The 144,179-nt window shown below is 38.4% G+C and overlaps 3 protein-coding genes, 1 non-coding gene and 2 pseudogenes across 6 annotated transcripts; 4 read left to right on the forward strand and 2 right to left on the reverse strand.

Moving 5' to 3' along the window:
- Positions 1 to 62,445: 62,445 nt before the first annotated feature.
- Positions 62,446 to 62,518, reverse strand: TRNAE-CUC (transfer RNA glutamic acid (anticodon CUC)). Its single transcript has one exon. It is a non-coding gene; the product is annotated as a tRNA-Glu (tRNA).
- Positions 62,519 to 62,623: 105 nt separating this feature from the next.
- LOC104238384 (protein CHAPERONE-LIKE PROTEIN OF POR1, chloroplastic) lies at positions 62,624 to 67,124 on the forward strand. Of its 2 annotated transcripts, none has more exons than XM_009792723.2 (5): positions 62,624 to 62,764; positions 64,699 to 64,848; positions 64,962 to 65,062; positions 65,918 to 66,362; positions 66,763 to 67,124. In XM_009792723.2, exons 2-5 carry the CDS (start codon positions 64,736 to 64,738, stop codon positions 66,911 to 66,913), a joined length of 810 nt encoding a protein of 269 aa, XP_009791025.1. In that variant the 5' UTR covers positions 62,624 to 62,764; positions 64,699 to 64,735; the 3' UTR covers positions 66,914 to 67,124. The 2 variants fall into 2 exon arrangements, with proteins under 2 accessions (XP_009791025.1, XP_009791024.1); XM_009792722.2 differs by having other exon boundaries at positions 62,629 to 62,764; positions 64,959 to 65,062.
- A 3,859-nt stretch (positions 67,125 to 70,983) lies between these two features.
- LOC104238386 (fructose-bisphosphate aldolase 1, chloroplastic) lies at positions 70,984 to 73,960 on the forward strand. Its single transcript, XM_009792724.2, has 6 exons — positions 70,984 to 71,405; positions 72,220 to 72,489; positions 72,613 to 72,722; positions 72,962 to 73,052; positions 73,151 to 73,420; positions 73,523 to 73,960. The coding sequence occupies exons 1-6, from the start codon at positions 71,238 to 71,240 to the stop codon at positions 73,799 to 73,801; spliced, it is 1,188 nt and encodes a 395-aa protein (XP_009791026.1). The 5' UTR covers positions 70,984 to 71,237; the 3' UTR covers positions 73,802 to 73,960.
- Positions 73,961 to 82,117: 8,157 nt separating this feature from the next.
- Positions 82,118 to 82,228, forward strand: LOC138886672 (U5 spliceosomal RNA; annotated as a pseudogene).
- Positions 82,229 to 88,182: 5,954 nt separating this feature from the next.
- LOC104238387 (kinesin-like protein KIN-7F) lies at positions 88,183 to 94,271 on the forward strand. 2 transcript variants are annotated; one of them, XM_070167529.1, is made up of 13 exons: positions 88,183 to 88,776; positions 89,277 to 89,366; positions 89,464 to 89,564; positions 89,645 to 89,758; positions 89,847 to 89,928; positions 89,998 to 90,065; positions 90,146 to 90,211; positions 90,309 to 90,433; positions 90,717 to 91,053; positions 91,605 to 91,700; positions 91,790 to 92,890; positions 92,994 to 93,313; positions 93,784 to 94,271. In XM_070167529.1, the coding sequence occupies exons 1-13, from the start codon at positions 88,572 to 88,574 to the stop codon at positions 94,094 to 94,096; spliced, it is 3,018 nt and encodes a 1,005-aa protein (XP_070023630.1). In that variant the 5' UTR covers positions 88,183 to 88,571; the 3' UTR covers positions 94,097 to 94,271. The 2 variants fall into 2 exon arrangements, with proteins under 2 accessions (XP_070023630.1, XP_070023631.1); XM_070167530.1 differs by having other exon boundaries at positions 88,695 to 88,776; positions 89,281 to 89,366; positions 89,445 to 89,564.
- Positions 94,272 to 102,684: 8,413 nt separating this feature from the next.
- Positions 102,685 to 108,625, reverse strand: LOC104238029 (V-type proton ATPase 16 kDa proteolipid subunit-like; annotated as a pseudogene).
- Positions 108,626 to 144,179: the final 35,554 nt, after the last annotated feature.

Genomic DNA, 144,179 nt, shown 5'->3' on the forward strand with positions numbered 1-144,179 from the left:
TCCTTTTTTCTTGTTCATATACTTTTTCCAAAATCATATTTTTCTTTATTTTCTTTATTCCATAATATAGTTTTATACTAAATTTGGCTCGTTTCTTCTTCTTCTTTTTTCTTTCTTTTTTGTTTATTTCTTTAATTTCGCGTTCCTTTTCTAATTTCATTGAAATTTTTATAATTTTTTTTTCATATTGCTATTTATGTCTTCTAACAACTACTTCTTATACAATGAATATTATTTTCATAGAACTCCATACAAAATTCATTTGAGAAAACATTTGCAAGGTCCTAGTTGGAAAATTTTAAAAATGACTTATTTATTATGGTATATTATTATATTATATTGTATATTATAACAGTATAATGTTACTATAACCATACCTTTATCTTTGCACAATAGCACCTGGATGATTCAACAATCAAAGTATACTATTATGGTATATTGTATACGATTATAGTATATTATTATAATACATTGTATACTATAATAGTATGTTGCAGTATAGTTATATACTCCTACTGTATATTGTATATTATAGTGGTATACTATTAGGTAACTATGTTCTTCTTCGATTATTACTGTATATCGTTGCAGTATATTATATACTATAACAATATAGATATATACTCCTACAACATATTGTATATCATAGCGGTATACTGTTGGTAACTGTGTTCTTCTTCAATTTTCAGCAGAAAAATTCGATTTCAATCACCTCAAATCAGCTCCAAATGCGATCAAATTTCAATATGAACTTCTAAAAGGTACTATAAGCAATATTTAATAACATCCACTTTGAATCAAACAAGAAATCTTTAAAATAAAAATTTTAAATTCAAGAGCTTCAAGCCCAACAATGGTGGATATTCAAATAAACATAAAAATTCATATCCGGGAAGCTTATTTGAAGGTACTATAAGCAATATTTTATAGCACCCACATCGAATCAAACAATAAATCTTCAAAATAAATTTCAAATTCAGGAATTTCAAATGCAACAATGGTGGGTCTTTATAGACACAAAAAAATTAGATCCGAGAAACTTAATATATAACCACAACAACACATGGGTTCAGAAATACAAATAAATACACAATCAAGAATATACTAATATGGTAAGAGGATTTTGGAGTAAAACTCATGTACAATAATATGAAAGCTTGTCTCTTAAAATTTATATAAATGATAACTAGGGATTATGGTTTATTTTACAATCCTTCTTACTTAAGTTTTGATTAAAAATGTGTACAAAATAGTCCCAAAGGCTTACATGTTATACTTGTTTGCAGGGTTTGGTCAAAAAGGTGACAATTAGTCATAACCAGCTCAAAAAGGAGCGAAACATGCACAAGTACCAAGAACAAGTCCAAGCACAGTGCAGCAGATCCACTGTGACCGCATTCCATTTAGTGCAGTCCGCAGTGAGGAGATTCAGAGGGGTGCTTATTTTGGAAACTCAAGCAATGCGGTCGTAAAGCAGTTTGTGCGGACCGCAATGGCCTCACCACGGTCGCAATCGAGACTATGCGGTCCACAAAGAAGGAGTTCAGAGAGTAGGAGTTTTGGAGATTAATGTCAATGCGGTCCGCGGTCCTTTTTGTGCGGACCACAGTTGAAGCCACCGCGGCTGCGGTGCATTTTATGCGGCCCGCGATGGCCAAGTTCAGAGAGCATAGACTTGAAGCCAAAAAGCCTCACCACGGCTGCACTCCATTTTTTGCGATCTGTGGTACCCCCGCAGGGGTATTTTTGTCCAGAAAATTCGGCATAGTATAAATACTTTCTTTTCCCATTTTTAGGTCATCAGTTGTAATCTAACTTTGAGCTGCGCTCGTGAACAATGGTTTTTGACCATTTTGAGTAATTTGTGGCTACTTTAACACTGATGTTTCTTTATCTTAGTTTGTAATTAAATTTTATGGGTTTTTTTTCCATCTATTTCTGTGTTTTCTTCCATTATGATGAGAAGCTAGACCCATTAGCTAGGGTTGTGGCTCAACCCTAGTGTGGGTATTTGATGGGTCTTGAGTTTTAAGGCTTGAGTGTCTATAGGTGTTTGATATTTGGACTAATTTGTGTTTTTCATGTTGAATTAGTGATTGCAAATACTAATTTGTGCCTTTTTGACTTGGGCTCTTCTTGAGAAAAAAAGTTTGAGTCTAGGAAAATTAGTCCAACAAGGAATTGGGGTGTATTCAAGAGACTGATAGCCCTAATTAAAGGGTTAAACCTAGAGATAGTAATGCCCGACTTGAACCTAAATTGCTTGCACAAATTATCACACCCAATTGGTCTTGAGAAAGTCAATTAGGGCAAAATTACTCTAACTACCGAGAGGTATAGAATGCGAAGTTTAGTGCATTGGTTATATCGTAATCCCCAACATGACAACCTTGCCTTAGATTCGAGAACCCGTCAAGTATTCACCTAGGAAAAAGTCATTTTCCTAGTGCTTCTTTAACCATTTAGACAACCTTTCAAGTATCTTACTCTTAGCTTAATTTACCATCTTATTAGCATAATATTAGAAGTAATCAAAAGACAATTATGATTGGAAGTGCAATTAAGAGCAATTACGCATCTCTAGTTTAGATAGGAATCCAATTCCCACTTCTAGCTCCCTATGGATTCGATCCCCATCTCGAGTAAAAGCTACTTCGACCACTCTCGCTACTTTGTAGTGGTGTAGGGTTGGCTCCGATCACTTTTTTATGTCGTTGTCGGGAAGCTAACGGTTTTGGCTATCTATCTAAATAGTTTTGTGTATTGTTCTTCTTACCTTTTGCATTATTAATTTGTATGTGTCACAACTTCAGGTACAAAATGGCAGCAAACAATGCACCTCTTGGAGATCTTCCACCGGCGGAGGAGGTAGATGACAATATTGATGATGAGGTTCCTATTGTGCCTGAAGGACAAAGGAGAAGCCGTCAAGCTAATGATAATATTCCAGACCCTCCCCCGACACCTCCAAGAGTGGCTCCTCAAGTGCTTCCCAACCAAGGATATGCTAGTGTAATTGTCCCATCTCGGATCCAGGCAGGCAATTTTCAAATTACAAATGTGATACTGATATTGTTGGAGCAACGAAGGTATTTCAGGGGCGCTGCCAATCAAAATGCTTACAAACATCTCAAGGGGTTCGTGGATACCTATTGGGGGAGCAAGCAAACTAATGTGTCATAGGATGCACTTCGGTTGACACTATTCCCTTTCTCACTTATAGGGAAGGCATTGGATTGGCTTGAAAGACTTCCCAACCATTCCATCACTACTTGGGATGACTTGGCGGATAAATTCATTACAAAGTTCTTTTCGCTGGAGCATATGACAGCATTGAGAGATGAGATCTTAGATTTCAAGCAGGAGCCCACCGAACCATTACATGAGATATGAGAGCGATATAGAATCATGGTAAAAGAATGCCCCAACAATGATATGACTGAGGCAATGATACAACAGACTTTCTATCGGGGCATTAACACAACAAATCAATGCATAGTGAACCAACTTGCTGGGGGTAATTTCATGAAGCTGTCTTATGATGAGGCTTGTGACATTTTTGACGAGATGGCTAACATGTTCTCCGCTTGGCAAAGTAGAGCCAATGCGCCACAGGGTGACCCCACGTTCACTCACTTTCACAAAGAGCTACATGATCATGGGCAAGCTATAGCAGAGCTGACAACAACAATGAATCAGCTAGCAAAGGCACAGTTACAGTAGGTTCAAAATCCACGCCAAGTAAATGCTATGGAGGGTGTCAACATGCTTGTGAACAAAATAAGACAAAGAGGTCAATAGAACCAAGGGAGTTCGGATCAATATGACAATGATTGTGGTAGATTCCAAGATGATGATTATGATGGGCAGAATAAAAAGGTGCAATATATGAACAACTATCAAGGCCAAAGGGGCAATTCGTCCAACCAACAACAATGGAGACCCCAAGGCAATTGGGGCAATCAACAACAACAAGGGAATAGTAATTAGGGGAACAACAACCAAAATTCCAATTGGGGAAATTAGAATAATCAGGGTAATTGGAATGGCAACAACAACAACTAGGGTGGTAACAACAATTAGGGTGGTTGGAACAATGACAATCAGTGAAATCGGGGGCAAGACTTTCAAAGGCCCCCAATGTATCAACAATCGAACAATCCACCCCCATTTCCATCCCAAGGTCATAGTTCTTCCAATAATGAAATGAGGAAAATTGAAATGATGTTTGAACATATGATGAAAAAGAATGTGGACTCTGATGCTCAGTTGGCTTCCCACAATACTTCAATTAGAAACTTGGAGGTTCAATTAGGCCAAATCTCACAATCCTTGAATACTCTCCCTAAGGGGGCTCTACCAAGTGATACGGTAGTTAAATTGAAGGGTGGGAACAATCATGTTCTGGTGGTAACTGTCACACCTCCTTTTTCCGCGCCCGGGGGGCACAAGGGAGTTTTTTCCAATTAAAGGACAATCGAAACGGGATTTATTTATTTATTTCAGAGTCGCCACTTAGGAGATTTAGGGTGTCCCAAGTCACCAATTTTAATCCCGAATCGAGGAAAATAATGACTCTATATTACAGTCTGCGTACCAGAAATCCGGATAAGGAATTCTGTTAACCCGGGAGAAGGTGTTAGGCATTCCCGAGTTCCGTGGTTCTAGCACGGTCGCTCAACTGTTATATTTGGCTTATTTATCTGATTTTTAATACAATATGAACTTATGTGCAAATTTTAACTTTTAACCGCTTTATTATTATTGTTTTTACAAGAATGTGAACATCGCTTAAAACACGTCTTTGGACTGCGTCACATGAAATGCACCCACAATCCGGAACGCCTTTTATTTGATGTTTTGAGATTTGGATTTGGGTCGCATGAAATGCGCACCCGAGTTTAAGAAAGTAAATTATTAAACGCGCGCCTAAAGAGACTATCGCGTTATTATTTTGCGGAGGCCGTGAAATTCGCTAAACGACCCTCCCGAATTCTAAGTAATTTTAAACAAGTATTTACTGAGGGCCCCGCAATTTGTATTTTTATTCGGCGAGGCTCATCTCATTCTTATTATTTATTATTACTATTATATTTATTTATTAATTTTTTTTTTTTTTTAAGGATGCCATTTTATGTCTTTAACAATACTAAACTTACGACCTCTTTACAATTAAATTCCCATGATTTGTTATAAGTTTAATAAGAGGAGTTTAGTGAATGAGTGTTTCGATAGTAGTAACAACATGCACTAATACTATTTTTTCGAATGAACTAACCGAAGGAAAGGACGAACAGATTAATGTCAAACTTGTGTCATAGTACGACTAGTCCAACTTAATTAAACGACATCAAATAAACAAGAATAACATAACATGAAAATGAACAAAAATGCAGACAGTGAAACATAGGCAGAAAATTTCCATACCAATTTTTATATTGCATCTCAAACATTCAACATAAAGTTTATTTATCTAATACATCGAGGTTTACTAACCTTTGCACCTCGACAAACTCAGAACGACAAACACGATTCCGACGGAACTCAAGCCGGACCTCTCTGAACGAAGAACAACGACGGAACCTCGGACAGCACCTCGACGTACCGGACCTCGACGAACCAAAGACGACCTCGATGGAAAGCTTGGACCCCGCAACTGTCGACGCCCCAAGATTGTTAGTGGCTGCTGTATCTCCTACGCAGCAACGACCGCCTCCCTGACGATGAAGCAGCAGTAGGGGGCGACGGGCTGAATGACGGAGAAGATGGTGACGATGGTCGCCGGAGTTTGCTGGTTCGGCAGGTGGTCGTGGGGGTGACGGGGAGGGGTGGTGCCTGGGTGGTTTTTCTGCTGGTTTTCGTGAGGACGGTGGAAAGGCGATGAGGAGTTGGGCTGCGGCGATGGGTTGTCGCTGTGGGTCGCGGTGCTGGGTTTGGACACGGGGAGGTTGACGATGGTTTAACGTCGGAAAGGCGACGGGATGGGGGTGGTGCCTGGGTGGTTTTTCTGCTGGTTTTCGCGAGGACGGTGGTTATGGGGTCGTTTGGGCAGCTGGGAGGTTGGCGGGACTGGGGTTGCGACGGGGTGGGTTGTTGACGATGGGTGGTTGCGATAGTAATGGTCGAGGGCTATGGAGGTCGTTGGTTATGGAGGTCGTTAGTTATGGTGACGGAGGGGACGTCCGGGAGTGAGTTTTTTAGTAGGGTTTTTCTCTTTCTTCGTTTTAAGAAGAAAGAGGAACAGTAGCTTCCAAAACCAAATTTTCAAAGTCCGTTTTTTCAATTCCAAAAAAATCCCCCTCCTTTCATGTTTTGTCCGTGTATTTGTAATGTCTTTGCCCAGAAAAATGAGCCCCACGCGTGGTGGGGTTCAAGGAATATGTCCCCCACGCGTGGTGGGGTTCCCCACGTGTCCTGGACACGGTTTATTATGGGCTAGGTCCGAAAATTAGGCCTAAAACCGGGTAGTTTAAACCCGAATATTATTCTTTTGCCCGGACCCGAGAAATAGGAACACGTTGCTTAACTAGTCCTATGTAAGCAAAATAACTACCAAAAATAAGACTAGTATTTAAACAAAACTATATATTTTTTTTTTTAAAATATTTTTTAAAGATTTAAAATAGCTACAAAATATTAATGAAACTATTTTTTGTAATTTTCGTTTTTCTTAAATATTAAGATAAAATATGAAGTAATATTTTTTTTGTATTTTTCAAAGTTAAAATGACTATAGAATATTAATAAAAAAAACTATTTTTTGTAATTTTCGTTTTTAATAAAGACAAAATATAAAGTAATATTTTTTTGTATTTTTCCAAAATTAAAATGACTACAAATCATTAATAGAATTATATTTTTTTGTAATTTTCGAATTTTATATAAAGTACCAAAATAAAGTACAATTTTTGTATTTTTCAAGTTTATGAGAAATACATAAACTAACATTTATATATATATTTTGTGATTTTTTTCTTTTTGCAACAAAATAAGGTAAAATAGTTAAAATAGCTATACTAGACCCAATTTCACATATTCACGCTAAAAATGTGAAAATTCTCGGGGAGGGTTAAAAATCACGTGCTTACAGCTGCCCCTCTTTGACTGGAAACACGAAGAGTTTTCCGACAAAGAACGACTAGACGTGTTTTTGACCCGACCATTGCTTGGACGGACTACACTTAAGGAAAGGGAGGGATTGTGACCGAGCCCTGGTATCTGAGCTGCCTACATATCCTTGGTTATACAGGAATCAGGCCACGTGTAGTTCGGAAATGAGAGAGATAGTGAAGTGTACCGAGGTGAAGAGCCGATCGAGGTGCCGTTCCGTCGAGGTTCCGGTCCGCGATCCTGTCATTACAACAAAAATGAAAACTGAAAAAGACTAACTAAGCCTATCAGCTACTAGTTACAAGGATTCCTATCTCTTAAGTCTTCTGAAGCTTGGTCTTGAGTCTTGAACGGTGCTTCACGCAGACTTTGGATCTGAACCTTGATACTTGCTAGTTGTAGGTGCTAGTTCTTGAGCAGACCACATTTGCTCTCCACTTTCGTGTTTTTCTCCCTTTTTGTTTTTCTCTTTTCTGACCAGCCTTTTGTGAATGCTGGGGATTTTTATTGCTTCTTGCTGGGGATTCCTGTTGTATTCCTCTGCTTTATTGATTATGAGTGTGCTCCTTTCTCATATGAGCGGGCTTTTGACTTCAATACTTCAATTGTATTCCCTTATTCTCCAGGTGGGTGCCTGATTTCTATTTCTTTTGTCCTTGTTCTCCAGGTGGACGCCTGACTTCTATTTTTCTTTGTCCTTGTTCTCCAGGTGGACGCCTGATTTCTTCTTTTCTTTGACACGCAACAACCTCCGTTCTACAGGCGGGTCCCTGACAATCAAAACAAACAAAACAAACAAAATTTCCTAACCCAGTTTGTACTAGGAAGATTCGTGAGTCGTTAGCAAAATTGTAACTCATTTATACTACTGATGCAATGATGAGTAAACTAAAGACTAGGCTAGGATGTGCATCTCCTACGGGTAAAACAAAACTTTTGTTAGCAAATGCGTCTGCTAAAATAAAACCTCAATGACTCAAACAAAAGTATTCCCGCATTATACTGGTGGGCGACCTAGAACTTAAATGTATTCCCGCATTATACTGGTGGGCGACCTAGAACTTAAAATGTATTCCCGCATTATACTGGTGGGCGACCTAGAACTTAAAAGTATTCCCGCATTATACTGGTGGGCGACCTAGAACTTAAAATGTATTCCCGCATTATACTGGTGGGCGACCTAGAACTTAAAAGTATTCCCGCATTATACTGGTGGGCGACCTAGAACTTAAATGTATTCCCGCATTATACTGGTGGGCGACCTAGAACTTAAATGTATTCCCGCATTATACTGGTGGGCGACCTAGAACTTAAAAGTATTCCCGCATTATACTGGTGGGCGACCTAGAACTTAAAATGTATTCCCGCATTATACTGGTGGGCGACCTAGAACTTAAAATGTATTCCCGCATTATACTGGTGGGCGACCTAGAACTTAAAAGTATTCCCGCATTATACTGGTGGGCGACCTAGAACTTAAAATGTATTCCCGCATTATACTGGTGGGCGACCTAGAACTTAAAAGTATTCCCGCATTATACTGGTGGGCGACCTAGAACTTAAATGTATTCCCGCATTATACTGGTGGGCGACCTAGAACTTAAAATGTATTCCCGCATTATACTGGTGGGCGACCTAGAACTTAAAAGTATTCCCGCATTATACTGGTGGGCGACCTAGAACTTAAAAGTATTCCCGCATTATACTGGTGGGCGACCTAGAACTTAAAATGTATTCCCGCATTATACTGGTGGGCGACCTAGAACTTAAAAGTATTCCCGCATTATACTGGTGGGCGACCTAGAACTTAAAAGTATTCCCGCATTATACTGGTGGGCGACCTAGAACTTAAAATGTATTCCCGCATTATACTGGTGGGCGACCTAGAACTTAAAAGTATTGAAATTGTTTCCCCGTTCTTCCGAGAAAATTTTCGACAATCGGCAGAAAATTTTCTGCCCCGGTTTTTGGTAACTTCCATGGCATTGCATCTTGTTGCCGTCATCAATTCTTTGCTCTCCTGCAAAAGACAAAAGGATTTAGTCAGTTTTAATCGTGGTGGTAGAGGGTGCCTTTCTGGCGAGCAATTTTTCTCTCTTCCCCTTTTCTTGCTCTTTGTCCCCATAATTGGTTGGCAGGCAAAGTTGCCTGTTGGGGGTCTCTAGCCTGCTGGGGATTGGTTTTCAATTTATCCCCTTTTCTGCTTTCTCTTTAAACACATGATGTGGGAGTCTGCTTCTAACTCCCGAAACCACTCCCTTTTGGAGCTTACTTCTTCCATAATTTCCGGGCACAATCCCTGCATTGCCTGGGACCGGCCTTTAAGACTGTTTGTATCATCCTGCATTGGATGAATTTTCCTTTGGTTTCTGGTAGTAAGCTTTGAAAAATCCTTTCGAGACACATTTTAGGAAAAGAAATAAAGACATGGAAAAAAAAGAAAAACTTTCTGAACCAATATTTTGTGGGAGGAGACAATCCAAAGAACTTATCTGGAGGACACAACTGGTCCCCGTGATCATGACGTGCACCATAGATTCCCGACCCAGTCTATTTGTATCAATCGATTTGTCCGACGGTCTGACTTGCTGGGGATGATAAATGGATGTTCATCTTGTTGCGAATGTGGTAGCTTTGCTGACCTGTTTCGTCGCCTCATAGTGCCCTTCGAGGGGTTTTCACTAATGAGACTCTCTCTTTTCTCTCATCTCCCGGCGCCTTATGGTGCCTGTGAAGGTTTTCACCAATAAGACTCTCTCATTTTATATCCCTCATCTTACATCGCCTCTCGGTGCCTGCGAAGGTTTTCACCGATGAGACTCTCTCATTTTATTTCTTTCGAGGAATCGGGGTGTTGTAGATACGACCCTCTTTTCTGGAGATTCCTTTGACTATCAATTCGTTCCCAATCTTACGATCCTCTTCTTTGCTGGGGCTTGGTGTATTATTCTCGGTCTTATTCGCCTGACTCGACATCTCTTGAACATTGATCGGGAGGTCTTTTGGACGTTGATGTTGGTTTTGGTGTGGGGTTAAAGAAAGGCTATGAGAGAAATGAAAATAATTTGATGGGTGATGTGCTACAACTTTTGGAATCGAACCTTTGTTGGAATTTTAAAACATAACTTCTGCCCCAGTTTTCTTGCTTGGGGAATTTATTATTTATACTTATGTTGCGCTATGTGCGTTACGCACGCTGTGCCTATTACGCACACTATGTACATTATGCATCGGATATCCCCTATGATGCATACTATGACCGAGCCGTGAGGCGCCTACGTATCCTCTTTGAGGAATCAGGTCAAACGTAGTTCCCACGGTTTTGTATTTCTTATGATTTTGTCTTCTTTTTTCTTTTCTTTTTTTTTTTTTTTTCATGTCCTTTCCATTAGTGATTCCAAAAGAGGGGTATGAAAGAATTACTTAAGGCTCAAAGGGGGAAGCAAGGGTTAAACAGTGTTTGGATAGAAGAAAGAATTGCCTCCGTCATCTCATTATCCATCAAATGCCAAATACAAACAAATAAACCAAAAACTGCCATAATTAAAGAAATTACGCATAATATCTCTTGACTGCATCTGAATTGATAGCCATGTCGACACATCTACCCTCGATATCTGTCAAACACAGAGCGCCGTTGGACAATACTCTGGTCACGATATAAGGCCCTTGCCAATTTGGGGCGAATTTGCCTTTTGCCTCGACCTGATGTGGGAGGATCTTCTTTAACACCTGCTGCCCTACCTCAAACTTCCTGGGGCGCACCTTCTTGTTATATGCTCTTGCCATTCTCTTCTGATACAGTTGACCATGGCACACTGCTGCCAATCTTTTCTCATCTATCAGGCTCAACTGTTCCAATCGAGCTTTTACCCATTCATCATCATCAATCCCGGCTTCAGTGACAATTCGGAGGGACGGAATTTCGACCTCCGCTGGTATCACGGCCTCAGTTCCGTATACCAACAAGTAAGGAGTTGTGCCTATGGAGGTCCGGACGGTAGTGCGGTACCCCAATAAAGCAAAGGGTAATTTCTCGTGCCACTGTCTGGACCCTTCCACCATTTTTCGCAGTATTTTCTTGATATTCTTATTGGCTGCTTCGACTGCTCCATTTGCCTTAGGACGATATGGGGTGGAATTGCGGTGTGTAATCTTGAATTGTTGGCATACCTCTCTCATCAAGCTGCTATTAAGATTCGCACCGTTATCCGTGATGATCACTTTTGGGATCCCAAATCTGCAGATGATATGGGAGTGAACAAAGTCCACCACTGCTTTCTTAGTTACTGATTTGAAGGTTTTAGCCTCAACCCATTTGGTGAAGTAATCAATGGTCACTAGAATGAACCTATGACCGTTGGACGCTGCTGGCTCGATGGGCCCAATGACATCCATGCCCCATGCTACAAACGGCCAGGGTGCTGACATCGTATGTAACTCTGTTGGCGGAGAATGAATCAAATCTCCATGTATCTGGCACTGATGGCATTTCCTTACGAAAGTGATACAGTCGTGTTCCATGGTTAGCCAATAACACCCTGTTCGAAGGATCTTTCTTGCCAATATATATCCGCTCATGTGTGGCCCACAAACTCCGGCATGTACTTCCGCCATAACCGTCGTTGCCTGCCCGGCATCTATGCATCTCAACAATCCCAAATCCGGGGTTCTTTTGTACAATACTCCTCCACTGAGGAAGAAACCATTCGACAAACGCCGAAGGGCTCTTTTTTGGTCCCCAAAAGCATGTTCTGGATATATCCCCATCCTAAGGTATTCCTTGATATCATGAAACCAGGGTTCGCCATCTGCTTCTTCTTCTACGGCATTGCAGTAGGCGTGCTGATCACGGACCTGGATGTGTAGAGGATCAACATACAGTTTGTCAGGGTGGTGCAACATTGATGCTAAGGTGGCTAAGGCATCCGCAACCTCATTGTGAACTCTCGGGATATGTTTGAACTTTACCGATCGAAATTTCTTGCTCAGATCATGCAAGCATTGTCGGTATGGTACGAGTTTTAGATCTCGTGTTTCCCATTCTCCCTGAATTTGATGTATCAAGAGGTCCGAGTCTCCCAAGACCAAGACGTCTTGGACATCCATGTCAGCAGCCAAGCGCAGACCCAGAATGCAAGCCTCATATTCGGCCATATTGTTGGTGCAATAGAAGCGTAGTTGAGCCGTAACAGGATAATGCCGTCCTGTTTCAGAAATGAGTACTGCTCCTATTCCAACCCCTTTTGCGTTTGCAGCTCCATCGAAGAAAAGCTTCCAACCCGGTTCCTCAGGTAATTCCAAATCAGTCGTGTGCATCACCTCTTCGTCAGGAAAATACGTTCTTAAGGGCTCGTATTTTTCGTCAACGGGATTCTCTGCCAAATGGTCTGCCAGTGCCTGGGCTTTCATGGCCGTCCTCGTTACGTAGATGATATCAAACTCTGTGAGCAGAATTTGCCACTTTGCCAACCTTCCCGTGGGCATAGGTTTCTGAAAGATATACTTCAATGGGTCCAAGCGGGATATGAGATAAGTAGTATATGAAGACAGGTAGTGCTTCAACTTCTGAGCTACCCAAGTTAGGGCGCAGCATGTTTTCTCGAGTTGAGTGTACTTGACCTCATGCACTGTGAATTTCTTGCTAAGATAGTAGATGGCCTGCTCCTTCCTTCCTGTGTCATCATGTTGCCCCAGTACACAACCAAATGAGTTTTCCAAGACTGTCAGGTAAAGGATTAGGGGTTTCCCGGGCTTAGGCGGGACCAACACGGGTGGATTAGACAGATACCCTTTGATTTGGTCGAAAGCCTCTTGACACTCTGTCGTCCAACCTTCTGCAGCATCCTTTCTCAGTAGCCGAAATATGGGCTCACAAGTTGCTGTGAGTTGAGCGATGAACCTGCTGATGTAATTGAGTCTACCCAGCAAACTCATTACCTCTGTTTTGTTCCTTGGCGGTGGCAAGTCTCGGATGGATTCAATTTTGGATGGGTCTAACTCAATCCCCCGTCGACTGACGATGAATCCTAGCAACTTTCCTGATGGAACCCCGAATGCGCATTTGGCCGGGTTAAGCTTGATATCATACCTCCGGAGTCTTTGGAAAAATCTCCTTAGGTCTGCCACATGGTCCTCCTGACGCCAAGATTTGATGATCACATCATCGACGTACACCTCTATTTCTTTGTGTATCATGTCATGAAACACAGCAGTCATTGCTCGCATGTACGTTGCCCCAGCGTTCTTTAAACCGAACGGCATTACCCGATAGCAGTAGGTTCCCCATGGCGTAATAAACGCTGTCTTCTCAGCATCCTCTTCGTCCATTAGGATCTGATGATATCCCGCATAGCAATCCACAAAGGATCCGATCTCGCGCCCAGCGCAGTTATCGATCAAGATATGAATGTTGGGTAACGGGAAATTGTCCTTGGGACTCGCTTTGTTGAGGTTGCGGTAGTCGACGCACACCCTGATTTTTCCATCCTTCTTTGGGACTGGTACCACATTGGCCAGCCACTCGGGATACCGAGTGACCCGAATGACCTTCGATTGCAACTGCTTAATCACTTCTTCTTTGATCTTTACACTCATTTCTGTTTTAAATTTCCTTAGTTTTTGCTTGACCGGAGGGTATGCCGGGTCAGTGGGCAATTTGTGAACCACTAAATCGGTGCTCAATCCAGGCATATCATCATATGACCATGCAAAAACATCTTTGAATTCCCTGAGAGTTTCGATCAATTCTGCTTTGACATTCGGCTCAATGTGGATGCTAATTTTGGTCTCTTGGATGTTATCAGCGTCTCCTAGGTTCACAGCCTCAGTGTCATTTAGGTTAGGCTTGGGTTTCTCTTCAAATTGGCACAGTTCTCGGTTTATTTCTTCGAAGGCTTCCCCTTCGTCACCTTCGGGTTCATTATCACAAACGACCTCTTGCATCATTGAGTCAGATTCAGATTGATTATTTAGACTAGGTCGAAGATCCGCTGTACATGCCATGTCATTAGGACCAGTAAAAAGAGAACTGTTCAGAAAGAAAAAGAACAAAACAAGAAATTAAAAAACGGGACAAAAGAAAAGAACTTTATTAAATTTGCAGGATAAAAAGGGTTCACACTTTTACAAAACGAAAGTAAAATTGGGATTACACCCTCGAATAATCCGATCAAACAAACAAACAAACAAAACATTAATCAAAGCCTACTACCAAGACTCCCCTCGGACAGGAAGAGGAGTAACCGTCCAATTGTTGATCTTGGCCTCGGGCCCCACAAATTGTATCTCTGCTCTGCTGGAACCCTCTCCAGCTTCCACCATACTGACATCCGCGAATAGTCTTTCAAAACTCTGATTCAGGTCTTCACTTATGCCGATCAAAGGTCCTCGAATCTTTGGGATCGCTGACCCCTTGGCACTAGCTTTAACAAAAGACCTCGAGAGGCGTGGCACTGGTTTAGGCAGAAACCAGACCCTCTTCTTCATTTTTCGCGCCTGCTTCCTGTCTGCTGCGGTTGGTTTGAATCCCAACCCGAAAGTTTCCAGATTCTTAGGAAGGGAGACAGGTTGGACTATCCCTTGAAGTTCAACTCCCAGGCCTTTTCCCGGCACAAACCCATTACCCAGCATTTCTGATACCATCATTACTGTTGCGGCAGTCACCCTAGGGTGCGGGATGATTTCTCCTTCAGAAATTTTGTTGGCCGACCCTGTATCGAGAATCTGGTAGACCCAGGGACCCTTGTCATCAGTGGTCTCTATGAAAGGCACAATGGTTCCGCCCATGGTGCATGTCGTATCCTCGCCGTGCAACACGACCTCTTGTCTTTCCCACTCGAACTTCACTGTCTGATGTAGGGTGGAAGGCACCGCTTTAGCTGCATGAATCCAAGGTCGTCCTAACAGCAAGTTGTAAGATACCGTGGCGTCCAACACCTGGAATTCCATGGTAAACAGGACCGGGCCAATGGTTAGTTCAAGTACAACATCCCCCACAGTGGCTGTTCCGTTTCCGTCAAACCCTCGGACACAGATGCTATTCTCCCGGATTCTTCCACGGTCAATCTTTAACTGGTCCAGGGTGGATAATGGACAAATATTGGCGCTTGAGCCATTATCCACCAATACTCGGGTTACCACCGAGTCTTCACATTTGACAGCTAGGTATAGAGCTTTGTTATGCTCCGTACCTTCCACCGGTAGGTCATCATCTGAGAATGTCACTCTGTTCACCTCGAAAATCTTGCTAGCAATGGTTTCCAGGTGGTTTACAGAAATCTCACTGGGTACATGGGCCTCGTTCAATATCTTTAACAGGGCCCGACGATGTTCCTCGGAATGGAGGAGTAATGACAATAGTGAGATCTGGGCAGGTGTTTTTCTCAGCTGCTCAACCACAGAATAGTCTTGCACTTTCATCTTCCTCAGGAAGTCTTCAGCCTCTTCTTCTGACACTGGCTTCTTGGTTGCCACTGGGTTTGTTTTTCTTAACTCCACCGGAGCAAAGCATCGACCTGATCGAGTCAGCCCTTGCGCTTCACAACTGACTTCTTCCACCTGTTTTCCTTGGTATGTCACCACTGCTTTTTCATATTTCCAGGGCACAGCCCTGCTGTCAAGCATTGGCAGTTGGACCACCGGCTTTATGGTCACCCGTTCTCTACATACCCCTTTTAACACGACCGCCGGTGTGGGCAGGATCCCTGGTATTACCAACTTACTTGGCTCGGGTTTGCTTGCTATGACGGACGGGTTCTTCCCCCATATTACTACCGGCTTGACGCCTTCTCCCTGCGACTGTACATTTGTTCCTCCACTGGTTAAGACTTCTTTTGGGGCAGCTTGGATCATCATCACTGTTTGTGAGGGTTTTCTTAATTCACCTCCCTCACACACCAACTCAATCATGTGAGCTTCGTGGTGCGCTGGCAGCGGGTTTTGGTTGATGTTAGGAGCCTCCGGTGTCTGGACCTCGATCTTATTGGTGTCAATAAGATCCTGTATGGCATGCCTTAACTTCCAACACTTCTCGGTATCGTGCCCGAGCATCCCTGAACAGTATTCACAACTGATTGAACGATCCAAATTCTGAGGCGGAGGATTTGGTTCCCGAGTATGGACAGGACTAACCAAACCTAATTGCCGCAGCTTGTGGAACACAGCGGTGTAGGTTTCTCCCAGTTCGGTGAAGGTTCTTTGTTTCCGCAACCTGTCATTTCTGGCATCTGGATTTCCCCGGAAACCTGCCCCTGAAGGATTTCTATATGCCCTTGGTGGAGGGTAAGTGTTTTGTGGTGGTGCATATATGTTCTGGGGAGCCGGTGCGCGCCATTGTGGGCGAACCGGGGGCTGAGTGTATATCTGGGCTTGGTGTACGGAACAATGCGGTTCTCGAGGTGGATAGAAATTTTGTGGTGGGTTGTATGGGTAGTTTGACCTGTGAGGCCTGGGTTGGTTGTAGTGCGGCCTGCCAGCCCTGGACCAACTGCCTGCCTCGATCGTGGCAACCTCTTCTTTCTTTCTTCTTAGCGCACCTCCCGTGCCGCTTTGAATAGCCTGGGTTGTGGCCTTAAGTGCCGAATAGTTTAAGATCTTGTCCGACCTCAAACCTTCTTCTATCATGACCCCTATTTTGACCACCTCGTTGAAAGATTTTCCAACCGTTGTCACCAAGTGACCAAAGTAGGTTGGATCCAATGTCTGCAAAAAGTAGTCTACCATTTCTCCCTCTCTCATGGGAGGATCGACTCTAGCTGCTTGTTCTCTCCAGCGGAATCCGAACTCGCGAAAACTTTCCCCGGGTTTCTTCCCAGTTCTCAATAATGTGAGACGGTCAGGGACTATCTCTAGATTGTACTGGAAATGACCTGCAAAAGCCTGTGCCAGATCATCCCACGTGTACCACCTGCTGAAATCCTGCCTGGTATACCATTCCAGTGCAGATCCGCTCAGACTTTGGCCGAAGTAAGCTATCAAAAGCTCATCCTTGCCTCCTGCCCCTCTCATTTTGCTACAGAATCCCCGCAAATGTGCCATGGGATCACCGTGCCCTTCATATAAATCAAACTTGGGCATCTTGAACCCAGCCGGGAGTTGGACATCTGGGAAAGGGCACAGATCTTTGTATGCCACGCTGACTTGATTGCCCAGCCCGTGCAAGTTTCTGAAGGATTGCTCCAGGCTTTTGAACTTTCTTAACACTTCATCCTGTTCAGGGGCCTTAACCGGCTTCTCAACCTCTGCCGGTACTTCCAAATGGGGATTGTAAACCTGTGGTTCCGGTGCGTGGAATGTAGGCTCAGGGGGATAGTATTGTGTATCGTGAGCCTGAAACAATGGCTCACTGGTCGTTCGCTGCAAAGGGGCTGATGCAGGTCCCACAAAAATGGGAATATTGGATGTTGGGAGAGGTTGATGGGGTGGTGGAGCTTGGGAATCATGAGGGCTTCTTTCTTGATGATAGAGGGGGTTTGGGCGGCTTGTGGAAGGGCCAGAGTGAGGGTACTCCGGCACGTGTCCCAGTGTCTCAGGGCTCTTTTGCGTTTTGGCCAGGGCTAGCTGCATTGCATGCATCTCTAGTCCCATCCTTTCAATCTTTTCCATTGCCTCTTTTAGCAACTGGCTCATCGGCCTTTCTTCCTCATTACTATTCTCAGAAGTGGTCATGCTTGTTGCTACCGGTCCTTTGGATCTGGTTTGGTATGAATGTGTTGCCAGAATTCTTTAACAACTAACTGTCTTGTATCAGACAACAACAAACTTTGTTAGTGTTAGAGCTTAACAGATTTGATCATAACACATAGAGGATGCAATGCACCTAGGCAATTAATCGTTTCTACATGCCTTGCCTCAAACAACATACGTCATCCCGGTTTGCTCATTCATCCATTTTTAAAGTACTTTGGGAAACCCTGTGTTTTATTTTGTATTTTTATTTTTATTTATTAAAAGCGGTCGAATCTTATGGGGATTGCCTACGTATCACGTCCCCGCGTGAATCAGACCAGGCGTAGTTCTGCCTTAAAGTAAAGAAACACAAAATTCTTGTGAAATCGTTAAATTCATTCTCAAAATTGTGCTATTACAAATTACTTCAAGCAAGGAATAGCAACAGTACAGACTCCACAGTTCTTAAGCCGTTTTGACTAAAAGAAAAGAAAACAACATATGGAAAAACAACAAAACCAAATAAACAAGACTCAACCAAAGATTAATTTTCCAACTTAGGGGCCCGCGAGGCATCATTCGGCCTTTCCGCGGCCCTTGGTGTGAGGTCTCTCTGCAGACCTTTCAACTCATTCATGATTCGGTGGACGCAACCCATGATGGAAATAAGGAGGGTCTTCCGAGGCATTTGCTCGCATGCCAGGCATCTCATGTAGATGTAATGCCCAATCTCGTCGATCCTTCCTCGAATGTTGTCCCTTTCTGCGAACAAATGCCTTATCTGTCGGTTCTTCAACCCCAGTGTTTGCGCATTGTTGGCAAGCTGATCCTGGAATATCTCCATTTGTCTTTCCATTCTGGTCATTGCATCGTAACATCGCCTTCTGTCGGCTTGGGCATCTCGTGCTTGTTTGACGATCCGATCATGTAGAGTGGAGTTCGTCTCCCTCAATATTCCGATGCTCATCTCATAATCCCTTATGACCTGTTGCAAACGCTGCTTCCGGGCCATTGTGTGCCTTGCCCATCTGACCTTCATCCTTGCTATGCATGCTTCTGATTGTTCTAATTCTTCTTGGCTCTGGATGACCTGACTTCTCAAACTTGCTATCAATCTTTCGTCAGAGCGACGCTTCTGTCGGTCAACGTCACTCTTACTGCCTTGGTGAAGGCGGGCCTTCAAGATTTGGTTTTCTTGGGCTAGCTTGTTTCTTTCAGCCTGCTCCGAAGCGGCTTGCACATTGTTCTCGAATGTAAGTCTTTCGACTTGTTGCTTTAGCTTCCCGATTTCAACCCGGTAACCTTCCTCCCTTTTTAACCATCCCCATTGCTCTTGCGAATCATCTGTGAAGTGTTGGACGTGTGCCCTTTTAGCAGGTCTTTGCCGAATCTGAAACCTTCCTTCGAACCAAGCATCGTACTTTGGGTCTACCTCACCTTTGGCTAGTTCTCGCACCATGGTCTTGGGCTCCAAGAATCTACATTCATGCCACAGTTTTCTAATCTTCCCCTCGGGGAATATGACTCCCGGGCTTAATTCTAAGGCATGCTTGCTCATGTCTTCGTCAGTAGGGACTACTTGAAACCTGCCCAATTGTCGTAATACCCGATGAGGGGCATATGGCTGGATGCTGCGAAGGCCTATTAAGAGAACATGACATTCTTCGGCCGACATGTAGATCACCTCAGTATCAGCCAACCAACCGAATGCCCATTCAATTTGGTCAGCTGTTGTTGACCTTAACCGTGTAAACCATGCTTCGACGCCTTCAGGAAATCTGGCGCCTGTCATGCGCTTCTTGAATCCGCTGATACAATTCCTCTCGGTCAACCCGTGGTTCATGTATCCTACTCGGTGATGGAGATGTTCCTGCATCCATAGCTGAAGTAACAGGTTGCAACCTTGGAAGAACTTGCCTCCTTCTCGGCATATAGTCAGAGCCCGGTAGATTTCGGACAAAATCAAAGGAACCACAGTACTATTGGTTCTTTTGATTGCCACGTCGGCCATCCCTACCAGACCTATCTCTATCTTTTTATCCTTCCTTGGACAGACCATGACTCCCAAGAATGCTGTGATAAAAGCCAAAGTACGTCTTGCTTCCCATTTGTTTCTGTTCCCTCCGTGAGTTAACCCAAGGTTTGGTTCCTCAAAACCCTGCGGGGTTCCGTACCGCTGATACAAGAAATGGAGATCACAATATCCTCTCGATAAATCGTCATGTTGTACCTTCCGACTAATGCTTAGTAGATCCAGAAACGCATGCGGAGACACTGGCCTTGGCGAAAGCAAATATTGCCCTCTTAACCTCTCATTCAATCCCGCATATCCGGCGACTTCCTCAAGTGTTGGTGAAAGTTCAAAGTCAACAAAACGGAATACATTGCGGGTTGGGTCCCAAAATGGTATTAGAGCTTCAAGAATATCTGTCCTTGGCCTAACGCCCAACAAATTTACAAAACCTCCCAATATTCTTCCTACTACCTCTTTGCCATTGGCTTCCAAATCATTCCACCACATGTGGAGTTGTAGGGGGACCTCGCTGAGGGCCGAGAATGGTTCATTTTTCTCTGTGCTCATCCTGCACATTTATTAAGGTGACCTTTTAGGCCAAAACAGAAACCTTTATTTTGACTCTAAACAAAAATCTTGGAAAACAAAACAAACAGTATATGTATTTATATACATGTGTGTACATATATGCTTTATGGTATATCATTATTGGTAAAATGGAAAGGGGAGTTGGACCCGATGAGGGTTGCCTACGTATCTCACATCCGGTGAGAATCAAACCCGCGTAGTTCGGGCGAATAAACTATTTTTGAGAGGACCCTTTTCCATTTTCTATATTTTTTGTTTTTGTTATTTTTCCCACAACAATCAAATAGACTATTATTTTTCATTCATAACAAACAAACAAATTAACGAAAAACATAAAACATTCCTTCTTTTTGAGAAGGTGGGGTTGGACCCGATGAGGGTTGCCTACGTATCTCACATCCGGTGAGAATCAAACCCGCGTAGTTCGGTCAATCAAGGATAAGTAAATGAACTAACCTTTTTTGAATTTGAAAGAACTACTTCAAAAGAAGAAAGGAAGTATATTTTTGAATTTCATTGGCTTTTTTTTTATTCTAAAGAAGAAGAAGAAAATATTTTTTTTTGGAATTTTACCTTTAATAAAAGAAATGCTTCTAACATGTTTTTTTCTGAATCTTCTAAAGAAGAATCAAAATATTTTCGGTTTTTTTTTTTTTTTTTTTTTTTTTTTTTTGTTTGTTTATATTATATATATATATATATTTTTTTTAAAAAAAAAAACAATTAGAATGACTTTCTAAAGAAGTCCATAATGGAAAATATTTTTGGATTTTTATTGTTTTGAAAATTGGGGGTCTAAAAACCTTTCTAGACTTTTTGGCAAGACAAATATTTTTGCAACAAATAAAGACATATATATATATTTTTTTTGGAAAATTAAAAACTTTTTGGATTTATATATATATACATATTTATTTGTGACAAGTAGAGAGAGACCCTTTTATTATTTTTTTTTATTTTTGCATTTTCATAAACGAATAAAAAAAACATTTTTTTTTTTAAAAAAAAAAATAAGACTCTTTTCATGGCAAAACAAACTATTTTTTTTCTATTTTTTTTGAAAGAACAATGATGATTTTTTTTTTATTTTCCCTTTGCTTTTAATATAACAAACTAACAAGACATTTTTCATTTTCAAAATTTCGGCAGAGTTTCGACTCTACTCGGACTTCTATGCTGTTATTTTCTCCTTTTTTTCACGATTTTCTTATATGTGGAAAATGATGACAACATACAAAATCTTTTGAATTTTCATGCTTTGTTTTTATTTGTATTTTTATTTTTTATATTTATTATTTCTTTCAAAAATGTGGCATGGGAGACATAACGATTTCCAAGACTTCTTGGATTCCGCAAATGCTCCCCATGCGCTTTTCCCAACATGTGAAGCGTGGGGGACATAGGGAATTCCAAGGCTTCTTGGATTCCACAAATGTTCCCCATGTGTTTTCCCAAAAAGCAAGCGTGGGGGACATAGGGAATTCCAAGGCTTCTTGGATTCCGCAAATGTTCCTCATGCTTTGATTAAAATAACATCATGCTGGAAATGACCAAATGACCCATTTGCCCTTGACTGAATACAACATGTAGCACATAGGATGTCATAAGATGGTCTATTATTTTCAGGTTGCTTGTCCTAGACGGACCCAACCCCTGTGTTGAGTCCCCTAAGTCAAATGCACATGATGCAAATAAACGTTCCTACTAGGGATCCGGCATGTGGCTTTGTTATACTAGGTTCAGAACCTGGGTGTTTGTTCTAGACCTGGCTTACCCGAGCGGACAGCTCGAGCCGAGGGGGGGCAGCGTACCGGGAATACAGAAGCTTCACCGGCTTAGCAACTTATCCGAACCTCGTTCTAAATTGGGATTTGACACTATACAGAAAAGAAGTCGTACGAAGTACACCCTTCTTCATGATTTAGAAGACTCAGAAAGGATATGGGTTTCGGCACAGTTTATATACAGTTCACATAATATCAAAGCGGTAAAAGCAACATTTAGCACATTAGGCTCAAAACATGTAAAAAAATCAGATAAAGCCAAATATAACAATTTATCTAAGCTCGAATTTCTAACCCTGAACCAGTGGTTCTGGGCTCAATCCCCAGCAGAGTCGCCAGAGCTGTCACACCTCCTTTTTCCGCGCCCGGGGGCGCAAGGGAGTTTTTTCCAATTAAAGGACAATCGAAACGGGATTTATTTATTTATTTCAGAGTCGCCACTTAGGAGATTTAGGGTGTCCCAAGTCACCAATTTTAATCCCGAATCGAGGAAAATAATGACTCTATATTACAGTCTGCGTACCAGAAATCCGGATAAGGAATTCTGTTAACCCGGGAGAAGGTGTTAGGCATTCCCGAGTTCCGTGGTTCTAGCACGGTCGCTCAACTGTTATATTTGGCTTATTTATCTGATTTTTAATACAATATGAACTTATGTGCAAATTTTAACTTTTAACCGCTTTATTATTATTGTTTTTACAAGAATGTGAACATCGCTTAAAACACGTCTTTGGACTGCGTCACATGAAATGCACCCACAATCCGGAACGCCTTTTATTTGATGTTTTGAGATTTGGATTTGGGTCGCATGAAATGCGCACCCGAGTTTAAGAAAGTAAATTATTAAACGCGCGCCTAAAGAGACTATCGCGTTATTATTTTGCGGAGGCCGTGAAATTCGCTAAACGACCCTCCCGAATTCTAAGTAATTTTAAACAAGTATTTACTGAGGGCCCCGCAATTTGTATTTTTATTCGGCGAGGCTCATCTCATTCTTATTATTTATTATTACTATTATATTTATTTATTAATTTTTTTTTTTTTTTTTTTTAAGGATGCCATTTTATGTCTTTAACAATACTAAACTTACGACCTCTTTACAATTAAATTCCCATGATTTGTTATAAGTTTAATAAGAGGAGTTTAGTGAATGAGTGTTTCGATAGTAGTAACAACATGCACTAATACTATTTTTTCGAATGAACTAACCGAAGGAAAGGACGAACAGATTAATGTCAAACTTGTGTCATAGTACGACTAGTCCAACTTAATTAAACGACATCAAATAAACAAGAATAACATAACATGAAAATGAACAAAAATGCAGACAGTGAAACATAGGCAGAAAATTTCCATACCAATTTTTATATTGCATCTCAAACATTCAACATAAAGTTTATTTATCTAATACATCGAGGTTTACTAACCTTTGCACCTCGACAAACTCAGAACGACAAACACGATTCCGACGGAACTCAAGCCGGACCTCTCTGAACGAAGAACAACGACGGAACCTCGGACAGCACCTCGACGTACCGGACCTCGACGAACCAAAGACGACCTCGATGGAAAGCTTGGACCCCACAACTGTCGACGCCCCAAGATTGTTAGTGGCTGCTGTATCTCCTACGCAGCAACGACCGCCTCCCTGACGACGAAGCAGCAGTAGGGGGCGACGGGCTGAATGACGGAGAAGATGGTGACGATGGTCGCCGGAGTTTGCTGGTTCGGCAGGTGGTCGTGGGGGTGACGGGGAGGGGTGGTGCCTGGGTGGTTTTTCTGCTGGTTTTCGTGAGGACGGTGGAAAGGCGATGAGGAGTTGGGCTGCGGCGATGGGTTGTCGCTGTGGGTCGCGGTGCTGGGTTTGGACACGGGGAGGTTGACGATGGTTTAACGTCGGAAAGGCGACGGGATGGGGGTGGTGCCTGGGTGGTTTTTCTGCTGGTTTTCGCGAGGACGGTGGTTATGGGGTCGTTTGGGCAGCTGGGAGGTTGGCGGGACTGGGGTTGCGACGGGGTGGGTTGTTGACGATGGGTGGTTGCGATAGTAATGGTCGAGGGCTATGGAGGTCGTTGGTTATGGAGGTCGTTAGTTATGGTGACGGAGGGGACGTCCGGGAGTGAGTTTTTTAGTAGGGTTTTTCTCTTTCTTCGTTTTAAGAAGAAAGAGGAACAGTAGCTTCCAAAACCAAATTTTCAAAGTCCGTTTTTTCAATTCCAAAAAAATCCCCCTCCTTTCATGTTTTGTCCGTGTATTTGTAATGTCTTTGCCCAGAAAAATGAGCCCCACGCGTGGTGGGGTTCAAGGAATATGTCCCCCACGCGTGGTGGGGTTCCCCACGTGTCCTGGACACGGTTTATTATGGGCTAGGTCCGAAAATTAGGCCTAAAACCGGGTAGTTTAAACCCGAATATTATTCTTTTGCCCGGACCCGAGAAATAGGAACACGTTGCTTAACTAGTCCTATGTAAGCAAAATAACTACCAAAAATAAGACTAGTATTTAAACAAAACTATATCTTTTTAAATATTTTTCAAGATTTAAAATAGCTACAAAATATTAATAAAACTATTTTTTGTAATTTTCGTTTTTCTTAAATATTAAGATAAAATATGAAGTAATATTTTTTTTGTATTTTTCAAAGTTAAAATGACTATAGAATATTAATAAAAAAACTATTTTTTGTAATTTTCGTTTTTAATAAAGACAAAATATAAAGTAATATTTTTTTGTATTTTTCCAAAATTAAAATGACTACAAATCATTAATAGAATTATATTTTTTTGTAATTTTCGAATTTTATATAAAGTACCAAAATAAAGTACAATTTTTGTATTTTTCAAGTTTATGAGAAATACATAAACTAACATTTATATATATATTTTGTGATTTTTTTCTTTTTGCAACAAAATAAGGTAAAATAGTTAAAATAGCTATACTAGACCCAATTTCACATATTCACGCTAAAAATGTGAAAATTCTCGGGGAGGGTTAAAAATCACGTGCTTACAGTAACTACAAGAAGTGGAACAGGCGGTGATGTGAATGCCTCCAAACAAAAAGAAATTTTGAGTGATGAAGTTGAGTTGCAAGAAGATGAGATTCCTTTGGTGGTTGAAAATGTGATTGATGAGAACGTGAATGAGGAAGTGAGGATTGATATTCAAGATGCCGAGGTGGAGACTCAGAATGACGTGAACCCGTCTAGGGAACACGTAATAGACACACCAGAAATGGTTGTGCCTAAAGCCAAGGCTCCTTTTCCAAGGCCACCTCCACCTTATCCTCAAAGGCTCGCGAAGTAGAAAAATAAGAATCAGTTTAAGAAGTTTATTGACATGATAAAGAGCTTATCCATTAATGTGCTTCTGGTGGAGGCTCTAGAGCGAATGCCGGGTTATGCTAAATTCATGAAGGACTTGGTGACAAAGACAAGATCCATGGATTGTGAAACTATCAATATGACCCACCAAGTTAGTGCAATAGTGCACTCGATGGCCCCGAAGCTAGAAGATCCTGGTACTTTCACCATCCTTGCACCATTGGGAGTGCGGACTTTGCTAAAGCTCTATGTGATTTGGGGGCGAGTATCAACTTGATGCCCTACTCAGTTTTCAAGACTTTGGGTATTGGGCAACTGAGGCCGACTTCCATGAGATTGCAAATGGCAGATAGAACTATGAAGAGACCATTGGGTATCATTGATTATGTTCTTGTCCGGGTGGACAAATTTATCTTGCCAACTGATTTTGTGATCTTGGATTGTGAGGTAAATTATGAAGTTCCAATCATATTGGGAAGACCTTTCCTTGCTACTGGGAAGGCCTCAGTTGATGTGGAAGCAGGGGAACTCATCTTCTAGGTGGGTGATGAGAAAGTGGTCTTTCATGTGTGCAAGTCAATGAAGCAGCCCAACAGTTCTGAGGTGTGCTCCTTTGTGGACCTTGTCACGGCAGTGATAGTTGATGATACTAGTGCAATGATCAATGTGGAGAATCCTCTAGAGGCATTATTGTTGAATTTTGATGTAAATGAGGATGAATGCCGAGTGGAGTGCGTAAATGCTTTACATGGAATGGGCTCTTACTCTTATGAGCCTAGGAAACTCTCTTTGGATCTTGAGAATAGGAAGACTCCACCAACAAAACCTTCAATCGAGGAACCTCCGGTGTTGGAGTTGAAGACGTTGACTCCACACCTCAAGTATAAGTTCTTAGGCCTAGTTCAACTTTTCTAGTTATTCTTTCTTCTTGTCTTACTAACATGCAGGTTGATGCCACATTGGCGGTGCTTCAAAAGCGAAAGAAGTCAATTGGATGGACCTTAGCTGATATTCGGGGGATAATCACTGCCTTCTGTATGCACAAGATTATTCTGGAAGATGATGCAAATCCCTCCTTGGAACATCAAAGGAGGTTGAACGAAGCAATGCAAGAAGTTGTGAAAAAGGAGGTGATCAAGTGGGGTGATGCCAGGGTCGTGTACCCCATCTCTGATAGCTCTTGAACTTCGCCGGTGCAATGTATGTCGAGGAAGGGTGGCATGACCGTGGTTGCAAATTCATAAAATGAGTTGATTCCCATCAGGACTGTTACCGGGTGGAGGGTGTGCATGGACTATCGCAAGTTGAATAAAGTGACCCGCAAGGATCACTTTCTATTGCCTTTTCTCGATCAGATGTTAGATCGACTTTCTGGGCGTGCCTTTTACTGTTTCTTGGATGAGTATTCTGGGTACAACCAAATCTTGATTGCTCCGGAAGATCAGGATAAAACCACCTTTACTTGTCCATATGGCACCTTTGCATTTTCTAGGATGCCTTTTGGGTTGTGTAATGCACCAACTACATTTCAGCGGTGTATGATGGCCATTTTCACTGATATGGTGGAAGATATTTTGGAGGTGTTCATGGACGACTTTAGTGTTGTTGGGGACTCATTTGATGAATGTTTGAAAAATCTTGATAGAGTGTTGGCCTGTTGTGAAGAAACCAATCTTGTTCTTAATTGGGAGAAATGCCACTTCATGGTGGAAGAGGGCATAGTTCTTGGGCATAAAATTTCAAAGCATGGTATAGAGGTGGACAAAGCAAAAATTGATGTAATTTCAAGGCTCCCTCCCCCTACTTCTGTCAAGGGAGTTAGAAGTTTTCTTGGGCATGCGAGGTTTTACCAGAGATTTATCAAAAACTTTTCGAAAGTAGTGAATCCCTTATGCAAGTTATTGGAAAAAGATGCCAAGTTCATGTTCGATGAGAGATGTAAGCAAGCCTTTAAACTTCTCAAGCACAAGTTGACCACCACTCCTATTATTCCGCACCCAATTGGAGCTTGCCTTTTGAACTCATGTATGATGCGAGCGATGTTGCGGTTGGGGCAGTTTTGGGTCAAAAAGTGAATAAATGTTTCATCAGGTTTACTATGCGAGCAAGACAATGAATGATGCTCAAGTGAACTACATGGTGACCGAGAAAGAGCTTTTGGCTATTGTGTTCACGATGGAGAAATTTCGGCCGTATCTCATGGGTGCCAAGGTTATAGTTCATACCGATCATGCCGCACTCCAGTACTTGATGACGAAAAAGGATTCCAAAGTTAGACTGATGCGATGGGTCTTGTTACTTCAAGAGTTTGATTTGGAGATTGTGGACCGGAAGGGTAGTGAAAATCAAGTGGCGGACCACTTGTCACGCTTGGAGGAGGAGGGGAGGCCTCGTAATGGACTAGAGATCAATGATTCATTTCCCGACGAACAACTCATTTCTGTGTCGATGAATGGTATGCCATGGTTTGCAGATGTTGCTAATTTTCTTGTGACTGGTATAATCCCATGTGAGCTCTCTTCTAACCAAAAGAAGAAGCTCAAACGGGATAGTTTGGATTTCTATTGGGATGAGCCGTACTTGTTCAAGATTTGCACGGATGGTATGATCCGAAGGTGTGTCCCGGAGGAGAAGTAATTGAGTATCTTTGAGGCTTGTCATTCCTCTCCCTATGGTGGCCATCATGGCGGGGTGAGGACGGCTTCAAAAGTTCTTAGTTGCGGGTTTTATTGGCCAACTTTGTACAAAGATGCAAGTTAACTTGTGAAGAGATGCGACGAATGTCAAAGAGCGGGTGGAATTTTGAAGAAAGATGAGATGCCTCTCAATACCATTCTTGAAGTTGATATTTTGATGTATGGGGCATTGATTTTATGGGACCATTTGTTAGCTTGTGTGGGAACACATACATTCTTGTGTCGGTTGACTATGTTTCAAAGTGGGTTGAAGCCGTGGCTTTACCCAACAATGAGGCCCGAAGTGTTGTTGTGTTTCTCAAGAAGAGCATTTTTACAAGGTTTGGCACTCCTCGTGCAATCATAAGTGATGGAGGTCTCATTTTTGCAATAGAGCTTTTGACACTTTGCTTGCAAAGTATGGTGTCAACCACAAAGTTTCTACTCCTCATCATCCTTAGGCGAGTGGACAAGTTGAAGTCTCAAATAGGGAAATCAAGAGTATATTGTCAAAGACGGTCAATGCAAATAGGACTGATTGGTCAAAGAAGTTGGATGATGCTCTATGGGCTTATAAGACTGCTTACAAGACTCCGATTGGTATGTCTCCGTATCGGTTGGTGTTTGGTAAAGCTTTCCACTTACTGGTTGAGTTAGAGCACAAGGCCATGTGGGCTTTGAGGAAGCTTAATCTTGAATGGGATGTGGCAGCAAATCTTCATGTGGAGCAGCTTAATGAACTTGATGAATTCCGATTCCATGCCTACTTCAATTCGTCCTTGTACAAGGATAAGATAAAGTACATTCATGATAAATATGCTTGTGTCAAGGAGTTCAAAGAGGGTGATTTGGTCCTCTTGTTCAATTCTCGATTACGTTTGTTTTCGAGAAAGCTTAAGTCGAAATGGAGTGGACCTTTTGAAGTGGTGTTTGTGACTCCGTTTGGTGCACTTGACTTGAAAAACAAAATTGGAAAGATTTTCAGAGTTAATGGGCACAGGGTCAAGCACTACCTGGGCAAGATTGATGACAGCCATGTGGTGGCACTGCTCCATCTAAAGTGATTTGATAGTAACCTGCATCGTGCCGCAACGTTAAATCAGGCACTTCTTGGGAGGCAACCCATGTGTTTTTCTTTTTGTTTTTCTTTGATTCTCTTCTTAGTATAGGATTTATGTTTGAACTAACTGGTTGTGTGATGTTGTAGGATTATTTTGATGCAGTGCAGGACCAAGTTTGAAAAAATGCACACTCTCTGAAGTTTGCACTGCGGTCGCATTGCATTTTGTGCGGCCGCAAGGGCCTTAGTGCGTGGGCAAAAATTCAATGCGGACCGCAGAGTTAATTGGTCAAAAATGAGGAGTCTCTGAAGTTTTTCACCGCGACCGCAATGCATTTTGTGCGGTCCGCGGTGGACCACTACGGCCGCATTGCATTTCTTGCGATCCGCAGTGGACATCTCCCCAATGCCTTTTTTTTCTGAGTACCACGGACCGCTGTGCCATTTTGTGCGGTCTGCAGTCTGCAGTGGGTAGGTGAGCTGGGCCCCAGTTCCTTTTTCTATAAATAGGACCCGAGGCTCTCATTTCAAACTTTTCGACCCTTTTGCTCTTAATAGTAAAAAAAGTATTGTTCATCACATCTAACTGCACGAATTTAATTACTGAGTTTCATTCATGTATATTGCATCTCACTCCTGGTACTTTTAATCTTTCCCTAGCTTTTAAATGTGTTTTCTTTTCTTTTAAATTGTTAGTTCTTCGATTCTTCTCCCTTTTTTTCTTTAATTTTTAGCTTAGGGGTTCATCAGTTGTTTGGATTAGGACTAATTAGTTAAAAACATTGATTGAACACCTAGGGAATCAATAATAGGTGAAAAATTAGACTAAAAATGTGCAAAATTGAAACCCTACGTTAGTGTTACTGCGTAACTTACCACGGACCGCGGTGGATTTTGTGCGGTCCGCGGTGCTTCAATGCGGTCCGCGGTGCTTCAATGCGGTCCGCAATGCTATTTTGTGCGGACCGCGGTGGTGGAACTTCTGAAAGCTGATAATTGAGGACCGCGGCCGCGGTGGATTTTGTGCAGTCTGCAGAGGCCTTTATCAGAGAGTGGGTAGTCTGACTCCCACCTCAATGCGGACTGTGGTGCATTTTGTGCGATCCGCGGTAGCTTTTTTGCGACCGCACTTTATTTTGTGTGGTCCGCGGTCTGCAATTCTGCTTTCCAATTTCACATGTCTGCACTTTTATTCTGCATTGCTTCATCTAATACTGGTATTCTAACAAGAATAGAATTCATTCTCCTTGCAGATAATGGTGAAATCACGAGGCAGAGACGATAAACAAACGAGAAAAGGAGAGTCCTCCCGGGGTAGGGGACGAGGCATGATTAGATTGACTCTGCAAGCCCGACAAGGCATCAAAACACCTGAAGGATCATAAAGGCTGATGATAGAGCTATTGACCACTCAGGGAGTAAGTATGTGCCCTCCTGGGAGGCGTCCAACTCAGATTCCATGCCAGAATATGTTCCTGACTGGCCGGAGAGGAACAGATTGAGGGATACACCTCCGGGCTCTCCTATTGTCTAAGCATCAGTGCACATTTTTTCTGATTCCTCTGAGGGCTCAGCTGCAGGTAGTGACAATGCATATTCTACCTCACCTACAGCTTTACTATCCGGTGAGGACCCCGCAGAAAAAGAAGGAGGGGGTGAGCCCCAAGTAGGAGGGGTGGAGAGAACCAAGAACCTAGAGGCATGGCAAGACAGGTTTGTGAGTGAAGTGGCCTACCACAAGTTCAGAGAATGGTGGCCCGAGAGGAAGTTAATATTTGAGCGAAAATTCATCACAAAGGACCTTTTGCTTCATAACCCCAATGTGCTGAGGCAGTTCAAAGAAAGAGCAGGATGAGATTATTTCATTGGCCATGTGGAGGATGCCAATGAGCACTTAGTCAAGGAGTTCTACACCAATATTACCCACATAAAAAAGGGCACCACAGTGACTAAGGTGCGAAACTTGAAAGTAAAGTTTGATGGAAAAATGATAAATGACTGTAGACATGTAAATTTTTGACCCATTAGCATTTAAATATTTAGTTTAGGCCTAATATCGCTATTTCAACTAGTTTTGACTCTTTTACTTTATTTTATCACAAAAATAAAAATTACAAAAATATTTTCTTTTAGTTAGGTAATGGATATTTTATCTAGTTACTTTTAACTTATCTTACTTTTCATAAAATTTAAAAAGGTATACAAAAAATAGTATTAGTATTTCATATTTGCTTAGTTTAGTTCTAAAGTGGTAGGTTTTAGTATATATTGAGTAATATTTAGATTTTGTTGATATGATTACATTATTTTCTCTTCTTAATATTTTTATCCTTTCTTAGATAACTAGTATTTTGTGAAGCTATTTCTTATCCATCCTTAAAAAGAAAAAATGAAAAAAAAAACAAGAGAAAGAAAACGAAAGGAAAAAGAAAATTGAAAGAGTAACAACAAAAACAAAATAAGAAAAACCAAAGTAGTTATTTCCCCTTTTCAATACCCACGTACCACTCTCTTCATTAAATTATTTAAGTATATTTTATTTATTTATTTACTTCTCATCCACTAAATGTGGCTTTCTAAATAAATTTTCTTTATTCCTATTTCCACCCCTTATACCCTTTTAGTTTTTGTCCACTTCCGTAATAAACTCTGACCATATTTACACATATACAAAATTACAATGGGGACCATACCTATTTTTCTTTGAAAAAAAAGAAGAGAATCCATTCACATAAGTAGGGACAACACTTTGAGAAGAAGGGAGAATTTTTGGAAGAGAGAATTTGAGTGAGGTCAAGATTTTGGTGGGAGGAGAGGATTTTGGGGGAAAGAGAGAGGGACTGTGGGACAATTTTAAAAAAGGGGAACCATTTGCATGAAAAGGGGGATTTGGAGAGAAATTGAAAAAAAAGGTTTGAGATAGAAAAACGCGGTTTCTTCTGATTCTTCCATCTTTGTTTTCTTATTTTGTTTCCAGAAATACAAAAACAAAAAAAATCAGTGTTCTTGTTTTTCTCTTTTGTTTCAATCGCTGCCTAAATTTTTTTTGAAAAAATATATGTTCTGTCTCTTCTTTTTCAATTTTGATTTTTGGTTTGCAAAAATAGAGATGGTATGGAGGTGTTCAAGCTGGAGGTTCTAGCTTCTGTTTGAATAGATTAATTCCCGGCCTCGGTTCCCGTCAAAGTTCTCCGTCTCTGCTCGATTTTGATTGCTATGCTCTCTGTCTGAAATTTGAATTCGGAGCTTGTATCTACTGATTCTCAAAACGTTGAAAGAATTTTACTTAACAGGTTTATCTTCTCCTCCTCTTTATTTTGAATTTTGTTATTACATAGCATGATCCGAAGAGTCGTTTAGGGTGGGTAGAGGTTTGTGGTACGAATCATTTAAGTAAAAGAATGAAAAATCAAGTGATATTTTGTTAAGTGTTTTCTCAACCTCGCTCAGTGAAATGCGCACATAGTGAATACTCTGACAATGAATTAATTTTCAACTTGGAAATGGCTTTATTCCTTGGATAGTAACTTTGGGATTTTGGATGTTATTGCTTTTGTATTTTACTGTTGTTTCAGTCTGGATCTTAAGAGACGAATGTGGCAGAATTTTTATTGTTGTAGGATTTATGCGCTACTATTTGGATTTAATTAATCAAGCATTTTGAAGAATTTAACGCTATTTGAGCTACATGTCATATTTCAAGTCTTTCCTCTTTAAGCATTAAAATATTATTATTTTTTGAATGAATGGAGTACCTAAACAAAATTCCTAGCATGTTGTTTCTACTTCACTTTAATTACTGAGTGTTCTCTTCGTCGTGATTTATCGAAGAAATTTTTGGCTAGCTTTTTTCTAAACTCTCTGTTAACTACAACCCATATGCATTGAAGAGTTACTTCCTTTGTTGAATCTCGGCAGATGACGTGCCCTTTTAACTTTGAACTAACCAATGTAGTACTTATGTAAATAAGATCTTGATTTTTCCTTTGTGTTAGTTTTATACCTTGGGTGATTAATCATTTTGTACGTTCTTGGAATTACTGTGGCAAACCATGGGATGAGAAAGGGATATGTGTTAAAAATAGGCAGATAACTTGGTGATAATTTTAGCTATAATGATGAAACGCAATTGAAGGCATAAATTGATCAGGTGGGGTAGTATCTTTAACGGCTCTTCCGATAGATTGGATATTTACCTTCCTTAGCACATGTTTTCTTTAAGTGATCGATTGGGTGCTTATCTAGATTTATCGTGCATTTTCGTCATTTGTATGTAGTACGCGAATTGCTTGTTGGGTTGTGGGAGTTGGGAATGACCGAAGCCTATTAGTAATTAATAGTTCTCATGTTTTAGGATTGGGCTTGGTCAAATGCATGAATAAGAAGTTAAAAACGGAATGAGCATGAAATTAATTTCATTTCTTTTATTTTACTTGGTTACATCATCCGGTAGGAGCATGCTTAGGCCGACCACATTCGGGTAGGCAAGCCTTAGGATTTTGTTTGGATTTTGAGGCAAGAGGTAGTTTTTCATCGTTTATTATTCGGGGAATGCCCCGCATAATTTGTATATATATTCCGGGGTATGCCCCGAGGTACTTGTATTTGGAGACCAAAAGTGGAACTCGTAATATTTTTATTTTTTATTTTTCTTAGGTGAGAACGACCTCAAGCCTCTTGTATGTTTGTTTTTCTTTTCTGTGTTTGTTTTTAGCTCAATCTGAATATTTTAAAAGCCAACTAGATCGAGTATGCAACTGTGACCTTCACGGGACTTGGGGAGTGCTTAAAACCTTCCCCCCTGAGTCAAATGGACCCCCTTACCCAAATCTCTGGTGTTGACTTAATTTGGAGTCCAAAGTGTTTTAAAAGAAAAATTATTATTTTTAAAAACGGTGACCTGGCACACCGAAACAAATATCAGGTGGCGACTTTGATATATTTCCTTTTGAACACAATTTTGTCACTTTTTAATTAAAAACCCTTTTCTTATTTTATAAGAGGGTTAGTGAGGATAAAAAAAAGGGGCGTGACAGCTCTGGTGACTCTGCTGAGGACTTTGCAGGTTCGAGCTGATACTGTGATCTTGTTGGCTTTTTAGAATATTTGGTTGAGGTTTTTATTTATTTTTTAGTATTTGCTGTATTTGATATTTATTTTTGTTTTGTTTTATTATTTACTAGTTGTTTGTGTGTTTACAATTTTTTCTTTATGTGCTACTGCTTTATAACTATATCATTTACATAACCTCGAGTCAATTCTTTCTGCAACAAGTATCGGAGTACGCGTCGCATACACGAACTCTTTGTTGAGTCACCCTTATTTTAGGAGGGGGGCCATTGGACGTATGGAGTGGGTGGAAAGCTTGAGCAGCCACCATCGACCATACGCTCCCTCGAATTGCCTTGTTAGTGAATACCAAACGTAAGTCAGCCTTTATATCATGCTTATTTGCATCATGTCATTTACCTAGCAGGGCTCGGTCCCAGGCACCATGTCCCTTTATAGGGGCCTATCCAAATTATGCCAAAACTGGCCTATGGCCCAAAAGGACATTCAATCATCCCTATGTGATATATGTTGCATCTTCGAGGGTAGAAAGGTCATTTGGCAGACTAATATTTGGGAAAGAGGGCGAGGTATAAAATGAAGCAAGTAGGACACAATTATTTTTCTTTTTATAATACTTTTTCAAGGAAAAAAAAAAGAAAAACCAAAAATACGAAAAACGCAAAATCCAAAAAGATTTTGCACTTTCCCATCATTTTCCAAAAATCAAAAAAAAGGAAAAAAAAATCCAAAAAGATTTTACATTTTCATCATTTTTTCAAAAAGACAAAAATGTAGTTTTTCCAAATTAGTTGCATTTTTTTAAAAGCTTTCTCCCATGTCCCATCTTTCCGAACTACGCATACCTGATTCTCGTCTTTCGGGGCGCGATACGTAATCAACCCACATAGGGTCCGGTCTTCCTAGTGAGTCTTAGGTTCTTGGCTTCGGGGGTCGTAGCCAAATCTTGCATGTCTAGCCACTTTGGCCACGTCGGCCATTCTTGCAAAATGGGATCATTTTCGCGAAAGTGGTTCAGTGATCCATGTCTTAGAATTTTAGTATACAACTAAGTGTCCCGTTCCTTTAAGGCTCGTCCTTGTCATGTTTGCGTCCCTAGCCACATTTGGCCATATCGGCCGCTTTTGCAAAATGGGTCATTTCTGCAAAGTAATTTTTAAGGCCATGATTGTTGGGATTTTGAAGCTGTGTAAGCCGTAATTGGGGGTATTTTCATGCATTATGGGGTCCACTTTTTCGAGTTTGCACTAATAGCCACCCTCGGCCACTTACGACATTTTGTAAAAAATAGTCCAATCGTGTCTTGCATCTGTCCACTAGGAAGTGTTGTGGCATCGCATAGTGTCTTGAGTCACTAACTGTGTTTTCTTCATTTATGTATGGACCCACTAATTCGATCCAAAGTGTTAATGGTAGTGAAAATTCCGAGGAAGGTCAGGTGGTGGAAAATATTTTCATTGTTAGAACAACACGAGCTAATGAATAAGTTGGCACCCTCATTTCGCTTCTTGATATCACACCTCGCCCGAATTTAGTGGAGGCGATGTTGACCTATTGGGACCCGCAAAACATGATTTTCAGATTTGGGGAGTGTGAGATGACTCCTACCTTGGCAGAAATGTCTGGTCTCACTCGCCTAAGCTACATAGGTAAAGACATGATACTTCCACGAGATCACTCTAGGACAAGATTTCTCAGCGACTTGGGCTTGAAAGACAATAAGCATTTGGGATGCCTCGAGCAGTCCTGGATATCCTTGGATTATTTGTTTGCTAGATTTGGACCACGGGATAGTTTTGATGGCTTTTGGGATGAGTTTTGCACAACCAAGGCAAAGTGGCAAAGACGCCGACTCGAATCTTCCAGCCTTGCTTTATTGGGATTATTGGTGTGTCTTTTAGATGAGAGGCACATTAGCACCCGCCTACAATTAGTGATGATGACACTATTTCATGAGAAGCAACGCAGAACCATTACCGTTGTGCCAATGATTTTAGCAGAGTTGTACGAGCCCTGAGTGAGGTTAGGAGAGGTGTCAGGTATTTTGAGGGAAGTAAACTTTTGCTGCAATTATGGATGATGGAGCATTTACACACCGCTTCCTTTCTTTGTCCCATCGATCGTGCCTTGAGGGATCGAGTGCAATGCATTGAGCGTAGGATAAAATCTCCTAAGTTTACATACGCAATAGGCGTCATAGGTTGGATTGAGTTCCTTGGTTTGAGGACAAATGGAAATGTTTTGTGGGCTTACCTTTGGCTACCTTTAGATGAGATTTTGGTAGGATGTCGCATGCAGCCTTTCTTGGTGTTGATAAGACTTAAGTGTTTAGGCTGTACACTCCCATTAGGGTGATGCGACAGTTGGGCAGGAGACAAGAGGAGCAGCCAACTCTGAATATTCGGAGGCACATCATGAATTTTAGTAGAAAGGCGCCTGACGAAATCAAGTACGTGCAATATTGGAACAATGCAAAAAGGATGAAGAAAAATACATTAGTAGATGACATTGGCTGGCCCGAGTGTACTCATGAGTATTTGATTTGGTTGCAGTCCATCCCACCAGGGGTCAGCACCCCATTGCCGGCACAACTTAGGGGTCGGGCAGTTCAGACAGATGATTTTGAGGAGACTTTGGATCAGGATCCTTGGGTTAAGCTTGAGTTGATAAGGTCTCAGTTAGCGGGATTGGCAGCAAACGTGGAGTAACATAGCCAGTATTTGTTTAGGGTCGGCCTTTAGGAGGCAGGGGCACATGCCAGGGTCTTTATTCCCAGCATCGGTGTATCTTTACAAGGCATGTTGCAGAGTTTGAGCATGACGAACAACCCAGGACCATCCCAAACGGGGGCATCATATCCAGGAGCTACTTGAGGATTCTTTTTATATTTTTTGAATTTGTTTATGTTGTCGTTATCTTCTAGTCTTGTAGTACTGAGTCCTATATATAGTGTCAAAGTCCGTCGTAGTGTAGTCGAGTCAGTTAGTCTTTTATTATCGTACTTCCCATTTTGTATTTTGAAAACCGAATTTTCTTTTTGAAAATTCCAAAAAGATTTTTATTTAGTTTACCTTTTCACCAATTTTTTGGAACTACGCTTGGTCTCAACCTACATCGGGTTCGATCAAATCATTTTTAAAGTTAAAGAAAAAGAGACGGATTTGTGGGGTGTGAGGAAAGAGTGATTAAGCAAAAGAAAAGGGTGGAGAAAATTGAAATGAGCAAATTGGGATGATGCCATATGTCCTTATGACCCTCAAAGCCATTTTAGAACCGTTAATTGTTGCTAGGTGCATTGCACACAATGTGATATTATTATCTAATAAATGCCCTAACGCTAACATGTTGGCTTTGTTTTGCTCCTTTTGGTTTTGTTTCACTATCAACTTCAGGAAGGTGGTTAGTTTGTTGGCACTCTGGCAAGTCATCCATACAACACTAGGTCAAAGAGCAAGACAGTCATGACTAGCAAAGAATTGGATACATGTGTTGTTGATCCATCAAGAGAGATTGTGGAATCAGAATCTGAGTTGAATGAAGAGGTTCAAATGTTGAAACAACAGATGTCAGATATGTATCAAACTTGGATCAGTGGGCAACCTCCACCCTCATTTCCTACTAACTACACTGAAAACCTGTTACTATCCCACTACTATCACAAGGCCAGATTCCCACCACATATGCTCCAGGCTTTACCCCTTATCACAACTACCCTGGCACATCTTCCCAACCTTTCCCTGCTCCACCAACCAAAACAACCTCATATCCCACTCCAAAATCCACTCCTGTTCTTATAGCCCCTCCACAAGTTGCTATCCATCGATCTTCTAGTGAACCCATATTCAAAATCCCTGATGCCCAATCCTATGCTCTTGAACCAACTTTCAAGATCTCGAATCCTTATAGCTATACCCATCACTTTGAGCCTCCTGTTGAAATTGAGAAGCCCACTAAGAATGTGGAGAAAGATGACATATTCAGGAAGGTGAAGAGTTTAGAGCAATCTTTAAGGAACATGCAAGGTATAGGAAACCAAGTAAGTGTGTCTTACAAGGACTTGTGTTTGTTCCCTGATGTCCAACTGCCCCTGGGTTCAAGATGCCAAAATTTGATTTGTATGATGGACATGGAGATCCCGTGGCCCATTTGAGAAGTTATTGTAGTAAGATGAGAGGTGTTGGTAGGAAGGACTAGCTTTTAATGGCCTATTTCAGTCAGAGTTTGAATGGGGCAACCCTCGAATGGTATACACGTCAAGATGCTAGCAGGTGATATACATGGGACGATATGGCTCCGGCCTTTGCTCGACTTTTTCAGTATAATATTGGTATTGTCCCGAATCGCCTATCTTTGACCAAGATAGGAAAGAAGTCTAATGAAAGCTTTAGAGAATATGGACTCGGATAGAGAGAACAAGTTGCTCGGGTCAATCCTCTGATGGAAGAAGACGAAATGGTCAAGTACTTTATTCAGGCCCAAGAGCCTACTTACTTTGGCCACTTGATATCAGCCATGGGCAAACCTTTTAATGATGTGGTAAAGATGGGAGAGATGGTGGAAGAAGGACTAAATTCAAGCAAGATCATGAGCTATTCCTCCATAAAAGAAACTACGCAGACAATCTAGAATGGCACAGGAAGTTTGTCGAGGGAGAAGAAAAAGGATGATATCGCTATGGTTGAATTTGAACCATGGCGTGGACCAAGGGTTTCACCTCACCAGTACACTCAGCCTCGATCCGAACCTCGAGCCTACACTCAAGCTCCATATAATCCACCCCAACATTATTTCCTACCACAAGAACCTCAATACTCAGTCAGACCATACCAATATCATGTCCACCATGCACAGTCATATGCTCAACCCTCTCTTTATCCGCAATGGCATGCTCCAACTCCACAAAATCCTTATCCACCCTCACAACCATACTGAAACCCTACTGGTCCAAGCTTTCGGCCAAGGCAAGATTATAGAAGAGAAAGGCAGCAACAGAAACAAATTTTCACCCCGCTTGGAGAGTCCTATACCAGTTTGTTTCAAAGGTTGAGGTAGTTGGACGTCTTGAGGCCGATTGAGTCAAAGATACAAAATCCCCCTCCAAAGAACCTTGATTATTCACTCAGATGCGCATACTGTTGTGATGCCCCAGGGCATGACACAGAGAAGTGTAGACATTTAAAGAGAGCAGTCCAAGAGCTTATTGATACAAATCAAATTGTAGTCCAGAGCCCGAAAGCACCAAATATCAACCAAAATCCTTTGCCAGCCCATGTAGAGACCTATATGATCGAAATAGTTCATAAAGATGGAGAACCCAAGAATTCTTCTAAGTCCGTCATGATGATTCGTGCTAGTGAAAGTAATCTAGTTAAGGCTCCAGATTCTACAAAAGTGACTCCCTTGATAGTTGAAGGGGTGACGGAGAAGCTAAGCATGCTCAACATGAAGCCACCTATGTTGGTAGTGAAAGGGCTTCCGAATGATGCGGGAGCAAGTCAAGAAAAGCTGAAGGTGGTCATGCCAAGGATCCAAAAAAAGCCTATCATAGTCGTGGAAGGAACCCATATTACCCCTGTTGTTATTAAATCAGTGACCCAGTTGCCAATGGTTGATACAAAGGCTGTCTCATGGAATTACAAACAGGTGATAGTGACATATAAAGGGAAAGAAGTTGGGGAAGAAGTGAATGAAACTAAAGGACTGACTCGTTCTGGGAGGTGTTTTACCATGGAAGAATTAAGGAAGGCCAAGCCGTTTAAGGATAGTCAAATGCCAGTGAAGAAGCCAATCACCGAAGAAGAGGTTGAAAAGTTCTTATAAAAGATGAAAGTGCAATACTATTTCATTGTGGAGCAATTAAGGAAAACACCGGCTCAGATATCTCTTTTGTCTTTACTGATACATTTAGATGACCACTTCAAAGCCCTAATGAAGATTTTGAATGAGGCACATATTCCTGATAAGATCATAGTGAATCACTTGGAAAAGATTGCTAACAAGATATTCGAAGAAAATATGATCACTTTCTCAGATGATGAGCTTCCAATGGAGGGTACAGAACACAATCGAGCTCTTTATCTCACGGTGAAGTGCGAGGAGTCAGTTGTCTCGAGGGCACTAGTTGATAATGGTTCTAGTGCAAATATTTGTCCTTTGTCTACTTTACAAAAGTTAAAAATCAGTATTGAAAGAATTCGCATGAACAATGTATGTGTTCGAGGCTTTGATGGGGGAGGAAAAGATTCTGTCGGTGATATAATGATCGAATTGTCGATAGGGCCAGTCAAGTTCACCATGGAATTCCAAGTATTAGATGTGGCTGTCTCTTACAATTTGTTATTGGGCAGGCCCTGGATATATGCTACTAAGGTAGTCCCGTCTTCTCTTCACCAAATGGTGAAGTTCGAATAGGACAGGTAGGAAATAGTTGTGCACGGTGATGAGGAATTGTTGGCTTGTAATGACACAATTGTTCCGTTTATCGAAGTTGAAGATGATAAAGGGCCTTGGGTCTATCAAACTTTCGAAACAATGTATGTTGAGAAGATTCTTGAAGGAAAATGCATTCTGGGTCCTAAGCTATCCTCCACGTCTGTCATGGTAGCGAATGAAATGTTGAAGAATGGTTTTGTGTCGGGTAAAGGTCTAGGCTCATCTCTGTAGGGCATTGTGCATCCATTGCGCCCCAGTGGGAATCTTGGTACGTTTGGTTTGGGATTCATGCCCACAAAGAGGGACGTTAAAATGGCTAAAAAACAGAAACAGAAGGTATGGTCGCTACCCAAACCTATTCCACACATCTCCAAGTCTTTTGTCAAGCCAGGGGCCGTAAAACGTCCAATATCATCAATTCCTAAACCTATAGTCGATGTTGATGAAGATATGATCAAGAGGTTCCAAAGTCTGTTCGATGAGGTTAATATGGTAGAAATTGGGGAAAGTTTTAGTAATGCAGATGTGCAACTCGTTGGGCCAAATGTGGAGCTTAGCAATTGGGAAGCTACTCCTCTCCCCACCCAGAAGGAGTTTGGTAGTTTGCTTTGTTTTTCTTTATGTTATTTGGGTTATTCCAGGGTTGTAATCCAATTTTTTGTTTTTCGCTTGTTTTGATGTTCAAACCATTTTATCCTTTTATTTTCAATGAAAAACAACTTTCTGTTCTCCGTTATTCCTAATAGGGTTTCGTTTTGTTTTGTACAGTTCTTTTTATGTTGGTTCTAATGACATGACATGCATGAAGTATTTTTAGCTAAGTCTTAAAAGCCAATCTAATTCTGAAATAATAATCCAAGAAGTGGAGTATGATGATGAAATAGAATATGATGAAGAAGCAACATTTGAGGAAATCAGTAAATAGCTAAAACAATTTGAAGAAAAACCAAATCCTAATTTGGATGAAACTGAAGCAATCAATTTAGGAGACCAGGATAATGTTAGGGAAACCAAGATAAGTGTGCATCTGGAACCACAAGTTAAGGAAGAAATAATCAAAGCATTGTTTGAGTACAAATATATCTTTGCATGGTCGTATGATGATATGCGGGGGTTGAGAACTGATTTAGTAGTTCATAAATTGCCAACTGATCCAGCATTCCCTCTTGTCAAGCAAAAGTTAAGAAAGTTCAAGACTGACATGAGTGTGAAGATCAAAGAAGAAATCATAAAACGGCTTGATGCAAAGGTCATTCGGGTCACTCGATATCCCACTTGGTTAGCTAATGTTGTGCCAGTATCAAAGAAGGATGGTAAGACCAGGGTATGTATCGATTACTGTGATCTTAACAAAGCGAGCCCAAAGGATGATTTTTCATTACTGAACATTCACATTCTGATCGATAATTGTGCCAAGCATGAGATTGGGTCTTTTGTGGATTGCTACGTAGGATATCACCAGATTTTGATGGATAAGGAAGATGCAGAAAAGACAGCGTTCATCACGCCATGCGAAACCTATTGCTACCGGGTAATGCCATTTGGTTGAAAAATGCTGGGGCAACTTACATGAGGATGATGACTACAATATTTCATGAGATGATACATAAAGAGATTGAGGTTTATGTAGATGATGTGATCATAAAGTCAAAGAAGCAGTCTGACCATGTCAAGGACTTTGAGGAAGTTTTTCCAAAGGCTCCGTAGATACAACCTCAAGCTCAATCCAACGAAATGTGCATTTGGTGTCCCCTCTGGGAAACTTCTGGGATTCGTGGTTAGTAGACGCGGTATTGAGCTGGATTCATCAAAGATAAAAGCCATCCAAGAGTTACCGCTGCCAAAGAACAAAATTGAAGTGATGAGTTTGCTTGGAAGGTTAAATTACATCAGCAAGTTTATTGGTCAGCTCACGACAACCTATGAGCCTATCTTTAAGCTGCTGAAGATATCAAGGAATACATCAAGTCGGGGGTATATCCAGTACATTCCATAGGTGATCAAAAGAGAACCATCCGACGTCTTGCTAGTGGATTTTTCTTGAGTGGGGGAATCTTGTACAAGAGGACTCCAGATTTGAGACTGCTGAGGTGCATAGATGCTAAAAAAGCTTCAACTATCATGGACGAAGTGCATTCTGGAGTTTGCGGGCCGCGCATGAATGGCTATGTCTTGGCAAAGAATATACTTCGAGCATTATTGGCTCACCATGGAACGAGATTGCATCAGCTTTGTTCGCAAATGTCATCAATGCTAGGTGCACGATGATTTAATTCATTCCTCGCTATCTGAGTTGCATACAATGTCTGCACCTTGGCCATTTGTTGCTTGGGGCATGGATGTCATTGAACCAATTGAGCCAGCGACATCGAACGGCCATAGTTTTATTCTGGTGGCCATTGATTACTTTACCAAGTGGGTCGAAGCTGTAACTTTCAAAACTGTGACCAAGAAGGCAGTGATGGAATTTGTTCATTCACATATCATTTGTCGATTTGGAATTCCCAAGGTGATCATCACAGACAATGTTGCCAACCTCAATAGTCATTTGATGAAAGAGGTATGCCAACAGTTCAAGATTATGTATCAAAACTCCACTCCATACCGTCCCTAGGCGAATGGAGCTGTTGAGGCTGCTAACAAGAACATAAAAAAGATACTTCGTAAAATGGTGCAAGGTTCTAAGCAATGGCATGAATAGTTGTATTTTTCCTTACTGGGTTATCGCACTACTGTTCGCACTTCAGTGGGTGCAACTCCTTATTTGCTGGTCTATGGAACTGAGGCAGTTATACCTGCTAAAGTTGAGATTCCATCCCTTTGGATCATTGCAGAAGCTAAAATTGATGATGATGAGTGGGTCGAAACCCGGCTAGAGCAGTTGAGTTTGATTGATGAGAAAAGGTTGGCTGCAGTATGTCATGGTCAATTGTATCAGAAGAGAATGTTAAGAGCATACAACAAGAAGGTGCGTCCTCAGAAATTCAAAGTGGGTCAGCTGGTATTAAAACGCATCCTTCCTCATCAGGCTGAAGCTAAAGGCAAGTTTGCCCCAAACTGGCAGGGGTCATTCATGGTGACAAGAGTATTGCCCAATGGTACTTTGTATTTAATAGATATAGAAGGCAAATGTGTAGATATGACTGTCAATTATGATGTAGTCAAGAGGTACTATGTATGAGTTCTCTCCTTATTTTCATTCACATTTTGTACTTGACATGTTCAAAGTTGAAATAATGAAGGCATTTTGTTCTGCTACCAAAACATTTTAATCCTTTGTTATCCCTTTTGAGCCTTATTTATTTTCTTTCATACCCCTATCTCGGAATCAGGAGTAGAATTAGAAAAAAATGAAAAATAGAAAAATAAAAAAAAAGAAAAGGAAAAAATAGAAAAGAAATAAAGAAAAAAAAGAAAAAAAAGAAAAGAAAAGCAACAAAAACAAGAAATTTTGTTTGAACTACGTTCGATATGATTCCTTTCAAGGATACGTAGGCAACCTTACACTGTTCGGTCCCCTCAAAATAAAAATCTAAAATTCCCCAGACCCAAATAAACTAGGGCAGAAGTTTTGGTTTTGCAAAAGCTCTGATTCCGAAAGTTATAATTTTGAACCCTTTTCATTTTAAATTATTTTGAACCTTCATGCCACCCTTTCTTTCTAGCCTTGTCCAAAAGCCTACATTACGGTCCAAAAAAAGATCTTCCGATCAATCTTTGAGGATGCCAAGTCAGGCGAGATAGAGGTATGATTTAAATCATGGGTAACACTTTGTTCATGGGCACAAATGAAAAATGAATAAAATGAGAGAGTCTTATTGGTGAAAACCCTCACGAGCACCGTAAGGCGATGGTGAGTGAGAGAAAGTTTAAAATGAGAGAGTCTTATTGGTGAAAGCCCTCGCGGACACCGTAAGGCGATGGTAAGTTGAAAGATGAACAAATGAGAGAGGATTGTTGGTAAAAACCTTTCGGGGCACTACAAGTCGAATGAAGCTCATGACATTACAGAGAAATTGGATCATTGAAAGCCCGATTTTGAAATATGAAGGCATGACATGAAATGAAAATATGATTGGTTGGACGGATTAGGATAATCAATCCAAAATGCATGTCATGATCATTGGAGCCAGCCGCTTCACTCAGATAAGTCTTTTTCTCCCATTCTTCTTCACACAGTCATCTTTGTTCAAAATTTTCCTTCATTCCTTTTGTCAAAAATCACTTCATTGTGCTCTTTGAGTCTGTCTTTATGAGTTTCTTTCGAGCCAACCCTTGTTGAACAAGCAAGAAAGGATCCCAAAGCCTACTACCAGCTTTTAAATTGCACAAAGCGGAGTTCGGCCAAGCACATCACAAGTGACATGATTTAGAATGAGAAGTATGGTGATAACTGAAGTTCAAGCGGTAAGGTAATTCTGGAGATTTGAGAAAATACAAAGGTATAGCAACTTTCAGAATGAAAACACAATGCAACAAGAGAGAGTAAGAGATTTAGGCCATTCAGAGATTTTGTGGTCTAGTTTCAATCAAAAGGTCAAAAATTCTTTGTTAGCCCGAAGCAGCTAATCAGAATGAAGCATGGTAGTGGCAGAAGCAAACACCTTCAACAAGGATGCCACAAACTAACCGCCACATTTTTAAACTAACAAGATTTTCTTTGTTTGAAACATGGGCAAGAAATTTTGTTTGTTTTACAAGGAAACTCCATGAGGAAAGCATGTTCCATGTAAGTTAAGTTTTAAGTTTTCAGGACCCTCCTGGATAATGAGATTTAGTTTCAAGTTTTCAGGACTCTCCTGGATAATGAGATTTAGGTTTTAATTTCTCATGACCCTCCTGGATAATGGGATCAGACTTTCAGTTTTCAGAACCCTCATGGATAATATGATTTGATTTAAATTTTCAGGACCCTCCTGGAAAATGGGATTCAACTAACACTCACAAATGTTCTTGGTACAAACTGGGGTAGAAAATTTTCTTTGTTTTATCTATTTTGTTGTGATTGCAGGCGCCCACCTGGAGAATGAGAGAATTTATTTCAGTTTTAAATTAGCGGCAGACGCCCACCTGGAGAACGAGGGAATTCTTTTCAGAGTTACTTTCAATTATCAAATTCAAGAAGCATCATGAGCCCGCCTGAAGAATAGGGTCAACTTTTAATTTTTAAGTTCAAGTCAGAGAAGCATCAGACGCCCACCTGGAGAATGAGGGAATTCATTTCAAAGTTTTGTGTCAGTGGCAAGCGCCCACCTGGAGAACGGGGAATTCATGTCAAGTTTAAGTCGGTCGCAGGCGCTCACCTGGAGAATGAGGGAATTCATTTCAGTTTTAAGTCAGTCGTAGGCGCCTACATAGGGAACGAGGGATTCATTTCAGATTTACTTTCAATTCTCAAATGCAAGAGGTATCAGGAGCCCGCCTGAAGAACAAGGTCAACTTCCAGTTTTTTTCAAATTCAAGTCAGCAGGATGTCCACCTGAAAAATAGGGTGAATTTTCAATTTCATGTTTAAGGATAAAATGGGGATTCAAGGAAGATTCGAGACAAGAAATTGATAGGACCTTGTATTTTTCTTTTATTTTTGCTGTAATTTTTCCTTTTAATTTTGATGTAATGGCAGGAACCGCGGATCGAAACCTCGACGGCACCTCAACCGGCTCTCCACCTCGGTATACTCCATCGCTCTTCTCACTTCTGAACTACACGTGGCTTGATTCCTTTATAGCCAAGGATATGTAGGCAGCTCAAATACCAAGGCTCGGTCACATTCTCCTTTCTTTTAATTTTTGGTCTCTCCAAATAAGGGTCAGGTCAAAAACCTGTCTCGTCGTTCTTTGTCTGAAATCTCTTCGTATTTCCAGTCAAAGAGGGGCAGCTGTAGACATGTAATATTTGACCCTCTCCAAGATTTTACATATTTTAGCATTTAATTATTTAGTTTAGGCCTAATATCGCTATTTCAACTAGTTTTGACTCTTTTACTTTATTTTATCACAAAAATAAAAATTACAAAAAATGTTTTCTTTTAGTTAGGTAATCGATATTTTATCTAGTTACTTTTAGCTTATCTTACTTTTCATAAAATTTAAAAAATATATACAAAAAATAGTATTAATATTTCATGTTTGCTTAGTTTAGTTCTAAAGTGGTAGGTTTTAGTATATATTGAGTAATATTTAGATTTTGTTGATATGATTACATTATTTTCTCTTCGTAATATTTTATCTTTTCTTAGATAACTAGTATTTTGTGAAGCTATTTCTTTTTCATCCTTAAAAAGAAAAAATGAAAAAAAACAAACAAAGAAAACGAAAGGAAAAAGAAAACGAAAAGAGTAACAGCAAACACAAAATAAGAAAAACCAAAGTGGTTATTTCCCTTTTTCAATACCCACGTACCACTCTCTTCATTAAATTCTTTAAGTATATTTATTTATTTATTTACTTCTCATCCACTAAATGTAGCTTTCTAAATAAATTTTCTTTATTTCTATTTCCACCCCTTATACCCTTTTAGTTTTTGCCCACTTCCGTAACAAACTCTGACCATATTTACACATATACAAAATTATAATAGGGACCACACCTATTTTTATTTGAAAAAAAGAGAAAAGAATCCATTCACATAAGTAGGGAAAACACTTTGAGAAGAAGGGAGGATTTTCGGAAAAGAGAATTTGAGTGGGGTCAAGACTTTGGTGGGAGTAGAGGATTTTGAGGGAAAGAGAGAGGGAGTGTGGGGCAATTTTAAAAAAAGGGAACCATTTGCATAAAAAGGGCGATTTGGAGAGAAATTGAAAAAAAAAGGTTTGAGATAGAAAAACGAGGTTTCTTCCATCTTTGTTTTCTTATTTTGTTTCCAGAAATACAAAAGAAAAAAAATCATTGTTCTTGTTTTTCTCTTTTGTTTCAATCGCTGCCTAATTTTTTTTTGAAACAATATATGTTCCGTCTCTTCTTTTTCAATTTCGATTTTTGGTTTGCAAACATGGAGATGGTTTGGAGGTGTTCAAGCTAGAGGTCTAGCTTTTGTTCGAGTAGATTAATTTCCGGCCTCGGTTCTCGTCAAAGTTCTCTGCTCTGCTCGATTTTGATTATTGTGCTCTCTATCTGAAATTCGAATTCGGAGCTTGTATCTACTGATTCTCAAAACATTAAAAGAATTTTACTTAACATGCTTATCTTCTCCTCCTCTTTATTTTAAATTTTGTTATTACATACAATTATTCGAAGAGCCGTTTACAGTGGGTAGAGGTCTGTGTTACGAATCATTTAAGTAAAAGAATGAAAAATCGAGTGATATTTTGTTATGTGTTTTCTCAACCTTGCTCAGTGAAATACGCACATAGTGAATACTCTGACGATGAATTAATTTTGAACTTGGAAATGACTTTATTCCTTGGATAGTAACTTTGGGATTTTGGCTATTATTGCTTCTGTATTTTAATGTTGTTTCAATCTGGATCTTAAGAGACGAATGTGGAAGAATTTTTATTGTTGCATGATTTATGCACTACTGTTTGAATTTAATTAATCAAGCATTTTGAAGAATTTAACGTTATTTGAGCTAAAGATCATATTTCAAGTCTTTCATCTTTAAGCATTAAAATAATGTTATTTTTTGAATGAGTGGAGTACCTAAACAAAATTCCTAGCATGTTGTTTCTACTTCAATTTAATTACTGAGTGTTCTCTTCGTCGTGATTTATCAAAGAAAATCTTTGGCTAGCTTTTTTCTAAACTCTCTGTTAACTCCAACCCATATGCATTGAAGGTTACTTCCTTTGTTGAATCTCGGCAGATGACATGTCCTTTTAGCTTTGAACTAACCAATGTAGTACTCATGTAAATAAGATCTTGATTTTTCCTTTGTGTTAGTTTTATACCTTGGGTGATTAATCATTTTGTACGTTCTTGGAATTATTGTGGCAAACCATGGGATGAGAAAGGGATATGTGTTGAAAATAGGCAGATAACTTGGTGATAATTTTAGCTATAATGATGAAACGCAATTGAAGGCATAAATTGATCGGGTGGAGGTAGTATCTTTAACGGCTCTTCCGATAGATTGGATATTTACCTTTCTTAGTACATGTTTTCTTTAAGTGATCGAATGGGTGCTTATCTAGATTTATCGTGCATTTTCGTCATTTGTATGTAGTACGCGAATTGCTTCTTGGGTTGTGGGAGTTGAGAATGACCGAAGCCTATTAGTAATTAATAGTTCTCATGTTTTAGGATTGAGCTTGGTCAAATGCATGGAATAAGAAGTTAAAAACAAAATGAGCATGAAATTTATTTCATTTCTTTTATTTTACTTGGTTACATCATCTGATAGGAGCATGCTTAGGCCGACCACATTCGGGTAGGCAAGCCTTAGGATTTTGTTTGGATTTTGAGGCAAGAGGTTGTTTCTTTTAGTTTATTATTCGGAGAATGCCCTGCGTAATTTGTATATATTTTCAGGGTATGCCCCGAGGTACTTGTATTTGGAGGCCGAAAGTGGAAACTCATAGTATTTTTATTTTCATCTTTATTTTTTATTTTTCTTAGGTGGGAACGACCTCAAGCCTCTTGTGTGTTTGTTTTTATTTTCTATGTTTGTTTTTAGCTCAGTTTGAATATTTTAAAAGCCAACTAGTTTGAGTATGCAACCGTGACTTCCACGGGACTTGGGGAGTGCCTAACACCTTCCCCCCGAGTCAAATGAACCCCTATCCAAATCTCTGGTGCAAACTTAATTTGGAGTCCAAAGTGTTTTAAAAGGAAAATTATTATTTTTAAAACGGTGACCTGGAACATCGAAACAAATGTCATGTGGCGACTCTAAGTTATTTTCTTTTGAACACAATTTTGTCACTTTTTAATTAAAAACCCTTTTGAGCTTTACAACTTTTCTTATTTTATAAGAGGGTTAGTGAGGATAAAAAAAAGTGGTGTGACAATGACTACCTGGGATTCCCGGAGAAGGATGAGGCATTATATTTAGAAAAGGTGGTATTGAGTGAGGCTACTCATCCTTGGTTAGCAGAGTACTTGGCAATCCCAGGTACCACCCCAGCTTGGTTGACCGCGAGAGTGAAAATTCTGAGGAGGATCCTGAACTTTGCAGCAAAAGGGTGGGAGACATTTGTTTGTAGAAGGATAGACCCCACCACTCACGACAACTCTCTTCCTCTCTCCCGGGCTATATTGGTGGCATCGATCATGGCGGGGTACCCGATCAACATCGGGAATATGATGTTCAGGGTAATTACACGGGTGGTGAACGAAAGTGATAGATCCTACCCCTTCCCTAATTTCCTGACCATGCACTTTGAGGATCTAGATGTGGAGAAGAGAAGATTTGATGTGAAAGGGAAAGCAAAGGCACCATTTTTCTGGTACAACACCAAGGGTCCTAACAACTCCAAGGACCCTAAGGGAAAAGCCACTACTTCAACTGTCCAGTCTGATGAGCCAGTAGTAGTAGTGGCTCCTACTCAGCCTCCTTCAGCCACACAAGACATGGCCACAGGACCCTCCACTTCTACAGATCCAGATATCCCTTCATCAGCAGCATATCCTTTGACTGCCCACCGCTTGAGCCAGACCCTTGCCAGTATCAACAATTGGATGCAGACAACCACTTTTAAGCTGTCTGTACTTTCTACTTCGGTGGTAGCCTAGTCTGTACCTCCTCAGCCATAGGTCCCACAGTCAGTGGAGGACACTCTCAAGGAGCTTCTGGAGAACCAGAAGAATCTCCTGGAGAACCAGCAATTAATATTAGACAATGTGGGTTCGCACGAAAAAGCATTGAAGGATTTAGCCAAAGAAACAAAGAAAATGAGGAAGACTCGGGCATCCAAGGAGTCGGTGAAAGAGTTGAGAGAGGAGGTGGAGAGGTTGAAGGCAGATCACTTGCCTTTAGACCTTCTATTGCATGACCCGGCTCCAGCAGCCCAGCCTGAGCCGGAGCAGGAGACAGAGAGGCCACCCAAGAGGAAGAGGGTGATTCCCCATACTGATGATGCTGTTATAGAGTTGGAGGACCCGCAGGGAGGTTCCTCTAGCCAGCCCCAGATTCCAATACAGGCCCAGGTCCTAATGGAGACACATATTACAGGGAGCTAGTCACAGGTTCCCGAGTAGATCGAGGACTCAAGGAGCCAGACTCAGGATCCTATGCAGACGGAGGGCCAATAGGGAATTTCTTTTTACTCTCTATCTTTTCTTGTGCTTATTTTGGTTAGTTAGCATTGAGGACAATGCTAGCATTCATTTGAAGGGGTAGCCCTATTTGGATGACTTTATATATGACATTACCTTTTTCTTTATGCTTTCTTTTTACTTTTGGTATGTACATAATTTTATCATTTTATTGCACATTTTGTACTTTTTGCTTTTGGTTTGTATATAAAGTTACTTTCTAATGTATATATTCATTCTTCCTTATGTATATTTGACTAAATCCCTTATGTATATGTTCATTTTACTTTCCGCATTTTTTCTTTCATAGCTTCTTATTTTATTTTCGTAGCTTCTTGTTTTGAGTTTTTACGTGCAATAAGCCTTTGGTTTTCTTAATGCCACGGTTCTTTCCAAAGGTGGAATTTGTGTGAACTGGGTGGATCTTCCCGATGATGGATGACATGACAACCTTCTTAAAGGTTTGAGTCCGTTTTCTTTTTGCTTTTTGTGTAAATAGTAGCTAGTGAGTAATGGTAGCTCAGGCAAAACTTCACTTGGGGCTAACACATTTGCCTTTGATCCTAGGGTCAAAAATAAATTGTTGTGTATAAGATGGTGAAAGTTGTAACCTTGAGACTCTTGTGTTGGCCGATAATCATCAAGTGGTTTTTCGGGACCACTGTGTTGCTCAAATCTTAGCTAAGGTTGTTGTGGGCCCCCGACTCTGCCTCTTTAGCAATCCCATAGCTTGTGTGGTGAGAATTTGAATTGCAAGTCCAAGTCCCGAGCCATTAGTTAGAACTTTCCCTGAATGTTTGTCTAGGCGAAATCCTAAGTGTAATTTGACTTGAGATGTGATTATAGGCTCTCCTTGATCTGAATGATATCTTGAATATTTCCATAGCCTACCAATGATAATATCCCTAGTCAACCCTTTTAAGCCATAGACCTTTTTCTTTCAAAAACCGCGATACAAGCCTTTACCCGTTCTGAAAATACCCTCTCTTCACACCCGATCTTTCCTTAGCAAAAGGCAAGCATAAGTTTGGGGGGAGAGATGAGGAATGCAACAAAGTGGTAAAAGGTACAAAATGAAGAAAAGGAAAGGCAATGAAAAAGAAAGAAAATCAAAAAGACAAAAAGAATGATCAATGTACAAAAAAATGAAGGGATTCAATAAAAATAAAGCGATGAAAGGTGTGGAAAGTTGAGAAAAGAGAAAAAAGTTTGAAATGAACAAGAAAGAGTGACAATGTGTCTCTCTAACCCCTAAGAAAGGAGTTAAATGACTTAAAAAGTCAAGAGAATATATGCCAAAATGAAGCAAATTGAAGTGTTAAAGGGAAGATGGAACCTACTTAGACCAAACATTTCCTACCATGAACCAAAAGTCTTCACTATATCTCTACAAAACCCCTATATACCATTGAATTGAATGAAGCTTACATTAGTGGTGACTTACATAAGGGGCAAGCTTATGGTACTTAGAGCCGAACTTGTGACCTTTCTTTGAGAGAGATGAGTGTGTTTCCACTATCCTCGTTGTGAGTGCTACAATCTAAAAGTGAGGTTTACTTAGGGAGAGTTGAGGAGTATGAGTTTGGGTTCCACAATGACCAAAGTAGTAAAAAGAGTTTCTTTGATGGGTTGAGTCAATTCTTGATGCTCTTGTGTCGCACTAAATCCATGGTGTTTAGAAGGTCGAATGTTGTTAATGATTCATTTGAATTGAGGGCAATTGTTAGTCCCAATTGATGCTAGAAGAGGTCACTTTAGGTTAGTTGAATTTTCTTGGATTTACTCTTAAGGAGGTGGATCTTATTTTGTTTGCTTGAAGACAAACAAAAGCTTAAGTTTGGGAGAGTTGATAACTAGGGATTATGGTTTATTTCACACTCCTTCTTACTTGAGTTTTGACTAAAAATGTGTACAAAATAGTCCCAAAGGCTTACATGTTGTACTTGTTTGCAAGGTTTGGTCAAAAAGGTGACAATTAGTCATAACCAGCTCAAAAAGGAGTAAAACATACACAAGTACCAAGAACAAGTCCAAGCACAGTATAACAGATCCACTGCGGCAGCATTTCATTTAGTGCGGTCCGCAGTGAGGAGATTCAGAGAGGTTCTTATTTCGGGAACTCAAGCAATGCGGTCGCAAAGCAGTTTGTGCGGACTGCAATGGCCTCACCGCGGCCGCAATTGAGATTGTGCGGTCCGCAAAGAAAGAGTTCAGAGAGTAGGAGTTTTGTAGATTAATGCCAATGCGGTCCGAGGTACTTTTTGTGCGGACCGCAGTTGAAGCCACCACAACCGCGGTGCATTTTATGTGCCCCGCGGTGGCCAAGTTCATAGAGCATAGACTTGAAGCCAAACAGCCTCACCGCAGCCGCACTCCATTTCTTGCGGTTCGCGGAACCCCCAAAGTGGTATTTTTGTCCAGAAAATTTGGCCTAGTATAAATACTTTCTTTTCTCATTTTTAGGTCATCAGTTGTAATATAACTTTGAGCTGTGCTCGTGAACAGTGGTTTTTGACCATTTTGAGTAATTTATGGCTACTTTAACACTAAAGTTTCTTTATCTTAGTTTGTAATTAAATCTTATGGGGTTTTCTTCATCTATTTATGTGGTTTCTTCCATTATGATGAGTAGCTAGACCCATTAGCTAGGGTTGTGGCTCAACCCTAGTGTGGGTATTTGATGGGTCTTGAGTTTTAAGGCTTGAGTGTCTATAAGTGTTTGATATTTGGACTAATTTGTGTTTTTCATGTTGAATTAGTGGTTGCAAACACTAATTTGTGCCTTTTTAACTTGGGCTATTCTTGAGAAAGAGAGCTTGAGTCTAGGAAAATTAGTCCAACAAGGAATTGGGGCGTATTCAAGAGATTGATAGCCCCAATTAAAGGGTTAAACCTAGAGATAGTAATACTCGACTTGAACCTAAATTGCTTGCACAAATTATCATACCCAATTGATCTTGAGAAAGTCAATTAGGGCAAAATCACTCAAACTACCGAGAGGTATAGAGTGAGAAGTTTAGTGCATTGGTTATATCGTAATCCCCAACATAACAACCTTGCCTTAGATTCGAGAACCCGTCAAGTATTCACCTAGAATAAAGTCATTTCCCTAGTGCTTCTTTAACCATTAAGACAACCTTTCAAGTATTTTACTCTTAGCTTAATTTAACATCTTATTAACATAATATTAGAAGTAATCAAAAGATCAATTATGATTGAAAGTGCAATTAAGAGAAATTACGTATCTCTAGTTTAGATAGGAATCCAATTCCCACTTCTAACTCTCTGTGGATTCGATCCCGACCATCTCGGGTAAAAGCTGCTTCGACCACTCTCCCTACTTTGTAGTGGTGTAGGGTTGGCTCCGTTCAATAAATAAATTCTAAAAAGAGTAAATGCATGAGTTTGTACTGGATTTTCATCATCCACTAAAAAGACTAAGCTATGAACATTTTTTGAAAGGGAAAAGAAATGTTTGAGGTGTGAGACTCTGCTTGTTTAGAGAAATTGAAAAGGGAAAAGGAATTGGGTAGGAGGGTAAATAGTTTAGACTGTATAGGTAGGAAAAATAAACTCTTTGGGCTTAGGTATTAAAGGGTAAATAGTTTGAGCTTAATGGGTATAAAGTGAGATTCCACATTATAATAATAGTTTTTTCTTTATTAAATTGTATCAAACAAGAATTGGTATGTGCAAATCACTTTCTTTGTTGAAACTTGGGCTGGTTGAGAAAGGGGGCAATAACATTGATTCGAAATTATTCAGGGGTTCATAGGACCCCAACAAAGTGTAAGGGTGCAATTGGTAAAGTGAGACAAATTCCGGGGTAATTATGTGTTATATCTTTTAAATTTGTAAATAATTTACTAATTTATCTTAAACTTCTCATTTTATGCAAATGAGAACCTTTTATATTTATACAAATATCATAGCATGTTTAGGATTATAAGCTTTTGTAGCTATACAAATGTCATGACATGTTTAGAATTACAAGTTTCAAAAGTCTTACAATCATACAAATGTCTAACCATATAAATGGTATGACATGTCCAAGAATGAATATACAAGTTTCAAGTCTTTGAAAAAAGGCATAATTATCCCCACAACTAAGGCCGAATTTTATTCATACATCTTATCTTCGGAGTGTGTCCGATTACTCCCTTGAAATTTTTCGAAATAGAAGAAATACCTCTTTAAAATGCCACAACCAGGTTTTTTTGACTAGGTGAAATGCACACACCTAACTTGAATTTTTTAGAAAAGTTTATAAGAATTGTTTTTCAAAGTTGAGGTGTTTGGTCAAGCTTTTAGAAGAAAAATATTTTTGAGTAGATGTAACGATCTGGCTGGTCATCTTAAAAATAACGTCCCGATCCCTATTAACTACTTTCCCCAAGTTTATTTCTGCTAATATGATTTTCCGGGATGTTCGGTTTTGAGTTTCGGGGTGTTTTGGGACATTTAGTCCCTAAATGAGAACTTAAGTGTTGGAAAGTTGACCGTAGTTGGAACAATATGAAGACGGCCTCATAATGGAAATCCGATGATTCCGTTAGCTCCGTTGGGTGATTTTGGGGTTAGGATCGTGTTCGGATTGTGTTTTGGAGGTCCGTAGCTAATTTAGGCTTGAAATGCCGAAAGTTGAATTTTGAAAGTTTCAGTTCGATAGTGAGATTTTGATCCGAGAGTCGGAATGGAATTCCGAAAGTTGCAGTAGTTTCGTATATCATTTGGAATGTGCCTGCAAAATTTTAGGTCATTCGGACGTGTTTTGGTTGTTTTTTTTTATCAAAAGCGGAATTCGAAATTTTTTAGAAATTTAGGCTTGAATCCGATGCATTTTGGGTGTTTTGATGTTGTTTGAAGTGTTTTGAAGATTTGTACAAGTTTGAATAAGGTTTTAGGATATGTTGATTCCTTTGGTAGAAGTCCCGGGGGCCTCAGGATGAATTCGGATGGTTGACGGAGGAAATTTTGGAGGTGAAGCCACAGAAGCGCCGTAGAGGACCGCAGAAGCGGAATTTGGGAATTCCTCAAGAATCGCAGATGCGGTGAAATGTTCGCAGAAGTGCAACTGCTCGTGCGGTTAGAGTTTTGCAGATGCGGAAGCTGGCATTTAAATGAAAGTTGCAGATGCAACGTAGTTTTCGCAGAAGCGGGACCGCAAATGCGGGAATCGCTGGGCAGAACATATAAATAGTCGCCTTTGCGATTTTGAGCTATTCTTTCACCATTTTCATCCGGGTTTGAAGCTTTTGAGAGAGATTTTTGAGGAAAACAAAGGGTAATCGCTTATAGGTAACATCCTTGACTTCATAACTCGTTTTTATGTGATTAAAGACCTAATTAGTGGTGAGAAATTTGGGAAAAATGGTTAATTAGGGCTTGAGTTAAAGAGACCTTTAAATGAGGATTTGAGGGGTCATTTGGACTCTGATTTCAGTGTTCTTGTTATATATAGACTCGTGAGAGTATGAAGTTTCTGAAAATGTAAATTTCACCCGATTTCGATACATGGGACCGAGGGAAATTTTGGTCATTTTACATAGTTTCGCGTATTAGCTTAGACTTTAATTGCAAAATTAGTTACTTGAAGTGTTATTTACATCATGCAATTGAATAAATAGATTTGGGCCATTTGGAGTCGAGTACTCGTGGCAAATACGTGGCGTCGGGTTGATTTTGAGTTGGTTCTAGATAAGTGGCTTGTCTAAACTTGTGTAGGGGATTTTCCCCTTAAGATTGGTATATTTGGTAATTGAAATACCTTGTACGTGAGGTGACGAGTGCGTACTTGTGCTAACTGTTGAAAATCCGGTTTTCTTAAGTAATTACTAGTATGTTTCCTTTCCTGTTTCTATTTCTTGCACTATTAAGCCTGTTGTTAGCTTAGGAAAGCATGTCTAAGTGACTTAATTTGCTTTATTTGATTCAACCTGCCCTACTTGAATTCTTTGCAGCATGATAGGCTGGAATCACTTCTTGCCTTAATATGAAATTTTGCCATTTCTGTATATCTTCCTGCTGCTGTGTATTTATTTTGGGACTACGGATGTGGGATTCCAGTAGCTCCCCCTTGTCTGTTTACTTTGGGACTACGAGATAGATTCCCGGTAGATCCCTCTGCACAGTTATATGGAACTACGGGAATGCACCCGGTAGATTCCCCCAGTACTGGGTATTTACATTTGGGACTATAGAACGGAATTCTGGTAGATCCCCGCGCATTGTGAGTTGGACTACGGGATGAGATCCTGGAAGATCCTTCGGACATATATATATATATATATATATATATATATATATATATATATATAATGGACTACGAGATGGTTTTCCGAGAGATTCACTGGATATGTAAAGATGGGACTACAGGACGGTATCCTGGGAGATCCCTAATTGTTACTATTGGTGCTGAGCTGTATTTCCTTTCCATGTTTACCTTGTTCTGTATAGTTGTTGTTGTTCTATTCCTCCTATGTTATTTTACTGTTGTACTTATTTATACTATTCCATTTTATACTGTTGATCTCTATATTTCATTTAACCTCAGTAGGGCCCTGACCTTCCTCGTCACTACCCAACCGAGGTTAGGCTTGGCACTTACTAAGTACCGCTGTGGTGTACTCATGCCTCTTCTGCGCATGTTTTTCATATGTAGATCTAGGTACCGCTGATCAAGTCTACTATCCTTGAGGGAGGCGACCGATCTAGAGACTTCGAGGTATATCTGCCGCATCCGCAGACCGAGAAGTCTCTTTCTATTCCTGCTTTTAGTATTTAGCCCTTCTGTACTTTCCTGTTCTTATTAGACGTTCCGGAGTTAGAGCTATGTAGTATTGATCTTAGCTTGTGATTCATGGGTTTCCAGGTCTTGGATTTATGTTTGGTATTGAGAGTTAAACATGGTGTTTGCCGAGCGGCACATTTAAACACTGTTATTGCTTTATTTCTATTTTAAATTGTTTACTTCCGCAAATTTTGTTTTTTCTTCCACAAATTAAGCTTACCTAGTTGTAGAGACTAGGTGCCGTCACGATGGTTCACGGAGGGCGAACCGAGGTTGTGACAAGTTGGTATCAGAGCTCTAGGTTTAGGAGTCATGGATCACAAGCCGGTTTATTAGAGTCCCAATGATCGGTACGGAGACGTCTGTACTTATCTACGAGAGGCTATGTAACTGTTAGGAAAATTCCACTTCATTTGATTTCCTTGTCGTGCGATATTTTGACATCACCATTCTAAACTTCTATCTTCTATTCTTTCACAGATGGTGAGGGCACGTGCTACCCGAGATGATCAGGCACCCACGCCCCCTACTGCAGCCGTTAGAGGCCGGGGTCGGGGTAGAGGCCGAGGACGCGCACGTGATGCAGCCAGAGCACCTGTGCGAGCTACCGCCGAGGTACCACCAGTAGATCCAGCCGAAGTCCAGGCACCTGACACGCCTACTTCTACTCTAACTCTTCAGGAGACTCTGACACAGTTCATGAGCATGTACACCACTCTGGCTCAGGCAGGGTTGCTTCCCCTTGTTGCGGCTACATCTCAGGTCGGGGGAGGAGTACAAACTCCTACCGCCCGCACTCCTGAGCAGCGAGTGCATGTTGAGCAGGTCCCTGAGATTATTCCTGTACCACCTGCACTGCTAGTTCAGCCCGAGGACAGGGCAGCGGCTTCCGAGGAGGAGCAGTTGAGGCTTGAGAGGTTCAAGAAATACAAGCCTCATGTATTCAGCGGTCTAGCATCGGAGGATGCTTTGGGATTTCTAGATGAGAGTTATCGCATTCTCCGTACCATGGGTATATCAGGATCGAGCGGGGTTTCCTTCACTACTTTCCAGCTTCGAGGAGCCGCCTATGAGTGGTGGCGTACCTATGAGTTAGACAGTCCAGATGAGGCTGCTTCACTGACTTGGGCTCAGTTTTCAGATTTGTTCCTGAGGGAGTATGTTCCTCAGAGCCTTAGGGATGCATGGCGCGCAGAGTTTGAACATTTGCGCCAGGGTGCTATGACTGTTTCAGAGTATGCTGTCCGTTACACTAGTTTGTCTAGACATGCACCAGCCTTGGTTTCTACTATCCGCGAGAGGATTCACTGATTTATTGAGGGCCTTATTCCCAGCATCAAATCTAGCATGGCTCGTGAGTTGGAGATGGATATTTCTTATCAGCAGGTGATGAGCATTGCTAGGAGGATTGAGGGTATGCATGCTAGGGAGAAAGAGAAGAGGGAGGCCAAGAGGTCTCGAGAGCCAGGCCATTATTCTGGTGCACATACCCCAGCTGCAGGTCGTCATGGTAGGGGTTATATGAGTCGCCCTATTCATTTAGATCTTCCAGCAGCCAGTGGTATTCCAGCTCCACCTAGGCCTCAGGAGTCTTATTATGCACCTCCGGTTTCTAGCGCGCCTCCGACGTGGGGTGCTTCCAGAGGTCAGTCCAGCAGACCTCGACCTAGCCAGTCACAACCACCATGTCCTCCCAGAGCTTATTTTGAGTGTGGTGACACACGTCATATGGTGAGGGATTGCCCTAGACTTGAGAGGGATGCACCTCCACAAACTTCTCAGCCACAACGTGCCCTGCAGAGTTCTCAGGCTATGGTTACAGCTCCAGTTGCTACCCCACTTTCTCAGCCAGCTAGAGGTAGAGGTCGGGGAGGTAGAGGTCGCCCTAGAAGGGGAGGTCAGTCCAGATACTATGCCCTTTCTGCCCGTACCGAGGTTGTTGCCTCCGATTCTATCATCAAGGTATTATACTAGTTTGCCACAGAGATGCATTAGTCCTATTCGATCTAGGCTCTACTTATTCTTATGTCTCTTCTTATTTTGCTCCACATTTGGGTGTATCTCGGGATTCTTTGAGTTTCCCTGTTTATGTTTCTACTTTTGTGGGAGATTCTCTCATTGTGGACCACATTTATCGGTCGTGTTTGGTTGCTCTTAGTGGTTTTGAGACCAGAGCCGATTTATTGTTACTCAGTATGGTTGACTTCGATATTATCTAGGGCATGAACTGGTTGTCATCCCATTATGCTATTCTTGATTGTCACGCCAAAACTGTGATGCTGGCTATGCCAGGTGTACCACATGTTGAGTGGAGAGGTACTTTAGATCACACTCCTAGTAAAGTTATTTCTTTTTTTAAAGCTCAGCGTATGGTTTAGAAGGGGTGCGACGCGTATTTAGCTTATGTGAGAGATGTCAGTGTTGATACCCCTTCAGTTGATTCAGTTCCAGTAGTACGGGACTTTCCCGATGTGTTTCCAGCTAATCTTCCGGGCATGTCGCCTGATAGAGATATTGATTTTGGCATTGATCTATTGCCAGGCACTCGGCCCATTTCTATTCCACCGTATCGTGTGGCTCCTCCTGAGTTGAAGAAGTTGAAGGATCAGTTCAGGAATATCTTGATAAGGGTTTTATTCGGCCCAGTGTATCACCTTGGGGTGCTCCTGTCTTGTTTGTGAAGAAAAAGGATGGTTCTATGCGTATGTGTATTGATTATTGCAAGTGGTACAAGGTTACAGTGAAGAACCGTTATCCTTTGCCTCGTATTGATGATCTGTTTGACCAGCTTCAGGGCGCACATGTATTTTCTAAGATTGACTTGCGCTTAAGTTACCATCCGCTCTAGAGACTTTCGAGGTACATCTGCCGCATCCGCAGACCGAGAAGTCTCTTTCTATTCCTGTTTTTAATATTTAGCCCTTCTGTACTTTCCTGTTCTTATTAGACGTTCCAGAGTTAGAGCTATGTAGTATTGATCTTAGCTTGTGATTCATGGTTTTCCGAGTCTTGGATTTATGTTTGGTCTTGAGAGTTAAACATGGTGTATGCCGAACGACACATTTAAACACTGTTACTGCTTTATTTCTATTTTAAATTATTTACTTCCGCAAATTTTGGTTTTTCTTCCGCAAATTAGGCTTACCTAGTCGTAGAGATTAGGTGTTGTCACGATGGTTCACGGAGGACGAACCAGGGTCGTAATAATAGAAATAGTAGCAGTTTTTGACAAGCAAAAAAAAGTAATTTTTTCCCGAAAGCACTTTTTTTAAAAGAATATTTTTGAGAGAAATACACTTGAAATTATTTTTAAAAGCTTTTCTAAATACTAATTATTGCTGAAAAGTACTTTTCGAATTAATTGTCCAAACACAATTTACTTCTAACCAAAAATATTTTTTTAAAAAGAACTTTTAAAAAAAATATTTCTCAAATAAATTGATTTTAGAAGCGTGACAAAGAAGCTCGGGTAACAATTTGAACTAGGGGTTAAAACGATAAATAAGTCTTACGTTATTGAGCTTACCACTCTCGTTTCAATTTCTTTGTTATAATAATTTTAATCTACTTGTTATTAGTTTTGGTACATTACCAGTTTACCCTTTCTAGTATACCCCTTTTTGTTTAGAACTGCCCAAATAGACTGATATTATTATAATCTTGTTATGAGCTGATACAATATTCTCTAGATTAAATAAAAAAAAATTCTCCACACTCGTTCATTACGTTCTCTATTAACGATTTTAACAAAATAAAGTGCCAAACTAATTTTAACAGGCTAATGACAACAATGAATCTGAGGAATTAAAATTTCATGGTGAATGAAAGCACTTTTTTTTTTTTGGTTTTCATCCGGTGTCCGGTACCCGTATTGAACCCCGACTATATCCGAATTCGCGCCGCGTAGGGCCCCATTCGAGGAAATCACTCCCTACCAAGAATTTTTCCATACCCAAGGCTCGAACTCGAGACATCTGGTTAAGGGAAAATCAGCCCCAAAATGAAATCACTATTACTTCCTTACTAATATAACACTACAAATATACAAAAATAAACTCAGTAAATGAGAATGTTAAAAAGAAAAATAGTACTAATCATTATTGTCCAACGCTAACACTAAATGCTTAAAGTTGCTTTCACGCCCAGCCTAACTTCCCAAAAGGCCAAGGAAAGACGGTGTCGTGCGGGAAAATATCTATGCCAACTTTGTTCATGCATCAAGGCACGAAAGGTGCACTTTAATTAGTCATGATTCTATGATTTGTCCTTTTTTTAAGGCTCTTTGATTTGTCTTGTCTAAAAAAAATTACCGAATGTTTACACGTTAAAGAGAGTGTATAGCATGTGTTATTCTTGTAAGATTTATCACCTCTTCATAATTAAATGATTCTATGTATTTTTGTTTCTATCTATCATTTAATCATCACAAAGTTAGCATGGTTTGTCTCTATTTATCATTTAATCATAATAACATTAGCATGATCTGATACATAACAATTTCCACTTAAGTGTTATTTTCCTTTTGGCTGATGCAAAAAGCTCCTATATAATTGCGCTTTATTTGATCCGGCACAAATCTTCCACTTTGGTCCCTAGAAGTAAGAACAAAGGAAAAAAGAGTGAGTAATTAGTAGTGGAATTTTAAAGAATAATTTCGTATTTTCGTAAGATGAGTATAGAGTATGAAGTAAAGTAAAATGGGTGCAAAACTTTATGAAATTGAAAAATAAAAAAAGAATTTCCGTTGCCGGGACTTGAACCCGGGTCTCTCGGGTGAGAGCCGAGTATCCTAACCACCTAGACTACAACGGATTTGTTATTATCTACTATAAATATTCAATAATGTCTGATAATAGATTCACATGTACGAACAAAAATGGACCCAAAACCCTCATTCCCTGCTTCGACAATACAATTAGCCTGTTTCGTCTACTCCTATCCATTGGGGAGCTCGAAATATACTTCAAATGCCTGTCGCCTAAAGAATTAGCTGCCACAGAGTTCACTTTTTTCATTCTACAAGAACAAGAAGAACGCAGCAAAGTGTTTAACCACCAGGTAGGATTTTCTAAGCTTACTTCTATGTTATCCATTTCCATTTCTTCTTTTTCTGTTTCAATATGTTAAAATAGCTCCAATCAGTTAAAAGATTTGATCTTTAGCGAATTTTGGGTAGTGGGGTTTCATTTATGCTGTAAAACTAATGTACATCTGGAATGTGCTTTAGTCATGCGGCTGCAAAAGCTTGATATTCAATGAAAAAAATGAAAAATTGAGTAACTGAAGTAAGCATACCAGGTAGCAACTGCTCACTAGTCACTAGTCAGTAGGCATGATACTTTGTCAATTGAGATTGAGAAAAATATAATTCAAGAAAAGAGAAAAAGGGATGAACAATCAGAATGTTGAGTTGACTAACCTGTGAGGCCCATTTTACTATTGGACCAAAGTGGGCAAAACCTCACAAGTGTATAAGGATCAGACTGCTACTTGTTTTAGTATGGACTTGTAAAAAAGAAAAGCCAATAATGAATTAATTTGCTAAATGGACATACAAGAAGATTGTATCATGGGTTCAAATCCCGTTTGTTCCAACATTGAAATGAGATGGGAGGGAAAATTTATGTGAGAGAAAGAACCTATTTGTTGGAGTCCTGCTTCCTAGAGGTCAAGATAGCACTTCTTAGTGACTAGGAGCTAGAGCTCGTTGCGCCTTGTTTTTCTTTGATTGGTTCTTGAGCATGTTGGTGGATTAGGAGGCGGTTGAAAGAGCTACTTGAAAGCTTTATGAACAAGGGGAAAAAATATTATCTACTCTATTTTCTTAGTTTAGTAAAAGACTTTTCCCTTACTAGTAAAGTGGTAATGTAGGATGCTATCTGATGAAGAAAACAGACTTTGGGACAGTGTTGTCAAAAGCGAAAAGCTCTAAAAAGCGCTCTAGGTCGATTGAGGCTTTAAGCGCAAAGCGGAACTAAAGTGCATGCTTTAGTTAAAAAAGGCGCAACTAAGGGAAAAAATAAAATTTATATGTAATTCAAGAAAGAAGAAACTGACCCATTCCTAATGTCTTTGTCAACAACTAATATACTTATTTCCTGATAATATTTGTTGTTTAGCACCACTCGATTCAAGATAGAACTCATGGGCAATGAGGCGCACACTTAGTGCTTTGCCTACATTGAAGCGCAAGTGCGCAACTTAAGCAAGGCGAAGCGCCCTCGCTGAGATTTTCTGAGCTTCAGGGCTTAAGCGCGCCTTAAATGAGCCCTTGACAACACTGCTTTGGGAAAATAGTTTAGGTAGCTCAGTTGAATACAGGTATACAACTCAAACCTACAGTCTGATAACAGGAAATAATGTTATTAAGTTGTCTTTTAGGCTCTAACTTAATGGTGCATATGGTACTATTCTTGAAACAGAATTTCTTTCTTTTCCTTAATGTTTTCTTTAGTAGATCAAGTTATTAATTGTTCTTTGACATCTAATGTCATGGCGTGAAGCCGTTGGAGTGGTAATCTAAATCACAGTTCTACTTTCTTTCCAGCTCTCATATGATTGATGCTTTCTGTAATGGTCTTAGCACAGTTGGGTACGGTGCTCTCAGATATTTAACTGTTATAGTTAGTTGAATCTGCTGAATGAAACGTTGTATAATCAATGTTTTACGATCGCAAGTTACCTTTATGTTAACTACGCGTTTGGCTGCTTTTCCAATTTCTATCTTCTTCCCTTTTCTTTCCCTCCTTACATGTGCTTCTGGCGATACGGAGTTTCACGCTATATCTTCACTACATAATTCCGTTTCAAGGGTCGGGCTTTCTTCTTCAGTATGCAACATTGGAAATTATTCTTTTTCATTGTATGATTTGATTCTTTGCAGAGAATCTGCTTCTAAGTTTTTAATTACATACATCACTTAGAATTGGATTTCTAAGGAAGATTTGTTTTAGTTGGGTCTTCTGATTTGTTCTTGCTGAAATTATATGCAGTTTCACAGTTTTTCAACAAATACCAAGGTGTGGTACAATGACAACATCAGGATTAGCTGCTAGTCCAATAAAATACTGTCTTCATTTACCTGTTCAATGTCCAAGATTGGCTGCGAAGAGAGTTTCAGCTTCTAACTTAAGGAGATCAAGGTATATGCTCTATCAAAAACAGTTTTGATAGGTTTACTTTTTGAAGGAGTTGGGTCAAATTTAGAACATTTTCTGATTGATTGCTTTCATTTTGTATGGTCATTATGAAGAAGTCTCTGGGCTGGTTCTACGCAGAAATGTCAGCCAAGAAGAATACCCTTAGTCAAATGTGCAATGGAAGCTTCTTTTGGCGATTCTGCAGATAATTCTGCTGGTAAATTAGATGGCTATTCTCATAATTTAACATTTTCGCAATTTGCAGATGCTATGCTTGAATTACATGGTTGTTGAGATGCATATAGACTGCTTTTCTGAGGTTCAACGGTGATGGCTTTTTTTTTTTGGGCATCATTCCTTTAGGTATCTTTATATTTGATGTGTTGTAAGCAAAATAAGATTTCCATTGATTATCATCAGTGATATATAAGACGTATAAGAGATATCATGTCTGGTATGTGTTTGCCACTTTGCCTCTTCTTTGCCCTTTTATTTTATGGTGGGTCCACGGAATTTTGATCACATCATTTAGCAGATCAAGATGCTGCACTTATTGCCACGATCTATTTCCTTAGGTGTATTATATTAATAGACGTATTCAATTCTGGAAAAGCCTAAATTATTGAAGATTTCTATACTAAATGGCTTTGTATGGATTCAAATTAACACAATTCCTCTAGTTAGATAACCACACCTTCAGAAAGTGTAATGTATCAGCTTTAAATAGATGACCTTTTCTCCTGGAGTTGTTTCTAACTGAAGTTCTGCAAACATCATCTTTGTATATCAGATAGAAGTATTTGCCTCTTAGCCTTGTTTTTTGTGCATTTCAAGACATTTTCTAATTATAGCTTCTTGGGGCTTCTGAAGTCTTTGGGACATTTTATATGCACACAACAGCAGAGAGCTTGCTATTACTGTCTATGGTTCTTTCTGTTCTTTTTCATACTGTATTTGCATCTGTTTCGGCTTCTTAATTGTCTTTCAGTTCAATTGCCCTGGTTTCTATTACTTTTGCTTCTGTAGTTGCTCATACATTTTGTTCTCTCTGTGCATTGCTTATCAATTGCAGCTATCTTTCCGAGAATCAATGTTGGGGACCCATACAAACGACTTGGTATTAGCAGGGAAGCTTCGGAGGATGAAATCCAAGCTGCTAGGAACTTCTTAATACAAAGATATGCTGGTCATAAACCAAGTGTGGATGCAATTGAAGCAGCTCATGATAAAATAATAATGCAGAAATTCTATGATAGGAAAAACCCAAAAATTGACTTTAAGAAGAAAGTCAGGGACATAAAACAATCTCGTGTTATGCTGGCTGTCACTAGCAGGTTCAGAACACCAGCTACAAATTTCATTGTGAAAACTTCTATCGCTTTCATAGTCCTTGGAGCTCTCACTGTTCTCTTTCCTACTGAAGAAGGTCCAACGCTTCAAGTTGCCATTTCCCTGATCACTGCCATATATTTCATTCATGATCGGTTAAAGAGCAAACTTCGAGCTTTTCTATATGGGTATGCTTTTTAATATTCCTCTCACTTGACAAAGAAAACTGAATTTTGATACCTATGTTACATAGTCTCTTAAGATGACCTTGATGTATTCATATCAAATGTGTCGGAGAATGGGAATGGTAATTTTTAAGTTCTTCAAAATACTCTGGATACCTGCAGAAGAAATTGAACATACACGGGTCTTCCATCCTCTTCATACTTGAATCTAGTACTAGTATCAGACATGTACAGCTTAATAAAGCACTTGCTCAAAATTAGTTGTAGTCACTAAAGTTAGTCATTGAATTAAGTCTCTGAGTTCTTTAATTCATAGACTTCTTACATATATTGCTTACTATTTGATAGTCCAGGTGTTCTCGTCTTTATTGCTAAATTGTTTCTGGATTTTATTGTGGTGCAGAGCTGGTGCTTTTATTTTCTCTTGGCTTTTGGGGACATTCTTGATGGTGTCTGTGATTCCTCCTATACTTAAAGGGCCAACGAGTTTGGAGGTGACAACTTCATTGATTACGTATGTACTTTTGTGGGTTTCTTCTACTTACCTCATATAGGACCGTGGCATCATCTCAATTTTGGTAGGGAAGTACATTAGTTTCTCAATACTAAAAGGGAGGAAGATTATTGAAACTCAGGCCGAGTGCCATGATTGTCTGTTACAGCTTTTATTGCTAAGTTCTTGTGAAGTTTTTGACACGAGGAAGTGTAGATTTATGAAATAAAACCTTCTTCTATACATAGAAATTGGTGGTTCCTAAGACTAAATGCTGTTTATTCCGAGGCCGAAGAGTAGCTATCCTTATTGTTAGCACTGCTGTTTTGGCTAAATGTACTGTTTGCTTCACATTACTTGTCACGTATCTCCCATACATCAATGCTTGATGAGGAAAAAGTTTGCCGCTGCAGGTGTTTGAACGAGACCAATAGAATGCATGCCATTCCTTTTTAAACCAAAATTTTATCACTTGACCATGATTAACTAATGCTTGAAGTTGTGACTATTGTTCCTCTTAAGGAAAAAACTGGTTTAGTGCAAACATCGAGTGAATTAGTGTAGATTACCTACAACATTCTGCGCATTGGCACGGGTGGGCTTGTCCTAAGACATATGTACACCTAGTTTTCTTTGATATACACACCACGATGTATACTCTGAATGTTGTGGTTGTACAAGATTTGCAATCTCCTTTTGCGTGGATGGGTATGCATAAGCACAATCTCAGCTGTAACAGTTGAGGAAGAAACAAAGAAAAGGAAATATGATTACAACTGTGGTGTAGTGGTCGTTTGTCATGGGGTTGTGTTCCAAGCAGTTGAGTGGCTCATGAGTGACGACATTATTTCTGAAAATTTCATGGGCCATTATTGAATTAAAGCCGTTAACCTGAAACTGGATTGATGTGATGTATGTGCTCACCTTTTCTTGATTAGAGTGGTAGATCTTTTGCGCATTAACATTGAGGGGTGTGGCGGGATAGATAAATATAATCGAACGAAGAACGCTTATCCCGTCAGTGGGCTTTAATTAACGCGAATTTAGATTAGTTAGACGATGACTAAGCAAAAACAAAAGGATCTTCAAATACTGGAGGATCTTTTCGCATGAAATGTTCACCTAGTAAGTTATCTCCATATACCTGTCACTTTATTTCTTGAGATGTCACAAGGAAAAGAGGAATAAATTCTTACGTTTGGTTAACTGCCAAATTGCTTCAGCATCTTTTTGGCATGTCAAAAGGAAAACGTTGGCATCCCTCAATTGTCCAAATAAAATCAAGTAGGTAGGACCTGCCAATATCATCACATCAACCTTTCCATGTAAGGTTGTTAATCTCCCTCTTCCAATGAAACTAAGATCGAGGACTTACAATCGACCATCCATTTTTTTTTCTGAAAAGGAGAAATTCACTGCATTAGAAATTCTATTCTTGCGCTTTAGAATTATCAGAGCCCCAAATCAACTATTGCTTGATAGTTTGTACTTTATCCCTTCTAGCAACTAGATTTTACGCTACTGCTAATATTCGAAGGAACTAATTGGTGTTATTTAGTTGCAGAGTTCCAAACAATATCTACACCTCTAATATTTAACTATACCAGTTACAAATTAGAGTGTGAATACATGACTTAAGTTATAAGGGGTTGATTGGTAGGATGCATAAAAATAATGCAAAATAAGGTGTATTAGTAATGTATGGATTAGTAATACATAGGTTTTGGCCAAGCTGCAAAAATCAGCTTATTTTGAGAAGTGCTTTTTTTCAAAAGTGCTTTTCTCAAAAGTACTTTTGGTGAGAAGCAGTTTGTGTTTGACTAATTAGTTTGAAAAACACTTCTGAGCAGCAATTAGTGTTTGACCAAGCTTTAAAAACTGCTTCTAAGTGTATTTTTCTCAAAAGTGCTTCTCAAAAAGTGCTTTTGGAGAGAAGCTACTTTTTTCTGCTTCTCCAAAACTGCTTCTGCTTCTCCTCAAAAGCACTTTTTTCCTTCCAAAAGCTTGGCCAAACATCTCAATTTTGTAAAAATGGCACGGGATAGCCACTATTTAAGGTGATATTTATTTTTTATCCAGCAATTCTAATGTTGAGCAAAAATAGCCACTACTCTATTAAAATTAATATGAAAAGACATTTTTACCCTTTCTTCCATTGCTTTTCTTCTCCAACCCTCGCTTCTCACTCTGCATCGAATACATGGGCTCTGGTTTCTTGATTAAGAACTAAACAAGCTGGGCGTGGCTCTTGCAGAGGAAGTTAGTTCATTTAATCTATAATTTTTAGCTGGAAAATACAAGAAAAGGAAAAGGAAAACACAAACAAGTGTTTCTCTTTTCTCTGTTTGAGATATTCACAAATAAAAATTAGTGCAAATGGGGTATTTGTTGAAAGAGGTTTTGAAGACACTTTGTGGAGTGAATTAATGGTCTTACGCTATTTTTTGGAAGTGGAAGATCAGTTTCCAGAATACCAATTGAGTTTTCATATTTCAATGAATCAAATTCTCTCTTTTTTTTATGTGGGTCCTGAACTTAGAGTTAGAAGTTCTAAAATTAAGGACATTTGGTCCTTAACTTAGAGTTACAAGCATAGAAATTAAGAACAAGACAATCCTTAACTTAGAGTTACAAGTTCAAAAGTTAAGGACACTTGGTCCTGAACTTATACTAACAAGCTCAAAAGTTAAGGACTATAGGTCCTGAACTTACAGTTATAAGTTCAAAAGTTAAGGACAATAGGTCCTGAAGTTTGAGTTCCAAGTTCAAAAGTTAAGGATAATAGGTCTTTAACTTTGAATTCCAAGTTCAAAATTTAAGGACACTTGGTCCTTAACTTTGAGTTACAAGTTAAAAAGTTAAGGACACTTGGTCCTAAACTTCAAGTTTCAAGTTCAAAAGTTTAACTTTGAGTTCTAAGTTCAAAAGTTAAGGACACTTGGTCCTAAACTTTGACTTACAAGTTCCAAAAGTTAAGGACACTTAGTCCTTAACTTTGAATTCCAAGTTCAAAAGTTAAGGACACTTGGTCCAATACTTAGACTTACAAGTTCAAAAGTTAAGGACAGACAGTCCTTAACTTACAGTTACAAGATCAAAAGTTAAGGACAATAGGTTCTTAACTTTGACTTACAAGTTCAAAAGTTAAGGACGTTTGGTCCTGAAGTTTGAGTTCCAAGTTCAAAAGTTAAGGACATGTAGTCCTGAAATCCTGAAGTTAAGTTCAAAAGTTAATGACATGTAGTCCTAAACTTAGAGTTCTAAGTTCAAAAGTTAAGGACATATAGTCTTGAAGTCCTTAAATTAAGTTCAAAAGTTAAGGACGTGAGCAGAAGGGTATTTTCGTCCGGGCAGTTAAAGTTTATTAAAGTAGTGGCTAAAGACTAAAGACATTTTAAACAGTGGCTTAAAAGTAAATACATGTGTTATTAGTGGCTAACCGTGCACTTCCCCCCACAAGTCAGCCGACATTTCTTATTGGCCCCAAAAAGCACTTTTGGCCAAAAAGAAGCTTGGCCAAACAGGCTATTAGTAATGCAAACATTAGTTATGCAAATATTATTTCTTATCTACTGTTTGGTATAGTGTATTAAAATTATAATGCATTGCATAATTTTTAAGAAAAATAGTTATTTACAACAATGCCATCCACATTCTCTAGCTTTAAAGGGACTTTAAGGACAATTTTGTCTTTAACCATACAATGCATGTATTAATAGCCTTGTATTACTAAATGCATGGTTTTCTTTGCATTACTTATACATAGAATAATACCAAATATGATATATAACTAATACAAGTGTTAGTTATACACATGTTGGAAAAATGTACCAACCAAAGTATTAATAATGCATAGAGCTAATACTTGCATTATTTTCTCTAATAGCTCCTACCACCCTTAAATGTGTACAAAACTATTCATTTATTTGATGGAAATATAGGATGGACAAGTTTCTTTTTTGTTAGGCATCCATCTTTTTATTTCCATTCTCTCCATGGTTCTCCGGGTAAACATTGAAATTTGGACACGTGTCAGCTCTTCAATCTAACGGTCCACATTTGTTTGATTAAAAATTATTCTTAACCACAAATCTCCATCTCTTTAACCATCTCCAAGAGGAAGCTCTGGTTGGACACACTTCTCCTCTTGTCAGCGCAGCGTCATGCAATTCCTAGTTTTGCCCAAGCCCAGTCAGCAAGTTATCAAGCCACTTGGCACTTGTTGCTTGGTCAATTTATTATGGCCTCAAATGACATATCTCCCTTGAACTATATAAATGTACTGAGCATTGGGCTCTCTACTCTATTATTAAACACAGAAAGCAAACAACCAAAAGGATAACAAATTTGTAGCTGAGGAGAGAAAGATAAGGAAAGAAAAAAAAATGGCATCAGCATCTCTCCTCAAGACATCACCAGCCATTGGCAAAACTGACTTCATAAAAGGTCAGGCCCTTCGCCAGTCATCAGTCTCCGTCCGGTGCCACCCTGCTCCTCCCTCCGGACTCACTGTCCGCGCCAGCTCTTACGCTGATGAGCTCGTCAAAACCGCGGTACGTGCTAAAACTGCGCCAGTGTATGTATTACTCATTCATGAATTTTGCTTTTTTACACTATCGGTGTATTTTAACGTGTTTGTAATAGGTAAATAGATTGATTTAATTCAAGTAAATTATTGCTCTAGTACTTACTAAGTTGCTTCACTTGAGTCTTGCAAGATTGCAACTTTAATTACCATATCACTGTCCTTTCCACTGCTTACTATCATCTCATCAACTTCTTTTTTACTCCTGTCAAACAATTAAAGCATGGTCTGGTTACATGTACTAGCAAATACTCTCCTGTCTCAATTTATGTGGCACCATTTGACTTGGCATTGACATTTTTGATAGAAATGATAACTTTTAAAATTTGTGGTCTAAAACGAGCCTTAAATATTTGTGTGGCTTTAAATGATCTCATCAAGTGTACAATTTGAACTTTTATGTTAAATTGTTTCTAAATATAGAAATGTGACATTCTTATTAGAACATACTAAAAAGGAAAGAGTGTCACATAAATCAGGACAAGGGAGTAGTTTAATTCCTAACCACTAGTTGCATTCCCTATAGAAGAGTTGTATCATGTGAATGATCAAGCTGACAAAAGAAAACCCATTAAAATGTTTGTTTTTCCTCCTTTAAAAGGTTGTACTGTGATATGTCTGGTTTATGCACAAGCTTCTAGGGAAGCATGTGAATATACCATAACTGCTACTCAAGATTAATGAGAATTTTCGAATAGTATTAGTGGTTAAACCACTGTATGAAATATCCTCAAGGTGAATGAAGCATATAGCTGATATAAACTAATGGTTGATTAATGTAGAAAACCGTGGCATCTCCTGGCCGTGGAATTTTGGCCATGGATGAGTCAAATGCTACCTGTGGGAAGCGTTTAGCTTCAATCGGACTGGAGAACACTGAAGCGAATCGCCAGGCATACAGGACCCTTCTTGTTTCAGCTCCAGGACTTGGTCAGTACATTTCAGGTGCCATCCTATTTGAGGAGACACTTTACCAGTCCACCGTTGATGGAAAGAAAATCGTTGATGTACTTCATGAGCAGAACATTGTTCCTGGCATTAAGGTTGACAAGGTAAAGATCATACTATGTGAACTAGTCTTAAATTCTTGATTTAGTTAGGTGGTGAAGAAGTTTAAGAATATTTTGATTGCCATGTTTTAACAAGTTTTAATTATCGTTTAACGAAAACTACAGGGTCTGGTTCCCTTGGCTGGCTCAAACGATGAATCCTGGTGCCAAGGTCTTGATGGCCTTGCTTCGCGCTCTGCTGCTTACTACCAACAAGGCGCTCGTTTTGCTAAATGGTAGCCTACCATTCTACTCTTGTATATAAATTGAATGGTATTTAACTTTATATCCATTGACAAACTCATTGAATTTTCACACAATTCTAACCTGTTTTAGAAGGCTACTTACTTTAATTACCTTTAGTTACTTTTTAAGTGACATGATAGTATAAAAAGGATTTTGCATTATCAGTGGAAGTTAAACTCAATGTGCTTGCTTGAAGCCCGTCTTATCTTCTTTATTATGAATCTTACAGGCGTACTGTGGTGAGCATTCCCAATGGTCCTTCTGCACTTGCAGTAAAGGAAGCAGCCTGGGGTCTCGCTCGCTATGCTGCAATTTCTCAGGTAAGTTGGCATACAGGAAATCGAGACCACAATAAATGTGATGTAATTGTCTATTCTTTTGTGGTTTCAACAGAAGAGTTTTTTGTCACTTATTGCAGGACAATGGGTTGGTACCAATTGTGGAGCCAGAGATATTGCTTGATGGTGAACACAATATCGACAGGACCTTCGAGGTTGCCCAGAAGGTGTGGGCTGAAGTTTTCTTCTACCTTGCCGAAAACAATGTCATGTTTGAAGGTATCCTCTTGAAGCCTAGCATGGTCACCCCTGGAGCCGAGTGCAAGGAAAGAGCTACCCCTGATCAAGTTGCTGATTATACCCTCAAGCTCCTCCAGCGAAGAATTCCCCCCGCTGTCCCTGGTATCATGGTAAGTACCTAAACGTCCTATTATATAAAGAGTTTAACTTCTATATACAGACAGTGCCAAAATAATCTGACTACTAATTATTCATCTTTTTGCTATGTATAGTTTTTGTCAGGTGGACAATCTGAAGTGGAGGCTACTCTTAACTTGAATGCCATGAACCAATCTCCCAATCCATGGCACGTGTCGTTCTCATACGCCAGAGCCCTTCAGAACACATGCCTCAAGACATGGGGCGGAAGACCAGAAAATGTGCAGGCAGCTCAAGAAGCTTTGCTTATTAGAGCCAAGGCCAACTCTCTTGCCCAGCTTGGCAAATACACTGGCGAAGGTGAATCTGAGGAGGCCAAGAAGGGAATGTTCGTGAAGGGATACGTTTACTAAGTCATTTTCGACGAAAGCCTTCACATGTTTCATGATGAAGCTTGTGATGTGACCAAGATGAAGTGCATAAAAGCTTATAGCTCCTCAAGAATACTGTCTTGTTCATATAACATGTACCTTTAGCAATTAATGACATTCATGCTACTGAGTTCAGCTTTACGCTATTCTTCAAATTCTTCTCCAGATTAAGATGCACTGTGCCAAATGCCATACAATCAATTTCTCTGGTGCATACTTGTAAACGCATTATTATTTGCCTATCTATATAATCCGAGTTTTCTACTGAAAATTTTGACTATACCGAGTTTTCTACTTATTCTAGCAAAATGTAGATGAACAGAGTTTTGAAAGATATCTTTCGAAGTAAGCTCCAAAGTAGAGCATGCAACTCTTCAGGTATACCATGAACAGAGGCAGAGCCATGATTTGAAGCTTATGAGCTTGAGATTCAAAACCTAAATTATTGGTTTCTAAACTAATAACTTTTATATATTTCAATGAATTTTTTAAGACAAGTACATGGTTTTTGAACCAAAGTTACTGGGTTCGGCCAAACCCTTAGCTAGGGGTGTACAAATGAAACCGATAAACCGCACCAACCCGAAAATCCGAGTCAAACCGAGAAAAAAAATCCGACTATAGTTTGGTTTGGTTTGATTTGGTATTGAGAAAAAAACCCGACCATAATTGGTTTGGTTTGGTTTTAACTAAAAAAAGCAAACCGAAATCAAACCAACCCGACATTATAAGTATATAAGTTTTAAATATATTGAATACATAAAGATATTTATTGTAGTGTAGTTTATAAATATTTCTTAAGTTTTTTCATAGTTTTATCTTTTAATGTATTATTTCAAGCTTGGACTTATAATTTTTGGATGCTCCAATAAGTTTCATAGTCCATAAATGTTAGTAACTCAAATAAATCCTAAACCAAAATCAAATCAATATTTTTTTTTTATTTTTTTTGGTAATTAAACTTTGTATTACCAGGGAAAATATTTACAAGTAAGTCAAAAAAATCCTTACAAGATAACCTTCTTTCCTATACTTCACCCCCTCCCCATATGCTGTTATATACACTTATATCTAACTATTACACTGGGTACCAATCTAGTCTATGTAGTATCCCCGCTGTATGTTTGGTACTTCGACAATGTATCTCTTGAATGATCTTCTTACTCATTGCTTCCCAACCTGTCACCTTTGCTTGAAAAATTCTAGTATTCCTTTCTTTCCATACATGGTATACTGTTGCTGCTACTGCCATTTTATACAACTCTGCAGCAACTGTATTTCTTTTAGTCTTCTTTTCAACCCATCGTAATACCTCATCCCAACCAGCTACAGGTCTTCTAATTCCTTGCCATGTTAACAGCGCGCTCCACAATGCTTTTGCATATGTGCATTCAAAAAACAAGTGTTGTATAGTTTCATTGGCTTGGTTGCACAATACACACTTCATAGCTCAATATTAATGCTAATAAAAGACATTCAATTCAATTGTACTATGAATGAAAATAGTGTTGGATATTTATTTTTTAGTTTTTTCATGGTTTAGATAAAATGCATCTTATTTTTCTTTTTGTATTTAGTCATGTAAATAATAGTACTTATTAGTCGTACTTATTTTAGCAACTTAGTAATTTTAAATTATGTTTGTTTTTGTTATGGCATATTAATAATGTATATTTTATGTGATTTTATTATCTTATTGTTGAATATTTTAAATAATACCATGACTCATCTCATATTTATGCATGTTATTTTATTGAAAACACATCACATAGTTTTGTCTTACTAGGATTAAAGAAATATTTGGATATGAAAAAAACTCGAAAAAAACCCTAAAATCCAAAAAAAAAACCCGAAAAAAACGAGATTAAAAAAACCGACTTCTTAGGTTTGGTTTGGTTTTTAGATTTAATAACCCGACAATTGGTTTAGTTTGGTAATTGAAAAATTCGAACCAACCTGACTTATGTACACTCCTACCCTTAGCTTCTACTCTCCCTTCGCTCCTGCCTGTTTAGACCAAAATAGGGAAATACTTAGTGTGTCAAACTGCAACTTCTAGCATGAAATATGTGTTAGGTTTCGTGAATGGGAAATGGAAGAGGCACCTTTTGAATTGCACCTCTTCATCTCACCCTTTCACTATCTATAAATTTAGAGGCTTAGCCTCATTTTTCAAACATGGAAAATCTGAAAATTTCTCCCATCTTTTCTATATTTGTTGCATTGTTTTTCCAAAATAACATAAGTGCCAATTGTGATTTGCTCCGTTTGTTGAGTTCGCTGAAGTTGTGTGATTTGTAGTGCCGCTATCACAAAATAGTTATTCCGTTCTATCCAGGGAGGAATTAATCCAAAACCTTGGGTAACAGTGAGGGGATTAAATTCTTTAATGACACACAAGCAACTTGTGGTCTTGAAATTACTTTATATATTATTTATTAAACTAACATTTTTACTTCTTGTAACGACCCGACCAGTCGTTTTGAACTTTAGTGATCCGTTTAGTGGTTCAGGGTCTTGAATGACTTCACATTTGTGCATTATGACTTGCGAGCATGGTCGGATTTGATTTTCAGATGATTCAAAATGAATTTGGATGAGTATTCTCAATTTAGAAGCTTAAGTTGAAAATGTTGACCGGGGTTTGACTTTTACGAAAACGACCTCAGAATGGTGTTTTGATGACTACGATAGGTTCGGATCGTAATTTTGGACTTAGGTGTATGCCCAGAATCAAATTCGGAGGTCCGTAGGTTGATTTGTGTAGTTTTGCCGAAAGTTGAAAATTTAAAGGCTTAGAATTTTTATAAATTTGACCGTAGGTTGACTTCAGAGCTATTGTATTTGGATTTCTATCTCGAGACTTGGAATAAGTCCGTTTGTCATTTGAAACTTTCTGTAAAGTTTGGCGTCATTCAGGAGTTGATTTGCTAGGAATCAGACGCGCAATTGTGTTTTTAGAAGTTCTTGAGTTTCATGTTGATTTCATGTGTTTTGGAGGTCCGATTCGTGGTTTCAGATGTTATTTTGATGATTTGATCATGCGAGTGAGTTCGCGTTATGGTTTTAGATTTGTGTTAATGTTTGGTTTGGAGCCCCGAAGGCTCGGGTGAGTTTCGGACGCGTAGCAGAGTGTTTGATAGAGTTTAAGTACTATTGGTTTTTGCACAGAAGCCTTAGGTCTCGTATTTGCGAGATATGGATTGCAATTGCGATATTAAACGTTGTCTGCTAGGTTCGCATTTACGAACACAAAGTTCGCATTTGTGATAGGGTAGCCTGGGTGAGTTGGTTCGCATTTGCGATCTCTAAGGTCGCATTTGCGAAGTGTCCCATGTTCGCAATTGTGAACTATTCATCGTATTTGCGATAATAGCAGAGACGTGAGGTTCTTCGCTTTTGTGATTGTTTCTACACATTTGTGGGGTTCGCATTTGCGACACCTGCGACTGGACAAAAAGAGGGACGAAATTTTTAGTCTCATTTCCATATTTTGGAATCCTTTAATCAGTAGGAGGCGATTTTAAAAAGGGATTTTCATCTACAATAATTGGGTAAGTGATTTTGTTCAATTCTTAATTAGTTTACATGATTATATGTGAGTTTTAATGTCAAAACTGTGAGAATCAAAGTGAAAATTTGTCAAGTTTTTTGAAAAATAAGAGTTTGAGTTTTGAGAGTCGATTTAGACTCGGATTTTGAAACAAAACATATGTACAGACTCGTGGGGTTATGGGTAGCCGGAATCTACCCTTAGACCCAGGTTTTGAACAGGCGGGCCCGGGTTGACTTTTATTGACTTTTGAGAAATTGTGTAAAGATCATAGCCTTATTTATTGGAATTGATTTCTCTTGCATTATTTGATGTTATTAAGTCGATTTTGGTTAGATTTGTGCCGAGCGGAGGTGAATTGTAAAGGAAAAGCTATTTTTTAGCATTGATTGAGGGATTTTGAGGTAAGTATCTTGCCTAACGTTGTGTGTGGGAAAATATCCCGTATGGATTGGTTTGTTTGCTCTATTTGAACTACGTGAAAGACGTATACACGAGGTAACGAGCGCGTACACAGCTTATATGTGGAAATTTGACCGACCTAGACTCTTAGGTTCTCATGTACATTAAAATGAAGTCGTCTCATCATATTATATCCTCCATTTCTCAATTTATCCTTACATATATTATTTGAAATTGATTTATTCATGTTTTACCCTTGTTGCCAAATATACTTTTATATGCCTTTGTTGAAGTTATTTCCTCTTTTATTGCCATGTTATCTCTTCCGTAATTGCTTATCCTTAATTGAAGTTATTGTTATCTCTTCCATGGTTGACTTATCCTTATCGAAGTCATTGTTATATGGTACCTCTTCTACTATTGGCTTATCCTTATTTGAGGTCGTTGTTACATGTTATCTTTCTTATTGTTGAGTTATTCTTATTTGAAATCATTGTTACATGTTGTCTCTCTTATTGTTGAGTTACTCTTATTTGATATCATTGTTATACACTATCTCTATTATTGTTGATTTATTCTTGTTTGAAACCATTATTACTTGTTATGCGTTTCATTGTGAGCTCATTCTTCCGTTTCTTTGTGTTTTATAATTCTTGTGTTGATTTACTTGTCGTACTCTCGTGTTATTGTTGTTGTTGTTGTTGTTGTTGTTGTTGTTGTTGTTGTTATACTCAGTGTTGCTGAGCCGAGGGCTATGTGTGGTTGTGGTATTGGAATCATTTTGAGAAAATTTTGTGGCATATGGGCACATATGGTGTGAGTTGTTATATTGTATTGTTATGTCTTTTTGGCACACGTAATATTGTTGAGAGAATTGTCGGAGTGTTCGCACGTGAGTTGTTCGTGCTATTGTTATTATTGATATTTGCACATGCGGCGTGAAGCGAGCTATATATATATATATGGGTTTGCGCATGTGGCGAGACAAGACGGGAATATTATTATGTGCGTACGACGAGACAAGGCAGGCATTTACTTTATTATTGCGCATGTGGAGAGACAAGGGGGCTATGACGGGGATGATTTGTCATGACTTGTGATAACCTGGGGACATTGTTGTTGATAATATCTGTGTAGTGGTGTGACTACTTTGTGTGAGTTATGCATTTTATGTTTTGTTGTGTTGTTTCCTATGTACCATTCATTGTCTCTAATCTTACTCGTTGATTCGAGTTGTGATAGAATACTTGCACAAGCATACACCATAGTTAGTCAGTCATACCAGTCTAAGAAGATGAACCTTGATGTTTATTGATCATTTACTTGTATTGTGTGTGGGTTGTACTATTGGCACATGAGTTGTTCGTGTGGTTATGAGAATTCGAAGGTCCGTAGGTTGATTTATGTTGTTTTGCCGAAAGTTGAAAATTTAAAGTCTTAGAATTTTTATAAGTTTGACCTTAGGATGACGTCATAGCTATCGTGTTTGGATTTCTGTTTCGGGACTTGAAATAGGTCCGTTTTGTCATTTGGAACTTGTCCGCAAAATTTGGCGTCATTCCGAGTTGATTTGAAAAGAATCGGACGCACGGTTATTTTTTAGAAGTTCTTGAGTTTCATGTTGATTTCATGTGTTTTGGAGGTCCTATTCATGGGTTCGGATATTATTTTGATGATTTGATCGTGCAAGAGAGTTTGTGTTATGTTTTTAGACTTGTGTTGATGTTTGGTTTGGAGACACGAGGGCTCGGATGAGTTTCTGATGCATTGCGGAGTGTTTGATAGAGTTTAGGTACTGTTGATTCTTGCACAGAAGCCTTAGGACTCGCATTTGCGAGATATGGATCGCAATTGCGATATTAGCTATAGTGTTCTAGGTCCGTATTTGCGAACACAGAGTTCGCATTAATTTGCATGGGATGGCCTGGGTGAGCTGGTTCGCATTTGCGATCTCTATGGTTGCATTTGCGAAGTGTCCCATTGTTCGCAATTGTGAACTATTCATCGCATTTGCGATGACAGCAGGGATGTGAGGTTCTTCGCTTTTGGGATTGTTTCTTTACATTTGAGGGGTTCGCATTTGCAAACCCTAGGCCACATTTCTCCTCTTACTACAACCACTATTTGAAAGTGTAGAATACAGAAATATAAATCAGCCAACATGATCAAGTTTGGCTGAGTTTAAGCATTTCAACTAGCTTGAGATTTGCCTCGACAGAATTTGGCAGGAAGGATTCTCTCATGCTGCCCTGCTGAGTATATCACACACGACATACATTTGTAGGGGGGGAAAATAAGAAGAGTCATTCTTTTATTTGTTTATATTGTTTCTTTTGATCTTCTGTATATATTAGGACTTGGAATTCATGTGAAACAAGAAACGTAGTTTCTGCTGCCATCTAGCTAGTGCACAGGTTGTGTTGTGAATCCCAGCAATGGTAAAGAGTATAGTGATTTTAAATTAACCAGGGTTTTCTAGTTTCAACTTTTTGTGTTTTGTTATCCGTGATTTGGCCATTTGAACTATATGACTACTTTTGAGGTAACATTATGAGTCGTAGTGTTAGTTATGGAACTCAACTGTTTATTAGTTCGTTGCGGAATATTGCTAAATAGCCAAGATATAAATATAAGGAATTTTTACCTACGTGTCAGGACGAGTCAGGACGGCGCAGGATATGGCCATGGCACGAGTCAGGACATCGCAGGACATGGCAGGGCGTGGCCATGCACGGGTCAGGACATGACAGGATGTGTCAGGACGTGTCAGGACGTCGTAGGACATGGCAGGGCGTGCCCATGGCACGGATACCTTATTTAATTTAAATAAATACCCTTTTAAAAAATTATATTCAATAGTTACCTTTTGATTATTATAGCCAAATATCTATTTATGATCACCTCCTACCCTTAAGCTATAAAATACACTTTGTATTATTTTTCTCTCTCATTTTTTCAGATTTTTCTCCACCCTCTCTCTCAACGCTAATCATTCTCCATGAATTATAAATTCACAAGGAAAAAGCTTTTCTTGATTTTTCAAGGTTAAAAATCAAACAAAAAGGGAGATTTTCTTGAATTGTGAAAAACACAGAGGAAGTGAAAGTGAAGTGAGGCGGCGTGTGAGGAGTTTTCATATTATTATAACTGAAGAGAGAGAAAAAGGATAGATACTATGTATATGTATGTATGATTTGTACATCACATACACACAAAACCCAATTGAAATGTATGATTTGTACATCACATACACACAAAACCCAATTGAAACAAACAGACCAACAACTAGAAAAGGTTGGCAGATATTTGGTAAGGGCTTATTGCAAATCGAATCAAAGCTAAGGGCTAACAAAAGCTACGATGGTACTGCCAGATGTGTCAGAAGCAATGTACAAGATGCGTGGGAACAGTAAGATTCAGGGTTTTTGCTCGACGGCGGATTTGTCGGAAATTAGGGTTTGTTCTTGAACAAAGACGATAGATTTTGGGGTTGAGCAACTTGATTTTCTGTTAATATATTTCAATGTATTTTCAATATATCACGCTATATTTTCATGTATTTTATTGTATTCATTGTCTTTTTTTTTCCATTGTAATTCAATGTGTTTCGTTGTATTCCATGTATTTCATTGTATTCACTGTCTTTTTTTCTTATTGTATCCCGCTGTATTCTATGTATTTCATTGTATTCACTGTCTCGCTATATGCCATGAATGTATTCATATGTTTTTTTAATTAATATAATTTATGTATTCAGATGTATTATATAATTTCTCTGAAGATTGCTATGTTTTTGGGGTATTTTTCGGTTGAGAATCTTTTTTATAACTGAAAATACAAAATTTGTGTGTTATAATTGAGTTTGTTGAGTTATATTAGGAGTCTATTATGTTAATTGATTCACTTTCCGTTTTAAAAATAGTGTAATCTCCTATTTCATGCCGTGAATACAGTCGAATACAATAATCTGTCCAGCCGTAATCCCATGTTTCACTCCATAAATACAGCCGAATACACTCGAATACAACAACTGATTAGCTGGACTTCCCTTATCCACACCGATTTTTGCTACTGTATTCATGAATATAATAGCTTAAATACATCAAATACATCTTATAACCACACAAAAAGTATCTATAATTCGTAATATAACAAATGATATCTATAGATGACTAATTACTACTAAAAGATAGTGCTTTATGAAAATTTTTCAATATAATGTGAAGTGGACACAGCCCAACAAGAAAGCCCATATTACTAACGTCCCACATTGGCTGCAAAAGCAGAAGCGAGCAGCTGGGAACAATATAAAATAAGGCCATCCTGTTCAGTTCTACTCACGCAGCCACTCGATGAGCACATAGCGAACTATTCTTTCGCCTTTTACTAAAGAATACCGTGTGCGCGTCGCAAATAGTGGCATACGCCCATTTTTGGAGGGGTAAAACCCCCTACAATACTAGTTAAAACCTTTTCCCAGTTGCTCACCGTTGTTTTGGGATTTTGTTGAACATAAAGGCTTTTCTGTTGTGAATAGTTAGGTTGTTTAGTGAATAATTCCTTGCAAACTATCTGCAGTATGGCAAGGAAATAAGTTCTATTCAATTCCATAATGAAGAGCAACCAATTATAATTAGGTGAATGCTGCACAAAGAATTTTCGTACATGGGACTGTCGAATAATGTATTATTGTACGTAATTAGTTTAATTTGTATTTCCAGCAAAGTTCTAACTTCTCAACGGTTTGGACCTTTATGTCACGTCCTTAATCTTAAACTAAGTGCACGTGCGGCACTTGGCAACTCACTCATTTTGCATAACTTGCTCACGTTCTTGCTATGCCGAATCAGCCCTACTACACTCATGATCGCTAAGAAATGTTAGAACACGTGAGAATTGTCAAAGGAAGCTTTTGTATTAGAGAGAACTTGATTGTTTTGCTTGGTCGATGAATTACAAATGAATGCCCCCTATTTATACTAATCACCTAGGGGCTAGTATGTAAATAATAATTGTTCTACAAGTCCTTCCATATTTATAACTAAGTCCCTTCTTTAGAATATTCTACACATCTAGATTCTTCTAAGGACTTTCCTAACAATTCTATAGGGTTCTAGGGTCTTCCTAAGGAAGCCTCTATATTTCTTTAGAACCTTCCTACAAATGCATAAATATCTAGAGCTTTTCTAAGGAAATTCTACATAGTTCTAGGATATTCCATCAAGATCTTTTCCCTAACTTATGTAACCCTTTCATATGGCAAAAATATATGCCAAGTGGCACCTACGTGGCATGATGATGTGGCGGGTCATGACACTCTCCCCTACCCAATTTTGTGCCGCCTCGGCACAAAGCATCGACACGTATACGCGCACCTCGCCTTGGCGTCGCCGGAGATCTTTGTCCATTACCCATGATGCTCTATGAAGCGGTCTGCCTTCCTATTTCACAAGGTACTGGTTACCTCTTCTTATGCCGTTTGTACTTTGGACAGCTAACAATAATGGCCTCGATCCTCCGCCTATCTGATGCCTCCCCTTTCTCTTGGCCTGAATCTTCCCATGACTCAACCAAGTCCAGAAGCTTCTCAAGCATCGGGTCTATGCTTTCACTCCCTATGTGGCTGCCCTCCGTGGTCCCATCCTTCCTAGCAAACTTGACCCCTCTGCTTCGTGCATCATCTAAGTCTGATAGTGTGCCATCATATTGTAACTTACCATCCCCTTCAACTATGTCCGCCCAACTTTTCTTGCTACCACCATGTTCTATTTGCATGGCGCCAAGATAGGCTTCAGAATCCCCTACTTTCGGCTTAGATTCCAAGCGCATCCCTCCAATGCAGTCGGTCTCTCGTGTGTCACCCTTGTGTCCCTGAGCAAAATTCCCGATCATTGTTGCAAGCTTACCCAACTCTGGGCATTCACTTCCGTGATATGATCCTTTGCAAAAGTAGCACCCTCCCTTAGGCACGTATTCGCTATTGTTTTCCGGCCCCTTGCCGTTTCTCTTGGACCCTTGTCCATTATATGATGGCCCCTTTCCATTACCCTTGTATACATCGGTTATGCCTTTCCCATTGTCCTTGTCATGGTCTCCCTCACGCCTCTCGACGTCGCCTTCTTTGGACTTGGCAGACTCCATCTTGAAGTCAACAAGTGACTCGGCTACCGCTAATGCCTCGTCCACATTGGCTACTTGATGTTTTCTTAACTCCTACTTTGCCCAATTTTGCAACCCATCCATGAAGTGAAAGAGTGAATCTTCCTTGGATAATGACGGGATTTGCAGCATTAAGGTAGTGAACTCGTGCACATACTCCCGAATTGTGGCCGTCTGTCGGAGCTCCCTTAGCTTCCACCTAGCCTCATACACCACATTCACCGGGTAGAATTGCTTCTTCAACTCCTTCTTGAACTGCTCCCACGTCTCAATGTTGCATAGCCCCTTTTCCATGTCAGCACACTTTCGACGCCACCACAACGCATCAATCTCTGAGAGGTACAACACAACAGTGTTGATCTTAGCCTCGTCGTCTCTCACATTGCCATGCCTGAAGTAGTTCTCCAAGTGCCAAAGGAAGTTCTCTACTTCTTGTGCATCACGAACACCTTTGAACATTGGCAATTTGGGAGCCTCGATCTTGGTCTCCCTCGTCACAACAACATTACTGTTTGCCTCGGTCACGCTAGCATCAGCATGCTCCCGAGCGACTCTATCTTTGCCTTTATGGCATCGATAATACTCAATGCCTCCATAAGTCTGCACTCCAAGTAGTGATGGTTTTCCTTAGCTCCATCTCGACCTGCGTACGCCCCTGCAATTCATTTCAGATGCTCTCAATTTCTTTAAGAGTGTGTCCCTCAAGAACTCTAAGGGTGACTTCCCCCTTCCCCAAGCGTTGGCCAAAGATCTCGACGGCGTCCATCCCCACATTCACCTTCATCACCCACTCTTTACCGAGCGAGACGTCCTCCGGCAGGACCTCCACTTCATCCCCGCTCGCCTCAGTGGCAGATGGTTCTTGGGATGTAAGCCTCTCGTTTGACACAACCTCGGTTGGCACCTCCTGGCTATTGTTGGTGGTATTCCTCTTTTTGTTACAGCCGCTCTTACCAACAACATCCTGGATGACGTTGGCTTGGGTGTTGGCAGCGTTAACTTCTCCGATGTTCGCCATTCCCTTAGTTTCAACCTTTGCTCTGATACCACGTTGTCACGTCCTTAGTCTTAAACTAAGTGCACGTGCGGCACTTGACAACTCACTCACGATCTTGCATAATTTGCTCATGTTCTTGTTATGCCAAGTCAGCCCTACTACACTCATGATTGCTAAAAAATGTTAGAACACATGAGAATTGCCAAAGAAAGCTTTTGTATTAGAGAGAACTTGATTGTTTTGCTTGGTTGATGAATTACAAATGAATGCCACCTATTTATACTAATCACCTAGGGGTTAGTATATAAATAATAATTGTTCTACAAGTCCTTCCATATTTACAACTAAGTCCCTTCTCTAGAATATTCTACACATCTATATTCTTTTAAGGACTTTCCTAACAATTCTATAGGGTTCTAGGGTCTTCCTAAGGAAGCCTCTATATTTCTCTAGAACCTTCCTACAAATGCATAAATATCTAGAGTTTTTCTAAGGAAATTCTACATAGTTCTAGGATATTCTATCAAGATCTTTTCCCTAACTTATGTAATCATTCCATATGACAAAAATATATGTCAAGTGACACCTACGTGGCATGATGATGTGGCGGGTCATGACATTTAGTTATAAAATTTGTGTTGCTCGTCATCACGCATAGACTCCACTAGAAGAAAACCAATTGTTATTGCTGAACTTATTTCGATCTAGAAAATTGTGTCATGATTTGTTTATCTGCTCATTTCTTTTTAACCTGCCAAAATTTGATTCAATTAACCTATTTTGACCCATAATTATGCAACACGTCCAATTTGTCCCAATTAGAATTGTAGGTCTTAAGTTTGAACTTGTTGGGCAACTCATCTTAGGCCCAACTTATTTTAATTAATGGAAAAATGACACTGCACAACCGTTCTCAATATTTATATCTATATTATATTGAAAGTGAGAATCCTAAAAGTTAAAAGTTAAATTACTAAATAACCTTTTTGATTTTAAATATCTTACTAATAAAAAAGAGGTGGTTATTCATAACAATAAAATTTCGAAGAGCCACAATATTTGTCGTGATGGTTCACAAACGTTGTATTTAGGACATATATAACATAAATTGCAAGTATGTTGCACCGAAATCCAGATTCGTAATTCTCTATAGGAACCTACTATCCAGTGCATAATCAAAGCCATTACATAACTGAATTAACAATTATCCATGTTAGGAGTCACACGTGGAAATAATAGGATAGATTTTTTTGGTCGTGGAAGTGAAGCTGTCATGTTATAAACATTAATCGAAGAAGAAAAAGGATCTAGCCATTGATAACAAAGTGGTAGAGTCATGCTTGAATAATCGATAAAGCCACCGTTTCGAAAGTATGACATTTTACTATTAGAAAACTTGCTCACTCATGTGAGATTACCATGGTTTGTAGCAAGATTACATCATCAAAAGATAAAATTCCAGTATTTCCGTTCTTTATGTTGAATTGAATAAACAAACCAATTGAATCTTAAAATAGGGAGGCACTTGAAGATTCTCCAGCCACATATAATCAATGGCGTTGTTTTCCACTCAAAATGAATTTCTCTAATATTTATTAATGGATGAATTGAAAAGGAAGTGGCGATAAAATCAGGTTTTACTTTCTTTACTTTACTCAATATTTATTAATTTTCTTTCCAATGTGATACATGAAATTTAGTTTCTACGATTGTTACCGTAAATGTTTATCTTGTGATAATCTCATTTTTTTTATTTGCATCCGAAATATATAACATTTATTTAAAGGTTAAGTTTATTATTCTTTTTATCAAATAAAATAATCACTTTGTTTGTATACAATTTGGTAGCATGTATAAAATTATATACAATATAATCTTTTAGATTGTAAGATAAGAATTAGGTTTACACTAATACATTAAAATTACTATTAAGATCATGAAAGGATATGTGATATGTATATTAGCTTTGATCACTAGAGATATACATATGCTATTATGGTGGGAACAAACTATCAAATTTTGATATGTTTTAAATGTTATAAAGGATTGGTCGAAAAGCCATAAAAAAGAAATTTACATCCTACAATATGACCGAGGAGTTGTTATCCTTTCCAATGAAGGACAATAGTTAATTCATAAATATAGAAATTTCTAATCATAGAGCAACCCAAGATAATCCTCCAATGACTATCGATAATGTAGTAAGCCAAGATGATACTATCGTAATTGGAGTAAGAGTGAACTAACTCAGGTATGTAATATAAACAAAAAAATAAATAAAAAAATGCATCAAAAATATCATCTACAAGGAAGTATTTGGTGAGATAAGTTGAATCACATATTTCTACTTAGCTTATAAAACAAAAAAGTATTTAAAATCACTTGTATCTGAGTAAACCTTAATTGTTCATATTTGTAGGTTAAGATGATAATTATCTTGACATTGGCAACTAAATCATAGTACGAGGATTCACATTCATCATTCACAAAAATTTATACTTTATTTTTCATGTATTGTTAATTAATCAAAAAATTATTTTGATAATATTTGTATTTTCTTACAAAACGTGTATTACATAACTCAGTATACACGTGCCGAGAAACTAGTATATATATATATATACACACACACATTCTGTATGTTATACACAAAAAATATATAAATTTTATACTTTTTCGGCTACCAAATGTCAATAGTTTCTGTCGCGGGCTAACAGTAATAATACCGCTTAATACACATTTCGGACGGATTGGATTATAAACTGTTCTCGTTCGTCCAAAGTTCAACCTACGAATTTGATAGTATGCAAATAAAAAAGGACTGCTATAAAAGTAAAATAGCCGAAAAATGTATACAATTTGTATATATATATTCTGTATGTTACATACAAAAATTATACAAATTTTATATACTTTTTCGGCTACCAAATATAAATAATTTTTGACGCGGACTAAAAATGATAATACCCAATAAAAACTCACATATCAATAAGGTGAAAGGTGAATAATTAAAAACCAACTAATGATAAGAAAGCTTAAATTTTGGCTGCATAAACAAAAATATATTGATATACAACAGAAAGAAGAAAACACAAAGGAAATAAAAAAGTAACAGAAATTAGGACTGCTAAATTTTTTCATCTTTGCCAGCCTCAACCAAACGGGGAAAAATATAAAATACCTTTTTTTTATTTTTTTACCTTTCTTTAATTTATGCTTTGATTCTCAAATCCAATTCTCAACTGTCTTTTATATCCATTTCTTTCTCTTTCTCTCTGATGTCTCATTTCCAAACAGAAAGAGAAAGAGAAAGAGAAAGAGAAAGAGAAAAAGAGTCTCTTTTTTTCTTCAAAAATATCATACATCAACTTTCTCTGAAAACAACCCAGAAAAGTAGAGGAAAAAATAAATAAATTCTTGATCCTTTTAATATTATCAACAATATTGTTACGTATAATGCATGGCAAATACTAACAAGATTGTAAATTGGACCATAGTTATCAAAAGAAAACACATCCAATAGTTTCTCCAAATGCATGTAACACAATATATTGACTCTTTTCTTCTATTTGAAGAATGAAATGCCTAGGAAATTAAATGGGATTTTTTTGATTTAACATTCTCTGAATAATTTGTGGAGAATGGAAAAAATGGAAGGTGGCGAGGAAGTAATGCAGGGGCGTGAAGAGAGGATTTTTGTATCGGTGAGGCTAAGGCCATTGAATGAGAAAGAGGAGAGAAATGATGTTTCAGACTGGGAATGTGTCAATGATACAACAATTATATACAAGAATATTAGCCTCTCGCCATCAGAACGCTTAATATATCCCTCTGCATATACGTTTGGTAAGTCTTTACATTTGATTGTTGTAAAAATGGTTCCAAATTTGTTTATTTATGTAAAAAGTATATTTTAGTGAATTTACATTGGAAGATCGTTTTCGTCAAAATAGCACGGGCTTGCCAGCCATTGAAAAATAGCCAGCGTTTGCAAAGTTATTAAAAAATAGCCACTATTTTGCTGCAACACACGGAAAGTTCCAGCATAATATACTGGAGATTGAAGTACCTGTGTATGAACTTCCAGCATATTATGCTGTAAATTCAGTATATTATACTGGAACTCCAGTATATTATGATGGAATATTTACCGAATTTTGGATAGTATTTTCGTTCAGGTTTATCTTTATATGAAAAGTGGTTAAATTTCGATTACTTTTGAAACTGTGGCTATTTTTCAATTACCACTTGTAAATTTGGGTATTTTTGAATTTCACCCTCGTTTTCTGGATCATTTTTCAGTATTTTGCCATTATTGTGTTATTGGTTTATGATTTTGTTTATAGACAGGGTATTTAGCAGTGATTGCTGTACAAGACAGGTCTATGAAGAAGCAGCTAAAGAAGTTGCTCTTTCAGTTGTCAAAGGATACAATTGTGAGTGCATCTACTCTGCTTCTACTTTTTGGAATTTCTGAACAGAAGTCCATGTCCTGTTGTATTATTGATCTAAAGTAATTTATGTATCAACTAGCAAGTATTTTTGCCTATGGCCAAACCAGCAGTGGAAAGACCTACACTATGACTGGAATAACTGAATATGCCATAGCAGATATCTACGAATACGTACAGAAGGTAACTACTTCATGAACAATTGTTTGTTGTCTGTTTAACCAGGAGTTTTTGCTTATCAAATTAATATTACTTGTATGTAGCACAAAGAGAGAGACTTTATTTTGAAGTTTTCTGCTATGGAGATGTACAATGAATCTGTCAGAGATCTCCTTAGTGAAGATAGCACTCCACTTAGACTTCTTGACGATCCAGAGGTTACTTACTTTACTGAACAACAAAATGTTACTGCTTGTTTTTATATATCTTTTCCCCGTCTTAAATCATGCCGATCAATTTCAACAGAGAGGGACTGTTGTTGAGAAACTCACAGAGGAAATATTGAGGGACTGGGGCCATGTGATTCAGCTACTTTCTATTTGTGAAGGTAACACAATGAATAGCTTTTTTTGGCATATAATTAACCATGGTCTTGAGTTCACAATTAATGTTGCAGCTCAGAGACAGATTGGGGAGACTGCCTTCAATGAAACAAGCTCCAGATCTCACCAAATCATCAGACTGGTAAAACAACTGAAATTTCTTGTCTACCATGCTATTGACTTTTTAATACAACTAGAAGTTTGAAGTATAATTTGTTGCAGACAATTGAAAGTTCTGCTCGTGAGCACTTAGGCGGGGACAACCTGGGTACCCTTTTAGCTACTGTGGTAAGAAAATGTATCTCTCATGAAGAGCAATTGATATATAGTGTGGTGTTGCTATTATACTAAGGTAACTGCTGAATGTTTTTCCATTGAAACACAGAATTTTGTTGATTTGGCTGGAAGTGAGGGGGCATCTCAGTCGTTGTCAGCTGGTGCAAGACTGAAAGAAGGTTGTCACATAAATCGCAGCTTGCTGACTCTGGGCACTGTTATTCGTAAGCTAAGGTCGTTTAATTTTCTTGCACTGCTAACCAAGTTTAACATGATTATTAAGCAGCTCTACAAGAAGAGCTTTGCCTTCCGTGTTACATTATATAATCTGTTGCATGAAATGTGCCTAGGTCCTCTTAGCATTATTGCATTCTTTTTTTTTTTTTTTTCAATTCTGTTTTATTAATTCCTATGGCCTGCAAAATTTAAAATGGAAGCCTGATTTAAGCATGACATACCTCCTCTGATCAATGCCGACGATTGTAACTAATTCAAGTTGTTGTATAACTTAATGCAGCAAGGATAGGACTGGTCACATTCCTTTCCGAGACTCAAAGCTAACCCGGATATTACAGCCATCATTGAGTGGCAACGGTAGAACTGCCATCATCTGTACAATGAGTCCTGCACGAAGTCATGTTGAGCAATCAAGAAATACTCTACTATTTGCAAGTTGTGCTAAGGAAGTAACTACTAACGCCCAAGTGAACGTAGCCATATCAGATAAAGCATTGGTGAAGCATTTACAGAGGGAGTTAGCAAGGTTAGAAAGTGAGTTAAGGTATCCAAGGGCTTGTATATTCCCTTCAGATTACGAAGCGTTACTGCAAGAGAAGGACCTTCAAATACAACAGGTAATGCATTTTGATGATGATAAAAAGTATTTGCAAAATTTGGAACCTCTTTCCTTTGTGACATCCGATTGTTTTACCTGGAAACTTTGGCTTGTTTCCTTCTTACACCAAAGGAAGTGACTAATGTATCCTTGATACAGCAATTTTTACAATAACAAGGAAAAAACATACGAAAAGCTGGCCTAACATGTTAGTGTATCAACAAAAAGTAATCTGTTATTGGGAAGGCACAATTGTGGTACAAGCACAGATAAATATCATTATATGTGAAACTAAAAACAAAATAAACTGAAGGTCCAAAATTCACTGACGGAAAAATACATATAACTAAGATTTTCAGCATGCAAGATTTGCCCTCCATTATATATCTAGGATGTTAATGGCTTTTATTCTTTTGCAAATGAAGCATTTAATATTACCCCTGACATGCTATTTTGAGGTATCTCTCATCCTTATTGACTTAAATTAAGAGTTCAATTTCCTGATTATTTTACAAAAATGCACTAATGTCCCCGTCTTGAACCCTTGGTCAATTTTCCCCTCTTCTATAGCTGGAGAAGGAGATAAAGGACTTAATTTTGCAACGCGATATTGCTCAGAGTCAAGTTAAAGATCTGTTGAAACTGCTTGGAGATGATGTAATACAGGTATATAAAAGTTTACTAGACTCTACTTGCTTCCTCATTTATATATTTGCTTATTCTATGCTAAAAGGCACTTTGTACTTATTCTATAGGTTGGTCTAGGACACTACCCAAATTTGCGCGTGAAGAGATCACCAGATTTTCAAAGCCCAATGCAACAGATTTCCATTTTGAGAGACACTCGTTACATAGATGTTGATGTTAGAACACGTTCAATTGGACATAGCAGGAGTAGCTCTGAAGATCAGATTATACACGTGCCGGAGTTTGAAGAAACCATCTTTCGCAACAATACATTTCCAATGCTATTACCTGGAAGTTCAAATTATAGCAAAAGTGATTCATGTCAGGGATGGGATGAAGTTGAAAAACAAAGTAATGAGACTTCTGAGGATCTATGCAAGGAAGTTCGTTGCATTGAAACAGAAGAATCGAGTGTGAAGGGAACACAAGAATCCAATTATTCATTTCCTGAACAAAATGGTGGCTTTCCTGCTTTAGTAACCATTGTAAATCGGGAGAGAACAAATCAGGGAACATTAGTACCTCCAGACAACGGATACAGAAGATCGGTGACACCTCCACATAAGGAAAACGGGGAACTGAAACCATTACCCTTTAAAGAAGACCAAGAATCAGTGTCATCCTCATTTTTCGCGGAAGAAAGGAAATCCAGTAGAGAAATGGTGTCACTTTTCTTAAGGGTTGATCAAGCCCTTGAATCACCAAAGTTCAAGGAAGATAAAGAATTTACTTGTGTTCATTCCTCAAATGCTCCTCCAGAAAAATTATACTCACAATGTGAATTCAATGATGATAGATCGTGCAATAGAAACTTGAAGTTATCTAAAAGTAAAAGCTGCAAAGCTAGTATAATTACTGATCGATCTTCTCCATGCTTAGAGGAATCCAACAGAAATAGAAGCACACCACCATCTGAACCAGCAAGAAGTCTCAATGCAAGACCTCAGGATTCGGAAATGGAAGTTTCTCACCTGAACTTTGGCTCTGATGTTAAGTGTTCAAGAAATGATTCCACCTTCCATGCACAGAGTGCCTTCAATGTTGAGCTTGAAGTTCCAGAAAGGAAACCTTTAACTGATGAGGATGTCAATGATGCTGATGGTGCACGGGATGCAAGGATGAATGGAATGGATCAGCTTCAATATGAAATGGATGTCAAAGATTGCCATGTGAGTATCAGTCTTTTTCCTCTCCGGTTTCACTCTGCCGTCTTATTAAGTTCCCCCTACCTCATAAATCTTCTTTAATATGTGAGTGATGTGTATGTCACAGGTTCAGGAGGCTGAACTAGAGCATGATAAACCGTCAAAAAGTGTGAGAGAAGTTGGAGTGGAGCCAGTAGAAGATGATTATAAAAGTCGTTACAGCTGGCCCTTAGAATTCAAGAGACTTCAAAAAGAGATTATTGAACTTTGGCATGCTTGCAATGTCTCCTTGGCACATAGAGCCTACTTCTTCCTTCTTTTCCAAGGTGATTCCACAGATGCTATATATATGGAGGTTGAAATTAGAAGATTAACCTTCCTCAAGGACACATTTTCACGTGGAGAGAAAACCGTGGTCAATGGTCGGACTTTGTCACTGGAGGGAAGGTAATCTGCTTGCATCCATTTGAAAGTTTTCTCTAAGGTCTTTCCCTGCTAATAGATGTGTGTAAGCAGACATACATGTCATATGGAAATGAATTGTTCATAAACCTCCATTTCTATCTTTATATTTACTCGCATAAAGTAAACAAAAAGCTCAACAGTTTGCTAATTGACTAAGAGTTTCTCATACTTTCATGTTCAATATACCATATACATCTATATGTTCCATGTCTGAACTTTGAAGGATGATATAGTTGATGTTTTCATGTGCACATACCCCTTAATCGTTCTGCCAATGTTACCGATATGCAGAGCACTAATGTACTTTCATGTATACAGTTTTCTAACAAATTTCTTCGACTTCTTTAGTCAATTCAGGCTTGTATTAGATCCGTGAATGTAAATGCAATTGACTGCCATAGAACATTAAAATGAAATATGGTTTCATTAAGTCTTGTTTCATTGGAAAACAGCAAGAAAGATCTGCGAGAAGAGAGAAGGATGCTGAGCAAGCAAATGCAGAAAAAGTTAAGCGAAGCAGAACGAGACAGCCTATACCTTAAGTGGGGGATTGGGATCAATAGCAAAAGAAGGAGGTTACAATTGGCTCAGCAATTATGGACCAAGACAGATGATATGAACCACATTGCAGATAGTGCATATTTGGTAGCAAAGCTGGTTGGTTTGATGGAACCAGGAAAAGGTCCTAAGGAGATGTTTGGACTTGATTTTCCAAATACAAGTAGAAATTACAGTTTCAAAACAGGCCTGAAATCTCTTTTGTAATAGTATTGAGGAAGATCTAATGAGACGAAATTACTTGGTGAAGGCTGCATCAATCTTCCAGCTCCATTTTTCTTTGATGTTCTGATTTTAATATTAGTTAAGCCAATTTTCTCCAGCTCTTCCCTTTTTTTTTTTTTTTTTTTGGTTTTTTCCCCTTTTGTCATACTGATTGTAATGACTTTTAGTTTTGTACAGGAGGCCCAACTAAATATTACTTGTTGAAGAATCTTTCACTAACTAGCTAATAGTGCTCTCCCATAAACAGAACTTTTACTAATTTCATCTTATTTGATAATGTTTCCAAATCAGTGTCACTGACGATCCCAAAGTGACACCTCAACTCTCAAGGGCTAAACCAGCCATTTTGAGCTTGAAAACAGGAGGCAACTGGCCAAGTCTTCACGGTTTCGTTGTAGAGCTTGTAAATTACCTTAACCAAAATTTCGTTCGCTGACATTGCAATAGTTGATTTTAGTAAAAACACCAATCCTAATAAGTTGTAGATGCATGGTTATGAGTCTAAGTGGGAGATTGTTGGGGCATATACTATTAACCATGCATTTGGATATAGTATATTCTAATAATTATCATGGTTAAAAGTCTAAGTGGGAGATTGTTGGGATATATACTATTAACCATGAGTTTGGTTTAGATATAGTATTTATTATGAAATAATTGTTTATTCAGTTTTAATAAAGTTTTAAATAGATCATATAATAGTCTGTGTCCTTTGCTTATATAGTAGATGATTTAGTGTATAGAGTTTAGCTTATACACGGAAGATTAAATCATCGGTTCTTATAAGTATAAAGTTTGAGTTCACAATCTAATGATGGAATTGGACAAACCATCAGGAATGATTGTAGCACAAGATTAAATATAATTAATCTTGATTATGGGAATGGTTTAATTCCAACTTCTTGTGCTAGTACATTTTGTATGTATTGAACGGACCAGGTAGAGATAAGTATTTTATACTGACTTAATAAAATAAACTCTCTAGCCATTAAATGTACTTATACTCTTAATCTTGATATAATTATTATTAGCTGTGTATATTATTATTGTTTTGATTTATTAAAAGGCGAGATTCTTTCGTGGGTCAATATGCCTGGTAAATTGGATAATAATAATATACATTGGCGAAGTAATAGTTAGTTGATGGAATCCATGTCTCGGTTTAGAGATTGATGATATACCTTTATGAAAGCTTATAAGTTTTCATGTGTAAACCCGGCCGGTGGATTTTGTATCCGACACATGAAATAAGTTAAGCGAAAGTCTAAAGGAAATAATCAATAAATTAAATCGTCAGTAATTTAATTTAATTGATTCGTATCTGAATCTTAACATGGGGAGTTAAATAAGATTTAATGGATGAATTTCGAAATTGAATAAGGAGTGTAATTACGAATTTTTAGTGGAATAATTCGTAATTAATTATGGTGGATATTAATTTCGAAAATTACAAATTAATTCCATAATTGGAAGCCTTGTTAATTAAATTCTGTGGTCCCTATTGTACCTAAATAATAGGAAATAAAGGAATCCTTTTTCTGGTGGAAAAGAAAACCTAACAGGTTTTGGAAAAGGGTCTTAACCCTTAAAACTTGTGCTATAAATACATGAGGTTTTCCACCTAGAGGGATGAGTAGATGATGGCTGAAATTTTCAGCCAAGTTTTCCTAGAAATGTCGCCCACACGAAATTGCTATTTTCGGGTATTATTTGGGTAACACAGTAGAAGACCGTGGAACGTTCGAGGATCACGATTGTGCGGGTGATGGAGATTCCATTGAGAAGTTATGGAACTGAAGGCTCACGTGGTAGAAGAGATATGTTCACGCTTCAAGAGGTAACCCGTGAAATCCCGTTTATGCTAGTTGTCTAAATTACATGTGATTTTGATACTGGGATTGCTTCCGCTGCATATAATAATCCATCAATTGGTATCAGAGCTCACTCACATCTAATTAGATAACTAAGTTTTTCATGAAACAAGAATATGGTGTTTATGTGCATTTTTTGAATTACATATATTTGTGGTTTTCTGAAAAACTGCACTGCTGTTTTGTGAATTAACTGTGCATAATTTATGGATTATTCTTATAATCATGAGATATATGTTTTCTTATTGATATTTGATTGAGATTATCTGAATTTTTTGGGGTAAATCCTAGAAAAACGCAAAACCTGTTTTTGACCGAATAGCCGGAATTTTCGGAGGTCAGCGAACTTGACGGACTCTGATTGAGCTGAAATTTGGTGGGTCCATCGGAAACGCCGTGGTGAGAAAAACTCACTGCTTTAGCAGTGAATCATAGTATTTTTCGGCGTTTTGAGGTCGTTTGGACTGTGTTTTGGACGTTTTTCTATTTTCTGGAAATTATTTCTTAATAATTTTAATTCTTTTTTAATTCAATGATGTTGGGGATGACTCCCCATGGTCCCCATGATTAAATACTAGTCATATAATAGGTTTACACATTGACTATTAGCAAATAAACGTGTTGTTGTATTAAATTCAATAATAGAGGTGTAAGATTTTATTGACTAGGTCTTACAAGGTATAATTCATATTGTGTAATGATATAATTATTTTGTAAGAAAGTAAAATTCTCTATTTGATATCCTGGATGACTAATGATTGGAGCGTTTGGCATGTTTGTGCATAAAAAATTTCTCAAATTTAAGTTTATATTTTCATGCCCTACGTGATTACTAGTTTGGATTTTCGATGAAGAATTTTGTTCTCTGATTGGAGGTTCTAATTAAGTGAAATATGACGGTATGTTGTATGAGTTTTATAATGTTGGTATGACTTTTAAGCTATGGTCTACCATAAAATAATTTTATGAGCTAAATATATATTCACTTGTAAATTGAGAATTTTATGAGTAATAAATAGTTACCACTGAAGTGGTTTGTTTATTTGAACTCATGAAAAATTCTTAGTAAATTTGTACATGTGAAATTATATCTATTCATGGATTGAGCATTATGATTAATAAGTAGGATCCACAAAATGGTCTATTTATTTGAGTCATTGAAATATGTTTAATATACCATGTGAAAATTATCCTTGAGAAATCTACATTAATGGTGGAGGTTCATAACTAGAAAAAGAGTATTTATCTTTGGGTACTAGTGAAACTAACTCCACCCATGAGAAGAGATATTGGGGTTTTCACTGAACGAGAGAAAATATAATATCTCAGGTTCTTATGTATTTAATAAAAGGATAATTTATTGCAAAAGGAGATATTATATATCCTAGAAATAGGAAGAAAATAATATATGCCTTGAGCTCATAGTGTAATTATAAGGAGAATGAAAATCAATATCATATTTATTTTAATTCATGAAACTACTTAAAACGGTTATTCTCCGAGTTTGGTTACAGGCTAGTGGTCATGAATTTGACGGACTCCGATTAACCTGAAACTTGGTGGGTTCATCGAAAACGATCTAGTGAAAAAAAAACTCCTTGCTATGCAGTGAATCATGTTGTTTTTTGGCATTTTGAGGTCGTTTAGATGGGTTTTCAAGCAGTTTATTAAATTGAATTTGTTATAAATATGAAAAATTATTCTTTATATATCGGCTATATTTGTGTTAAATCTGAAACATGATGATTTAACTTGATATGATATATAGCAAGAATGCAAATCACATGGATTTAATCCTGACTACGCCAAAAAAAATAATTTATTCGAATTTGGTCTAGTTTTTGGCGATCATGAATTTCACGATCTCCGAATGACCTGAAATTCGGTAGGATCATTGGAAACAATCATTTAAGAAGAACTCACTGCTATGCAGTGAATCACATCGTATTTTGACGATTTGGGATCGTTTAGGTGAGTTTTTTGGAGGTTTGACGGATTAAAATATGATTTACATACGAAAAGTCATTCTTTCTATCATTTTATATGTCTAATCTGGAACATGATAACACATGTTGATTTGACATGAATTGGTATATGATAAAAAAAAAATGTAGGTCATATTTTAAATTCTTAAAAAAATGTTTAAAATGATAATTTTTCAAATTTGGTCGCAATTTTTGATTGATATGAAATTTGGTAGATTTATCAGAAATAGTCCAGTCAACAATAATCACCACTATACAGTGTGAAATATTAATTTTAGTATTTTAAGACTATTTAAATGGGTATTGAGCATTTCTTTTTAATATGGAACTTAATTCTCAGAGAAAAGTTCGTGGTTGTGATAAAGTGGTGATGGGAATAAACCCCTATGGTCTTCATTTTTTTTATTTATAGTGAGATAATAAATTTATGCGTTGACATTAGGTCTTCCTCCATATCGGATAAATTTATTATGAACTCACTGGCTATAGTTACTAGTTATTGATAACCAGTATTAACTCTCCATCTGAGCTTAAAGGGTTGAATCAATTTTGTAACTACAATACAATCATGATTAAGTGGTGATAGAAATATATTTCTATGGTCTTCCACTATTAATTTCAAGTGAGTAATAAATTTATGCGTTGACTTTAGGTCTTCCTCCATATCGGATAAATTTATTGTAAGCTCACTAGGTGAAATACTAGTAATTGATATCGTGTACTTACTCTCCATCTGAGTATACATGTTGGATCAATGAAACTAGAGCTATTAAAAATGATGTTCACTTGACTTAAATTAACAGTATACTCTCCATCTGAATTGGGTCTGTTTAATTATTGGAGTGAATAATCTGGCATTGCATATGTATGTTGCATGAGTAGTTCTTTCCCATCGAAATTGCTATTCAAGATGCATGACATATATGTGTAGTGTGTTTTAAAATTTTTGTATTAAAAAGTTATATACAATTGACTGAAAATAATAGTATGCTCTCCATCTGAGTTGGTTCTATTTATTTTTGGATTGTATAATTCTTGCATTATATAATATACTTTGCATGAATAATTCTTTTCCCATCGAAATTTATTATTCCAGATGCATGTATGTATATAAATATTGAATGCAGTCTGAATTTTACTATTCAGTGTTTTGACTTATTATGATCTATTTAATATTTTTATCTCAACTCCACAATGATTTTATGCAATTTGTCGTATTACTTGTTAAAATTTTCTTTTAGTGATAAGGCATTAATTTTAAGGATGCAATATATGTACTTTTGTTAGAAGGAATTTAATTCCGGTTTCTGGGCAAAATAAGAGATGGATATTTGTTTTATTTAATAAACACTTTATCTCTTGTGGTACATGAATGCATGACGTTGTTATTATATATTGATGTCTCTCCTGAACAGAACAATATTAGTCTACCTCATAAGAGAATATGTTCTTCAAAATTGAGTAAAACTTATCTGTGCACTTTTATCTAAGTCATATTAATCTGGATAGGATTTCAAGTTGGTCAAGTATGGACCTTAAGGTTCATTGAAAGTAGAGGCACTACCAACTTGTGGATCCTGTTTGGAAGGAAATTTGACTAAAAGATGTTTCCCTTTAAAAGGAAATAAAACTAGTGATAAGCTAGAATGAATCCTTTCTGATTTGTATGGTTAAATGAACATACTCGTAAGAGATAGATTTTGAGTATTTTATGACGTTCATAAATGATTACTCAAAATATTAATATATTTATTTGATGCACTGTAAGTCTTAATGAATTAAGTAATTCAAGGTTTTTAAGACTTGAAATAGAGAAGCACCAAAGAAATATATTAAGTTACTACAATTTGATTGTAGTGGCGAGCATCTCTCTAAAGAGTTTTTTAGTTACATATCAGAATAGGGATTACATCTCAATTGACTACACCATAAACTCCATAATAGAGTCGTGTAGTAGAAAGAAGAAATAAGTCTTTTTTGGATATGGATAGACTAATGACGTGTTATTCAGATTTGCCTTATTTATTTTTGGAATATTTCCTGGAAACTTCAAATTACATTCTGAATTTAGTTCCTTCTAAGCTAGTACCTGGGACATCTATAGAACTGTGGACTGAATGTAAGCTTGGTCTGTGGCATGTTCAGATATAGGATTATCCCGCATATGTGCTGAAAGGGAAAGCAGATATGTAAGTTGGAACTAAGGATGGATAGGTGCATGTTTATCGAATATCCAAGAAAACGAATGAAGCTTTATTTTATTGTCCTAAAGAAAATAAGGCAATTGTTAAAACAAATGCATTTTTCTAGATAAGGACTGTTTAATAAAACATGTTCCTAGAAGTAAACTATTTTTACAGGAACTGGGCAAAGAAATAACTAGATTTTCAAGAACATCAAAACCCACACGTCAGAATTGACGTTCCATTGCATTTAAGTAGTGGGAGAACGTTAATAGACATAATATGCCTTTATCGAGTGAGAGTGATGTTTGAACATTGAACACTATAGTAAGAAGTCACTAATATTTCAATGTCGTGAGGTAACGAAGGTAATATTAGTGGTACTTCGTCTTAGTGGGAGAAAGCTAAAGAAAATTATAGTTCGGTGTTCATTCTTGGGATAGTTTCGGTAACAGGATCTCTGAAGAGTTTAATACCAAACTAGATAATTACGACAAAGTACTACTGGACAAATATTGCATCAGATATAACTTGGCAAGATTCTTTAACAAAACCTTATTTGGTGAAGACTTTTAATAGTCATGTAAAAGAATGCCTGAGAAAGTTGTAGATGCATGGTTATGAGTCTAAGTGGGAGATTGTTGGGGCATATACTATTAACCATGCATTTGGATATAGTATATTCTAATAATTATCATGGTTAAAAGTCTAAGTGGGAGATTGTTGGGATATATACTATTAACCATGAGTTTGGTTTAGATATAGTATTTATTATGAAATAATTGTTTATTCAGTTTTAATAAAGTTTTAAATAGATCATATAATAGTCTGTGTCCTTTGCTTATATAGTAGATGATTTAGTGTATAGAGTTTAGCTTATACACGGAAGATTAAATCATCGGTTCTTATAAGTATAAAGTTTGAGTTCACAATCTAATGATGGAATTGGACAAACCATCAGGAATGATTGTAGCACAAGATTAAATATAATTAATCTTGATTATGGGAATGGTTTAATTCCAACTTCTTGTGCTAGTACATTTTGTATGTATTGAACGGACCAGGTAGAGATAAGTATTTTATACTGACTTAATAAAATAAACTCTCTAGCCATTAAATGTACTTATACTCTTAATCTTGATATAATTATTATTAGCTGTGTATATTATTATTGTTTTGATTTATTAAAAGGCGAGATTCTTTCGTGGGTCAATATGCCTGGTAAATTGGATAATAATAATATACATTGGCGAAGTAATAGTTAGTTGATGGAATCCATGTCTCGGTTTAGAGATTGATGATATACCTTTATGAAAGCTTATAAGTTTTCATGTGTAAACCCGGCCGGTGGATTTTGTATCCGACACATGAAATAAGTTAAGCGAAAGTCTAAAGGAAATAATCAATAAATTAAATCGTCAGTAATTTAATTTAATTGATTCGTATCTGAATCTTAACATGGGGAGTTAAATAAGATTTAATGGATGAATTTCGAAATTGAATAAGGAGTGTAATTACGAATTTTTAGTGGAATAATTCGTAATTAATTATGGTGGATATTAATTTCGAAAATTATAAATTAATTCCATAATTAGAAGCCTTTTAAATTAAATTCTGTGGTCCCTATTGTGCCTAAATAATAGGAAATAAAGGAATCCTTTTTCTGGTGGAAAAGAAAACCTAACAGGTTTTGGAAAAGGGTCTTAACCCTTAAAACTTGTGCTATAAATACATGAGGTTTTCCACCTAGAGGGATGAGTAGATGATGGCTGAACTTTTCAGCCAAGTTTTCCTAGAAATTTCGCCCACACGAAATTGCTATTTTCGGGTATTATTTGGGTAACACAGTAGAAGATCGTGGAACGTTCGAGGATCACGATTGTGCGGGTGATGGAGATTCCATTGAGAAGTTATGGAACTGAAGGCTCACGTGGTAGAAGAGATATGTTCACGCTTCAAGAGGTAACCCGTGAAATCCCGTTTATGCTAGTTGTCTAAATTACATGTGATTTTGATACTGGGATTGCTTCCGCTGCATATAATAATCCATCAATTGGTATCAGAGCTCACTCACATCTAATTAGATAACTAAGTTTTTCATGAAACAAGAATATGGTGTTTATGTGCATTTTTTGAATTACATATATATGTGGTTTTCTGAAAAACTGCACAGTGAAGCAGAATCAGACATAATTTTTCTTAAAAAGCTATTAAAACTGTAGTGGTTAATATTAATTTTCACCTCCACAGATATTTTCAACTGAAGACGGTAGCTTGCAATACTACTGATAAAAAAAATGATAGCTTGCTATATTAAAATGATAGCCTGCAATACTGATTGGTGCCTAGGAATTACTGCTCTGCCATGTATGGAGTCACCAATAGATAAATGATGTTCAGGAAAATGCAAATAGTAGCATCATTCAGAAAAATAATGCATCAGCTTCAGTTTCAAACTTCTAAGATCTCGTAAAATTAATAATGAAATCCACACTTGAGGTTAAATTAGAGAAAATAATTAGGCGAAGAAATCACCTAGAAAAGATGCAATATATTAGGATACTATTGAAAATTCCTAGCGGCTTATATGTGCATAAGAGGCCCCAACTAGCTTGGAATTGAGGTGTTGTTATTGGGTAATGTGCAGTGGAGGAATTTTTACTACTATGTTCTCTATCAAATAACTGAAAATGTTGAGAAAGTACCTAACACCAGCATCACCAACAATTTCAATAGCCATTCCAGCGGAAAGCCCCGCGAGACCACAAGCCAGACCAGAAGAAAGGTGCATGCCCATCAAAAAGGTAATACGATTTGGTCTTAGGGTTAATTCCAGTGCTGATGATCCCTGCACTGCAATAATCAAACCATATATGATACCAATTTCTGGTATCGAAGGAAATGTAACAACGAATATGGAAGAAAAGTAATAAGAAGGAAGAGAGAAGAAGGAGAAGAAACAAAGAGAGAGAGGGAGATGGGACGATTTTCACTTTATCATTAATAATAATGGTTTTCTATTACAATTGGTTTTTTTATCTAAGAAATTGAAGGCTAAAAAGTACAAACTGAAATTTGAACTCTTAACTTTTTTTCCCGCCAACACAAATTTGAAAACAACAACTGAAATTCAAAACAAAGCCTAAGTGGCATCCTAGTTGGTGTCCTAGCTGGCAGCAGCTGGAATGTTTGTATCAATACCCACCCCGATGAGCAACACCCTTGTCCTCAAGGGTGAAGGCAGGAAATCTGGTGCGCAAATCAGAAGCAAGCTCCCAAGTAGCTTGGGATGCATCCAAATCTTTCCATTTGATTAAGCATTGGGCCACAACTTTATTACCTTTCTTAATTAGGCGTCTGCTCAATACAACCTCAGGTTGTGGGCACAATGAACTGGTTAAGTTCTGAATTGGAGGATGAACAATTTCAGTAGGAAGCTCAAAGCAAAACTTAAGTTGAGAAATGTGGAAGGTAGGATGAATTTAAACCTCAGGAGGAAGCAATAGTTTGTAAGCCATAGCTTCTATCCTTTCCACAATAGGATAAGGTCAAAAATACTTAGAGGTAAGTTTATGGTAAGGAGAAATGGAAAGAGTAGATTGTCTGTAAGGCTGAAGTTTGACAAAGACCCAATCTCCAACTTGAAACTCCTTATCAGATCTGTAGCTATTAGCCTGAGCTTGCATGCGTTGCTATGCACGACAAAGGTGGAACTTAGCCAGTTGCAATTTAAATTCTCTAACCAGCATAATATCCTCAACATCATCAGCAGAAGAATCTCCAAGAAGATAAGGGAGGTGTAGAGGGGGAGGATAACCATATAAGAGTTCGAAAGGAGAAGTATGAATAGCAGAATGAAGGAGGGAAAAAAAAGAATAGCAGAATGAGGTGTAGAATTGTACCACCATTCTGCTATGGATAGAAAAGCAACCCAATCAGTAGGAGAATCAGAGCAAAAGCACCGTAAACAAGTTTCTAAGCATCTGTTAAGGGCTTCACTCTGATCATCTGTTTGAGGATGGTAGGCAGTTGAAGTCTGCAGTGTGATCCCTTGAATAAACATGAACTCATTCCAAAAAAGAACTGATAAATATGGGGTCTCTATCACTAGTAATGAAGGCAGGAAAACCATGGAGTTTGAATATAGTATCCAAGAAAACCTGAGCAAGAGATTGGGCAGTATAGGGATGAGAAAGGGCAATGAAATGACCATATTTAGTGAGTCTGTCTATAATGACCCAAATAACAGTTTTCCCTTTAGACTTGGGCAACCCCTCTATGAAATCCATGTTAATATCAGTCCAAGCTAGTGAAGGGATAGGTAAAGGTCGAAGAAGACCAGGATATGCAGAAGTGTCATATTTTGTTTCTTCGGCAAACAACACATTTGTGAATGAAATCCAATATATCCTGCCTAATACCTTTCCAGTAGAAGTTGGCCATAACTTTCCTTGTGGTGGCATCAATCCCAGAATGTCCACATGAAAGAGTGGAGTGCCAAAGGGTGATGATTCTATGCCTCAAGCCAACATCATGTCCTATAACCAACTTGCCTTTCCTCCTTAGTTGGTTATTGATCCAAGTGTAGTGCTTCTAGGGAGAATGTTGTAGGGAAGCAATAAGGGAAATCAGCTCAGGATCAGAAGTTCAATTGGATATGATAGCCTACCAAAGCTAAGCTTGAACAGAAGAGACCATTAAGGACATGAGTTCAGCACCATCACCTCTAGAAATTGAATCTGCAGCCACATTTTTCTTGCCTTTTTTGTACTGTATCTCAAAGTCAAAAAGAAGCAACTTAGCTAACCATATCAATTGTGAATCAGTGTGCAACTTTTGTTCCAACAAATACTTCAAGGCCTTTTGGCCAGTCCTAACAATGAAGTGCTGACCAAGTAAATAGTGAGGCCATTTGGTGACAACAAAGACTAGTGCAAGGAGTTCTCTTTCATAAACTGAAAAAGCAAGGTTCCTAGGAGCCAAACCTTTATTGATAAAGGCAATAGGATGATCATGCTGCATTAGGACAACTCCAATACCTGTTCCACTGGCATAAGTTTTTACCGCAAAAGGAGCAGAATAATCTGGTAAGGGTAGAACTGTGGCAGTTGCTAAAGCTAGCTTAAGTGCAGAAAAAGCTTGAGCAACACTATCAGACCATTTGAAATTATTCTTTCTGAGTAATTTAGTGAAAGGTCGACTCATAAGACCATAGCCCTTGATAAATTTCCTGTAATAACCAGCCAGACCTAGGAAACCCCTCCATTGTTTAACAGTGGCGGGGTGGGCCAATGTTGAACAACTACTATTTTCTTAGGATCTGTAGACACTCCTTCATTAGAAATGAAGTGACCTAAGTACTCCACCTTTGTAACACCAAAAATACATTTAGATTGCTTAGCTTGCAAACTGTTATACACCATAACCTCAAACACCTGCTGCAAATGTAATACATGGTCATGCAAATTCCTTCTATAGATAAGGATATCACAAAGAAAACCAAGACAAGTTTCCTTATAAAGTGTTGAAATAGATAGTTCATAAGGCACTGAAAAGTAGAAGGAGCATTGGTTAAGCCAAAGGGCATAGCCAAATATTTATAATGTCCCAGATGAGTCTTAAAGGTTGTTTTAGGAATGTCAGCTGTCACCATTCTTATTTGATGATAACCTGATCGAATGTCAATTTTTGAAAAGGTCACTGGCCCAACTAATTCATCCAATAAGTCATCTATGATGGGAATGTGGAATTTATCCTTGACAGTACATTGATTCAACTCCATGTAGTCCACACATAGCCTCTAAGAACCATCCTTCTTCCCTACTAACACCACATGTGATGTAGAAGGGCTATTGCTATACTGAATCACACCCTGCTACAATATATCCTTAACCAACTGCTCAATAATATCCTTTTTCATAGAAGATTATCTATAAGGTCATATGTTGATTGGTTTAGTCCCAGGTTAGAATGGTATGTTGTGATCAAAAGCACCTCTTGGAGGGGTAAGGTGGTGGGATCTGTAAAAACCTCATGATACTGGCATAAGAGTTCCTTAATGATAGTAGGAGTTTGAGAATCCTGAGGAAGGTGCAATGCATAAAACTGGTCATTTGACTATAGAATAGGCTGATGAGCTAACACTTGCAACATGAAGAGTTGGACATCATTTCCTTTCATTTTGTTAACAGCTTTAGTACTTGAGAACTTACACTCATCAGAGACCCTTTTAAGAAGATGAAACTTGCCTTGATAAGTGAATGACATAGTCAAGGCTGTGTAATCCATGGTAACTGGGCCCAAGGGTTTCATCCATAATGCTCCCAATACTAGCTCATATTTGCCTACTGGAAACACAATAAGGTCAGAAGTATAAGCAGTACCCTGCATCAACCACTGTAAGTTCCTCACCACTCCAGAGGTGGCCTCCATAGAGTTATTACCAAGGCTGATATAACCAACTTTAGTGGGAGCAATTTGGCAACCTAACCTTTTAGTAGTCTCATAGTCTATGAAATTGTGAGTACTTTCTTCATCTAATAGAATTTGCAATGGTCTCTTGTTGTTGTAGCTAGTCACATGAATAGTTTGTACCCCTTGAATACCATTCAATGCACACAAGAAGATCATAGGAGCATCTCCTTCAGTCACAGACCACTCCTCAGTAGTGGTTTCACTATCTGTCTTTTGCACTATTTCTTCTGAACCTTTCTTCTCTCCATACTCCAAATCCAACACAAATAATTGCTTAGGGAGGTTGCACTTATTCCCAGGAGTGTATTTGTCATCACAAAAGTAGCACAAACCTTATGCTCTCTTAGCCTGCATTTCAGTAGGGGAAATGGTCCTCCTAGTCCTGGAAGCAACTGTAACTCTAGGAGCAGATAGGGATAGTTTTGGAGTAGGCACAACATTGGTGGGAGACAATTTAGCCTGAACAGATTCATAGCGAGGCTTACTCATAGTAAAAGAGGATTGACCCCCAAAGTTGGACCTTTGAGCTCTAGCATTAGCAACTAATGTTGCTTCTGCCAATCTAGCTAATCTATATGCTTTAGATATGGTTTGAGGCTCATGCATTTTCATAGGATTCACCAGCTCCTCCTCAAGTATATAGCTTGGCTAACAGATAAATCACACTGAGCTAACAACCTAGCAAAAACAAATTGAAATTCCCTCACCGACCCAGTTTGTCTCAACTGTTTGAGTTCTAACATTGGATCAAAAAACTCCACACTAAATGTTTCAACCAAAACAGCTAGGTATTCATCCTAGTTAGGCAAGTCAAGTGAATCATGACACTTCATATAAGATTGATGCCATTCCAAAGTGTCATCATCTAAATTAATTGCTACTAAGCTCACTCTTTGATTAAGAGGAGTCTTATCAACAGAATAGTATTGCTCGATCCTATACAACTAGTTTTTCAAATTTTCACCATTGAAACGAGGAAAAAGTAGATTATGATTTCGATTGGAATTAGCATAGTAAGGGTAGAGACCTAGGATGCCCTGCCCTGATTGGAGCACCTTATCCCTACCATTCGAAGTAGATGCACTGTCTTTCGACTGTTGATTCAATTGCCAGCCATCAAAGGAATTTTTGAGAGAACTTACCATCTGAAGTAACTCAGCATGTCGCCTATCCATATCGTCTCGTAATTCCTGGTGTTTCTGAGCTAATTTCTCTCTGAGATCTAGCTGTTGTGCTGCTAAATCCTCGGATTGCTCTTGTAAATTAGCTGGTTAAGCTCTAGTCACCACATCAATAGCTCTTCGAGGTCCCATTATCTACGAGCTCTGATACCAATTGATAGTATTGAAGGCAATGTAACAGTGAATTTGGAAGAAAAGTAAAAAGAAGGAAGAGAGAAGAAGGAGAAGAAACAAAGAGAGAGAGAGAGAGGGAGATAGGATCAGATTTTCACTTTATCATTCATAATAATGGTTTTCTATTACAATTGGTCTATTTATCTAAGAAATTGAAGGCTAAAAAGCATAAACTGAAATTTGAACTCTTAACTACTTTTTCCGCCAACAGAAATTTAAAAACAACAACTGAAATTCAAAATTAAGCCTAAGTGGCATCCTAGTTGGCGTCCTAGCTGGCAGCAACTGGAATGTTTGTATCAATATATACCTAACACTACAGCCATAACTACCGGCATAATTGACTTCATCACAAGCTCAGACCTCATTACTACCATAGATGCCACTCCCACCCCGCTCTTTGCTGACCCATAAGCTGCTCCCATACCTATATATCGAATTCGAATTCCATTATTCCTCATGTATGTACTAACAGAGTCAACGTTATCTATTTTTTCAAATAAACTGAAAATTGAATCCTTAATTATCTGGAAAGAGAATACAAGTTGTATGTGTTAAGCTTATAGGAGAAAATGAGCACAGCTGCGGCACCGAGGAAAGTGAAGAACGGAGTACTTTCATCGCCGCTAAAAGTTGACGACATTTTCTCCGACGGAGTTGAATAAATGATATGCTATGAGAGTTGAGGAACTTCGCCGGCAACTTCTTCAGATCGGCGATGAGTTTTTGAGTCACGACATCTTTCTCTGTGCACTATCAATTCCAGAAGGTTAAGGGTCTGATTTATCCCTCTACTATTATAAATAGGCCTTATTTACCCATCATTTAAGTTTTCTATCAAAAATATCCCTATAGTTATACATTAGGTTCATATTTACCCCTTACACGTTAAAAACACCCTCCCATCTTTTAAAATTCACGTGGCATTCCCTTATTGGACCAACTGACCCGCCCCATTTTTTTTAATTCAAACCCGCCCCGATCCCTGCAACAGAGTAGCTACCATCCTACTCTACATCTTTTCCCTTTTCTATATAGCTAAATCCACATATTAGTTTACAGAGTGTTCTAATATCCTTTTTCCTTGGCCAACGAGCGAAAATTTCCCCATCTCCAAAGACAAGAGAACTAGTGCATATGCCTTATTCTTTTAGGCTGATAGCAGTGCTTATATTCCACACAGACAAAAATGCAAGAAAGTCGCAATTAAAGCAGAACCTAAACATGTTTTTCTTTGTTTTCCCCATAAGTTGAAAATTAATGCTCACTTTTTTTGCTCAGAGCTCTGGTTTAGCAAAGAACAGAAGTCGTGGGTCTCTTATGCAGAGTAAGTTACATTCCCACTAAAAAGTTCAAAATGTATAAGGCTGTAGTTTTGTTGCTGGGATCGGGGTGGGTTTGAATTAAAAAAAATAGGGCGGGTCAGTTGGTCCAATAAGGGAATGCCACATGGATTTTAAAAGATGGGAGGGTATTTTTAACGTGTAAGGGATAAATATGAACCTACTATATAACAGTAGGGATATTTTTGATAGAACACTTAAACGAGGGATAAATAAGACCTATTTATGATAGTAGAGGGGTAAATCAGACCCTTAACCGATTCCAAAATAACAACATACATACTATTGGGAACTATCAATTCCACGTTCTTTTTATTTTTTTATTTTGTATTCTTTTGTTTTTAAATCCAACATTAAATTTTGGATAAAATGGGCTTACTATTCATGGGCATGATCAGTTGGAAACGAGAAAATAAGAAATAGCCTAACTAACTACTGGTAATTGAAATCAAAATTTAGCCACTTTTTTTATGTAAATATCTAGGGGGAAAAACTCCCTTAAGAATCTGGAACTGGAAAAATTCCAGCATAATATGATGGAGTTTGAATTTTTTATATATGAGATTCTAGCATAATATGTTGGAATTTCATAATGTGTTTGAGTTCTAACATAATATGCTGGAAGTTTATACGCATGAGCTCCAAAATCCAACATATTATTTTTCAATGCCTTTGCAAACGCTGGCCATTTTTCGATTACCAGTATGAAAAATGGTTAGCCCATGCTATTTTCACGTTGGAAGCTAATCCATATTGGGCTTCCAGGATTTGAACTGCCAAAATGACGTCTGAAATTTGAGGTAGAAATTCAAAATAGCCAGATTTACAAGTGGTCATTCAAAAATAGCCACAGTTTCAAAAGTCATCGAAATTTAGCCACTTTTCATGTAAAGATAAATCTGAATGAAAATACTATTCAAAATCCAGAAAATACTCCAGTATAATATACTGAGTTCCAACAAAGTGTACTAGAATTCCAGTATATTATACTGGAGGTTGGAGTTCCAGTATACTTTGCTAGAACCCAAGTATATTATCACAACAGGTTGATGATGGCGTCCATAGGATAATTTTCCATCTTTCGTTCCTCATCGCACGAAATTGATTCAGCTTGAAACATAGCTTTTTGAGTTACTTCCACGCATTTGTGTGCACATGCGAGCACTCGGTATCAGCCCTGCATCGACGGCTTGTGATTCCATGGATTAGGTGCGAGATGTAATTTCTATGTACTGATGAAGGGCCTGTCTAGAGGAATTGAGGTCGGGTTTTTGACGGTAGCTTGAGCACGATGATTTTGATTGTGTAAGCACGTGCTTTTGGACTTATGAGTCCGGTAGTGTCCCCATTAGTGGAATTTGTGGCTCGATGAGTGGTTGGATGGTTATATGACGAGTATGATATGATTACGGGATGTGTTCGGATGGTTCGAAGGTGTTGAGAAGAGTTTGCTTGAGATGTAAAAGGACCATTGGGTGCCTGATTTCTGTCTTGATATGACATATAGTCTCGAGTCATGAGTGTATTTAAGGACTTTTATGCTGCTTAGTTGTGGAAAAAATTAGATTCTCATGTCTTGTTGATGAGTTCAGAATTAGGAAGATTTAGTGATTGCATAGTAGTTGTAACTATGGAAGGGTATATAGAGATGTTAGTTTGAAGCAAAGCAGGCGGGTTACCTCCTGCAGGGGTCCTGAGGTTGTGTGATCCCTATGTTGTTTTGTAGAGAGTTCCCTTTTACCAGTGAATTATATGTGATGCAACTGAGTTTGGATCACTTATTGGCTTGACTGTTACAACGGTGGAGCGAGATTTGCAGATGATTTGAGGTATTAGATGGTTTGTGTTACATAAGCTTATGAAGGATTTAGTTGAATCTAACTGCGGTATTATGGCAGTAATGGGGTACGGTTATTGTAAGTTATCAAATATTTTATTCCATGGCTTTGAGCCAAGTGGGGGGAGTCTGCTATCGACGAGTTGATTGCACAGAGTGTTGTAATGGCTTTGGTTTAAGGTGTCACGCCCCAAATCTGGGGAAGCGTGGGTTGCACCCGGTGCCGTACTGGCCCGAGCGAACCACTTTGTAACTCATTTTTTTTCTTTGTAACTATCATGGGGAAACATGGCCACAACTCGTAATGTATAACTATAAGTGGGAAAATACTGTATCAATGAACCATTTTTCTAAACAAGTGAATATATATGGGTCGTCAAGGCACCTGACATACTGTACAAAATGAACCTCTGTCTACAAAGCCTCTAAGATTATTTGACAACAAATGGGACAGGGTACCGGCCTACCCATAAGTCTGTAGTAAAACTCTGGCACGAGGACTCATAGACTCGACTGCACTCCGAATAAGGTGGAGTCTTACCGATCCTTCGTTGAATGCCAATCTCGTCTACTATGAGGGCTCGTCTAACTGATTATCTATACTTGCAGGCATGAATGCAACGTCCCCAAAAAAAGGACGTCAGTACAAATAATGTACTGAGTATGTAAGGCAGAAACATAACATAACAATAAGTCAACATTAATTAAAGAGATATAAGAATCAAACTGGATCTCTGAAGTGCCATCGTATATACATACTTATCATACTCATATATATACAATGCTTCTCTTTGAGACTATTATCCATATCTTATGATACATGACTGCCCAACTGATCAGTGGTAACTATGAGCATGTGATTTTTGCCTATATGAATTACTCCCATAAATTCAAAACAAAAATGAGTTTTTCCCATTATTTGCAAATTCTTAGATTTTTGTAGTTTTTGTTTGCATTTGTCTGTGCATGTTTAATTTTGTTTAATTCATGAAAATACAAAAAAAAAAACATGACATTTGCATTTAGGATCTAATTTTGTATTTTTGTGTTAATTAGTAATTTAGTTGTTTACAAAATAGAAAATTACAAAAAATAACCCATTTTTGCACTTAGCTTCGAATCTCGTAGTTTACTTTAATTTGGTAATTATTTAGTTGTTGTGAATATTATTTTTGAGTAAATAATCTAATTTGGTGGGATAATTTGGTTTGGAATTTAATTTAGGTTTTATTTTTAATTTTAATTTTGAAAAGAAAAGAAAAAAACTTGAAATTGAAAAAGAGAAAAAGATTTTGAAACAAGAGGAGCAGAGACCTAAAACCCCCAGGCCCAAACACCTTTCTCCTAAAATCTGCTCAAACCCGTCCAAAACAGCCCACGACCCGCCCCCTAAACCCGACCCACTCCCCAAATATACAGACTCACAAAGCTCTAAATCCCAAGCACAGAGACGGGAACACTGTTCCTCTTCTCTAAATCGAATCCAGCCCCATTTCAGCCCAAATCCATGGCGAGTGATTCCAAACCCATAACCACGCGTTCCTCCTTCTCTCCTTTTGCCGTTTCTAACGGTTTCTGATGCCAAAGATTCTCCTCTCCTCTCACTCGCTCGAATTTGAGATACATCTCACGATTGGAAGGTTCTGAGAACGATTTGCTGGATAAGTGTGAGGCATTGGATTGATTTCACTCAATCCGAGCCCCCTATTCATCAGGGGTTCGTTTTAAAAAAAGAACCTCATCCGATTTTGAGGGGAGGATTCTGGGTAAAAAAAATCAGAGAGGAAAAAGAAATTGGAGGGTTTTTGAGCTTATAATCTCTCTTCTCAGATTTTTTTTTCTTTTCTAAAAAAAAATTCAAAGAAGCATACATATTTTTCTAAAAAATTTCTCAATCCTGATTTGAGTTCCTAAGAGTTGAAAAATGAATTGAAGCTCAAGTTTGTCGACTTGGTTTTCCTACTGTTGTCCTACTGATTTGTTGCTGAACCTCGCTAGGATTTGGAGTTAAAAGGTGTATTGTTGAGTCTATAATTATTAAAAGAAGTTTGAAATTTCAGGTTCAATCTCTTTCTCTTTTGCATCTCTGTTTTAAGGTGTTCTTAAGCTATGTGATTGTTTTCCAGAATGGTGTTTTCTCTTATTTGATCCAATCTCATGAAGAAGTCGAGCATGGTTTTATCATTTAGTCTCGATTCGTATTCGAGAACGATATTTAATATGTTATCTTGCTGATAAAATCCTTTCTCCCTGTTTCGATGTACTGAATATGGCCAGTCAATAAGAGCTGAATGAGTGATTGTTGTGTATCCTCGGTATGTTTAACTGTTATTATGGGGTTGAAGTATATTTTGAGTCAAGATTTTGTTTTCAGATGAACGATGTGTTCAGTTTTGTGAATGTTAAGCGAGCATAAAACTATGACGTTTATTCTCATGATGTTTGTTTTCCGGACTTTAAGTGATTTGTTCTTGTGAAATCTTCCTCATTTACTAGAAGCTTTAAACTAGGATCACCCTATTTCTGGGACAGTTGGTTTGTTAAGTGTTGTTGGTCAGAATTTTTAGTCATTTTGTTAAGGAATGATCGTTTCATAGATGAGCTTTCCCTGTGCATCTTTGTTGCACATAGAACTGCACTACGACCTTTGGTAAATTGGCTGCTTTTTGTCGCTGGTTCTGGGCATTCTGTTTCCTTTCTTCATTGAGATTGTAAAGGTTTAGGCCACATATTTTAAGCTTAGAAATCATAGTTAATTGGCAACATGATCGTGTGTCTTGTTCTGCTTTGTTCGTCGATCGTCAACAACATTTAGCTAGTTTCATCCTTTAAAAATCATGCTCAGTTTCTTGTGTTACAAACTGCTTGATTACTTTCACATGTTTCTTTGGGATGTGGTGAACAAGGAATGCCCAGATTTGAACTACCTCATTTCTATGAACTTTGAGAAGAGCTTCCCATTCTGATTGTTTGTCTTGGATGTGCAAGTTGTTAATGTGTTAATTCATGGCTGCGATAGATGTTCTATAATCTCCCTTTGAGTTCTGTTTCATTTGGTCATCGATAAATTAGACAGAGGCCCGTTTAAGCTTACTTCTGTTAGTTGGAATTCCATAACTGGTGCATTCAAGTGCAATTTTCAGAAAGTGTCCGTTTGTTTTCCACTCTTTGAAATGAGTTTATGATGGACGATTTGATATCTTTTTTGTTGGGGTCGTACATCTATCCGTCAGTGTCTGAATTTTTCTACTGTTCTTTGAAAACATATAGCAGTTTGTGCTTAGATGCTTTTTCTATCAAGAGTGAGCATATGTTCTGAGAAATGAAATAGCTAGCTTATTGTCTTTAGTGTTCCATGAGTTGCATTATTCTGTTTTGAGAGCTTCTTACACAAGTTGCTAGCAACCTTTGAGCTAACTTTGTTGTGTGAACTTGAGTCACTGCTTATTACATACGTTCTATGACCTGAATTTTCCTAAAGAGTAAGGTATAGAAGAGGTGATTTTCATGTTTGAAAGTGATACTCCCATGAAAGAGTGGTCTGCTACTGAGAGGGATTCTCTTATGATTTTACTGTATGCTTTCACCAGTTTACAATGGGCTCAGACTATTCATGTGAGTAGCTATAATAATAACAGGCCAATACAGATTCTCTTTAAGTGGTTAGGAATTTTGAATGGATGCTATATGGTACTATCTTCACATTAGTCCTTTGATGAGTTGAGGGGGACCATATTAGCCAAACGTATAATTTATGGCCCTCAAAGTTTAGTTTGAGTTTTCCTTTAAAAAATTGGAATTGAGGTGTGCCGTGCCGAATAAAATCTCAAAATGCATGGCCCTTGCTTAATTATTTTTTTTAATCTGTAGAAATCGAGGCATGCCATTTAGTTGAATTCCCATGGCCCTCGCAAACTTGAAGGTGCGTAGTTGTTTGGGCGCGCTATTTTAAAATTACCTTCCTAAACTTGGGTGTGCATTTATGTGACCCAAATCCAAGTCTCAATAACGTTAGAAAAAATGTGTCGTGGACCACGAGTGCATTTATGTGACGTGGTTCAAGATGTGTTTTAGATGACGTTGAATCTTTCTAAAGAATATTTAAATAAAAGCGTTTATAAAGTTAAAATTGAATCATAGGCTAAAACATGTATTAGAATCAGATAATGAGCCAATTATAATAATTGAGTGACCGTGCTAGAACCACGGAACTCGGAAATGCCTAACACCTTCTCCCGGGTTAACAGAATTCCTTACCCAGATTTCTGTGTTCGCGGAATGTAAAATAGAGTCAATCTTTTCCTCGATTCGGGATTTGAATCGGTGACTTGGGACATCATAAACTATCCCAAGTGGAGACTCTGAATTTTAAAACAAATAATCCCATTTCGATTATCATTTTAAGTTGGAAAAAACTCCCTTTATACTCTCTTCCCGGGGGTAGGTAAAAACGAGGTGTGACAGCTCTGGCGACTTTGCTGGGGATCGAACCCAGAATCTCTGGTTCAGGGTTTAGAATTCGAGCTTAGATGAATTGTTATAGTTGGCTTTATTAATTATCTGATTTGGTTACATGTTTGAGCCTAATGTGCTAAGTGTTGCTTTTACCGCTTTGATATTTTGTGAACTATATATAAATTGCCACGAAGCCCTTCTTCTCTCTGAGCCTTCTAAATCATGGAGGAGTGTGCACTTCGTGTGACTTCTCTTCTGTTAGAGTCATATCCCAAATTTTAGAACGAGGTTCGGACAAGTTGCAAAGCCGGTGAAGCTTCTGTATTCCCGGTACGCTGCCCCCCCTAGGCTCGAGTTATCCGCTCGGGTAAGCTAGGTCTAGAACAATAAACCCAGGTTTTAAATCTAGTATAACAAGACCTCATGCCGGATCCCTAGTAGGAATGTTTGCTTGCATCACGTGCATTTGACTTTGGAGACTCAACACAGGAGTTGGGTCTGTCTAGGACAAGTTTACCCCAAAATGAAAAGACCATCCTGATGCATCTTACTTGCTACTTGTGCATTTATTTAATTTGGATTTGCCTGCTAATCGGCTTTTGAATAATGGGAGATAGTTGGAAAAAAGAGAATAGCAATGTGAGGGTTAAGTGAGTTAAATCACCTGTTTTGGAAAACCAATGTCCAAATGGTACTGAAACTCTGTCGAATTTTTTGAGAAAAATAAAAAAAAGAATGAAAAAAACGGTTTTGTTTTGAAAATAGTTGGTTTTATTTTATTTGCCTGAACTACGCCAGTTTAATTCTCACAGGGTGTGAGATACGTAGGCAACCCCCATCGGGTCCAACTTCCTTTTGCAAATATAGCCCTAACAGAACAAAAAAATTTATGTTTATTGCAAATAAGTAAAGTGATGCCATTCTTGTTAAAAAATAGCCGAATGTCCCTCAAAAGGGCACCGAAAGGTTGTTTTTGCAAGAACAACCACCTTTAGTCATTTTTAAAGGTTTTGGCTGGTTAGCCGACACAGCCTTAAAATCTTCGTTTTCGAAGTGCTGAAAGGCCGTATTGGCAAAGCCGGATACTTTTGTGAGAATTTTGAAAAACAAATGGTCATTTTTCTTGAATCAAAATGAGTCATAGTTTTCTTTTAATTAAAATCACCTTGATAAATGTGTAGGATGAGCACAAGTCAAAATGAACCTTTCTCAGTCCGTGAAGAGATCCCTTTGGAGCTACATATGTGGTGGTATGATTTGGGGGACAATAGCAGAAAAGTTGTGACAAAAACATTGGGTGGTCTTGTCGGGCTCTTAAAGGTTAAGCCGAGAAAGGACATAATCGAGTCATTGATACCATTTTGGGACCCAGCACATAATGTATTCCACTTTGCTGATTTCGAGTTAACTCCTACCCTGGAAGAGATAGCAGGCTACGCCGGCCTCGAGGGGAATCTTAGAAATCAATACCCGGTAGCACCGAGAACAGTAACCCCTCACAAATTCTTGGACCTGTTAAGCATCAGTCGGGACATCCGAGACGGAAATTTGGCCAAAGGATTTTGTACCTTCTACTTTTTGTACCGACATTACGGGAATCCCCGTGGCTTCGAGACGCCAGATACCTATCTTACTCACTCGGGAAACCAAGACAAGTGGGAAGCTCGGAGAGGATTAGCTTTTATAATGGTGTTCCTGGTACTTTGATTTGCCCCAGAAAAGACGGGAACATAAAGTTGGGACTCGTGGGAATAGCCAACTTTATGATAAAAAGGGCAAATGGGACCATAGTGCCGTTGATCTTGGCAGAAATTTACCGAGTTTTGACCCTCTGTCGAGAAGGAGGAAAGTTCTATGAAGGGTGCAATATGCCGTTACAATTATGGATGGAGGAACACCTTTGCCACCGTCCTGGATACTTGAATTGTGGTATGACTGGCTTCGAGTGCATTGAAAAACAAGAAAAGCGGGTAGAGGGTTATGAGTTCCCGGACAGTACAGAAGCATGGCATGCTCATTTGAGATCTTTGACTGCAAATAAGATCAAATGGACATTCGACTGGCTCTCGGTCAGTGAAGTAATCTATATGTCGGCTGAGGAATGCTTTCTATTATTAATGGGTCTGCGGAGTATCCAGCCTTTTGCCCCGCACCGAGTTCTACGTCAGTTAGCCGATACCAGACCATCCCACATGATGAGGAGTTGAGTCGACAGGTTATTGAATTGGAACCAAAAGCTGCTTTTTCAGAAGAAAGAGTACGTCGGATTTGGCATCAGTGCAGATTCTTAGAGCCTAGAACTCAAGTACGAGATCTATCCATAGGCGAGGTGGAGCCTGGTTACACTGCGTGGCATGGTAAAAGATACCGAGTTCATCAGGAGCCCGAAAGGCCCGCAAAGAAACCCCATGTCCAATAATTTACCAATGGAGCACGGGTGCAATGGGACTGGTTGACCAAAGAAAATGAGTACCAAGCCACCATAGGTAGGCTGGAAAAGCAAGTCATGGACCTTCAGTTTTAGAATGGGTTGCAAGCCGCCGCAGATGAAGGCGAGAAGAAGAAGCTGACCCAGGAAAATGAAGCCCTCAAAGCTCAAATCGAGAAGATAAAAATAGCTGCTAAAAACCCGGAAAGAAGCCGAGCAGATGAAAGACTTATAAGCAGTTTGAAAAAGAAAGCCCTTGAGTATCAAGATGACCTAGAAAAGTCTGAGGCCAGTCTAGTGAAAGTCCGGGCTCAATTGGAGGAAAATGCAAAAGGTCGGACACAGTTTGTGCAAGAAATGAAGAGAAAGTATGAAGGGACAATCACCAGCCTGAAAATAAAAGTAGATACTCTTGAGAATGAGGTAGCTAAGCAGGCTAAAGATTTCAAAGCTGATAGGGAACCCTGTTATGATTTGATGGCTCAGATGGAGGAAGAAATGCAACAGTTGCAAAATCAACATCTCCATGACACTCAGGTGTTAGAAGCCCGAAATCAACAGGTCGGGCGTTTGCTTAAAGAAAAGGGTAGAATCCGAGAGAGGATCAGAACCATTGTCGACTACATTGTTGTGAAATGCCAAGCATGCGAGGATATAACTCACACCACTTTCTTCGCGGCAGTGATGACGTTTGTCCGACAGATAATGAGTGATTTGGAGAGGCTTCAAAAGGATCTTGTACATAGGCCCATGGAGAGATCGAATGATGTCCCGCGGGCCCTAGGAGCATTTGAGGCATTAATGTATTCATGATTTTCATTAGAGTCTGTTAGTCTATTTGCGAGTCTATATTTTCTTTTATTGGAGTCTGTTAGTTGTTTTTCGAGGCTGTTGTTTTCACCTTCTGTTAGAGTTTGTTGGTCTTGTTTTGAGTCAGAGTTTGTTAATTTCCCTTTTCTAGTCTGTTAATTTTATAATGTGGTAGAATGAGTGGTTGTAATCAAAACTGTTTTATTTTATGGAAAAAATTTGAAAATCCCAAAATGTTTTGTTATTTATATTATGCACTTATCTCCAAGAACTACGCTTGGTCTGATTCATGTGGTGTCATGATACGTAAGCAATCTCCATAGGATTTGACCATAACAAAAAGACAAAAAAAAGAGAGGAAAAAAACAAGAAAATAAAAGAGAGAAAAATAAGAAACCACGGGGAGGAAACAACGACAAAACAAGGGAGGGAAATGAGAGAATAAAACAAAGGGAAATCAAGCAAAAGAAAGGCAAGAATGAAAAAGAAAAAAAAGAGAGAGGGAGAAAACAAAAGTTGCAAACGAAAATAAGGAAAAGCCGGGATGATGCAAGCAGCCGATCAAATGCATAATAGAAACGGTTAACTGCTTAGGTGCATTCACTCCTCAAATGTGCGGTTGTCTATCTGTTAAGCTTTAATCACTAACAAGTTTGTTGTTGACAATTCAGTACAGAAAGGTGGTTGGTTTGTGATTCCCGAAGTAGTAACTCCTTTCCACAACATAAAGTCAAAAGGCAATGGCAGACAACAATAGAACTGAGTTGGTTGATACCGGGTCCCGAAAACAGTTGTTTGAATAGGAAAATGTGTTGGTTAAATAGGTAAAGATGTTGAGACAGCACATGACGGACATGTATGAGGCTTGGATAACTGGGAAGGCACCACCCCCGCCACCACCTACCTTCTTAGATGCCGCCCTTACCCAACCTCCGGACACAATGCCAGATGATCCTCCATACTCTCTAGATCCACCCGCTTATCTCCAAGCCCACAATGCCCAATATTACCCCTTAGAGGTTGCCCACCAGGTTCCCAACTCATACAAGAAGGGCCCGCAGGATGAGCCTCATATTGAAAATGAAAAGTTCACAGGAAGAAAAGGGCGAGATGGGATACCCAGGGGGCTGAAAGGCATAAAATAGTCCTTAAAGAACAAGCAAGGAATAGGAGACGAGGGTAGCATGTCTTACAAAGAATTGTCTATGTCCCTTGACGTTCGTCTGCCTGCGGGGTTTAAAGTGCCAAAGTTTAACTTGTATGATGGCTGTGGAGATCCGATAGCCCATTTGAGGGATTATTGCAGTGAAATGAAAAGTGTTGGCGAGAAAGATGATTTGTTGATGGCGTATTTCATGAGAGCCTGACTGGGGCAGCTTTGGAATGGCATAATCATCAAGATATCGGTAGGTGGCCCACATTGGGTGACATGACTCAAGATTTCGTTTGATACTTTCAATACAAATTAGGCATTACCCTAGATCGCTCCTCCCTATCTAAAATGGAAAAGAAGCCGGAGAAAAGCTTTAGGGAGTTTGGGCTCAGATGGAGGGAGCAAGCGGCTCGAGTCAGTCCCCCGATTGGTGAAGAAGAAAGGGTTGAACTTTTCCTACAAGCCCAGGGGCCCACCTACTTCAGTCATTTGACCCCGGCCTTGGGTAATCCTTTCAATGATATGTTAAAAATGGGGGAGATGGTAGAAGAGGGAATCAAGTCAGGCAAAATCATGAGTTATTCGGCATTGAAAGATACCACAGAAGACATTTGGAACATCCCAGTAAGCTTGGGTGGAAGAAAGAGAAACAGAAAAGATGATCCGATGGGTCTTCCTACTCAACACTTCCAGCCCCGACATCGTCCCCGTGGATATCCTTGTGCACCAGATGACCCTCCCTAATGCTACTTCTCTCCACAGAACTCCCAAAGTCATACATCACTTTCCCAGTACCCTGTCCACAATGCACCACCATATGCGCCTCACCCACAAGGCCCGTGATGGCCCACACTACTTCCCCAAATGTCTTACCCTCCCCCACGAGCCTACCGAAACCCTCCTGGATCAGGTTTCCAACCCAATCAAGCATTTAAGAACGAGAGGTTGCGGAAGAAGAAAACCTTCACTCTATTGGGAGAATCATATTCCAGTCTGTTCCAGAGGCTAAGGAAAGTGGACATGTTGAAGCCAATTCAGATAAAAATGCCAAACCCTCTTCCAAAGAAGTTTGATTCTTCTCAAAGGTGCACATGTTGTTCAGATGCCCCGGGTCATGACATAGAGAAGTGTTGGAATCTGAAGAATGCGATTCAGAAGCTTATTGATGCAGGCGACATTGTCGTGCAAAATCCAGATGCAGCAGACACCAGCCAAAGTCAATCGCCTGTGCACAATGAGACGCACATGGTGGGTATGATTTATTTGGAAAGAGAATGTGAGAATTCTTCTGGGAGCCTCGAAGGTCCATGTGCTACTTGTCACACCTCCTTTTTACCTACACCCCCGAAGAGATGTATATAAAGGAGTTTTTTTCCAACTTAAAGTGACAATCGAAACGAGATTAATTTATTTAAAGATTCAGAGTTGCCACTTGGGAGATTTATGGTGTCCCAAGTCACCAGTTTTAAATCTCGAATCAAGGAAAAATTGACTCTATTTAACAGTCCGCGAACCAGAAATCCGGGTAAGTAATTCTGTTAACCCGGAAAAAGGTGTTAGGCATTCCCGAGTTCCATGGTTCTAGCACGGTCGCTCAACTGTTACATTCGGCTTAATTATCTGATTTTAAACAATTATGAACCAGAAATCCGGGTAAGTAATTCTGTTAACCCGGGAAAAGGTGTTAGGCATTCCCGAGTTCCGTGGTTCTAGCACGGTCGCTCAACTGTTACATTCGGCTTAATTATCTGATTTTAAACAATTATGAACCTATGTGCAGATTTTAACTTTTGACCGCTTTTAATTAATTTTTAAAGAAGGTTGAACGTCATTTAAAACATGTCTTTGGATCGCGCCACATGAAATGCACCCGAAATCCTAAACACATTTTAGTCAACGTTTTAAGATTTTGATTTGGGTCGCATGAAATGCACACCCGAGTTTAGGAAGATAAATGTTATAAGAATAGCGCGCCTAGAGCAACTATGCATTTTTAACTTTGCGAGGGCCACGAAAATTTGGTAGATGGAACGCCCTGAGTTCTAAGGATTTTAAAAGAAATAAGTATGTGAGGGCCATGCATTTAGGATTTCAATTGGCATGGCATGCCCCAATTATTCTAATAAAGGTATTTCTAAATTAGTCTTAATGTCCATAAATTATAACTCGTCTAATATGACTTGCCTCAAATTCATTTTTAGGATCTAGTTGATTAGGAAAGAAAGAAAAAGAAGAAAAAAGACTAAGAGACTCTAATTGATTGTTCGAATCGCTTAAAAGAAAAATTGCTATTACGACAAAACCAACCAAATGAAGAACTGCATTTTTTGAAAAACGAAATAGGTCCAAAAAGCGAAACAATCTATTTGCAAACACATTCAGGCTTGGGCTCAAATTAGCCCAATTCTTGATAGAAGAAAAAGGTGTCCATGACATGGCACATGCACCTGAAGTGGACTTTTAAGAATTGGGCCAGCACTAAGCCCAATCTTCAGAACTAAACAATCATGCATATTCAATTAAATTGCCCAACCAACTAAGACGAAACAAACACAGAATTAAACTGACAGTTACTTCTGAATGTTAACTAACTAACTAACTAGCTAATCATCTGGCATTTTTAATATTCACATTTATACATGTTCACAAATGAATCAGATGGAACATTCATTAGCTAAGTCAGCTGTAAGCCCAACTCTCAAAACCCAATTGAGGGTGCCAAACCAATTGGAATGCAAACTCCGCAAAACTATATGAAACCTGCCATTGGATTAACAACTTTTTTTACTTCTGCCTTTTAACGAATCGAACCCAAATTGACTAACTGAGCATTTGGAATTTCAAATACCAATTCTGAGTTTAAACATGTTCACACACCATCCGAAAGTAAATCAACGCATGCACTTACCCTTTGAAGTAACCTAGACCAATCTTTTTTTTCTTAGCATGATCTTATACACCCACAACTTAAGAGAAAACACTCAGCTACCCAATTACATGAACGCTGCCACATCCAAACACCGCAAACAGTTTAAATGAACTACAGAGCACAGAATATCTACTACAGTCCACATTACGAGATTTAATATGGTCGAATGTAAAGTCTAACTACTCATTCAAATAAACAAGTTGTTCCCCAAGTTTTCATGATAATTTCAAGCTAAATATAATAGTTAAAAACCCACTTATCCAAACTAGAACTCAATTTAGGCGATATAACACATCAAGTAAAAAAAACAAATCAAGAGAAATATGAAGGAGTCGACAAAACTGATGCTATGCTTTTAACTTCTACTTTTCATTTCATTCTTCAAGTTAAACTTCACAAGCAATAGAGGTTCAGGAGCATGTACCTGGATGTAGAAGAAACAAAAGAAAAGGATAAAGGATCAGCAGCTACAGAGCAACAATCAACAACAAATTTTAACCAGTTTCAAACCCAGAAATTGAATAAAACAGCTCAAAAAGCAGTTTTGAATGCACAGTCTAACCAGCAGACCTCTAAACCAATCTCAATGACCATTTCTAAGTTCAAATAATCAAGAAATCGATTCTGAGAGAAGAGAATTTCAGTTTTCAAAACTAAAGCCCAATGAAACAGTGTTTTCTACAAAAAAAATTCAGTTGTTTAGTTGTTTTCCGGATTTTTCCTCTATTTCCCCCCAGAATCTGACTTGAACCTCAAGTAAGGATGCCCTTATAGGCTAGGTCTTTAGTGCAACAGAGAATGAGTTCAGTTTTGCACTTGAACCCTTTTTGAATTTTCATTTTTGCTCTCATGTCCTTAGTTTTGAAATCAGTATTTCATATAAGTCCCAATCCCAGCTTCTAGAAAACTTCCCTATTCAGTTACAAGAGATTCCCCCTCCTAAATTTCCTATACTAACCCCTAGACCCTCTGTTTTTACTTTGGGAACCAAATGGGTCATATTGACCCAATAGCTCAAACAGACATGGGCTCAGATTCGACTCAAGAACCCAAAAAACCCCCTTGAGGTGAGGTCTAAACTGGCCTCAAAGCCCAAGCAGCAAATACAACCCAAACCAAATCAGTATTTCATAGCAGGCAAAAGAAAACACTCAAACAATTCGCAAAACCCAAAACCTAAACTAAGTGACTGACTAATTAACAAAATAGGCAGGGATTCAAAATGACCTAATTAAATTAAACTATGCGACTAAACAAAAGACGAAATGAGAAGTTTAAGTATGGCACTAATAAAAACTAAACAGACCACAAACTTAAGATTTGAAAAAGAAAACTGAAAAGCCAACGGAACAGATACGAACACAAAATCAATCTAGAGGGAACCTAGGTTCAAACCCTTGCTCGAATTTCAATCAAAGTAAAAAGAAATCTAACCAAAGAAAGGGAGAAGAAAAGAAGAGGAATAAAAGGTGAAACACAGACAGAAAAGAAAAAGGAAGAAAACTTACCCAGTAAACTCGAAATAACACTAGACATCTTGATTTAAACGAAACTGATACTAATCACTTGTTCTTTGTCAAGAACAAATGAGCATCATCAATTCGCGTTGAATCAAACTTCAAACTCGAACAAATCGGAAGCCTATGGTCATGCATGCCAACAGATTCGACGGAAATTGATTTTGGGCTTTTAGGGTTCGAACTCAGATTTGAAATTCGAGGAGTTCTGGGATGATTTGAGGGAATTTGTATGGAGATTTAGGACGGGGAGGTGGATAGGATTCAAGGGTGTGATTTTGGCGAGGATTGGTGGTGGCGCCGCCGGGCTGAGGCGGTGGAAATTGGGGCGGCGGGCTAGGGTTCTGAAGAGAGTCTCTGAAGGTTAAGCGAATGAGGGAGCTAGGTTAGGGGTGGGGGTGGGGATGGTTCAGACATTTAAATACTAAAACGACCCCACTTCCCAACCGTTAGATGAGCCGGGGATGGAGGGCCAAGATTAACTTAAATAAAAAAGGCCTCGAAACGACATAGTGTCCTGACCGTACTACGTCGTTTTAGGGGTCTTAATTGGACCAGGCGTGGGCAGTGGTTCGGACTGGGCTGAGGCGGGTTTAGCACTGGGCTGAAACGAAAATGGCCCAGCATTAAAATCAACTCCCTTCTCTTTTTTTCTTTTTTTTCCTTTTGATTTCTTTTCCTAAAAAAAAATTAAATTGAAAATTTAAAAACCTAAATTAATTCCTAATCAAATTATCCTATCAAATTGAATTAACTAACTCTTAAATAATAATTATCACCACTAATTAAATACCAAGTTAAAGAAAAACCACCAAAATTCAAAACTAAAACTAAAGAATGCAAGATAAACTATTTTTGTGATTTTTTCATTTTTATAAAATAACTAAATTACTTAATTAATGCAAAATTATATCCTAAATGCAAGTGCAGAATATTTTTGTATTTTCATGAATTAAATAAAATAAACATACACATACAAATGCAGACAATTATCAGGAAATGCCACGAATCCACAAGAATTGCAAATAATGAAAGAAGTTATTTTGTTTTGAATTTATGGGAGTAATTCATATAGGGCAAAAATCACGTGCTCACACTACTAAGCTTTCAGCGCTATCAGAGTTTGATCTTACGAACGAGCCGGCAAAAGGAACCCAAAAGCAATTTGTTAAAAACAATGTGATGAAGACATGTGAAGGTCCTAGTATTGTTGATGCAGAATTCAGTAGCTAAGATACCGTGCTTGGTAATTGGAAAGACGCTCCATTTCTTGGTCTGCCGGAGAAGAGTTTTGGTGGTTTAGTTTGTTGTCATTTCTGTTGTGCGGGTTATTTCAGGGTTGTAATCTGGATATTATCTTGTGACTCAAACCCTTCTATCCTTTTATTTTGTCTAGTTCCTTTAGTCGTAGTATCTCATTTAGTGTTATCTAGGTTTGTTTTAGGGTTGTACCCCAGTTTATTTTGCTTGTTTTGTTGTTCAAACCCTTTCACCATCTGTCTAATGCAATTCTCTGTTTTCTGCTATTTCTAGTCATTTTTTAATTCTCTTCTCCTTTTACAGTTCTTTTCATGATGGTTCTAGTGACATGACATGCACATCATAATTCTCAGCCTGATCTTTAAAAGTCAGCTTAGTCAGGAAGCAATGAAACAATTTTGAAGATGATGGGGACATTTGAGGGAAATAAGTAAAGGCATTGTGAGATCATTTCAAGCCCAAATCGTGTGAAATTGGGGCAGACAGAACATAAAGAAACCTTATTAAAATGCACCATGCCGCATCAGGTTGAAGCTAAAGGCAAGTTTGCCCAAATTGACAGAGGCCGTTTGTGGTAATGAGAGTGAGGGTGTTGGCCAAAGGTGCTTTATAGTTAACAGATGCAGAAGGCGAATGTGTGGATATGATTATCAAATTTGGTACAATCAAAAGATGTTACAAATGTTTTCCATGGTTTGTTTAATTGTGTAGTTTGCACTTGGCATGCTTTGGAGATTGGAGTGACGAAGGCATTTTCTTCTGCTATCTAAACACTAGATCCTTCGTTACCCCTTTGAGCCTTATTTATTTTCTTTCATACCCCTCTTTCGGAATCAGTAGCAAAGATTAGAAACGCAAGCGTGAAAGATAAGTAAAGGAAAAAGAGAAAAGAAAAAGAAGAAAAAGAAAGAAAAAGAAGAAGAAAAGAAAAAAAAGAAGAAAAAGAGAAGAAAAAGAAAAAGAAAGAAAGAAAAAAACAACAAAACAACAAAACAACAAAAAGAGAAAAAGAAGAAAGAAAAGCAAAGAGGAGAAAGAGGAAGAAAAAGGAAAGAAAAATCACAACAACAAAGTAATTCCTATGACATGAACTACGTTCGACCTGATTCCTTTTGAGGATACGTAGGCAGCCTCACGGTTCGGCCCATCAAAAATAAAAATCCAAAAGTCTCCAAGCAAGAAACTGGGGTAGAAGCTGTGGTTCTTGTAAGAAATCTGATTCCGAAAGTTGTAATCTTGAACCCAAATGAGTTGTTTTGAGCCTTTTGATAACCTTTCTTTCTAACTCCATCCAAAAGCTAACGTTACGGTCCAAAGAAAGACCTTCCAATCAGTCTTCTAGAGATGCCAAGGCGAGCAAGTAGAGGTGAATCATATCAGGGGCAACACTCCAATCCAAACAAGGGAAATGAAAAATGATAGAATCTTATTGATGAAAACCCTCACGGGTACCGCAAGGCGATGAAAGCTGAGAAAAATCAAAATGAGAGAGTCTTATTGGTGAAAACCTTCACAGGCACCTTAAGGCGACTATAAGTTGAGAGAAAGAACAAAATGAGAGAGGCTTGATGGTGAAAACCCTTCGGGCACTACAAGTCGAATAAGGATTGTGAGTCAAATTGGATAATCGAAATATTGAAGCCCAGTTTCACGGTTTAAGGGTACAACAAGAGTTGAATATCAGACTTGCTTAACAGAATAGGCCTCAGGTGCATGTCATGGTCATTAGAGTTGGTATCCACATCTGATAGGTTTCTATTTTGTAGTTTTCTTGTTAGGAATCATCTCTTTCCATTATCCTTTACTCTGTCCCTTTTTTCTTGTTTACTTCCTCTTCATGAGTCTGTTTGGTCAGAATAAGTAAGAAATAACTTCAAAATCTGCCACAAATTTTCCAAAACGAAATCTGGTTAGCACGTCACAGTGTCATAAGTCAGGAAAGAACGACAAGTGCGCAGAGTTGGTAGCGATCAACATACTTTGGGGTACATAAGAAATACAAAGGTCTAGTATATTTCAATTCGTGAATAATGCAACAAATAGAGGATGTTGGGTGAACGGGTCAAAGGTATTCTCTATGATGAGATCAACAAAGAAAATGGTTAACCAGTGTCAAGCGAGGTCTTCCAAGCAGAAATCAAAGTTATCATGACTAGTGAGGGAACAATAGACTTCAAGGCCAAGACCAGTGATTTAAGTCAGGAAAGAACAGCATGCGCACTAAGTGGATAGCCATTAATGTGCTTTGGAATTCATGAGAAACACAAAGGTGCAGTACATGTCAACATAAGAGCATGATGCAACAGATGGAGGGTGTTAGGAGGACGGATCAAAGGTATTTTCGGTGAAACACAAAGGTTGGTAAATGTCAGTTCATGAGCAATGCAACAAATAGAGAATTGGATCTGAACGGAGAAGGGGTATTTTCTGTGATAAGGACGACAGAGAAAATGGCTAGCCCATAAACAAGCAAGGTCCTCAAGTGGAAATCAGTTATCATGGGAAGTTAAGGAGAAATCGCCCTCAAAGTCAAGGCCACAAACCAACCACCACATTTTAAACTGACAAGATTTTTCTTTGATTGAAACAGGGGCAGAAAATTTCGTTTGTTTCGGAAAAACCCACCGTAAGGAAAGGCAAGCGCCATACAGGTTTGACTGTAAATTTTCAGGACCCTCCTGGAAAATGAGACCTAGTTTAAAAATTAAAACAATCATGAGTAGTAAAACCTGGCATAAATGTACCCCAAAAGAACATAAGTTGGTTACAAAGTTTGCATGTGTAAGATAGGATTTGATTAGAAGTTTTTAGGACCCTCCTGGATAATGGGGTTTAGCTTTAAAACTTCCATTAGATAACAAGATTTAGTGTAAGCTCTGTTGTAGGGTAGTGTAATTCAGCTGTAAAAATTGTCACCCTTAGGATAATACTTGATTTTTGACTTTTAGGACCCTCCTGGATAATGGGATGTAGCTTTAATATTTTCTTACCTTCAGAAGATATAGCTTAGATTTAAAATTATCGTTTAATTAAGAGTTGTCAGGACCCTCCTGGATAATGGGGTGTAGTCTAAAGATCGGTTTAGATAACAAGATGTAGCGAAAGTAATACCTTTAGGAGATATAATTTAGATTTAAAACTGTCGTTTAACTAGGAGCTGTCAGGACCCTCCTGGATAACGGGACCTAGCTTTCAAATTCTTATTAATATTTGGTAATATGAGTCACTCACATATGTTCCCAGCTACCAAACTAGGGCAGAAAATTTTTCTTTGTTTTGTCTATTTTTGTTGAAATCAGGTACCCACTTGGAGAACAGGGAGAAGCAGTTCAAGTTCAGAAATCAAGCGCCCACCTGGAGAGCACGGGAATACAATTCAAGTTTAGAAATCAGGCGCCCACCTGGAGAGCACGGGAATACAATTCAAGTTCAGCAGTTAGGCGCCCACCTGGAAAGCACAGGAATACAATTCAAGTTCAGCAGTCAGGCGCCCACCTGGAGAGCATGGGAATACATTTCAAGTTCAGCAATCAAGCGCCCACATGGAGAGCACAAGAATACATTTCAAGTTCAGCAATCAAGTGCCCACCTGGAGAGCACGGGAATACAGTTTAAGATCAGCAGTCAGGCGCCCACCTGGAGAGCACGGGAATACAGTTCAAAGTTCAGCAATCAGGCGTCCACTTGGAGAAAAGGGAAAACATCTCAGATTACAATCCAAATCGGCAACAAAGGGACTTCACTGGGAGAATACAAGTCAACAAGGCAACAAGAACCACAAGATCAAGTTTGAAGATATAGACAAGATTTTTGTAATATGTCATAGTTTAGTCTAGCTTCTTTATATTTTGACATGGTGTAATAAGGGATTCATTAAGCAGTAGCAGCAGCAACAACAGTGAAATCATCAGCTTCATGGTAGTCCTAGCTACCAAAACTTCCCGAACTATATTGACCTGATTCCTTTATAGCCAAGTGTAGGCAAACCTCAGAAGCAGGGTGCAGTCAAAATATTCAAAAACAATGCTTCCCATGGAGTATTCAAACAGGCAAAAATCGCTCGAATTTGCTCACTTTATCTTTGCACAAAACTCTTCGTGTTTTCGAGCAAAGAGGGGCAGCTGTGAGTATGTGATTTTTGCCTATATGAATTACTCCCATAAATTCCAAACAAAAATAAATTTTTCCCATTATTTGCAAATTCGTAGATTTTTGTAGTTTTTGTTTGCATTTGTCCGTGCATATTTAATTTTGTTTAATTCATGAAAATACAAAAAAACACATGACATTTGCATTTAGGATCTAATTTTGCATTTTTGTGTTAATTAGTAATTTAGTTGTTTACAAAAATAGAAAATTACAAAAAATAACTCATATTTACACTTAGCTTCGAATCTTGTAGTTTACTTTCATTTGGTAATTAATTAGTTGTTGTGAATATTATTTTTGAGTAAATAATCTAATTTGGTGGGATAATTTAGTTTGGGATTTAATTTAGGTTTTATTTTTAATTTTAATTTTGAAAAGAAAAGAAAAAAAAAACTTGAAATTGAAAAACCGAAAAAGATTTTGAAACAAGAGGATTTGAGCTTTAGGCTCATCAATTGATTTCCCCCAGGCCCAAACACCTTTCTCCAAAAATCTGCTCAAACCCGTCCAAAACAGCCCACGACCCGCCCCCTAAACTCGACCCACTCCCCAAATATACAGACTCACAAAGCCCTAAATCCCAAGCGCAGAGACAGGAACACTGTTCCTCTTCTCCAAATCGAATCCAGCCCCATTTCAGCCCAAATCCATGGCGAGTGATTCCAAACCCATAACCATGCGTTCCTCCTTCTCTCCTTTTACCGTTTTTGACGGTTTCTGGAGCAAAAAATTCCCCTCTCCTCTCACTCGTTCGAATTTGAGATACATCTCACGATTGGAAGGTTCTGAGAATGATTTGCTGGATGAGTGTGAGGCGTTGGATTGATTTCACTCAATTCGATCCTCACATTCATCAGGGTTTCGTTTTCAAAAAGGAACCTCATCCGATTTTGAGGGGAGGATTCTGGGTAAAACAATCGGAGAGGAAAAAGAGTTTGGAGGGTTTTTGAACTTATAATCTCTCTTCTCTAATTTTTTTTTCTTTTCTAAAAAAAAAATTCAAAGAAGCATACACATTTTTCTAAAAAATTTCTCAATCCTAATTTGAGTTCCTAAGAGTTGAAAAATGAATTGAAGCTCAAGTTCGTTGACTTGGTTTTCCTACTATTGTCCTACTGATTTGCTGCTGAACCTCGCTAGGATTTGGAGTCAAAAGGTGTATTGTTGAGTCTATAATTATTACAAGAAGTTTGAAATTTCAGGTTCAATCTCTTTCTCTTTTGCATCTCTGTTTTAAGGTATTCTTAAGCTATGGGATTGTTTTCCAGAATGGTGTTTTCTCTTCTTTGATCCAATCTCATGAAGAAGTCGAGCATTGATTTATCATTTAGTCTCGATTCGTATTCGAGAACGATACTTAATATGTTATCTTGCTGATAAAGTCCTTTCTCCCTGTTTCGATGTGCTGAATATGGTCATTCAATAAGAGCTGAATGAGTGATTGTTGTGTATCCTCGATATGTTTTACTGTCATTATAGGGTTGAAGTACATTTTGAGTCAAGATTTCGTCGCTTTCAGATGAGCGATGTGTTCAGTTTTGTGATTGTTAAGCGAGCATAAAACTATGGCATTTATTCTCATGATGTTTGTTTTTTGGACTTTAAGTGATTTGTTCTTGTGAAATCTTCCTCATTTACTAGAAGCTTTAAACTAGGATAAACCTATTGCTGGGACAGTTGGTTTGTTAAGTGTTGTTGGTCATAATTTTTAGTCATTTTGTTAAGGAATGATCGTTTCATAGTTGAGCTTTCCCTGTGCATCTTTGTCGCACATAGAACTGCACTGTGACCTTTGGTAAATTGGCTGCTTTTTGTCGCTAGTTCTGGGTATTCTGTTTCCTTCCTTCATGAGATTGTAAAGGTTTAGGACGCATATTTTAAGCTTAGAAATCATAGTTAATTGGAAACATGATGGTGTGTCTTGTTCTGCTTTGTTCGTCGGTCGTCAACAACAGTTAGCTAGTTTCATCCTTTAAAAATCATGCTCAGTTTCTTGTGTTACAAACTGCTTGATTACTTTCACATGTTTCTTTGGGATGTGGTGAACAAGGAATGCCCATATTTGAACTACCTCATTTCTATGAACTTTGAGAAGAGTTTCCCATTCTGATTGTTTTTCTTGGATGTACAAGTTGTTAATGAGTTCATTCATGGCTGCGATAGATGTTTTGTGATCTCTCTTTGAGTTCTGTTTCATTTGGTCATCGATAAATTAGACAGAGGCCAGTTTAAGCTTACTTCTGTTAGTTGGAATTCCATAACTGGTGCATTCAAGTGCAATTTTCAGAAAGTGTCCGTTTGTTTTCCTCTCTTTGAAATGAGTTTATGATGGACGATTTGATATCTTTTCTGTTGGGGTCGTACGTCTGCCCGTCGGTGCCTGAATTGTTCTGCTGTTCTTTGAAAACATATAGCAATTTGTGCTTAGATCCTTTTGCCATCAAGAGTGAGCATATGTTCTGAGAAGTGAAATAGCTAGCTTATTGTCTTTAGTGTTCCATGAGTTGCATTATTCTGTTTTGAGAGCTTCTTACTGAAGTTGCTAGCAACCTTTGAGCTAACTTTGTTGTGTGAACTTGAGTCACTGCTTATTACATACGTTCCATGACCTGAATTTTCCTAAAGAGTAAGGTATAAAAGAGGTGATTTTCGTGTTTGAAAGTGATACTCCCATGAAAGAATGGTCTGCTACTGAGAGGGATTCTCTTATGATTAAACTGTATGCTTTCACCATTTTACAATGGGCTCAGACTATTCATGTGAGTAGCTATAATAATAACAGGCCAATACAAATTCTCTTTAAGTGGTTAGGAATTTTGAATGGATGCTATATGGTACTATCTTCACATTAGTCCTTTGATGAGTTGAGGGGGACTATATTAGCCAAACGTATAATTTATGGCCCTCAAAGTTTAGTTTGAGTTTTCCTTTAAAAAATTGGAATTGAGGTGTGCTGTGCGGAATAAAATCTTAAAATACATGGCCCTCACTTAATTAATTTTTTTAATCCTTAGAAATCGAGGCGTGTCATTTAGTTGAATTCCCTTGGCCCTCGCAAACTTGAAGGTGCATAGTTGCTTTAGGCGCGCTATTTTAAAATTACCTTCCTAAACTCGGGTATGCATTTATGTGACCCAAATCCAAGTCTCAACGTTAGAAAAAATGTGTCGTAGACCGCGGGTGCATTTATGTGACGTGGTTCAAGATGTGTTTTAGATGATGTTGAATCTTTATAAAGAATATTTAAATAAAAGCGGTTATAAAGTTAAAATTGAACCATAGGCTAAAACATGTATTCGAATCAGATATTGGGCCAATTATAACAATTGAGCGACCGTGCTAGAATCACAGAACTCGGAAATGCCTAACACCTTCTCCCGGGTTAACAGAATTTCTTACCCGGATTTCTGTGTTCGCGGATTGTAAAACAGAGTCAATCTTTTCCTCGATTCGGGATTTGAACCGGTGACTTGGGACACCATAAACTATCCCAAGTGGCGACTCTGAATTTTAAAATAAATAATCCCATTTCGATTGTCACTTTAAGTTGGAAAAAACTCCCTTTATACTCCCTTCCCGGGGTAGGTAAAAAGGAGGTGTGACAGTAACTGCCCGACCGGCCATCGTACGGTGGTAAATGTATGACTGTCCAACTAATGGTAACTGCCCGACCGACCGTCGCACAGTGGTAAATGTATGACTGTCCAACCAGTGGTAAATAATGATACGTAGCTACCCAACCGGTGGTAACTGCCCGACCGACTATGCCCGGTAGTAAATGCATGTTTGCCCGACCGGCCGTAGCACGGTGATAAATGCATGACTGCCCGACCGGCTGTAGCTCGATGGTAAATGCATATGCATGAAGATGCATGTATTACTATATTATGAACATGAACATTTTTATCAAATACCTCAATAGGGAACTAGACACATACTTAAACATACTTGAATATCACTTTATGGGAATGAATAACATAGACATACCTAACTGCTAAGAGAAGAACCACTTATGGAATATCATTACGTTTACGTATTGTTACTTGGATCATGCCAAAAGGAGTAGGGAAAAATCTGTATGATATTCTTGGAAAGGTTGCACCGTAATCCTTTAGAACCGCAAAATTTTACGTTGCTAAAGTTCTAATAATTCTCTTTGGAATTGTTTGGTTGCAAGAATTTTTGTTCAAAACTTGTAGGAATTCTAGCATTTTGATTTTGAGAAAGCAATTGATAAAAAGATACAATAGGGCGGGGGAAATGACAAGTTAGCTAAACACAAGGATAGCTTCCAAAAACCATCATGATTCACTAAATAACTGATAGCATACAGACATGCTATAAAAATATGGTACTCATTATAGTGGTGAAAATAATGATTTACAACTGAAGTAATCAACCGACAAAAGCTCCAATAAGATACCTTAAATATGAGGAATTAATCAAGATTCTAGTGTTCATGATAAGTAAAACTATGTTTGTGACCTCATTGTCATCTCTGCCAAACAAAGGTTGTGCTCTCTAATGAAGTTTACTAAAGAAAGAACAAAGCTCCTTATAAAGTGGGTGCTTTCTTGGCTGGCTTAGAAGTAGGATATCTGGCTTAACACAACCATCAGAAAAGGGTTTTTTCACAATTGTAGCAGGTGTTCGTTGTTTTGTATTAAAATTATTAGAGTGAAGTGTCTTGTTATTAACCTATTAGGTTGCCACCTAATCAAAATGATTTAAGAGTCATTTATCTAAGAGGTGGTTTGCTGCCACGTGGGGGTGGGGAGGGAATTTTAATCTTTATCCAACTTATTAGTTAATTAGGTAATGTCCTGTTACCCGGTAATTAACTAATTACCCACATAATTAAGAATTGTCTCAAATTACTTAAAATTTTACTTATTTTTAATACACTTTAGACATCACACTATCATAGTGATGTGGTACCATATAAATCAATACATACACTATTATTTCATTAAAACATCCATGTAAAAATACATATATTTTCTCAACTTCTTATTTTTCTAATGTTATATAAAGTGTACAAATTTTCGTATACTTAATTTTTAAAATGATAAAAAAGGATAACCTTCTTTTCTTGTGAAAAAATTTCATATCTTTACAATAAAGAAATCTCATAAACTTTTCTCATATTATATGTATAATTTAAAACATATTCGAAAGTAGTAATATTAATAACTATATAAAATCATATTTTTCAAATTTTTTTTTCTTTACAAAAATGTTCTGCTAAATATACCATATCAAATATATATATATATATATATATATATATATATATATATATATATATAACGGTATCAAAATTGTTAAACTTACGGGGCGTAACATCCTTCCTCCCATTAGAACATTCGTCCTCGAATGTTAACTCTTAGAGATTTGCAAAATTTTCACTAGGATCTCCTCTGTAAATTAGACTTAACACCCAAACTATATCTGAAGTCTTGACTATTCACAACCTTTTGTACTCGAGTATCTCGTATCTTGTTTACCTTTAACTTACTTACCTTTCAATCTCGCATTGTATCTTCTGTTTCTCTCATAACCTCTCTTCAACATAGGTGGAAATTACGCCTTAAATCTCTACTGTAATACCTGCACCTCTGGTGCATACAAAACATGGCGAAAACTTCATACTTACTTCTTATGGCTCAGCTCTATGGCATGATCTGGAAACAAAAGAAGGGTAACATTTCCTAAATGCCATATAACCTCTCAATTATAAATGTGACACGCAACACACCCATACATGAAACTCTACTAGGCACGTCTTTGTAGACTCCCTAGGACACGACCTGATCGGATACCACTTTGTCATGCCCCAAACCTGGGGAGGGGTTCCTGGTACCCGATGCTGTATTGGTCTGAACGAACCACTCTATGACTCATTTTTTTCTTTGAAACTATCATGGGCCAACATGACCACAACTCTTAATGTATAACTATAAGTGAGAAAGTACTGTATCAATGAACCATTTTTCTGAAAAAAATGAATACATATAGGCCGTCAAGGCGTCTGGTATACTGTACAAAATGAACCTCTGTCTACAAAACCTCTAAGATTATTTGACAACAAATGGGACAGGGTACCAGCCTACCCATAAGTCTATAGCAAAACTCTGACACGATGACTCATAGATTTGGCTGCACTCCGAATGAGGTGGAGTTTTACTGATCCTTCGCTGAATGACAATCTAATCTACTATGAGGGCTCGTCAAATTGATTATCTATACATGCAGGCATGAATGCAGCATCCCCAACAAAAGGACGTCAGTACAAATAATGTACTGAGTATATAAGATAGAAATGAAACATAACAATAAGTCAACATTAAGAATCAACTTGGATCTCTGAAGTGCCATCGTATATACATACTTATCATACTCATATATATACAATGCTTCTCTTTGAGACTATTATCCATATCTTATGATGCATGACTGCCTAACTGATCAGTGGTAACTGCCCGACCGACCGTCGCACTATGGTAAATATATTATTGTGCAATCGATGGTAAATAATTATACATAATTGCCCAACCAGTGGTAACTGCCCGATCGACCGTCTCACTGTGGTAAATGTATGACTTCCCAACCGGTGGTAAATAATGATACATAATTACCCAACTAGTGGTAACTGCCCGACTGGCCGGTGGTAAATGCATGTCTGCCCGATCGGCCGTAGTACGGTGGTAAATGAATATGCATGACTGCCCAACCGACTATAGCACGGTGGTAAATATGTAACTGCCCAACCCGGCCATAACACGGTGGTAAATACATGACTACCCGACCGGCCGTAGCTCGGTGGTAAATGCATATGCATGAAGATGCATGTATTACTATATTATGAACATCAACATTTTTATCAAATACCTCAATAGGGAACTAGATATATACTTAGGCATGCTTGAATATCACTTTACGAGAATGAATAACATAGACATACCTAACTGCTAAGAGTATAACCACTTACGGAATATCATTACATTTACGTATTGTTACTTGGATCATGCCAAAGTAAAGAATGATTAGCCTTAACATACCTGGAATAGGGAAAAATCCGTATGATATTCTTGGAAAAGGTTGCACCGTACTCCTTTAGAACCGCAAAATTTTATGTTGCTAAGGTTCTAATAATTCTCGTTGAAATTGTTTGGTTGCAAGAAGTTTTGTTGAAAACTTGTAGGAATTCTAGCATTCTGATTTTGAGAAAGCAATTGATAAAAAGATACAATAGGGAGGGGGAAATGACAAGATATCTAAATCCAAGGATATTTTCCAAAAACCATCATGATTCACTAAATAACTGATAGCATACAGACTTGCTATAAAACTATGGTGCTCATTATAGTGGTGAAAACAATGATTTACAACTGAAGTAATCAACCGACAAAAGCTCCAATAAGATATCTTAAATATGAGGAATTAATCAAGATTCCAGTGTTCATGACAAGTAAAACCATGTTTCTGACCTCATTGTCATCTCTGCCAAACAAAGGTTGTGCTCTCTAATGAAGTTTTCTAAAGAAAGAACAAAGCTCCTTATAAAGTAGGTGCTTTCTTAGCTGGTTCAGAATGGGGATATCTGGCTTAACACAACTTTCAGAAAAGGGGTTTTTCATAATTGCACCAGGTGTTCGTTGTTTTGTAATGAAATTATTAGAGTGAAGTGTCTTGTTATTAACCTATTAGGTTACCACCTAATCAAAATGACTTAAAGAGTCATTTATTTAAGAGGTGTTTTGCTGCCACGTGTGGGTGGGGAGGGAAATTTTAATCTTTATCTAACTTATTAGTTAATTAGGTAATGTCCTGTTACCCGTTAATTAACTAATTACCCGTATAATTAAGAATTATCTTAAATTACTTAAAATTTTACTTATTTTTAATACACTTTATACATCATACTATCATGATCATGTGGTACCATATAAAATCAATACATACACTATTATTCTATTATAATATCCATGTAAATATATATATATATATATATATATATATTTTTTTTCAACTTCTAATTTTTCTAATCTCATATAAAGAGTACAAATTTTTGTATAATTAATTCTTAATATGGTAAAAAAAGGATAACCTTATTTTCTTGTGAAAAAAATAATTCATATTTGACAATAAAGAAAATCTCATAAACTTTTCTTATATTATGTGTATAATTTAAAACATATTCTAAAGTAGTAATATTAATAACTATGTAAAATCATATTTTTCAAACCATTTTTTTCCTTACAAAAATGTTCCGTTCAAAATATCATATCAAATATATATATTCATGTGAGTTGTTATTCGTGAAAGATGTAGTGTGCGTGGAGTAGGGATTCACTCGGAGTAGGGATTCACTCGGTTTCTTAGAGGTGTGGGTTACTTCTCTGGGTATTGTCGTGCTAATGGGGCACAGGTTTTTCGGCCCATTTGGGCGGTGCAATTGAGACTTGAGCAGAGTGAATGACTCTCGAGAAGCTTCTAATGAATGCAAGATTTATATGTAGCAATTCAGAGTTTTCCAGATTTGTATATGGCTAGGGTCTGAGATTTACAGTGGATGGTGTTGAGACTCGCGGTATTTCTATGTCATGGAATTTACGATTCAGCATTAGGAGGGTGAAGGAAATGATTTTGGATTCACAGAAGGTCTCTTCATAGTGGGTGTCTCGGGTGTGGTACTTTTTGGGATGCTTAAGAATGGATACAACGATTTATAGGCCTTAGGGCGGTGTGGTTTTATGCTAGGGTCTTGTGTGGTAAGTTTGGGTTGAGGATTGTGGTATTATGAGCGAGAAAATGTATCAACTTGAAGGCAATTCAAAAGAAACTCGGAGAAATAGGGTAGCTTGGTAGTAGGTTGGATCAATATGGTAATGGTATGCTCGGTACTTTGGTTCTCATGATGTGGTGAGTCTCTACAGGTGTTTTGTGACAGTACTCTTAGGTTTGGCGACTTGCGTGGCCTGGTTGAGTTAGAGAGATTCAGTTCTGACGGCTAGATTGTGTGTAAATGGATTTCAAATTGCTCTTGAGGATTTCCACCACGGTTTGAGGTGCATATTTCCTAACGACGTGAGGAGCATGTTGCGTATTGTGATTTTCTCCTAGATGGGATCAATGGAAGGTTTCTGACTGACTGGATATGTATTCTGCTGGTGACTTAGAGTTGATTACGAGATCCTAATACTTTTCATATGATGGCATGATTGATGCGGTGTGTCATATGGGATTAAGATTTGCACGTGCAAGGTCACTATTTAGTTTTAAAGGGAAGGTCATGAATTCTTAGGCAACATGGATGGTTTCATATGACTCGGTGAATGATATTACTTTTTGGTATTGCATGAGGATAGTGTGGATTTTAGAAGGTGCACCGTGTTTTGACTTCGGATGCTTCATTGATATCGCGGTACTCGCCTAGTTGATCGACTACTGATATTCAAATTTTGCTTTGTGTCACTGGAGAATTATAGAAGTATTCCTCGTGGGATAATTGTATATGAGAGATGTGTTAGACGTTCGGGCGGTGAAGTCGGGACCATATATAGTGATTTATGTGTTATATGGATTTAGAGACTAGGAGTTCTCAGGAGCAGATTGTTTTGTGGTTGTAGACTATGAAAGTGTGGCCAAAGCTAGTCAGGAGGATGGTATATGCTATGGTTAGGTCATTGTGGACCTTTGGAGGGTTATTTATCTATTTGTGGATGACTAGAGTTGATTGGGGCCCATTGGTAGGCCTAATGAGGATTTTTATTCTATACCGGGTTAGATTGGTTGACTCTGCACTGCTATTGTTGAGGGATGTGCCACTCGATTAGAGTTGAGCTTATTCGTGTTCTGATATGTTCTATGTATTACTCTTCTATGCTACGAGGGGTTGGGATCCATTGGTATATGCACATATGGTGCGGTTCTATTTGGGCCTTATAGTGGAATTTGAGTGAGAGAGGTATTAGGGTGTTGAATGATTTATTTCGCATTGGTTATGTTCTATCAGGTTTGTATGGCATTTTGTCATTTGCTTCTCCGTGGTTACAGTCATACACCTTGGGTACTTGATGTCAAATTGCGCGTGGTTATTGATTTTGAGCAGGGTGGCTTGAGGTATTTCATATGGATCAGTGATTGGATGGGGTCACACATTCCAGTGGTGTTATGTTGAGATATGATCCTTTGTGTTGGATTCATGTGTTATGGTTCTACTATGTGTGATGGTTTTTAGCATTTCATTGTGGCGGTACTTATTGAGCTTGCGGAACGGTTCTCTCGTTTGAGTCATTTTCCATGGTTGAGTACATCTTAATTGTTGCGTCTTGGTACACGGATTATACGGTTTGTTGTTTAATGTTGTATTGGTGTGTCATGTTGGTAGGGCGACTACATTTGACAAGATGAGGCCGCCAGACCTAGAATGGGTGCTATTGAATCGATTGCAGTATATTTAAAAGGATAATGTTGCTGATCGGCTTAGAAATTTACTTTAGTTCTTATCGAAGGAGAATGAGCTCCATGACTTGTTGATATGATGAATGGTGACGAGTTTCTGCGTGTTTCTTTCATCATCGGCAGTGTATGAAGGTTTTAGAATGAGGTTTTGTTTGATATGAGGTTTATTACCAATATCAGGTTTATTTTTAAACAGCTACGGTGATTAGAAATTATTGCTATGAGCGTTTGAGTTATGTTGTATATCATGTGATCGTATCTTGGGTTATGGTTAAGGCTTGATACAGCTTGTTCAGACTTATACAGTGGATGCAAGATTTAGATCTTATAGGCAATTTCGGATGTTGGAAACTGGATTTTGTAATTTATGGGCTAAGGTTGAAGTAATGATCTTTAGTTATGTTGTGTTGTCGGGCCTAGTTGGAATAGGGTGACGTAAGATCACCCCCGGGTATGTGCATGGTAAGGTTACACATCGGTTTGGCGTCTTGGGAACAAGTCTGGGTACGCTTAAGGACGAACGTATGTTTAAGTGGGGGAGGATGTAACGACCTGACCAGTCGTTTTGAGCATTTGCACTTTGCTCGGTATTTTAGGGGCATGAGTAGCTCTTTATGATGTATTAGGACTTATATGAATTGTCGGTTTTGGTTTTTCAGGTTATTCAGAATCGATTTGGAAGAATGAATTTCATGGTTTAAGCTTTAAGTTGGAAGAGTTGACCAAGTTTAACTTTTTAGTATTTAACCCCAGATTGAAGTTTTGATGGTTCTGTTAGGTCCGGATGGTGATTCTGGACTTGGGTGTATGCCCGAATTTGCATTTGGATGTTCCTAGAAGAATTCGACACTAATTGGTGAATGTTGGAAACTTGAAGGTTTGGAAAGTTTATAAGTTTGATCGAGAGTTGAGTTTGATGATATCGGATTTGGATTGTGGTTTCGAGAATTGGAATAGCTTCGTTATGTCATTTGGGACTTGTGTGCAAAATTTGGGTTCATTCTGGGTTGATTTGCTATGTTTCGGCACTAGCTATGGAAGTTGAAAAATTCAAAGTTCATTAAGTTCAAATTAAGGTGCGATTCATCATTTTGATGTTGTTAGGTGTGATTTGCGGCCTCGAGTAGGTCTGTGTTATGTTATGGGACTTTTTGGTATATTTGGACGGGGTCCCGAGTGGCTCGGGCAAGTTTTAGACGTAGTTCGGATCATTTCAAATGTTTTTTGCATTAATGGTTTTCTGCTGTTACCAGTTGCTTCTGACTTTCTTCGCGATCACGAAGGTTTGAATGCGATCGCGAAAGGTGTTTTGGTCTGCTGTAAAATTTACTCTCCGCGTTCGCGTGGGTATGAACGTGTTCGCATAGGGTGAGGGCTGGTCTTCATTGTGTTCACAACTACTTCTATGCGTTCACATAGTGTTATTTGCTGAGCTGGTAAGGAGGCAGGTTTCCTCTTTGCGTTTGCAATGTTGTTCCCGCGATCGCATAGTTTCATCAGCTTTGTGTATCACGTTCACGAGGCTATTGCTACGATCGCATATGGTATCTTCTGGGGTCCGTGCTTTTTCTTCTTCGCGATCGCGAGGGTTCTTCCGTGATCGCGATTCATTAACTTGCCAAGTGATTATAAAGTACTATATTACGGGGGTTTCGACCATTTTTATATTTTTGGAGCTATGGAGCTCGGATTGAGGCGATTCTTGAAGAAATTTTCATCATGAAGACTGGTGTAAATATTCTCTACTCATTTTTGATTTATATCATGAATCTACCTTCATTTTCAGCATTTTATTGAGGGTTCCAAAGAGAAAATTGGGGGTTTTTAGCTTAAAGTGCTATACCCCAAGTTTTCATACGTTAAAGTACGTCGTAAGTCAATTAATGTAAGCTAAAAAATGAGATCATTTTTGAGATTACATAAAATAAGTTAATCATGTTACCTTGGAGGTTACAAATATTTAAGATCATGAATAACAAGTACGAAGAAGTTTGAAAACCTTAGAAGCTAAATGAATTGAAGAAAATAAGTTTTGTCGAAAGTCGACAAGTTTGGTATTACTCCCTGTGCGTTCTAAGGTGACGTATAATGAATATGAGACTTGTTAATAATGGTTTTAATGAGTTTAAAATCATAATAAGACTATATATGAAGTTTGGATATAAAATATAAAGTTTGGGAAAAAATGGATTTAACTTACGAAAAATCGAGTTAAGATTTGCCTTATAACGAGCCATTTTGAGAAATTATATTTGTAAGCTTTATGATGTCATTTTGGGACATATCTCATAGCAAAATGAAGGTCTTGGAACCTAGTTTCCAACGGTCCAACCATTAATTCATACAACATCGGGGTAGAGAAATATGGATTTTTAAATTAGGATCGTCAAGTCACGTCGCCGCACTTCGGAGAAACTGACATGTTTATAGGCTAGGTTGCGAGGTAGTTTTCTCCCAATATATTGAGATTTACATAGAGATTTTTATATGGAATTAAATCCCCATGTGCCTATTTTCCAACGCTAAAAACCATTTGTCAATACAATATTAGAGTATAAAGATACAAGTATCCGAAGTTGGACTGCTCAAACTGCCAAGCAGGCAGCTTACCCACGTGGTTGAGGAATTGAGGCAGTGGGCTTATAAGTGGTCTTATCCCCTTATATCTCGTCAAAATACATAGAATACTTACCAAAACACTCTCAGTCTCTCCAAGAACTGGTCCAAGAAATTCCAAGCAAGATCAACATCCTTTTCACGAAATCATGAAGCGATAACATTAGAACGATCCCTACGACGTAAGTATCGCTATATCGCCTCTCATTTTCTTTGTAGTTTGAGTTTTGGAAGGTACTTTATAGTGAAGAAAATGCCTAATTTCTATATTTTATCTTTTAAATGTCAAGGAAGTTTGATAAATTCATTTCCTAATAGTTAGAACTCACAGGACGGTGATTGGAAGTCGCGAGTTCGATTTATTTCACTTTTAGTGGACTGTTTTTTACCACACATATTGGCCTCTTGTGCTGATATTTTATGGAGTTTTGGAGTAGAAAAGGTGCGGAGAAACACAACATAATGATTGAATGGTGGGCTGGTCGTTCGTTGTTACATTGTTTAGGTTGTTTGACACTACTTTGGTTGTCGTTTTATGTATGAGGTGATTAGGGTGTGTGGGCTGTTTTGTGGTATATTGTGATGGAGATAAGGTTGGAAAATGATGAATACATGTTGTTATTGTTGTTTTTGGTATATAGTAATGGAGGAGAGCCTTGTTACAGGGGAGATGCTGCCCAAATTTACGTAAATGAGCTACTAGTTTAAGTTGCGGAAGTAGCCTTTACTCAGCACTGATTTTGAATCTCCTTATGCTGCGGTAGATTGAGTTGAGTTGTTTGAAGAATTGCTTGGAAGATATTAAGGACTCAACGGAGTTAAGGTATGTTAAGACTATCCCTTCTTTCCTTTTGACATGATCCATATGATATAAATGAAACGAGCAAACACAGAACTTTTACAAATGACTCTATTCTTAGATGTGCTAGGGGTGCCTATATTCTTGATTTTCCATGTGTCCTATTATTATATCATCTCTTCATGGGTCTCAGATAATACATAAGTTGATAAAATTTATTTCATGATATTAACTAAAGGCATACTGATCTTATGACATCTCAAGAGATCTTATTTACTTACGTTGTATATATTGCATTAAGTTATACATGTACATTGACCCATGACCAGATGACATTATATAAACGTATATTATATGTATATGGGGTATGGGAAAGCGTTATGGCGTTATCCATGCACCACCACCTGATCAGCTGGTGTACATTTATGATTTCG

The sequence above is a fragment of the Nicotiana sylvestris genome, chromosome 2 (assembly GCF_000393655.2).
Source record: "Nicotiana sylvestris chromosome 2, ASM39365v2, whole genome shotgun sequence".
Taxonomy (NCBI): Eukaryota; Viridiplantae; Streptophyta; class Magnoliopsida; order Solanales; family Solanaceae; genus Nicotiana; species Nicotiana sylvestris.

Excerpts from the sequence above, each read along its gene's own strand:
- LOC104238384 (XM_009792722.2), top strand. The coding sequence starts at position 64,736 with ATGACAACATCAGGATTAGCTGCTAGTCCAATAAAATACTGTCTTCAT. Across the intron at positions 64,849-64,958 it reads TCTAACTTAAGGAGATCAAG|AAGTCTCTGGGCTGGTTCTA; the intron begins GTATATGCTCTA and ends GTCATTATGAAG. Across the intron at positions 66,363-66,762 it reads CTTCGAGCTTTTCTATATGG|AGCTGGTGCTTTTATTTTCT; the intron begins GTATGCTTTTTA and ends ATTGTGGTGCAG.
- LOC104238386 (XM_009792724.2), top strand. The coding sequence starts at position 71,238 with ATGGCATCAGCATCTCTCCTCAAGACATCACCAGCCATTGGCAAAACT. Across the intron at positions 72,723-72,961 it reads GGCGCTCGTTTTGCTAAATG|GCGTACTGTGGTGAGCATTC; the intron begins GTAGCCTACCAT and ends TGAATCTTACAG. Across the intron at positions 73,053-73,150 it reads GCTATGCTGCAATTTCTCAG|GACAATGGGTTGGTACCAAT; the intron begins GTAAGTTGGCAT and ends CACTTATTGCAG.
- LOC104238387 (XM_070167529.1), top strand. The coding sequence starts at position 88,572 with ATGGAAAAAATGGAAGGTGGCGAGGAAGTAATGCAGGGGCGTGAAGAG. Across the intron at positions 89,565-89,644 it reads TCTACGAATACGTACAGAAG|CACAAAGAGAGAGACTTTAT; the intron begins GTAACTACTTCA and ends ACTTGTATGTAG. Across the intron at positions 92,891-92,993 it reads TGGATGTCAAAGATTGCCAT|GTTCAGGAGGCTGAACTAGA; the intron begins GTGAGTATCAGT and ends TGTATGTCACAG.